Source organism: Leiobunum rupestre, chromosome 7 (genome assembly GCF_980474605.1).
Source record: "Leiobunum rupestre chromosome 7, qqLeiRupe1.1.hap1, whole genome shotgun sequence".
In the NCBI taxonomy this organism is placed as follows: Eukaryota; Metazoa; Arthropoda; class Arachnida; order Opiliones; family Sclerosomatidae; genus Leiobunum; species Leiobunum rupestre.
The window spans coordinates 10801040-10943973 of record NC_143390.1 but is presented as its reverse complement, the minus strand read 5'-3'; the positions used below and the strand labels follow the sequence as shown (position 1 = coordinate 10943973).

Below are 142934 nucleotides of genomic sequence, written 5' to 3'. Positions count from 1 at the left end.
GAGCTAAGCTTCCCTTCTTAAGTCCTGATGAAAAAACGTCATTGTCGAGATTTCTGACCCATTAACCCGGAAATCGCGGAGGAATACAATACAGGGCGAGTGAGAGCCATTTTGGGGCCTTTTCGCGTCGGTGTTTGGAGGTAATAACGTGGTTTGGACGCGGATAATGGCCGTGACCAATAAGTCCGGAATGGAGGTTTAAATTGACTCAAGCAAAATATTGCTTTTTTCCCCCAGCGTCGAGAGTAAATTTAGCCGGTAAAATATTACTTTCTAGTGTTGGTTTTGGCTTATCTTAGTCCTTTGTCAATGCCGCCAAGCAGATGCCCCGGGGAAATGTAATACTAAACAGCTCCAGCAGACAGCCAAAGTCGGCGGCTCTTACCGTTATCTTAAAGGCCATTTTACTCTGTTCCGAATGGGCAATTAAAATCTGTTTACATCCCAAACCAGGCATCGAGCGAGGTGAGAAAGTGGGTGAAAAATTACCGGGGCCCGTGTTGCTTGGGGCCCAGTTTGAATACAATAAGTAGTGAGTACCCAGGTACCCTTCAACCGGGTTTCTCACAGAATACGTAGTGCTATTTCCAGTACTAATGGCTCCCACTCTCCAGGGCCCTAGTAAATGTAGTTACAGTTTAACCCTGTTCGAAATTCCCTTTCGATATTTCCAAAATTAACATTACGTCTATGAGAGGGGAAATCGTTCAAAACTCTTTCAAAAAGTTATAGTTTTCTGTTTTAACAATTCCATAATTGAATTATATTTTTCTTATTAGGCTGAACCTTCCTCTAGTGCTTAAAATAATTTTGATAATTCAAATATTAATAGTTAACGAGATATAAGGTCCTAACTAAAGGGTGGTTTGGGCGCTTGTCCAACTTGTTTAGCTCTGGGGGTCCGAATTAAAACGTAATAACTTAATTACTTTTAAATTGAAAATTGTCAAAATTATTTTAAGCACTAAACAAGAGGCTGTTCTACACTTAAATATTAATTTTATAAGTTAAAATACAAAATTAAAAGAGTTCAGCTTGGAAAAGCGCGAAAGTAGACAATGGCCTCTGTAGTCTTCCCCCTTAATAATAGGTAAGGTAATCTGCTACACCAAATAAAATTAATTATAAAATATAAAAATGTAAGTATAGGATAAATTGTATGATTGTAGACAATATGCTAGTTGTAATTTAATAAATTACTATTATGAAATAATTATTAATTATTAAGTTGTTTTTGCCGTTAGTTAGAGGTCGGCGTTCGGATAATCATTATCCATTAATGAAACTCCCATAATTTCTTTAAACAATTTTTTGTTTAATTAAAGTATACGTAAGGTATAAATGAATCAATTTGAATAAAATAACTGATTTATTCAATAATTTTTTTTCTAAATAATCGCCAAATTTCGTGGATAATTGTTTTATCCACAAGAAATATGGGCAATTAAAATGGATAAATTATCTATAAACATAATTTTTTTGAAATCTCCCAATTTGTGGATAATTAATAGAAAAATGACGAGCTCTACACTTAGTTAAAGTATATATATTGGTTAAATTTTATTTAGAAAAATTAAATATAAAGTAATTTTTATTAATTTTAAAACCTTTAAAATTTTCAAGGTTTTTATAAAGACTTGTAAGTAAAAAGATTTGAACATTTATCCACGAGTAATTAAACAAATTTCAAATTACTGATACTGTTTTGTCCTTAATGAGATAACATTTGAAGAGGCAGTTAACTAAAGCAGCGCAGGAGTGAAAGTGATGGTAGGGTGTATGGAAAGAGTGTTTTCGGATGTCTCTGCGGGGCGGTCTATTTATAAAAGGAGGCCTCCGTCTCTAGCGTAGAGGTTTCGCGGAGACAATGACAGTGTTGGCGGTCTCACAGTGCCAACTATTCCAAGAAGGGAGGAATGTGGGCCGAGAATGTCGACATCCTTTCCTCGCAGCATCCATTCTCTAACTCGGTCCAACTATTTCTCTATATACGACCATCTTCTACACCTGGAAACCCTTGTCTCTTAAGGGATCGGGTACTGAGAGTGGTACGCATTTGGAGTCCACTTGGAACTTTCCACCACGTGTAGTCACTTAAACCTAGTTGACATCGGCAAAAAATGTCGACCTGATTACAAAGTTCACGCGAACGCCGCTAGGGAACTTGGCGCTGCGTGTAATTCACACCTAACGATACCGAGGAATCTCATTCGCCAGCTAATCTTCTCTCAAGACCGAGGCTTCTTGAAAAATTAGAATGCTTTCATCATCAAAACTGACGCTTTCTTTGGCGAAATAATGACAAATTATAGAATCGGAATGAAAATTTGGATATTATAAACATTCGTTTCGTTTCTGAAGGTAATCATTTTGAAATTTCAGACGGACATTTAAGTACAATCCCCCGATGTATTAATATATTTTAAATATTAAATTTAAATTTGAACTATTTTTCCGATCATTTTGTACATTAACTTAAAAAAGCCAAGAGGAATTTTATTAAAGAAAATGCATTTTTCGAGTTACCTGGTTTTGAAAATAAGGTATCGAAACGGGAACACCTTATTTTAAAATAATTTTCAGACAAACCAAATTTTTCGAGTTACCTGGTTTTAGAAATAAGAACGCGAACACCTAATTTTAAATTAATTTTTAGACAATCTGAATTTTTCGAGTTACCTGGTTTTAGAAATAAGAACGCGAACACCTAATTTTAAATAATTTTTAGACAAACCAAATTTTTCGAGTTACCTGGTTTTAGAAATAAGAACGCGAACACCTAATTTTAAATTAATTTTTAGACAATCTGAATTTTTCGAGTTACCTGGTTTTAGAAATAAGAACGCGAACACCTAATTTTAAATAATTTTTAGACAAACCAAATTTTTCGAGTTACCTGGTTTTAGAAATAAGAACGCGAACACCTAATTTTAAATTAGTTTTTAGACAATCTGAATTTTTCGAGTTACCTGGTTTTAGAAATAAGAACGCGAACACCTAATTTTAAAATAATTTTTAGACAATCTGAATTTTTCGAGTTACCTGGTTTTAGAAATAAGAACGCGAACACCTAATTTTAAAATAATTTTTAGACAAACCAAGTTTTTCGAGTTACCTGGTTTTAGAAATAAGAACGCGAACACCTAATTTTAAATTAATTTTTAGACAATCTGAATTTTTCGATTTACCTGGTTTTAGAAATAAGAACGCGAACACCTAATTTTAAATTAATTTTTAGACAATCTGAATTTTTCGATTTACCTGGTTTTAGAAATAAGAACGCGAACACCTAATTTTAAAATAATTTTTAGACAATCTGAATTTTTCGAGTTACCTGGTTTTAGAAATAAGAACGCGAACACCTAATTTTAAATTAATTTTTAGACAATCTGAATTTTTCGAGTTACCTGGTTTTAGAAATAAGAACGCGAACACCTAATTTTAAATTAATTTTTAGACAATCTGAATTTTTCGATTTACCTGGTTTTAGAAATAAGAACGCGAACACCTAATTTTAAAATAATTTTTAGACAATCTGAATTTTTCGAGTTACCTGGTTTTAGAAATAAGAACGCAAACACCTAATTTTAAATTAATTTTTAGACAATCTGAATTTTTCGATTTACCTGGTTTTAGAAATAAGAACGCGAACACCTAATTTTAAAATAATTTTTAGACAAACCAAGTTTTTAGAGTTACCTGATTTTGGAAATAAGGTAGCGAAACGCAAATGTTTTTTGGAGTTAGATGGCGCCTGTATCAATTATATATACAATAGTGCGTACGCGGGTTTTGGGGTCCCGCGAATTGACCAGAAATCTCACAAAAACGCAGTTCAGAAATGAACAGTACTAACTAAAAATGTAATTTTCAAGCAAGTCGGTCTTAATTTAAAAAAGTATGTAGATTTAAAGTCTAATATCGCCAAAAAGCACTAAGATGGGAAATTACCACCTTGTGACGCCCCGATTCTTGGAGATTTATGTGGAATACGGCGGCGGCATCGGCTACACGGTAAACACAAATCCCCGACGGATTAAGTGTAAAAACGCGTTTCTGCCAACAAAAAACGGCTAGCGAGTTCTCAGTAGCTGAAGTATACAAGGTTATTCAAAAGGTGATGCAAAAATTTGAAGGAGTTGTAGGGGGTGAGTTGAGAAGTATACCTGTTTTTCCCTTTTTCCTACGATGAGAATTCAAAGTGTGGCCCACTAGTCCCTGGAAGTAGGCTGCAGCAAGCGCAAACCAAGCAGCAGGGAAACGCGAACATTAAGGTTTGGGTTCGTGTGATAGGTAGAAAAGGACTTTGTGAACAAATCGAGGTAACCAGCGTAAAAAAGTAAACTTAAACAGCATTTAAAGTCCCTGCTGCTTGGTTCTGTGCTTGTTGCAGCCTACTCCCAGGGGATAGTAGGCCCACTTTGAAGCTCTCTGGCGCTCTTTTAACTCATCGTAGCAAAATGGGGGAAAAACGGGCATACTTCTCAACTCATCCCCTACAACTCCTTCAAATTTTTGCATCACCTTTTGAAACACCCTGAAGTGTGTCATCTATGTTAAAACACTTTTAAAGCTGTTAGAGTTTAATAGGCGTTTGTAGTATAAAAAACGACTGTTTAGAAAAATCCAACATCTAATTAACTTCTAGTGCTTATTTTAATTGAAGAGCTAATTCGCGGAACAAAATGACTGGAAATGGAAAGAAAATGTTGATAAATGATTTCAGAAACCACTGAAAATCACATTAAATAATTCAGTAATCACATTCTTCACATTCCCAATTTTTGTTGAGAAATTATTTCAGAAACTACTGAAATCACATAAAATAATTCAGTTATCACATTCTTCACATTCCGAATTTTTAGTGAAAGGTATTTAAAACACAGACTCTATAGCGGGTTAGAGTCAGTCAGTTGGCTCTCGCGTCTTTGGCAGTCTCTCGCTAGGGGCGAATCTCTTCCTCTTATGACAACACTTCGTGAAAAACTCTCAATGTGACGGAAGCTGTAGTCAGTAGTAAAAATTTGTACCATAATTCGTATTGTTTGACACACAAATATATAAAGGAAATTTCTAGCTTGCCCTCTATTTACAACGTAATAACATAAGTATATTATAATTTCCGTAAGTATCACACTTCATATTCAAAATAATTATAAATAATAAACCAAATTCTTTAGTATTGAAGATTTAAGTTCGCTATCTCTCTCAGACGGACGTAACCTTTCACAGCGTCTAGCCTCACTATGACGTCACTCTTACACATATAGGATAATAATAGACTTACGGCCATACATAATAATCAGCTAGGCTAATACCCAAGGCACCACCTTAGGCTTAAGTCATCATGCGACTTTTGAAGCCCTTAATTCAGCTCCAATTGCAAAAGTACGTTTATACAGTTCGATGGAGTATTCTTTGATCTAATTTTCGAGAGTTTAAGCAAAGAGCCCCCCACGTTATGAACGGCAACGTCTACGTTTCTACAGTGCTTTTGCGGACGTTTCGTAAATCTAACATGGCAGTGCTGTCAAAGTACTCTTAAGTTCCCGTTAAAACGCCTACAGGCTTTGGGTAACTTCTTAATTATTCCAAGGTGATCATGCGATTCAATTTGAAGCTAAACAAAGGTACTGCTATACCCACTATCAGAACTAACGCAGTCAAAGGTGGGAAGCAAGAACCAAGAGGTTCTACAACTTCGAATAATTTCAACAGGGAGGTTTCGGCTCCCCTAAGACTTAGAATAGGTAATTCCCATCACTCTACCTAATAAAAATGTGTAAATTTATCTTCGCGTGTCGGTGTGGTCCTTGGGGAACTCTGTTAGGTAGCGCCTCCTGTTACCATTAATTGGCAACACTAATTTTTGGCGTCTGTTTTTTGAAATCGAAATATTAATATCGTTGAGGGCTGTTAGGTGGCGTAGCTTGCGTTATTTTTAAACATGGCTTGGAACAAGCGCAATCGCTTTAATTCTTATTTTTCCCGATAGAGGGATCAAAATACGTGTTTGTGTGCTGAAACGTAAAAAACATTCATTTATAAATTAGTGCGTCTATTCCTTGTCGCTTTGTATTGGCTGTCAGTCTCATAAGTCTTATAAGTCTATCCCAGCCTGTCATGGCGACTAGCTCGTCGCAGCAGAGTGCATGGCGCCATCCCTAAGTACATTGTTGAACTATGAATTATTAAAGCTTACAGGATTATGGAAAATGTTGTCCGCTATAAGTGGTCCAGCAACTAATCAAAAAAGTTTTGTAGTGAATTGTTGAAGCTGTTGTATATTTTTACTAACACATTATTGATCGGTTTATAGGAGAAACAATTTTCAGAGTGTATTTCGGATTTGGTTGGAAATGGAGTCCCTGTCGCCATCTAGCTGCAGCAAATCGAAGCTGTACACAGTACAAGATTTTTAAATTTTATCTGTATTTTATTGCGTTCAGTCAATTATGAAATTAATTACTTTGAAATTAAAACCTTTCAGCGAATACAGAAATATTAAAATGAAAGTTTATCAGATTCATTTAATTTTAAATAAAGTGAGAACAGTGGCGGCCTAAGGGGGGGGGGGGGCGGTCCGCCCCGGGTACCAGGGCAGTAGGGGGTGCCATCGGAGAAGCTCGAGGGGTGGGGGGTGCAAATCAGAACGATTAAGCTTGAAGAAGACGGACCCGTGAACACTTCTGCACGGTCCTGGGGGGTGTCACAAAACACTGCCGCCGCCCCAGGGACCCAGCCTTCTTAAGCCGCCACTGAGTGAGAAGCAAATTATTAAAATTTAGTTGCATAAAAGAGGACTTAGCAAAGTAATATCATAAGTCGTATAATAGATACACTTCCTATTATCCCAATGCTAATTTAGGTAGGTAAAATAAGTCTATATAATATAATAATCTATTTAATTGTATTTGGTTTGTATAAATATTTATAAATAAATAAATAAATTATTGCAAGGATCTGAATAAATCATTACTTTAATAAATAAATTTTATAAGAAAGTAAATAAGCATCAAATTGATTAAAGTCACAAATCTTAAAAAATGTTTGTGTTCCAGTCTTTTCTAAAAGAGGGCGAGCAGAACCGATCCTCGCAGTATTCAATTTTAGAGCTGTTGCTTAACGTAGCAGCGGTTCCTAGTTTTCACTGGTCATAAATCATATCACAACCTACAGTAATTTTAAAGCAAAAGACCTTAATTTCCATATAATAACCTAAAACTTACCTCAATTACTAAAAACACGACGAAATTTTGGTTCGGTAGGGCACGTAAGTGGGGCCACCTATTTTCATTTTTTGAACCCCATAAAAATAATTTTTGATTCTTAAAGCTAGCAAAATATTTTGATTTATTAAAAAAATCAAATTTCTATAATTAAATTTCTTTGCTCCCTATCAAGGGAATTTGAAGAAATTCATGACTTAGCCGTGAAAAGGTTTCGTTAATTTTAAAATTTTGGCTTATTTTGTAGGATTTGTGGGTCTCCTTTACTTGTCCTACAATCTTGGCGCGAATTTTACAGACCCGGGAAAAGAAACAGTATGACGTAGTCCGCAGCCAATGAAATTGTAAGTTTGTAACACGTTGCTAAGACGAAAATTAAAATGGGAAATTATAAATAGGAAATTATCACTTGAGTTACATGACTTTGGCCGATCACAATTTTGTTTAAATAAAATGGGATTGATGAATGATGAATTTATGATTCGCCATATTCGACATTATTCATGAATATCTAGGTAAATTTTTCATTAGTCAAATTGACTAGTGATGAGCCCCCAGATTTCGTTTAATTTTAGTAGTCAGAGCATTTATTTTAGTAGTCAAATGCCGTGAATAGTGCCTTATGTCCAACCCTGTATAGATCAGCTACAAAACAATGACATGTGACTTCAACCCCACGTTACTCTAGGGCTATCAACAAGGGGTTTGTCCCTAAAAGCCTTCCCCTTTACTTCGGAGAGTTATCTTGTTGTTTTGGGCCATCACTGCTGGGGAAGGTAGGGATGACTCATCCTCCCTCGCGTGGTCGACCTTCGGAAATCTCCGAAAGTGGCGACCTCTGACTCGAAGAGTTAAGAGAGGGTTAAAGTTAACGGTTACGCTTACTATTGCACCCGAGGGGTTCGTCACTTCGATTAATCGTGTACGAGATTCCGAATCAAGGAATCTAGAATCAAGGTTCTTGATTCTGCTAAGATTCTAGCAAGATTACGTGATTTCGCCATAATTCCTTAATATTCCGTGATTCTATTTTGATTCCGTGATTCCACTCTTGATTCTTTGATTCTCATTCGATTCCCTGGTTCTTATTTGATTCCATGATTCTTATTCGGTTCTGTAATTCTTGTTCGATTCCCTGATTCTTATTTGATTCCACGATTCTTGTTCGGTTCTGTGATTCTTGTTCGATTTCGTGATTCTTGTTCGGTTCTGTGATTCTTGTTTGATTTCGTGATTATTGTTCGGTTCTGTGATTCTTGTTCGATTTCGTGATTCTTAATCGGTTCTGTAATTCTTGTTCGATTTCGTGATTCTTAATCGGTTCTGTAATTCTTGTTCGATTTCGTGATTCTTGTTCGGTTCCGTGATTCTTGTTCGATTCCGTGATTCTCAAAACAAATCTAAGTGTTCGAATCTTATAGAAAAGGCGGTGTGACAAGGCAAATGACCCGTTAAAAATTGTCTAGGTCAGTTTAATATTTAAATCAAAGGCGGTCAGTTGTTCACTGGACCACCAATTAAAAGGGTCGCACTGGTGTTCGAAAAATCCTGCCCGAAAATCGAGTAGCAGGTGCTTTTCATTCCCTACGTCATAATTTCGCGCGGGAAATTGTAAAAATTCGAAGGCCGTTGGGGCCTTTAACTCAACTTGGTCTACGGATACATATCAGTTCATGTATTTCAGGGCACGGGGTCGATGGCTCGGTCGATGGTCACTGCCACTCAGTGGCTCACTTAAAAAAATTCCTTATTTCCCACCCTGTAAATGGGCTCGCTATATTTTCCGTCTGCTTGAGATTCAAACCTCGCCTTCCAAAATTGTAATCGATTTTAATACGCCCGAGAACACGCCGAGCTAATACCAAGGCCATAAGTTAATGATACCTCTAAGTAGACAAATAAGCCCTTTCAAGGTGGAATCTTTGTCCAGAAAATGTGATGTCAAATCTTGTCTCTCCGATTCCCGCGAAAATGAAAGTTTTGAAAAATATCTCGGACCCAGCGCCGCTGTGCGGTCGAGAATGAAACTATACTCTTAAACGCACCTCCGCAATCGACCGCCATTACCTTACAGTCTACGGGGAGGGTGATGAAAAAACCGGTTTTGGGGGGAAGAAATTTCTGTGGTAGAGGGCTTGCTCGATGGTTGTCTGTACGATAATGGCGGCGCCCAGTAAACGTTTCTAAAAAGAGTGTAGCAAAAAAACGTTCTTTGTCCTCTGCGGGGGGAACGAATTTTCTAAGGGAATACCGAAATTTATCTCTTTTGGGGAAGTTCAAGCTAGCCTTGCACCAAACGGGATTAAAGAAACGTCAGCTTCGGCAGTTCCAAGTCTATGTTAAGGCTACTTTGATACGCAGTATGGAGAGACATAGGTCAATTTGGACAAGCATATCCGCCATAGGCTAAAATATTTCGAAGCTCTTCAAATCGTTTTCGACCATAAGTGTGAACCAAGCTAAATCGCTTAAAACCAATTCAAATCAATAAAAAACCGTTTTCGGCCCTTAATTGCGACCGAGGATTATGATTGTGATTCCTTAAATCAATTTTAGATTCCACGATTTATCATATTCCTCCGAAAGAAAATCATGTTGAAGTGAAGATTGCCGTAATTAAGACATCGATGTCCCAGAAGGAAAAAAGACGTGGCTGACATCTTGGAAATGCTCAAAGATCTAACCGCAGCCCAGGAATGTATCAAAGAGTTCACGAAGAACCAAAAGAGGTGCCCGATCTGATCTGGAACACACCACTCGGATCAGATTGGCCATCATAATGAAACATGGTTTTCTATAAAGCGTAGAAGACGGATTTATTGTAAAAATAAACTAGGATACTGTTAAATTTAGACGAAAGCTAAAGACAACCGAGGTGGCTCAGAAGACAATCGCGAGAGCCGCAAATTCCGCGCTTAGCAGTGGTTCCGACTTGCAGTCGTCCATCTAGATCGGGGCGTTCCAAAAGACTTCCAGCGTTACCAGCTCCGGATAAAAGTTTGCCCAGTAGTAAAAGCGTCGATCCCTCCACGTCGAAAGGTTTCTAGAAAAGAGCTCGACGGTTTTTTAAGCCGCAGAGCCTGAGCTCGAGGTCGAGCACTAAAGAATCCTGGGATTCCAGCCGCATCCTCAGGCCTTACAAAAAAACCACTTCGTGATTAACAGGTACGTTTACGAATTGGAGTATATTAAGAGATTTCACTAAACTCAAGTTCTATATAGACAAAGATGACGAGAGACCTAGTGGCACAAAGTCTGCAAAATCGAATAGAAGAAGACAATCCAGAACTCATAGAATTTCCGATCGAGTAAATAATGTTAACTGTTGTAAAACGGCTAGCAATAGTGTTGAGATTATGACAATATATATATATGTAGTTTAACCGTCCATCATAAGAGGGCGCTGTGAGAGTAATATGGAGAGGAGTTGAGAGTGTAAAAAGGATATACTGTTCAGAGAATGAATAGGCGGTGTAAAGAGTCACCATTTCCTAAGTAAATAAAAATATGTCTTTCATTTTGATATTTAAACAATGCCTGTTTAATTATTAAGTCAACCCCAACAAATGGCGACGGAGATGTTTAAACACTGACAATTTATATAATCAAGTTATCAAGTAAAACAATATATCCAGTTATCAAGATAGCCACGTGCATTTGGCGTTAGGCTTAACAAGGTTTCTCAACTCGTGGCTATTTTCGACAAAAGAAAGACAGGTTGTAAAGCTCTAGACAGCTCTACACTTAGGAGGATCAACTTTACCATGGCAATGATGTCAAATTTAGCTGGAAATTTTCCATCTTTTGATATCCAAACTGATAAATGGATCATTTACTCTGAAAGATTAACTCATTATTTCTTAGCAATGGACATAAAGGAACCTGCAGTAACTCTATCAAATGTAGCCGCAGATATTGCAGCGAATCAGGCAGCTATAAAAGATGTACAAGACAAAAAGAGAGCCATTCTTCTAACAGTACTGGGTACGCCAACTTTTACATTACTAAGAAGTTTAATTTCACCTGAAAAACTGACTGACAAAACATATGACGAATTGATTGACACATTTAACAAACATTTTGAACCTGAACCACATGAGATTGTTGAACGAGATAAATTTTATCGCCGAAATCAAGAAAAAGGGGAATCTATAGCCACATACGTAGCAACCCTGAGAAAAATGGCTGAATTTTGCAACTTTGGAGCAACTCTTGACGTAATGTTACGAGATCGACTTTTAACTGGAATTACTAGTGACATTACTAAGAGAAAATTATTAGCTGAAAAACAATTGGACTTTGTAAAGGCTTTGGATATCGCACAATCAGTTGAAGCAGTAAATCGTGATGCCCAAGACATGAACAGTGGTATTCGGACAGATGATCTCACTGTTAACAAAATTTCAAGTGAACGTAAACAACCCAAAAACAAGCATCAATCAACTCGTAGAGATAATAATACTCATCAATCAAGATCTCATCTTCGAGGCCATCATCCGACTCCGAATTTTTCAAATGGTCCCCAACAAAGACGCTCGTACAGTCACAATTCTTCTTGGAATAATTCATATCAACAACATCAAGGCCCACATCGACAGAACTCAGGTCAGTCACTGCAAAAAGCTTGCATTCGTTGTAATTCTTCTCAACATCCAGAGTGGGAATGTCATTTCAAGGACGAAATCTGTTACCATTGTAACACGAAAGGTCATATATCGCGTGCTTGCAGAAAAAGAAGTATGAATCAAGGACACTTAACTTCAAAAGGACGATCAAGTCATCCAGGACATAATAGACACAATCATATCGAACAATCTGATGCAACTGAAACTACCGAGACGTTACCTAAGGAATATGAATTGTTTCACCTTACTGAAAATATTCAAGGACACCGCAACGATTACCCATTAACTCGCACAAATACCATCCAATTTAAAATACACAATATTTTTGACTCTTCAGAATCACCACCTGCCCCGGTATTTGTATCTTGTCAAGTAAATTCTACAAATATCACATTTGAAGTGGACTCTGGATCTGCACATTCTCTGGTCTCTGAACATCAACAACAACGTTTAAATCTAATAAATCTACAACCGATCAATAATCGATTTACCACACTATCGGGACACCCAGTGTCAATTATCGGAGGAACTATGGCAATAGTTACTTATAAGAATAAAACATTGACATTGCCAATTTTGGTATATAAAGGCTCAGGACCTAATCTACTTGGACGTACTTGGATTTTCTCTGCATTTGAAATATTTGATAGACCAGATGATAAAGTTCTCTACATTCAATCCTCACATGCCAAATTGGAAGCAATCCTGCGGAAGTATCCAACACCGTTTAGTTCGGGAATGGGACGTATTAAAGATATTAAAGTAAAATTATACATTCGTCCTGATGCTGAAATTCCACGTTTTCACAAACCTAGAACTCTTCCATACCACGTCAAGGACAAAGTCGAAAAGGAGCTCAAGAGATTGGAAGATGAAAAGATCATAACGCCAATACCTCATGCGGAGTATGCGGCTCCCATCGTACCTATTTTGAAGAGCGATGGCACCGTGAGGGTATGCGGTGATTTCAGCGTTACCACAAATAAGATTCTAAATGTGGAGAAATATCCAATGCCAAAAGTGGATGACATTTTTGCAAAACTTCACGGTTGCAAGGTATTTGCAAGACTAGATTTAAAACAAGCTTATAACCAACTTACTCTGGATGAGGAATCCCGTAAACACGTAATAATAAATACATCAAGAGGTCTTTTTGAAAGTAATACATTGCCCTTTGGAATTGCATCCGCTTCTGCTATTTTTCAGAAATTTATTGAAACATTACTCCAAGGTCACGACACGTCTATTCCATTTCAGGATGATATCCTCGTTGGCGGTAAAGATGATGATGACCTTTTGATCAAGTTGGACAAGCTTTTGGCGATGTTAACTGTCAAAAATGTTAAGTTGAACCGTGAAAAATGTCAATTTTTGAAAACTTCAATAGAATTTTTAGGATACAGAGTTGATGCAAATGGAATTCACCCACTTGAATCTAAACTTAAAGCAATTCAAGAAGTACCCACTCCTAAATCAGTTGAAGATATTCGATCTTTCATCGGATTAATCACTTACTATGCACGATTCATTCCAAATGCCTCAACACTCCTAGCACCATTTAACCAGCTTCTTCATAAGGATGTAAAATTCACGTGGACAACACTTCATCAAGAACGCAATACAGTCTTCAAATGTACTGGTTCATTTTGACCCACAAAAAGATATTCTTCTCGCCTGCGACGCCTCACCTGTTGGTGTAGGCGCAGTCATTTCCCACCTAGTTGATGGCATCGAAAAGCCTATTGCCTTTGCGTCCAGAACATTATCCAGTGCTGAACAGAAATATCCTCATATTGAAAAAGAAGCCCTGTCGATTATTTTTGGTGTCACTAGATTTAGGGATTATTTGTTGGGTAAAAAGTTTACTTTGGTTACCGACCATAAGCCGTTGGTTGTGATATTTGGAAATAGTAAACCGTTACCAGCAACCACTGCATCACGTTTACAGCGTTATGCTTTAACTTTGTCAGGTTACTCGTATGATATTATTTACAAAAAAGGTTCTGAACATGGAAATGCTGATGCGCTAAGCCGATTACCCTTGAAGTCTATGCCAACAAATACACCAGCTCCTCCAGAACTTATACTTTTACTCAGTAACACCTCGAACTGCCCGATTAACATTAAAATGATGGCCCAAGCTACTAAAGATGATGAAATACTGTCACAAGTTCTCAACTTTACCATGAATGGATGGCCACGTGATGGCAATAAATTGTCAATTGCACTGCAAAAATATCACAAACACCTAACTGACATAACAGCAGCTGAGGATATTTTAATTATATCCAACAAAGTAATTGTGCCAACCTCTTTGCGACAAGCTGTTTTAACTGAATTACACAGTACACACCAGGGCACAAGATCTATGAAAGAATTAGCTAGGTCGAAGGTATGGTGGCCTGGTATCAATGATGAAATTGATCAACTATCAAAATCATGTTTTATATGCAGGGCAAATGCACCTATGCCACCAAAACATTTCTCCAGCTGGCAACAAGAAGATTCACCTTGGAAACGCGTCCATATAGATTTCGCAGGGCCTGTTGAAAATCGATATCTATTAATTACTGTGGACTCATTTTCTAAATGGCTGGAAATCGACATAACGTCATCTACATCTTCGTCAGCAGTCATTAGTTGCCTTCGCACACATATGGCACGGTTTGGAATCATACCAACACTTGTTACTGACAACGCTACATGTTTTTCGAGTGACGAATTTCGGAAGTTCATAAAAGATAACGGTATTCGTCATATTACAACTCCTCCTTATCACCCTGCCAGCAACGGCCAAGCCGAACGCTCTGTTCGCACGGTGAAATCAACTTTAAAAAAATTAAATGGACAAACTTAACCAACCATTGAGATGATTGACGCCGGTTTTGAGAATTTCAAAGAAGGCACACTTCAACAACGTATTGCTAGAATCCTGTTAAATTATCGACGTACTCCTGTTAAAAATGGCAAATCCCCAGCTGAACTTATGTTTAACCGCCAAATTTTCACTCGTTTAGATTTATTTCACCCTCTCAAAAATAACACACCATCCACCACTCAGTCTGTTGACCAAAGTAAAGATGTATACATTCGTAACTATGCGCGGGGCGATCTCTGGATTCCAGGAAAACTCATTCGCTCTTTAGGACAGGTCATGTTTGAAGTTCAAACTAACGATGGAGGAATACACAGACGTCACCGTAATCAAATTCGCTTCAATGTTTTACAACCTCCAATACAGAATTGTAACGCTCATTTTTAAAAGTGTTATTTAAAGATTAGTGTTATTTAAAACTTATTGCATTTAAAATATTTCCTATTTAGATTAGTGTTATTTAAAACTTATGACATTTAGTTTTTAAGTCCCTTTTATATTTTTCAATTTCTTACGGGTGTCCAAGTCGTAAAAAGGTATCATTAGTATTTTCTTGTAAAATGTATTATTGTTGTCCGTGTATTGCATCGTCTCCCCTCTACATGTGGCTCTCCCCTAACCAGCGTTCGGTGCTAGGAAAGCGCGCACATCTTGACTCATCCATTGTGCGCTATAACCCCTCTCTCTCTCTCTCTATTGTTGAATACTCGGCGTCGTATCGTAAATGACTTAGAGATGCGCGCTCTCTATTGTACGGCGTTCGGACGTCAATAGTAAACTATTGAAAGAAGCGTTATTTCAAACGGCCACCTTTAAAAATAAAAACTACAACCACGTGTACCCTTCCCGAAAGACACGTGGCGACATGTGGTACCGTCGTGCGACCTTCTTCCTGGGAAAGACACCAGATGATTTCATCTTTCTCCTTTTATACACGAACCTTCTACAGCCAATAATCTTCAAGCCAAGTCGCCTACTCCAAGCTACCCTTAACCTTTTAACCTCTCCAATAAGATGCCACCAAATGTCAGTTTCCGTAATTAAACCACGCCTACTGAAATGGTGCTGAACAAAACCAGGGAGTTAGAGAGATTTGATGTGAGACAGAGAGATGGAGTGAGTCCTCAGAGGCCTGAGTAAGTCCTCAGCGCCCTGAGTGACAGACGAGCCAGAGACCGGACAGAGCCAGAGATCGGACAGAGCCAGAGATCGGACAGAGCCAGAGGTCGGACAGAGCCAGAGATCGGACAGAGCCAGAGGTCGGACAGAGCCAGAGTTCGGATCGAGCCAGAGTTCGCACAGAGCCAGAATTCGGATCGAGCCAGAGTTCGGATCGAGCCAGAGAGTGGGCCGAGTTAAAGAGCGGACAGAGCCAAAGGGTTAAGCAGACCCAAACGAGCGACGTTGAACGGCACCAGACCGTTTCATCAATCGGTGAGCGAAAGCCACAGGCTTCAAACTATTGTTATAAAGAGAGAGAGCCCGCTTATCCCCCCCCGCGTATTTCGTGTTTTTGCATGCTTATTGTTATTATTATTAAGTGTTTAAGTATTTTATTGTTATTTGTATTGTTATTATTATTTTGGTTTATAATATATAAAACCGTTTGGACACCCATACTCTCGTTGTATATTTACCTATATCATACCCCTAGACATTCTTGAACCCGGTTACTTAACGTTAAGGTTGTTTTTCACGAGATTCCTTCTACTTTGCTAACGCTAGGGAAACCAATAGACACGTTTAATTCGTCATCAAGAAAATAGCGTTGCAGAATGTCTACCCAGCCAAGGAGATTTTGATATCTAAGCATGTTCCAATTGTGTCACCAGGCATGTCTATTGCACCTCCTATTATCTTTTTCCGGACTGTTGAGATTATGACAATATATATATATATGTAGTTTAACCGTCCATCATAAGAGGGCGCTGTGAGAGTAATATGGAGAGGAGTTGAGAGTGTAAAAAGGATATACTGTTCAGAGAATGAATAGGCGGTGTAAAGAGTCACCATTTCCTAAGTAAATAAAAATATGTCTTTCATTTTGATATTTAAACAATGCCTGTTTAATTATTAAGTCAACCCCAACAAATAGTTAATTTTATAAACAACTGGTGGTTGGAGTCAACTTGTTAAATTGGTGCTCTCTACGTCAGAAGGCAGAGCTTTATTAGAATATTCTAGGCACGAGTGATTTGCATGAGAACTATAAAATTCGAAGTCTATGCGATTATAGCTCGCTCTCATGGACTTGTTAAAACTAGACAATGACGTAGATGGAAAAACAATTCTAGCTAAACTCCTCCCCTTTTATAAAATCAACTATTAATAGCTAAACGTGTATCAGTCGAAAAGTACAAGTCCGGCGTCATTGTCCGCTAGGGCCAAAGAGAGGATTTTCAGGTTTTAATAAAGAGTTATCCACTAGAGCAGTTCCCTAAAACGATTTTTTAAATTGCTAGTGTTTTATGTCGTACAAAACTACATACCTGTTTACCTCTTCTATAATACAATCTTCTTGCATAGGTTCTTCTACAATTTCAAAATTATCCCTTTCCAGTCCTTTAGCTAAGCATTGGCAGCTTTTCGACATAACTACCCAGTAATTTCGTTCTGTATCTAAATAAAAATTAGATTAAAAACAAGGCCTACAATAAAATAAAGAAAACAAATTTAAATATTTACCTATTTAAATAATAACAACAAAAAACTCCAAGGAAATTAGAAACAATAACGATAGCACATGATAATAACCAGCCAATAAGATCAATTTGACTCCTCCGTCAAAGAAAATAAGTAGAAACCATTGAATTGAGAATAGTACCGCTAGAATGACAGTTTCAATCTGCCTTTCGCAAATTTTTCAATATTGAGAACCCTATCGTTTGTCGGTGGCGCCATCCACTGTTAGCGGTGGGAACTATATCCTATGAAACTGACTTTTTCCAATATTCCACCGTATAATGATAGAGTCAGGGTTGTAGAGAGATGGTTCGATCACTTAGCAATTCTACCATAGGAGAGTTTGGCTAAAGGAAAAGTGGTAAATAGATGGCGCGCCCGACACTGTGTAGCCCCTTCAGATACTTATGGGCGTTCCCCCAAATCATAGAAGTACTGAGGTGCAGCCTAATTTATAGGAGATAGCGGGAATTTTATATTTTACAAGCTAACTACGATCACTTCAATTTCTGTTTCGTTTCTACACGCGTGCGAATTTTAAAGAAACTTACTTTTTTAATATTTATAATTAATTAGCGAACATTAAATTTTAGTTTCTCAAAAAGGTATTTGAACTGAAATACGAAATTTGTACTAGAATTGATAAAGGAATATAACTGACGGTAGTTTTGCCTTTTGGCTATTAATTAGTTTAGGTTTGCTTAGATTGTTTGCAATTTTCAAAAAAAAATGTTAATGAGCTTAAATTAAGTGATAATTAATTAATTTAGAGATCATAAAGAACCGATGTCGATTGACACGAAAACTTGGTAGTGTTCCCTTTCCTTAGGTATTCCAGTGTAATGTGGTAAAGCCCACAAAATATCTGTAGGGGCTACTTGGCGTCACTAGCGCCATCCGTGGTAGAAAAATATTTCGTCAAATAAAAAATGTAAGTGATTGAACCATAGACTAAGAAAGGTTTGTGAAACCTTTCTTAGTCTATGATTGAACCATCTCTCTACAACCCTGATAGAGTAGACTAGAAATTTCACAATTTATTTCGTGTAACCACAACACCCGAACGCGCCAATGTCATTCTAGGGATACTATTTTCAATTCAATGGTAGAAACAATGATGGAACTAGCTTCGTAAAGTTTCGAAAGGGCTTTGGTCTTTTCCGTTACTACTTCGGAAAGCCGTGGTACGGAGACGTTACGAATACGAAAGGGTGCTTAGGCTAGGCGCCCACTGGCTCTCCGTTTCGTATCCGTCCTGCCTTCCACAGGGCATTGTCTCCGTTACGAAGCGAAGGCTTGTGGAAGCTAGGACGGAGACGTTACGAAGAGCAGTGAGCGCCTAGCTTAATGGATAAAGCCTTCGAAAAGTCCATCGCTAATTCGTTCGTCACGGAAGAAGAACGAACGAGGAAGGAACGAACGAGTGATCGGCGGAAGCGCGTCCATGTAATGCGATTAATTCCCATTTTAATAGCTTTCCAAAATTTAGTAATAGTTGATCTTATATAATAAAAAGTGATCTTGCCCAACTTATTAAAATGTTGCTCTTACGTCACAAGACACGGCTTTATTAGTATATTCTAGCCATGGACTAATTAACAACAGGGACGGCCCAGATCTAAAACACTTCCCTATAAAGACCCCCAAAAAAGTGTTAACGCGTTCAGCAGCGTTGCCAGGCAAATATAATTTATCCTGGTGATTCAAACGTCATAAACTGGAAACTGATTTTTAACGGTTTTAGCGGTTGTGATTTGAATTTTCAGATTGTTGTTTACAAAGGAAACCCCAAACGTGTCTCATAACCATCCATGCTATAACGTTAATTAAGTATTGCTATTATTTTAGTATAATTGGTATTGTTAAATGATACGTTTTCCACCTCCGATTCTAAGAAATTATCTCGGAAATTATTCATCATAAAAAAACTTAAAGGTAAACAACTATTAACCCTTGGTTCAATCATTTATATTTATGAATAATTTACCGGAACAAATTTGGGAATTGCTTCCAGACGGTAAGCAGAATATTTTATAAATTGTACGATCGGAAAAGCTCGCCATTCTAAATTTTTACGACGATTAATTTAAAAGACTAATATATTAGCACCGCATGGTAATCTCGTGGTTCAACTTTTAAATTCCAAGCCTTCCAATAGGAAGCTTCGTTCCCTATTTTACTCCCCCCCCCCCCCCCGCTTATTTTGAATCACCAGCCTATACAAGCATTTCCTGTTATGCCCACGAGTACCGCTAGAGTGCCGTCCCTGTTGTTAATTAGTCCATGTTAAAAGTAAGAACGGATAAAGGTACTAAGAACTATGAAAGACTTAAATTTTGGCGCCATGAAGTTATACTTTGCCGATGGCTTAAGCCTAACTTGGGCCTTGGTGTAATGGATTTTTACATAGAGAGAGAACCATCGACTGCTTCTCAAAGTATAAGATCATGGCAGCAGGGGACAATGGCATAGTTCTTCAAAGACTATATAACGCTTCGCTTACTAGACAGGCGTGTTCCTAGGAAAAACCTGTTAACACCTCTGTAGCACTGTAAAAGCTGGGGTATTATTTGGACCCGCGGCTAGAGGCGCCACTAGTAACACAGCTCAAGGTAGGGGAAATTTTGGGCCAGCGTCGAGATGGAGCCACAATCGGTATGCAAGTTGAGCCATAGAACACGCCTGTCTAGTAAGCGAAGCGTTATATAGTCTTTGATAGTTCTTAGTACCTCTATGCGTTCTTGGTAAAAGTAAGAGGCTGGGATGTAAAAACAACATTTAAACAAGAAGGCCACTTTACTTTATAAAAAGAACTTTTAATAATTGATCGTTTTCCAAATTACGTTTTTGCGCGTGACAGTACCTTTACATTGTGAGGTATCGAAGAATTATAGAATCTAACTTTTGATTCTTAGATTATCTTAAGATTCCGATAATCGTGTATTTACTGTGAATCCGTGATTATGAGCGATAATTTTATATTTCTAGTTGATTAAAAAACATTCTTGAGCTTCCAGTTTTGATTCCGTTATTTCACTTGGATTCTTTGATTTAACAGTTATCTTCTTGCTCGTCACGTCATAGCTAAGCTCCGTTTGAAAACGGCTGCCATGATATTATACTACGTCACAGTTCACGTCACAAATCACGAGTCAAACACCACGTGACCACATTAACTGCGAGAAAATTATCACGTGACCACCATGGACAACCAAAACTCGTTACCATGGCCACGAAAATAGGATACACCCACGTGCAAACTACGAATTGATTTTGTGATTTTTAGATTCTGCTAAGATTCGATAATCAAATTGTTCATTAGGAATCCCTAATCACATCTAAATTCTTACGTGTCCACTTTCAATTTCGTTTTTTATCAAGTGTTCATTCTAGATTCTTTATTACGCGAAAAACGAATTTCAATTACATGTAATTTTATGGAATGAAAGATTATTCAGCAAGTAAAGACTACGCGTCGTTTTATTTTACTTATCGTTATTTATAATATTTGCAAATTTCGTTCGGGAATAGAAATATCTGGCAAAATTTAGTTTAAAATTACTAACTTAGTTTTAAATCCAGGTATCTCAAACAAACTTTTAATGCCATCAAGCACCTGTATTTCACGTTACCTTCTAAACCTGGATTCCTGCCTAATGGTTAATACGCACCAGCATAAGAATCATAAGTTTAATAATAAATAGTTTGTTTCGTACGCGTTTCAATGAACGTTTTTCGTTGCAGTGATTGAGATAATTAGTCATATTGGACTTAAATAGTCTACGTAGTTAATATATCGTGGGGATTGTACGTATTATGACCACTAGGGTGTTGAATTATCTCCCCCCGCGCGCAGTTAACTCATCATAGGTCTAATTTAATAATAAAATTTTTCTATCGACAGATACTTCATGGTACTATTTTTATTTTTAAAAACATTTAAAAATTTTAAATGTTTTTAAAAATAAAAATAGTACCATGAAATATCTGTCGATGGAAAAATTTTATTATTAAATTAGTTATTAACCATGGTAAAAAAAAATAAACATAGGTCTATTTTAACGAAAATTAAATAGCTTTATCCAAGTAGATGTATGGGAATTTTAACTAGTTAATAAAATGGAAACTATACTGACCCGCCTCCCTGCCCGACGGGATTTTGAATCTCAAAGTGATTTCAGAAATCAGAAAATGATATTTACATTTCAGAGCGTGATTTTCAATTCAATTCAATTTTATTACCTGTAAAACAACATGTTCATACACTTTGTATAAGATTACAGGTTTTAGATGATTTGTACTTAACTAGGGTTTTTAATTGCTACATCAATGGTCTTGATGTTACATTATTTGGGATCGCTTTTACAATTTTCGGTTGACTTACATAATTAGGTTTATTGGGTATATATAGAAATCAAATTTAGAAATTTATTAAAGCATTTTATCACAGTAGTTCGGACCTTTTGGCCCAGTCAACTTAGCATAAATTTATACAATGTGCAGAAAATAAAAATAAATAAATGAATAAGAAATATTATATAATATGTCTTCAAGGTCATCTAAAAACTATCTCGAGAACCGCAAGTGTTAGAAAGTTGGTTCCAATTAGAAAAGTGTTCCCCGTCACGTTTTAGGTCTAAATAGCGTGGAATCAATCAGATTAGGCCAATAGGAGGTCGAGAAAAATTTACCAAATTCACAAAGGTCGTAAAAGGGAAAATTGCAAGAAAGCGCTAATAACTCCAAAACAAGTCGTGTTACATTGTCGAAATTTGCTAGACAATCTCATCATGGTGGGAGATTTTAATATTCGGAAAATTGTATGACCTTGAACAAAGTCTTCAAGGTCATACTAAAATTATCTCGAGAACCATTAGGTTTAGAGCAAAAATGCTAATTAAAAAGTTAGTGGTAATGTGACGAAGAACAACTTTCTTCTTGGAATTTTTGCTCTACATATAATAGTTCTCGAGATATACGGTCCGTGCTTTAGGCCGGTGCGGAACCACTCGTAGTAGAGCCAGTGCTCGAGAGCGAGGCTTCAATCTTAGAACTAATAGCGCCATCTGCTTCATTTCTTATCAACTAAATGAGTGTGGAAATAGCGTCCGACTTTTGGATTAAAATTTTTCTTGCCAGAAACTTTCATTTGATACACAGAAATTAATTTGATTGGGCTGACAGCTTTCACTTACTTAGCATACAACTTGGTCGATAGATGGCGGTACTTCCAACCAAAATTTCGTCTTTCGAATATAGGACTACGAGTAGTGGTAGAGTCCTCTGTATTTTAAATTAAATCGATTAAGTGCCGTAGGTTCGGAAATAAGGAAGGTTTGGTGGTCAAAACCACTTTAATAATTACTTGAACCACATTATTTATGCTAATACCAGAGAGTGTATAGTAAAGAGAGACGTCTCTCTTTCAAAAAAGTGGTAATTTGTTTTTGGCGGGAATATGCCCATAGGATCCGGATAAAAGATGGCGCGCGTTTCAACACTGGTGGAGGACGACGCAAAAACTAACTAGTTTGCATTTGATATTTTGACAATTTATTTAATTTGTAAAATTGTTTAATTATGCCTGGATCGATTTGTTCAGCCAGAAGTTGTTCCCGTTTATCTTTTTTCAAGTTTCTAAAGGATAAAGATCGGTGAATACGCGTTTTTTAATATTAAGACCAAAAGAGCTTTTGTTAAGACCTATATTTTTCTTAACTTTTTTCCTCAACATTATTATTCTCGTTTTGTGGTTCGAAAATGTAAAAAACAACAAGCTTAAACATAAATCCACAGAATACGTACATTCTAATCATAGAATTTACTCTAATAATTTCACCAATGAATGTTTTATGAAACTAAAAACAAAAAATAGCCTAACAACGGTTTTTTACGTTAATGAAGGTTTAAAGCCACTTCCAGAAGCACTTAAAATTGCTTCTTAATATTTACTGGAAATTGATAAATACAAAATATACTTATATATAAGGATATCTTAACCATCAATGTTTTTGTCTTATTAAAATTAAATAGGATAAAATAAAAAAATGAAACATAAATTACTATTTAAGGTTTTAATCGATATAAAATGTCTAATAACAGTAAAAATACTACAAACATTAATAGTGTTACATTGATAATCAGTTTAAAGCTAGTCTAGAGGTTTAGTTTTACTTTTAGATTCGAAAAAATGAGGCGAAAATGCCGCTTAAATTAAAAATTTACAAACAAATTAGACTAATCATGGAATGAAAACTTTTTTTTCTTTTTCGGAAATACGGAAAAGTTTCGTACTTACAACTCTATACATGTATAATTTGAATCATCTTCTGGCGGTATTTGGAATTTATTCATTGGAAAATTTAGGGATTTTATGGATTGTGTATTATATTGAGACAAGGAATAACGCCACAGGGGTGCGCTTTAATCGCGTTCTGTGACGTCAGATTTAGGGAACCAATGAAATACCGGACTGATTTGATTTTTTTAGCGGGGAAGGAGCATTTTAAAGCGAGTGTCGGCTCAACGTGGACTAGCTCTTCTTTCAACAGATGTCGCTAGCGTCGAAATCAAAACAAGATGCTTAAGCTACATTTTGACCCAAAAGGCGGGACATAAAAGTACCCCTCGCGTTGATTGGCTCGTTTGTAAATTTGACAATAACTTAAATTATTATAATTTTATATGGGATATATAATTTAGGTTAACTTCGTCTAAGTAGAGTATAAGTTTTCTAATTTAATAGTTGTTTAAAGCATGATTTTTTATTTATTTTCTACTCGCTTTAAGGTCCTAACTTTAAAATGTGTTCCCAACAGCTCTTAGGTCAATATGATTTGAATAAAATAAAACTAGCCCATTGACCGTTTTCCTGGTAGATGATTTTTAGATTTAATTTCTACTCCTTTTAAAGGAAAATTACATTCTATGAAGGCGAAAGTAGAAAGAACAATAGACTAGGCTCCTACGCGGCAGGCTCCACGGAAAAGCACCGCAAAAGAGAAGTTACGCTGGTAATCCTGCCTCGTAGGCGTCTAGACTCAATTATCCCAAAAAATAAACGAGTATTTTATTAGAAAAAATTGTCGAAAATATTTCCTTTAACAAATTAAGGGCCGTAACAGAAGTTAATAATATACCTTCCACAACAGAAGTATTTATTTATTTTGTAAAATCAGCGGTAGCTTTAGTGAGTCCATAGAGAGCTGTTGGCTAGCGTGGCTTGAAGGGCTTGCCACCACCCTCCTACGCATTGTAACCCACCCACCTGAATTAAAGGCTTTAAAAGTCTCTAGCTGACTTGGGACTATGGTGGTGCCTTGGATATTAGCCTAGCTGATTATTATTATAATCATAAGTAAATATGGGGAGAAAGTCTATCAATGCCTTCAGATTTTACCTTCCACCATGCTTGACACCCTTTTTGAAGAGCTAGTGATCACGTGATATTTCTAACCAATAAGGATAGCACATTACGCGCGAAGTAGTGCATTTGTGGTATTCCGGTCCGCGCTCAAGATGAAAATTTTGAATTTTATTCCCTGGCAACCATGTCACCGCCTCGCGATTTCCAATAGTCTCTCTGACCAATGCTGACCATTATTTCCTTCGAAAACGGTTGATTTTAATTAATAATTACTATATCAATTGTAAAATAAACAAAAAAAGCTCGTAGCTATAGCTATTATTTCAGTTAAACTTGCCAATTGTTAGGCCTTAACATCGTAGATTTACCAATTAGTCCCGATCTCTGCTCTTAGATGGCGCCACGCTCTCCACGAATTAAACGAGTGTTAATCTAGTTACGGTTTATTTCTTTTCAAAAGTCGTGTTATTATTTTTAAAATGTCGCATTTTAGTTTCTATGATATATTTACTTTATTTAGGAACTAAATTAACCAAATTATCGAAAGCAAAAGTTTAATATTCACGTATTTTATAGAGTACTATTTGTCATCGTGGCGGAGTACAACCGATACCTTTGTGTCCCTGTAAAGAGGCGAGGGGGAAGTCATTTCCGAAGCCCAAAAATTTTACCCCTCAAATAAGACGTCGTGCGGTTGGACCCAAGTGCCAGACTTTCTCCCCCTATTTATTTTTGTTATAATTAATTATTAATTAGTTATTATATTTAGACACAACAAAATGTTGATTCCGCCATAACACTGAAAATCAGTTCGGTGATAATTTTTGCTAATTGTCTTACTTAAATATCTTATGTTACTTATGATATTATTTTCATATACCTTGAAGTTGTTGACCATGGTGTTTAAATATATAAAAACTAAGTAAAACCTCAACGGATACTTCATACTTTAAAATTAATATTTATTTTAAAATTAGCAAGGTTTCGTGAAGTGGTTAAAATTTAAATCCGAACTGATTGAAATTTTAAGAATTATTTTTTTACATTTCTATACTAACTTATTTTTTACAATATTATATATTTTTACATAATTTTACGTGAATTTATCTTTTTTGCCTTTATTAAATTTTAACGCTCCCCAATATTTAGCTTTAAAATTTAATAAAGACAAAAAAGTTAAATTATTACTTAGTTTCTGTATGATATTATTTACTTCTGGCAATACGTATTTTTCATTTCAAGCACGGAGAACTAAAGAGGTAGAAGATTATAATGAAAAAGGTAAGAGTGGGTGGATAAAAGTACCCCAAATTTCTTATTCCGTATTGTATTAAAATAAATTATTCCTAGCTTTTTGGATAACTCTGAAAGTTATTTTTAACGCGTGGAACTTTGTAAGACGGATTTTTGTTTTACGAGCGTATCCAAAACCTTCAAACTTCGCAATTACTAAAGAAAGGAGATGGCTTAATCAAGTTCGGTTTTGCATTGTAAAATCCCTCCTCGCCTATCACCGTTAGCTCTCAGCGGGCATGCCATCGGTTTCGCTTTTACGCTCGGCTGGACATCAAATTTCGAATTCCAAAGACTTTCAGTTTTTATATTACCACCGGAAAAGAATTGTTCAATTTCCAGAGCCCCTTCTCAATGGGAGAAACGTTTTTTCTTAGCAAAGCAGTCTTAAGCCTTGTACCAAGAGAATGTATGCTGGTGCACAGAGAATATGTAGGGAGCAGTCTGTTCGCGCCTTGATTTCACGCCTCTCCACCTTTTCTCGCGTTATATTTATATTTCTATCTCAGTGTAGACGGGGAACAGAGTTGCCAAATGGGTGGTTTTCCCGCCCAATTGGGCTCCTTTTCAAAGCGCTGGAAAAAAAGGTATGGGCGGGAGGCGGATTTTTGGCAGGGCCGTCTTAAGGCGTGGGCTAAATGGGCTACAGCCCAGGGCCCCCAGCCAGTTTTGGGGCCCCGGAAAGGCCAGCCATACAGACTTTACTCTAGGGATAAGGGTTTAGTTGGTTAAATATTATTTATGCTAATTTAATATTATGTATCTTTTAGTTACGTCTGAAGTAATTTGACTCATCGCCATATCGCGTATCATACGGTACCAACAATTTCTAAAACCTAACAGCGAGTCAATGTCAGTAAAAATCTTATTTTCAGTAGGACTATGTTATACTTTTGAAATTAAAAGTTTTGGTTGGATTATTGCGTAGTTGAATTTAGACAACGGACATACAAAGGCTTACCGTTGGGGATCGCAAAGGTCTTAAGAAATAATTTAGCCCAGGGCCCCAAAAGGTCTTGAGACAGGCCTGATTTTTGGGCTTGTTTTTGTGACTTCCAACCAATGTGGTTCCGAGCGGTACATTTGTACTTTTTAAAACGTTGTCAAATTTTTAGTAAACAGAACGTCGTGTTATTGCTAAGCCTTAATATGTCAAAAAAGCTTTGTTGTGGCCGTAAAGGTGAAATTTTTTCATTATTTCAACAAAGACTATATAAACAGTGACTTGCAGGTCCTGGCTCTCCGAAATATTAACTTCTTAAAAATTTCTTGGGAGGATGATTATTTATTCATTGCCACTCGATCCATGCTGTATTTTTGTCAACAAACAAAATGGCGTAGCCAAGGCTTAATAGAGGTGCTAGCTGTATTTGGTAGGTACTCCATTTTAAAACTTAAAACAATTAAGTTTAATTTGATTTCCCCTAAAAAGTGATACGTTACCACTCAGGTCCTGGCTTTCGGAAATGTTACTTTTGGGCGATTTCCTTTAAGCGCCTTTAGAATGGAATTTGTTTATAGAAGTGCGAATTTTCGGTCAAATAATTACTTAATATAAAAATAAGTAATAATGAAGCATCTATTTTATATAAAATTTGGGCTATTTTATGGGGAAAAATAATTTTTGACGATGGGCGCTTCTTTGGGCTAGTTTAGTTTGGGATTGGGCTGCAAGACGTCACTTAAACCTCGATCATGAACGCAGCGGATATTGTTGAAGATGCATATTCTAAGTTAGCCCGAATAAATTCTTTCTTCTCGAGTGTAACGCCTTTAGGCGGTTTTTGCCACCTTACCTTCTCGAGGAATTTCGGTTAAGATGGTGGCCATGGCTCAAAGGCCTTCCACAGTGTAGATGGTGACGTCACGCGAATGGGAGCCCCGCGCCATTGTTTCAAATTAGTTTTTTCTCTTCACTCTTTTTTTCTCTTCCGCCAGAAAGAGTTTCCATACCTTTTCGGTAATGAAACTTCGGTTTGATCCAAAAACCGTCTTTTCTTGAAATATTCAGAATTTCGGTTACAGACTTGTCTACTGATATATCTCAAAGGAATATTGTCACTCTTTTTTACCCCTGATTTCCACTTCCCGTATCACATTCAATCGAGGTGTATTTTAAAGGGAATATAAATTCTAACGGAAGACCACAACACATTTATATTTAAGCACCACCCAAATAAAACGACGGAAAGCTATAGATTTTATTTGAATCAGATTTAATCATACCAAAAATAAATAGGGGGAGAAAGTCTGGCGCTTGGGTCCAGCCGCACGACGTCTTATTTGAGGGGTAAAATTTTTGGGCTTCGGAAATGACTTCCCCCTCGCCTCTTTACAGGGACACAAAGGTATCGGTTGTACTCCGCCACGATGAAAAATAGTTCTCTATAAAATACGTGAATATTAAACTTTTTCTTTCGATAATTTGGTTAATTTAGTTCCTAAATAAAGTAAATATATCATAGAAACTACAATGCGACATTTTAAAAATAATAACATGACTTTTGAAAAGAAATAAACCGTAACTAGAATAACACTCGCTTAAATCGTGGAGAGCGTGGCGCCATCTAAGAGGAGAGATCGGGACTAATTGGTAAATCTACGATGTTAAGGCCTAACAATTGGCAAGTTTAACTGAAATAATAGCTATAGCTACGAGCTTTTTTTGTTTATTTTACAATTGATATAGTAATTATTAATTAAAATCAACCGTTTTCGAAGGAAATAATGGTCAGCATTGGTCAGAGAGACTATTTGAAATCGCGAGGCGGTGACATGGTTGCCAGGGAATAAAATTCAAAATTTTCATCTTGAGCGCGGACCGGAATACCACAAATGCACTACTTCGCGCGTAATGCGCTATCCTTATTGGTTAGAAATATCACGTGATCACTAGCTCTTCAAAAAGGATGTCAAGCATGGTGGAAGGTAAAATCTGAAGGCAGTGATAGACTTTCTCCTCCTATTTACTTTTGACAATATGTGGTTTCTTTTCGCTTGTTCTTGGATTTCGTAGAAGAGTAAATCTATGACGTTTTACTCCGATTCTGTGGTGGATAATAGTTTGAGTCGGAGTAAAAACGTTGTTCCTGTGGCATTTTTAGCAGATAAATTCTGGCTAGCAGACGACCAAATCCGATTTACTCTCTTTACACCTCGACCTTTTCGGAAGGAGTAAAAAGAGTAGCCCTAATTCTCCGGAACCAGCGAATAGTTTATGGGCCGGAGTAATTCTCAACCCCGGAACAGGCGGATAAAACGTTTTAGGGTAAAAGAGCACACTTTTAGTCCGAGAACAGGCGAAAATAAACATTTTTAAATTAAATTGCCAAACTTGAGCTTCAAGAATCTGGGAAAACAATTCCGTAGCTCATGATAGAAGATAGGACCAATTATAAATTCTAGGATTTTCCAGCTCTATTTCCGTTGCACGGGTGGGACACCAGTAAAATTCAAACAATATTTAAAGTGAATTTTAAACATATTTTTAAATCGAAAATTATTCTTAACATTGAAATATTTGCAGTGTTATGTAAATTGCTTTTCTTTAAATAAACAAATGTAAGTTAGGTTTTCTACTAAGGACTCCCTCTGCATCGCGCTGTAAGTCTACACTCCTTCTCTATTATTTAGTAACGATTTCTGCCCCCAGATGGAGTAAGGAGTCCCTCAGCATCGGGAGAGAAGGTCGAATAAATAATCTCTAACCCGTGCAGTGTATTTTTCTCGGCGGACCTTGTAACCCGTGGTCTAGCCTTCAAGCTTCAAACATCGTGAATTAAAGCAACTGTTGGCTCTATCATGGCCACCTGTATTATGATAAGGCCCTTATTATTAGAGATGGCAATGAATCTACCCGATTCTTTGAAAAAATGACTTTCCTGGAGAGCGGGGTGCCATCTATTAATGGCATAGGAAGCTAAATTGCAAAATAGCGAAACTATAACGTCGTTAGAGAACCATTGTAAAGTATTGTAATTAGACAACTTATACTCTACTTAGTTGACTTTAACCTAATTATATATCACATTTAAAATATCTTGTTTGATTTCAACGCTAGCGACATCTGTTCAAAAAAGAGCTACTTCACGTCGAGCCGACACTTGCTTTAAATAAGGAAATTAAAAATTTAATGTTGTTAAGTGTTTTTAAGTGTTGACACTGTAATAAGTGATAGAAAAAATTCTATATGAAGCTATAAGTATCGAGAACAATTTCTAAAGTGTGACTTAAAACACCCATTAAAAATTATTTTTATAAAACAATTAATAGTCTAAATTGGAAATGTACTCTGAAAAGACTTAAAATTATTACGTACTTTAAAAAATAAAACAAACCCCATACATTTATAATAATCAACTAGGCTAATACCCAAGACAGGCCTAAGTCATCACGCGACTTTTAAAGCCATTAATTCAGGTGGTCGGGTTACAATGCGTAGGAGGATGGGAATATAATAAATCAATAACTTGAGGATTAGGGTTTTCGTTAAGTCTTAACATTTTTATTTGGAGTGAAGAGTATAAACTTCTTTCAATACTACTTTATAAAATTTAATGAAAAATAGTTTATTTTTAATTGACAATTTCAAAGCCAATCAAATATTAAATTTATGGAGTTGATCCTTTTAGTAGAATAGTCTATATCGGCAGGGCCATTTTATCCATTGGGCACAATTATGGGCACTGTGCCCAGGGCTTGCAAAGGTTGTTGAGTATGAAAAGAAATCCATTTAAAAATATCTTCTCAGAAATAGGGCCTATAAAGGTCTTAGTGCCCAAGGCCTACGAAAGTCTTAAAATGGCACTGTATAATGTATATCGGCTTAAAGCAAATGTCGGCTCTATCATTGCCACCTGCTTTAAATAAGGTCGTTGTTATTAGAGATGGCAAATTGGCAATGAATCTATCCGATTCTTCGAGAAAAAAAAACTATTTTACTGGAGAGCGTGGCGCCATCTATTAATGGATAAAGAAGTTAAAATTCAAAATAGCGAAACAGTACCGTCGTTAGAACATGAATTAAACACTTAGTGTTTAATCTATGGTTAGAGAACCATTTATAATTATTATAATTAGCCAGCTTATAGTCTACTTAGAGGACCTAAATTATACATTCCATATAAAATATATTGTTAAAAATTGTTATAATTTAAGTAATTGTCAAATTTTGAAACGAGCCAATCAACTCGAGCAGGAATCCATACCTCTACTTGGAATGCTTATCGCGGCAGAACTTCGTCTCGATGTGGCTGACAGGTTATTTTTAGGTCACTGTGATGTCCGAAAATACGTTTTTTTCCTACGCGTTTCATACGATTAAAACCTTCTACTCAAAACTTAAAAATTTCGGTAAACCGTATAGCAATAATTTTCGAAAGTAAAATTGCTAAAACCACTTAAAAAAATTAAAATCAGTAAAAATAAAGAAGTTATTAAAGAACAGAGTAGTTGAGTAGAAAATGGCAATTTTAATTTCACTGACAGCCATAAAATAATACTTGCTTTTTATGAATGTAAAGAAAATGGTTTTGAAAGGTTTTAGCAGGCTTTATGGGAAAAATGTGTCCATAATTTAGTGGAAAATACAAAAAAAGCTACGTTTTTAAGAGTGTGGCATGAAAGAAATTCAAAAATTGTAGAAAACAGTCTTTCGCTGACAGAAAAAATTATTTATAATTGTCAGTATGTAATTGTAATAGTAAATAATGGTTTTAAAAAACCACCAATGTCTAACCAACTTTTCATGTGATGAAAACCAAGCATCTGGGAACGTTCTCGAAGACAGTACAAGGGTTTTAAAATACTAAGATTGTACTATTTTGGACGTTTGTAGACAATTGTAAGCATTATTTCCAGGTTGGAAAAAAACCGGCTTTTTTAAAAATGAAAAAAATCCAGTAAAGTTAAACCGGTTAAATCCACTAATAAAAAAATGCTCAAATTGCTTATTATTACTTCGAAAATTGTGAAATTCACCAATTTCAAAATTGCGTTTTTGCGCGTGACAGTACTTTTATATTGTGAGGTATAGCAGGCTTATTTACCAGCTTTTATACCCTAATATGGCGGCGTAGCAGACGTCAAAAAGTGAAGGTTAAGTTTTAGTTTCGTTTTGAAATAAAAAATGCAGATAATTATATTCTGCATTTTTTATCTTTATTTCAAATTTTCTAATTCATTTCTCAATATTTTTTTTAATAAAAAGTGCTTTTATCCATGGATTTTTTCGGTGGTTAAAACTTGTTGGTTTAAACCAGTGTTTTTTAATCCAGTCTGGCTCGTTCTTGCCAACCCTGGTTATTTCTCAATTCATTAGTGGAATAAGGCTTAGACTGAAATTCAAAAGCAGACGAAACAACAAAAAAATAGTTGGAAAAACGGAAGTTTGTCTGGGATTGAAACTACTACGCGCGAGGGGAGCGCGCGCAGAGGGGATTTTATCTCTCGTAGACGGGGCCAAAGCCGTCAGAGGGGAAAACTGACTAAGAGCGCTGCAAAATATTCGAAAGCGGGAATAAGGGAATAAAGCGGGGAAAATTACTCAGAACGGGAAATTTCGAAGGAAAAGTTAAAGATAGAGAAAAATATATAGTGCATGCTTATTTCTAGGCCTTTTTGTTTATCGTACTTATTTCTAGACCTTTTCTGAACTCGCTAGATTTACTGCGCAAAGTTGTTCACTGCGTACTCGAATCAGCTCTTGTTCTAATTAGAATCGTCTGCTACCCGTATCCTCGGTTACCCGTATCCTTGCCGTTACGAACTTACGGGCAATATCATTTATTCATTTCGAAGCAGGGCTGCCAGTTGGGCGGTTTTCCGAAACAATACTCAGTTCCAAAACTAGTGAGATTCTTTTCGTGCTTGCCTTATTCTAATGCAGTAACAGAGTGGCTGTTTACTAGTTTAAAATCTATTAAATTTAAAAACGGGACTGATAAAGGAATTATATCATTTGTGGCCTCCTTAAACTTAAATATGGAATGAAAATCGTCATCATTTGGGAAAAATCATAATTTCTGCGGCGCACGCGATTTTAACATAAGTGCCGTCGGTTAAAATTTAGCGGGAAAAATTGCGGGAAAAACGGTTTTCGAAAACGGGAAAAATTAATTTATCCGCTCCAAAAAAAGGGAAAAATAAAGTCGCCCGTGTGGAAACACTGATCATACCATACGCGATACGACAGGATAAGCATTCCAAGTATAGGTATGGATTCATGAAGCGAGGAATACTTTTATGTCCCGCCTTTTGGGTCAAATTGTAGCTTAGGCATCTGGTTTTGATTTCGACGCTAGCGACAGTGCCGAATTAAGGATTAGGCCTACTAGGTTTAGACCTATGGCCCCCCACCACTACTCATTCGATTTGCCATGGCAACCGAAAATGTTTTTGACCACTTACAACCAAAAAGAGATTTTTTCCTTATTTTACCCAAACTTTGTTACAAATTTACCCCGAAAATATTCCAATTTACCCAAACTTGATGAAATTTACCTAAATGTGGTCCAAATTACACATTCCGTGATCTTAACGTTTTAAGTGGTCAAAAACATTTTCGATTGCCATAGTAAAATCGAATGGGTAGTGCAACGTCACCTTTTGGGAAATTTCATATTTCATATAGGTGTACACAATGACAGTAGGTAGAGGGACGAGAAAACAGGAAAAAAAATTCCGACTTTAAACGTCTTCATATTTACGGGGAGTTAGATGTAAACAAACCGCGGCCATTGTTAAGACGTGGTTCACCATGGACAGTATTATTGTAGTTAGTTTTTACCATTTTGATGTTAAATTAAAAATAAAACTACGAGCGTAAATAAAAAATGCCCATTTGTTTTGAACACTTAAACCTCGTTAAGAACCGCTAAAATTAGGTGACCGCCATTTTTTTGTTTACAACTAACTCTCCTCGCGTTTAGGTCGTTTTAGGTGATATATTCCAACAGAGGCCGCCAATACACTTTCTCGTCCCTGTATCTACTGTCCTTGGTCTACATTACGGCTGGGGTACTCTCCTTGTTAGTGCCTAGGGCCCCACCTTCAGAAAATGCGACATCTGTTGATAAAAGAGCCACTTCACGTTGAGCCCACACTTTAATTTGAATAAATAAATTGTTTGTATTATATAATTATTTCGAAAGCACCTCGGACATTTAATTATATTTTAATTTTAATAGATGAAACGTTAATTGCCAGACTCCAAAGATTTTCAATAACAGTACTTTGGACCGCACGTACAATCGAGGACCTATAATAGCCCCCAAAATATAAATTCCAAAATGTTATTGTTTAATCACGGTTTATATTTTTACAGTCAAAGCTACATATTTAATTTTAATCAAATTTAATCATCATTAATTAAACATCGTCTAATTAATAGCTTAGATTAGAAACGCTTCCCCGGAAAGAAAATAACCATTCTCCTCGCCACCTAGCGGGTAAAAATGCCCTTACGGAAATAGAATACAAAATTGGATAATTGGTGGTACGAGAAAATTGCTACTCACAAAAACGGGAGAAACTAGGACACACAATCTGAAATTTCGAAACAACCATTTGTTTTACCCAGATATTAATGGATCGAAGCGTGATGATAAAGTATGTACAACTACACGCTGTATATACTTAAGGTCGATATTTCAGAGATATTAATTGCCTGAAAGTATTTTTTGACATAAAAATAATTAAAATATATAAAAAAGACGTTTATTAAAATACAAAATACTAAATACTATTAATGAAACGTATTTAAAATAAAAAACAAAATTACATAACATGTTTTAAAATACTATCAAGAAGGGATCTCAGCAAGTTTAAAGTGCATATAAACAGAATGTCATATTAAAAAGTATACAATATTTTAAAATTCGTTTACGCTACAATATTACAATATTTAAATATTCATAAATAAAAATTCAGAGTTTGGTCATATAAACATGTTGCCCTATCAATTTTGCAGCTTTAAAATATCTACGTATTAACACAAATAATATCAATTTTACAATATTTAAATATTCATAAATAAAAATTCAGAGTTTGGTCATATAAACATGTTGCCCTATCAATTTTGCAGCTTTAAAATATCTACGTATTAACACATATAATATCAATTTTACAATAATTAAATATTCATAAATAAAAATTCAGAGTTTGGTCATATAAACATGTTGCCCTATCAATTTTGCAGCTTTAAAATATCTACGTATTAACACAAATAATATCAATTTTACAATATTTAAATATTCATAAATAAAAATTCAGAGTTTGGTCATATAAACATGTTGCCCTATCAATTTTGCAGCTTTAAAATATCTACGTATTAACACAAAAAAAATCAATTTTGTCGCTGATATCGATCAACATCATTTGGAATCTGGTCAAAGGAGATGAAAAATGTTACTCTTAGTTAGTGTTATCTTTTGCCTCGTTTTTGTTCAGGGTACATGGAATTTGAGAGAATGAGATAAATCGGCAATGTTGGAATTGCAAATAGTTTTTTTTAACTTTTTTAGGCAAATAGTTCTAATATTAAAAATATAAAATATATATTATATATTATTAAAAATAAAAAATATATATTATATATTATTAAAAATATAAATATATATTATATATTTATAAAAAAAATTAAAATAATATTAATTCATTGTTTATTGCGTAGTATTATTGAACCACAGAGGGCGACAATGACATAATAGCTGAAAACTATTAGTGAGTTCTGGGGCGTGATTCTACTCTTATCGTTAAGGAGTTAACGAAAGAAAATTTTCGTTGGCTCCATTGAAATTATATTAGCTAACGAATAATTATTTTCGTTAAGTAGCTAACGATAAGAGTAGAATCACGCCCCTGAACCGTTCAACCAGTCCCCATGCGCACTATTCGGCAAAAAAATTCTAAAATTACCCAAATGCAAACTATTCGCAGACAAGAACCTCTTGTTGAACAGTTCGGAACCGTTCTAAATGGTACCTGCTCAAGAGCAAGTACTGGCCAGAACTCAAGGTTGAAATCTCTAAAATTCGTCTGCACATCGGGCTGCGTACGTCAAATCGTACGATCCTAATTTGAATCACAACTATTCGTACAAAAAATCTGAACTATCCAGAACTTTTGCGTGACGTCACAGCTCAGTCCTGGGCCGTTCTCTTACCAACCACAAAATTCGAAAAGAGTGTATCGTGGAAACGAAAGAATACCTGTTTGTTTGATTTTAGTATATTCACTGTAAACCAAAAGTAATATGATCAATGAAACACAAAATTATATGAACAACAAAGTAAATTAATTTTCGTGATATGAAAATCGATTCCGGATATACGGAAAGTCTTACAGGCTGACGTAAAAATTATCTTATTTTATTCATCCCGTCTTGCCTCAATCATCCTTGCTGGCTGTCGCTGATGCCCCCTTGTGGTCTTTCCCCTACTATGGTCCCGGCTCTCCCGAAAGTTTTACGGGCGTACGTAGAAATTATTTAATAACTTTTAATTTAATAATGAAAATTAACACGAAATATCTTGAAATGTTAGAAGGTAGAATATTTGATATATAAGGAATCCGTTGATTGTTTTAGAGTTTCTATACTAACAAGGAGATATCCCGAGGATTTACTCGCCGATTTTGTTCAAACTCGATGGTTAAGTAGACCTTAGAAGTGAAGAGAAGCACATTGTGAAAAACTAAATGAAAAGAGACTTAAAACGGTTTTAAAATTCACAATTTATTTATTTAAAAATCCAACGTTTCGGAGGAACTCTTCCTCCTTCTTTAGGGATTTTTACAAGTCTGACAGTGTAATGGTAAAATTTTGGGACGAAAAAACATTTTTTCCCGAAGGCGAGTCAGACTTGTAAAAATCCCTGAAGAAGGAGGAAGAGTTCCTCCGAAACGTTGGATTTTTAATAAATAAATTGTGAATTTTAAAACCGTTTTAAGTCTCTTTTCATTAAGTAGACCTTCATGTACCTTGAAAGCAAGGGGTCCTCACGCTTGATTTGAAATGGTAAATGTTTTTGCTCTTATGTTTCAAGGGTCTGTCACCGACGTCACGTCACGATTTTTAGAAGTTGTTTTATGTCCTCGGACTATATTTGCTCTGACGTTTGCCGTACCCAAGCAATGCATTTTTGATATATTTTTTAGCATTATTTATAACGCCTAAGGCGCTAATCGAATGTTTTAGTGACGTCATCGTCAGACCCTGTCACTTTCATCTCGTCTCTTATTTGAAGGCTTTAAAAAGGGCCGCGCGAGCACATCTATATTAGCGTCTCTAGCAACCTTGCCTTGAAAGCTCCTAACCATGATTTGGCCATGCTATTTTACTTAGAGAAAGTTTAAATTTTAGTTGTGAAAAACATTTTTGGTTGCCATGGCAAAACGAATGGCCATTGAAACTATTCCCTTTAGGAGGTTTCAAGGTACATGAAGGTCTACTTAACCCGAATTTGAGAAACACCTCGGTAGGTCTCCTTGTAAGAGTACACCACTCCTGAATTGCTCTGCCGGTGAGCCATCCCCATAGGCATCAGGCGTCTAGTGTCAATTTTGGCCAAACATAAATGATTATATCTGCTTTTGTTATTATCGACAGAGACATAATTCCGATTGTAACGATTGTTTATTTTTGACTGCCCTTTATGACTAACGTAACTTTTCTTAGGCCCTAGCTTTCCTTTAACGTAATAATGACAATGTTTTTTATTTGTTGTTTCGCTTGTCAAAGTGGTTCGTTTCTCTCGGAAGCCCATCAAATCATCGCGAGAAAACACGAGTCTTTAGTTGGATTTGCTCTCGCCAATTGGCCGCTCTCAATCATTGCTCGGAGAGACACTTCTCTCTTCTCGACTTCTTGGCTTCCGTTAATGCCTGTTACGGGACTTTTTCCAGCAAGTGCCTAGTTTTTCTTTCCCCTCTTAGACACACACGCGGCGACGCGATCGTTTATTTGGGGGAGGGGGTTGCGCGGACTGCCTTTTGGCCCTAACAAATTTAGCCCTTGGTCTCGGTTCGCTTCACTCTTCTCTCTAAAAACATCATTTGTCCATTTTCTTCCGCTACGAGCCTATTGAGAGGAACTCTACCAAGTTGTAAAGCAAACCTTAACGCCTCGCTACCCCTTTTATATATACGCTGGTATAGGTACGTTGCACGTGACACTACGTCATTTGCAGTACGACATCAGAAACGTTTCGTGTATGTCACGGTTTTCATATTAAGTCTATGATTATGGTCTGTAAGTATGACACTTTTTATTCTTCACACGCAAACGTTTTACTGACAATCATATGAAACACACACTATATAATAATCAGCTAGGTTAATACCCAAAGCACCACCTTAGGCCTAAGTCATCGAGTGACTTTTAACGCCAATAATTCAGGTGGCCGGATTAAAATGCGTAGGAGGGTGGTGACCAGCTCTTCAGGCCACGCGAGCCAACAGCTCCATATACACTAACTATTACCGTTAACCTCAACAAGTTTTTATATAAGGTGAAAACGAAAAGCTCGGGGGGAAAACGCCTTAAACCAGTGGGGAGAGAACTTGCAAACTCAACGCGGAAGGACTTGTTCCGAGTTTTCACACAGTGCCACAAGCTGGGATCGAACCCGGCTTCTCTTGCTGCAAGGCGAAAGTGCTAACCACTCCGATAAACGCACGGGCCGGATATTTTTAAAGCCCGACCTGATTAAACAATACCAAATTGAAACACGGCCTGACCCGACTGGCTCACTAAAATTATTTATTTCGATAACCCGACCCGACCCGACCCGAATAGGCCCGATAAAATTGAAACCCGGTCCGACCCGGAAAACTTGCACTTTTTATGTTTATAGTATACGCTTGTACTAAATGCTAAAGCGGCCTCCCAGATTCAAATTTTGTCAGTAGCTGGCGCTTGGAGCTCTTTGAGAAACGGTTAAAAATTGGTGGACGCGCCAAGAGTACGATTAACACGTGATAATGATTCGCTTTCTGTATGTAGAGATTTGCTGTTACGAATAATAATAATAATAATAATAAAACTAGTTTATAAAAGCCCGACCCGACCTGGTCAGTTTTATGTAAAAAGCCCAACCCGACCTGGTCAGTACGTAAAATTCCCGACCCGTCCCGGCCCGAAAACAAAATTATAAAAATAAACCCGACCGGACCCGACCCGCCAAAAATTTTGATATCAAAAACCCGATTTGCGGAAAATTTTCTGGAACATTTTCCGCATTTTATTTTCCGGAAAATTAACAACACTAATTTAGATATATAATGATTACATTACAAGTATTCACATATCTATGCTGCAAAATTTATTCGCTTGAAACATGTACTCGAGCACGCTTCCGCTGAATTTTCAAAATGCTTTTTGAAAAAAACAATCGTGGGGTGAAATTCAACATATAAAATGATAATGTTATGAGTGTAATTTTAATGGATACTTTTGTCATAAGTTATATACAGGGTGTTTGAAAAGGTTATGCAAAAATTTTAAAGAGTTGTAGGGGGTGAGTTGAGAAGTACGCCTGTTTTTTCCCATTTTCCTACGATGAGTGAAAATTGCACCTGAGAGTTTCAAAGTGTGGCCTACTAGCCCCTGGAAGTAGGTTGCAAGCAGCAACTAACCAAGCAGCAGGGAAACGCGAACATAAAGGTTTGGGTTCGTGTGATAGGTAAAAAAGGAATTTTAAACTAATCGAGTTCACGAGCGTAAAAAAGTAAACTTAAACAGTATTTAAAGTCCCTACTGCTTGGTTTGGCGCTTGTGGCAGCCTACTTCCAGGGGCTAGTAGGCCACACTTTGAAGCTCTCTGGCGCTCTTTTAACTCATCGTAGGAAAATGGGAAAATAGGCATACTTCTCAACTCACCCCCTACAACTCCTTAACATCTTTACATAACCTTTTGAAACTCCCTGTACTATAACCTTCTGAGATTAAAGATTATAACATATTAAAATAACAATAGTTTTATAATAAAATTATAATGCAATATTAATGATTGTAAGGTATTTCTCAATAAAGCTCCGCCCCACAAATTTTAAAATAAAGTAGTTCATGAAACCCGTTCTTTTTTCTCAGCTGCCTTGATCCGTTCTTGAGTTTGATACACCATGCAAAAACGTCGCCAAAATTTCTTCAAGGCTAATTTTCATTCGGGAAAAAATGCCGCAAGATCCGTTGCAAAAAAAAAGATATCTTAGGCCTAACGACGACTTTTTGCGTCGACGATTCACTGTCGCGGCGTTTTTTGCTCCCATTGAAAAGCAGCCTTAACGCCAGCGTATTGTTTCAGCCAGTTGTTTTTAGCGAATTTAATTACGCGTAATTGTTCTCTAGACATACATAGCGGAATTTCTCCATTTCCATGGAAAATAAATGAATTACTGGCATTTCCCAAATGAACGTTAATGAACGCAATTAAAACGGCCAGTTGTTGTTGTTCGTTTCGTTAAGTATATCTTTCTTTTTTGGGCTGTCGGCGAGATCGGCTTCTTGTCACGTTCCGCGCGATGCCAGAATAGGACTGCGCCTAAGTGAACTAATATAAGAGATATAGAATTGCGGATTCTTGGCAGCCCTTCAAGGAATGTTCGTCACGTAGAGTCCAAACTTCTTTCGTTTCCGAACGGACTCTCGGAGCTCGTGGCGCGTGCTTCATTTTCTCTACGTAATGCTCGCGCACGGAACCCTAAGAAATGCTCGATACCAACTTTCTCCGTAAGTTAGGCCTAAGAAATACAGTCCACAACCCTTCGTTGGTTGTTAAAAGATATTTATTCATTCGGTGAATGACTGAGTGTAGAGACGATTTTTAGCTTTGCTCCCGGCCCCTAAGAAGGAAAGTAGATTTTGATGGCCGCGGATTGTCACAACAAAGGCATTCCCCATAAGTAGAAAAAAAACTTCTTCGGTAATGGTCAAATATTATCCTTGTTTAAGCTGTTTGTTTACAATTAAATTTCAATTTAAAAGATCGCAATTTTGACTATTTTCAAAGTCGAAATTGTTTTTTATAGGTCTAATTTCAGGAATCCATACCTCTACTCGGAATGCTTATCGTGGCTGATTTTCGTCTCGATGTGGCTGACGGTTTTAAATTAACAAACAACAACCTGAGAGGGGAGTGTGATCAAAGGAGATTTTTTATCTCGTAGGCGGGGCCAAAGCCGTCAGAGTGATCTTACCATACGCGATACGCTAGGATAAGCATTCCTAGTAGAGGTATGGATTCCTGCTACTTTTTTATTATAAGATTTTGGTATATTTTAAAGATACAGATTTTGAAAGTTACCATTTTGAAGGTTAATAGGCCTTTCTATAAAATATTTCTACGTGCTTTCACTGTTTGTTCTACGTCACACACAACCAATTTTGCTAAGACTAAACAATAAGTTGACTGTACTTTTTGCATTTACCGGTGAGATTTCCCCAAACATTTTACTCGGAGCTCGGATTAGGCTTAGTGACTTCCGAGTTCAAACTAATATTAATTTATTTTCGATACTAATTAAATGAATTATTATTGCGATACTCATATCAACTCTGTGAAAGTATTGTTAATACTTAGATATTTATTAGCTAGTATTTTATGATAAACAACAATCTTTACCTGATACACTACTGTGGCCGTCAACGAAATGTTTAGCCTTAAATTGTTAGTTCACGAGGCTAAAAACTGTTAAACGTCATCGAAATCGTACTAAACTTTTTCTTATTTTAAATATTTAAATCATCTTCTCTTATCACAAGTTTAGTAAACGAAATACTTTTATACTTTATACTACATTTGATTTGATATACTAACCACATTTGATTTGAAATACGAACAACATTTGATTTGAAATAGTAACAACATTTGATTTGATATACTAACCACATTTGATTTGAAATACGAACAACATTTGATATGAAATAGTAACAACATTTGATTTGAAATACTAACATTTGATTTGAAATACTAACAACATTTGATTTGAAATACTAACCACATTTGATTTGAAATACTAACCACATTTGATTTGAAATACTAACCACATTTGATTTGAAATACTAACCACATTTGATTTGAAATACTAACCACATTTTATTTGAAATACTAACAACATTTGATATGTTATACTAACCACATTTGGTTTGTAATACTAACCACATTTGATTTGAAATACTAACAACATTTGATTTGATATACTAACAACATTTGATTTGATATACTAACAACATTTGATTTGAAATACTAACCACATTTGATTTGAAATACACTACTGTGGCCGTCAACGAAATGTTTAGCCTTAAATTGTTAGTTCACGAGGCTAAAAACTGTTAAACGTCATCGAAACCGTACTAAACTTTTTCGTTTTTTTAAATATTTAAATGATCTTCTCGTATGACAAGTTTAGTAAACGAAATACTTTTATACTTTAATCATTTGATGTAACAAATTTATTAATATCACTTGGATTAATTTTAATCCGCCGTGTTTTGTAAATACTTCAACTCGGTAGCAGACTACATACCGAGCTCAAGAGTCGAGCGAGGGTAAAAACAAGGAGTAATATAATTACGTTGAAGGTTGTGATGACTAGTTTCAAAGTCGATTTAATTTAAGGTAGTTAGTTCCTTAACCTTTTGCTCGGTGAAGATGAATAACCCAGAATAATTAATAAAATGGGTAAACGCTTAATTGCAATTTTTTAAATAACTAATTTTCATACTTTATTTACGTTCGAAGAAAAATTAATTAAAATATTCATATTACCAGATGTAAATAAAGTGAAGTATTAGAAATGAAGTGCTGCTAGTGCGGTCGTGCAGATTTGAAAAGACGGGAATGTGGAAAGAAAATGGTACGTCAATAAATATCTGTTTTGTTTGCTCATCCCGTGCGGGATAAATAATTCAATAATACAGACCAGCAAACGACAGCAAGGTCTTCGTATTGATTAGTCTTTTCTCGTTGCTTTATTCGGGAAATTCCCTTCGGTAAACCTTGTACAAATTACGTTTTTAACTATGAAGATCATTCTAAATGAAACTTTTAGTTATTTTTTAAATAAAATCCACGTCGTGTGGGAATAACGGATTTCAGAAAAAGTCTGGTTTGGATTTATTTGGTTCATATGAAACTGCTGGGAATATATTTTCAAGTAAAGTTCTTAAAGGGAATATAACCTGCAAAGCAATCTTTATGGAAGACCGCTTCAATTTTTCAAATTACGCTGTATAGTGGCGCCAAACATTTCTAAAGCCAAAGGCAAGAGCGGCCAGAGCTGCAAACGTTGGTGTTCCACACCAAATACCTGAGGTTATATTCCCTTTAATGTTTTTATAAACTTTATATATTTTTAGTGAACGGAAGCTATCGCTACGCCCACTTTTGGTTGCCGTCGTAAGCTCGGTATGCGTTTTTATAAGCCAGTATCATAAAGGGGTTTTCTCCCGACTCCTTCGGTTCCCCTCACCACGAAAACTTGTTAAAGGTAATAGTAGGTAAATGTAGAGAGCTGTTGGCTCGCGTGGTATGAGGGGTTTGCCACCACCCTCCTACGCATTGTAACCCGGCCACCTGATTAAGGCATTAAAAGTCGCTAGATGACTTGGGCCTATGGTGGTGTGTTGGGTATTAGCAAAAATAAATAGGGGTAGAAAGTCTGGCACTTGGGTCCAGCCGCACGACGTCTTATTTGAGGGGTAAAATTTTTGGGCTTCGGAAATGACTTCCCCCTCGCCTCTTTACAGGGACACAAAGGTATCGGTTGTACTCCGCCACGATGAAAAATAGTTCTCTATAAAATACGTGAATATTAAACTTTTGCTTTCGATAATTTGGTTAATTTAGTTCCTAAATAAAGTAAATATATCATAGAAACTAAAATGCGACATTTTAAAAATAATAACGTGACTTTTGAAAAGAAATAAACCGTAACTAGAATAACACTCGCTTAAATCGTGGAGAGCGTGGCGCCATCTAAGAGCGGAGATCGGGACTAATTGGTAAATCTACTATGTTAAGGCCTTACAATTTGCAAGTTTAACTGAAATAATAGCTATAGCGACGAGCTTTTTTTGTTTATTTTACAATTGATATAGTAATTATTAATTAAAATCAACCGTTTTCGAAGGAAATAATGGTCAGCATTTGTCAGAGAGACTATTTGAAATCGCGAGGCGGTGACATGGTTGCCAGGGAATAAAATTCAAAATTTTCATCTTGAGCGCGGACCGGAATACCACAAATGCACTACTTCGCGCGTAATGCGCTATCCTTATTGGTTATAAATATCACGTGATCACTAGCTCTTCAAAAAGGGTGTCAAGCATGGTGGAAGGTAAAATCTGAAGGCAGTGATAGACTTTCTCCCCATATTTACTTTTGGTATTAGCATAGCTGATTATTATTAGAACCTTTTCACTTTTTTTGGGTTATGATGGATAGAATTTTTGTTATAAAGGGTTCGTATTTGTATTTTATTACAATTTTACACTGTTTTGTGTTTGAAGGGCTTACCACCACCCTCCTACGAATTTTAACCCGGCCACCGGTAGTTGACTTCACAAGTCAATGGTTGACTTAAGCCTGTGTGGTTCCTCGGGTATTAGCTTAGCCAAAAGTAACATAAAAAACATAAGTATGGCACAGAACGAATTCGGTTAATGGTAATCTGTCGTGGAGTGATTGCGAAATAGGAAGTTTCTTAACAAGGAACTCGTCCCTTCTTGGCCAAATAGTTGGTTAGTTTGATGGCGAGAAATGCAAACACGCGTTTAGGTTTGAAATTTGAAAATAACTAACTTCTGAAATGAAGCCATTGTTTATAAAAGTTATTTTTATATTCGTATTCAATAATTCATCATTATTTTCATTTGAAAGCATTTCAAATTTCAATAGGCCTTGGCTGGTCCGTCAAAAAGGTTGCCAGTGGACCATCGCCGATTTTCCGGGCATCCTCCAAAGCAGTTCGCGGAGATTTGTCAGTCCGTCAGTACGTAATGGTTTACGTTGTCATTGGCGAAACAGACTATCATTAAGAAAATTTGCATTGGGTAAATAGGAAGTGTCATACTTATGTTGATTATCTTACTTATGGCTTAGCTGATTATTATTTATTATTATTTATTGCATAGAGCCACCTAGCGGTAAGCGCTGCGAGTAGCTTATAAACTTCTATAAGCTTGGTTTATTTAAGCCACGGCCTTTGTGAATGTGTATTGGAAAGCCTCAATTTGAAGATCGCGGTATGAGTAGAAGCTAGCGGAGGCCCTACCGCCTAAAAATAACTTCTCCGCACGTCTCCGGAAATCATTACGCCCGAATCCATTTATCGAGAATCGGGCCAAATTATATTCGACAGCCTCGAGTGGTTTGACGGCGAAGCTCATTTGCATATTCTATATTTCATTTTGCCTACTTCTGACTTGCTTTCCCAATAAGTGCATTGATTATTTATTGGGTTCCAGCCATAGTCCAACCACAAAGTATTTATTTATCCTTAGGGAGAATTGCTATGTTGAGACGATTCGCGCAAGTGCTATGGTCTAGTCTGCCCCGCCACGAAAAGGGGGAAGGAAAAACGTCACAGACGTGAGATTCAATAGGGAATTTAAAATACTTACAAATGCGCATTTGATTTGAAATACTTACTAATGCGCATTTGATTTGAAATACTTACTAATGCGCATTTGATTTGAAATACTTACTAATGCGCATTTGATTTGAAATACTTACTAATGCGCATTTGATTTGAAATACTTATAACATTTGATATGTAATACTAACAAAATTTGATTTGAAATACTAACAACATTTGATTTGAAATACTAACCACATTTAATTTGAAATACTAACCACATTTGATTTGAAATACTAACCACATTTGATTTGAAATACTAACAACATTTGATTTGAAATACTAACCACATTTGATTTGAAATACTAACCACATTTGATTTGAAATACTAACCACATTTTATTTGAAATACTAACAACATTTGATATGTTATACTAACCACATTTGGTATGTAATACTAACAACATTTGATTTGAAATACTAACTACATTTGATTTGATATACTACCCACATTTGATTTGAAATACGAACAACATTTGATTTGAAATAGTAACAACATTTGATTTGAAATACTAACAACATTTGATTTGAAATACTAACCACATTTGATTTGAAATACTAACCACATTTGATTTGAAATACTAACCACATTTTATTTGAAATACTAACCACATTTGATATGTTATACTAACAACATTTGATATGTTATACTAACCATATTTGGTATGTAATACTAACCACATTTGATTTGAAATACTAACAACATTTAATTTGATATACTAACAACATTTGATTTGAAATACTAACCACATTTGATTTGAAATACTAACCACATTTGATTTGAAATACTAACAACATTTGATTTGATATACTAACAACATTTGATTTGAAATACTAACCACATTTGATTTGAAATACTAACCACATTTGATTTGAAATACTAACAACATTTGATTTGAAATACTAATAACATTTGATTTTAAATACTAACCACATTTGATTTTAAATATTAACAACATTTAATTTCTTTAATTTATAACTCTAGGGGCTCTACTCTACTCTTATCATACTCTAATGTAAATCTCTCAGCCCATTAAAACACGTACTTTAGACCGTGGTTTTGCTGACCTTGACGAGGAGAGGGACATGTTGTACAAATTACGGATTTTTTTTACTAACGTTATGTTTAACAATTCTTTTTCTTATATTCATATAAAGGTTTAAATGCAAACAAAATAAACAAACTAAAATAAAATACAACACACTCCCCCGCATGAACGTTGACGTTCATAACTAATTAATTTCTAAAGGATAGAGTAAGTTTATGGCTCTTCTTACAACTTTGCCATCACAGACCTATTTTTTTCGTCCCGTCCTTGGAACACCTTTTCAATTTTGGCCAATTTCCACAATTGTCGTGGTTGGTTAGGATCACTTAAAATGACGACTTTAGCTTCTTTGATTTGATCTGATTCTTTTGGAAATTTAACATTATGAGCTGATTTTAACTCTAGAAGGTATTCTTCCTTCCATCTGTTCCAAATGTTTGGTAACAATGTATTATGATGTTTTTCTCTTAACATGACTTGAGCTCTTGTTTTTATTTCAGTGACCTTTAGGGTTGAGGGGCGTAAAGTCGTTTCTCTGACTCGCTAACAATAGATTTGATGGACTTAAAGGACCTAGGCCCAAAATACTACCGCTTTGGTAAGTGAGGGGTCTGAAATTTATTTGCGCCTCTATCTCTATTAAGACGGTGTTTAACTCTTCGAAAAATAGTAACGCACCACTTAGGGTTTTTTCTCAGCGCGATTTTAACAGATTTGACCAATCTCTCATAACCCCCCCCCACCAGGGGGCTCTTTCTTCAATGAATTTCCAAGTAACGCCCAATTTACCGAAGCATTTTAACACTTCATCTTTATTTATGCCTTTCCATATTCTTTGTAAATCCTTATCGGCCCTTTTGAAGGTTTTGGCGTTGTCAGAATAAAGGACGCGGCACAAGCCCTTTCTAGCAATGAAACGTCTAAAAGCCAATAAAAAATACTCCGTGCTCAGAGGTACAACTAAATCTGGCGTTCGTTCAATAAGGAGACTTATTCAACTTTATCGTTCTACCGTGGCGGCATCTGTCTCTAGTGGTGGAAACTATATTGCAATTGAATTTTTGAGCGAATCTGATGCGAAATTGAAATGTATGATTTCCCGTAACAAACAAACCTTTGAAGTTGGTTAAAAATAATTTTATTCTGTCAACACGATCCTTTTTAACTCAAGTTACGGTGAGTTAGCTAATAATTATTTTTCTTAGCCATATAACTTTACAAAATATAGATGGCGCTTCCGCCTAATTATAAAGATGAATTTCGTACAGTCTTATCAGAACAAGTCCCGCATAACCATGGCAACCGAAATAGTAATTGTAATTCTAGCAGTATTATTCCCAATTCAATGAAATTGAGTTTGTAGGCAACCTTTTATAGGGACATTTTTACCTCTCCGAGGGGACTTTGTACCCTAGGAGGGGTTATACAACCACCGTGTCTGTCTATCTGTCTGTGGGTCTGTCTGTCCCAATTCAATGGTTTAACCCCGCGTGACAAACAATGTTATGTTTTTCGTCAATTAAAAGTTCAGTAAATCTGTTACGACCAGGAAGTATAATTGGATGTTTTTCATCGTATAACAAATTCTCCGCCTTTTCTAGTCTACCTTTTACACGCAAAACACCATTATTGTAAAAAAATGGATTAAGCTGTTTTATTTTTGATGAATTATCTATCATCTTTTTTGCCTTTAGTTGGCATATTTCTTTTTGAAATGCTTCGCTCTGTTGTTGCTTAATCCAAATTATTCTAGCTTCATTAATTTCATCCGCGGTAATTGGGGTTGTTACCCGATCACTTTTGTCCTTAATTTTGGCGTTGTGTGCAAAACGTAAAATTGGCGCGGTAATCAATAATATCTTGTACAAACTACTGTAATCGTACAGATTGGAATCGTGGGGGCAGGATTAGAGATACGAATAGGTAATTTACCCTGGTAATTTACGTGGTAATTTACCCTGGTAATTTACGTGGTAATTTACCCTGGTAATTTACGTGGTAATTTACCCTGGTAATTTACGTGGTAATTTACCCTGGTAATTTACGTGGTAATTTACCGTGGTAATTTACCCTGGTAATTTACGTGGTAATTTACCCTGGTAATTTACGTGGTAATTTACCCTGGTAATTTACGTGGCAATTTACCCTGGTAATTTACGTGGTAATTTACCCTGGTAATTTACGTGGTAATTTACCCTGGTAACAGTAATTTACAATTTTCTCAGGTAAATTACGAAAATGGTAATTACCAGGGTAATTTACTGTAGTAAATTACCATGGTAATTTACCATCGTATTCGTGTTTCACTGTTTCTCAATTTTCTTTGATCTTTCTGGCTAAAATATACCTAAAATACGTCGCACAACTCAAAACCTAACGTTATTCGCGTTTTAGTGTATTTTTGCATCGTTTAATAATGTTATTTCACTCCAGCAAACACTAGATCCTAGGCGTAAACCGCGTAACGCACTAACTCGAAGAGCTAGGCACCCCTGCACCACCTAGATTCGTTTTGGTTGCGAATTTCCAAGGAGTCGAAGGCCGTGTTAGAATAGTTTGATACGTTTAATAGGAAGAATACTTATTTCTAGCCCTGTTTATACCGGTTCAATTAACTATCGATGAATCTAATGAGGATGAAAACGATAGTGAGTACCCTTAGGAATATGATGATACTGATAATGCATCTCAAAATGAAGATAATTGAACATTTTTGGGCATTTATAACCTATTGTGGTAATTTATAAAATGTAAAATACCCAATAAAAGCGTTTCTTCTTTGTATTCTTGGTTTTAATCGTTAAAAAATCTTTTTAAAACAAAAAAAGGAAATTACGGTAATTTACCGCAACACGGTAAATTACGCGGTAAATTACCGCGTAATTTACTGATTTCCTAAATTACGGTAATTTAAGAACTCTAGGCAGGATCTGTTATACAAACAAATTGGGAAATCTCTACATTTCGCGTTTCTTCTTCAACTTGTCGAAGTTCGTCAATTGTTAGTTCACTAATTGTTTTATCCGGCCAGTTCTCTTTTGGTAAAGATAACCACTTTGGACCGTGAAACCACATATCACTAGACGCTAGTTTTTCAACGGAAATCCCTCGAGTTAAACAGTCCGCCTTATTGTCTTTTCCCGCACAATGTCACCATGACGTGGGTTCGCTAATTTCGTGTATTTCTTCGCCACAAACGGTTTTCTTATTCGCGCTAAGTCGCAAATCCAATGAATTGTTATACGCGTATCTGACCAAATAAATATTTGGTCACGAGGTAATTTTAGAAGCCCGCTTAAGCGGTGGCCCAAACGCGCTCCTATAAACGCACCCATTAACTCTAGTCGAGGTGGGCTGATCTGTTTTAATGGTGCAACCCGCGCCTTCGAAGCTAATAACAAGGTTTTTATTTTTCCGTCCTTGGTTAATACTCGAACGTATACCGCGGCTCCATACGCTTTTTCGCTCTCGTCACAAAACACGTGTAACTCGATCTTTAACCATATCAGCTGATACAGTATTTTCACCCGTATGATGAAAGGAGAGATAATGCCTAATGGGTCGTATATTCTTGACGACTCTCGTAAAATGTTGCGCTTGGTTGTAGCCAATATCTCTATCTCTGTATTCAAGTCTTCCACGTCGAAAGTAAAGTTGTCGCTATATTGGAGAGCCAATGCATCCCTAAAACCTTCAGATTCTTATTATCTTTTGGCAACATTGATTTCTCTTCTTCTTCGCTTGGAATCCAGTTTTGGGTCTTGAATAAAGTTTTCAACTCTTCAGAGTTGCTTTTCCATTTTCGCAGCGACATTGTTGCCTTCTCTAAAATGGACTCGGAGTTCTTTGCTAATTGAAACGCTGACTCTACGTTAGCTTTGGTCCCATTCGACCGAGATCCCATCCGAGCGAAATCCCATTCGACCGAAATCCCATTCGTTCGAAAACGATTTAACATTGAGTCCCAATCGATCGAAAATACCCCAATTGTGCGGTTTACAGCCCAATTTTGCACGTTTATCGAAAATGAAATTGTTCGAATTATTGTATTCTTGATATAAATAAAAAGTTCAAAGCATAAATATATTTATAAAAGCGCGCCACCCTAGGGAAGTGAGAGACTAACCTAACCTAACCTAACCTAACCTTACCGTTAGTTCACCTGTAGCAATTTTGTTTAGGTATAACGTTTTTTGCGTACCCTGCTATATCTCGGGGCAGAAGTAAAAAACAAAACAAAAGGTCCCAATGAACCGAATCCGCCTTTTGGGCTATATTTCGGAAACATATTGAATTCGGTCGAATGGGATTTCGATCGAATGGGATTTCGATCGAATGGGATTTCGATCGAATGGGATTTCGGTCGAATGGGATTTCGGTCGAATGGGATTTCGGTCGAATGGGATTTCGGTCGAATGGGATTTCGGTCGAATGGGATTTCGGTCGAATGGGATTTCGATCGAATGGGATTTCGGTCGAATGGGATTTCGGTCGAATGGGATTTCGGTCGAATGGGATTTCGATCGAATGGGAATATACCCTACATTATCTTTTCCTGATATAAAATCATCTACATAGAGATCTTCCTTCATTCTCACGCATGCTTTCGGGAATTTAACTTCGTGTTTCTCTAAATGATATCGAATTGTCGCCGCTAGATGGAAGGGACTTGATGTGACACCAAACGTTATTCTGTTCATGTGGAATATCGCTATCTCGGGATTATCGAGATTTGACGTGTCCTTTAGCCATAAAAAACGTACAGCTTCCCGATCTTCCGGCGCTAAAGATATCTGCAAAAACGCTTAATTGTTCTATATCCGCTACTATTGCAATTCGTTTGAAACGGAAACGGATTAAAACGTCCAACAAATCTGGGTTCAGGTTGGGCCCGGAAACTAGGCAGTCGTTTAGGGAAAGTTCATCAAAGACAATGCGTACCTTCGTTGTTTGTCTGTTTTCAATAACAATCGCTTGATGTAGTATATAATAGGTAACATCGCTAATTGCACCTCTCTTTTTTTCGTCAACTCTTTCTATTATCCCTTTTTTCTGGTACTCTTCGAAAACTTCGCAGTATCGTGCTAATAGATCAATTTACAACTTAAAACGGGCAAATACGACTTTAAAGGGGTAAAATGCATCCGAGGTAACGTGGTGATGGCGTTATTTGTTAGTAGATGGCGCTCTAATAGTAACATGACGTCATAATTTTGATTTTCAACGATTGGTTGAAAGTTTTCAGTTTTTAGTGAAGAACGGTTTTGTCGAGATTTAAAATACAAAATTATCTTCCATGATTGGATAGTTTAAAATTGTATTATAGTGCCATCTATGGCGGAGAGTGTTAACTACTGTTATAATTAATTGTTAATTTAAATTACAAAAATTATATATTTTTAATTAATAAATAACTTTTTTAAAAAAAGTTTATTTTTCATAAACTTTATAGTGTCGCCATCTACCTCAAACATTATTAAATATGAAGGTACCTAGGGTGGATTTCGCCCCTTTTTGCATATTTCCCTGTAAGCAATATGTGAATGCGTCTATAAGAGGGGGTCGCGTTGAAAACGTTTTATCTGGCCGTTCAGCCATATCTTCGCCATATAGAGTAGTAGCACTCTGTAGCTTTGGCCATGGCCGCCATTGTGGACGCGAATTTTTTATGAATAGGAAAAAGTATGGGTGACGTCGTGTGACGTAGCACTGCCATTACTCTTTTGATATTCGAGGCAAGCCTTAGTTTTTCCTATGTATACGGCAGGTTAACTTGGTAGCGACCTTCAACGAACTTGACGCTGTTTCTGAATATTTCTACGGCTTGCTCATTTTCGGGTTGTTTATCTTCGTTTTCTATCGCTTTTATCATGCCCAGGGATTCCAGTTCCCAAAATGCTTTTAGGCTTTTTCCCAGTTTTTCTTCATTTTCTAAAGCAACGACTTTCAAAACGTTTATGGGGTTTGAGTTGTTAACCTTTGATTCCTTTTAATTTTCCACAACAACCATATTTCCCACACTTCCCGCGTGGGAGGGTCCGTGGACCACCCACCCTCCAAAGATAGACTCTAGAGCTACTAAGCTGTTTGTTAGGCGCCGAACTTCAGCCGTCATGATTTTCCAATAATAGTCCGACCCTATTAGTAAGGTGATCTCTTCGCCACGTTGGCGATTCTTTGGGCTGTAATCGGCTAATTTTAATCCATTTTGGTCTAATATTTTCTCTATTTCTGGGCTTGGTACATTCATAAGTGCAGAACTAATTTCTGGAGCTTCAATGGCTTCGATTTTAATGTTATAGCCATTGGTTAAACTTTTTAATTCTAGTTGAACTCTTTTATTGACTAGTTTTTTCTTAGCGTCGCTTCCAAATGTTAATAAAGTTAATGTTTATCTTCCCATATTTTTTAGGCCTACTTGTTTCGCTATGTCAGTACGAATGAAAGTTGTTTGGCTTCCGCCATCCATTAAACATCGAGCTACGAACTCCCCCTTCTTTCCTCTTATTAAAACTCGAGCCGTTTGTAATAAAATGTTCTTACTTGGTGTCTTCGTAGTTGTTGATTTCATCCCTTTTATCTTCCTCCTTCTTCTCAATTTTGTTGCCTTCTTTTCTCTTTTCCCTTTCGCAAATTTCACATATCGCGACGTGATATCTATGTTTGCAGTACGAACACTTAATAGGTACCCAGCAATCCCTTGACTCGTGGTTTCCCTTTAAACATCGGAAACACCGTTGTTGAGTTTTCAATATTTGTCTCTTCTCTTCTACGGTGTATTTCGAACAACTTGTAGGAGGGTGCCGTTTCTTTTCACAAAAAAGGCAGTAGGATGACGAGGCTTCAGATACCGTATTAAATGCCATAGTCGAAGAAGCTCTATAATCAGTTGCAGGCTAAGAAAGACAAAATATATAGTACAGTCGGCGCAAGGATACCTCAGACCATTTCCGGCCAGTTGACCGCGCGTAATTTAAATTTGACCACTTTACGGTCAATTTCAAATTTCGTGATTTTCATCGTCTTTTCGCGCCATCTAGGAACCGAAATGGGAATCTATTTTTTAATTTCATGTTGTCATGAGTTTAATTATTTAATGCAGCTAAAGAAAGTTCGATAATTGAAGCTCCAAATATTTTAAATAGCCCAAGAGGTTACTATAAAAAGCATGATAAAGGTTTATTGTTAACAAATAAAGAGAAAAATATAATTTTAAACGTCTATAGCTCATTAAGACAATGTTACCCCCAAGAAAGCGTGGTAACTATTTTAAAAGAAACTACCTATTTAACTGGTAAGACGTAGAAATAAATTTACAAAAAATAAATAATTATACATACTATTTTAAATTTAAGAATTATAGGAATGCCTTATCTTTTAAATTTGCTCTCCACCACAATTATGAAATTAAAAAATAAAGATTCCAATTTCGGTCTCTAGGTGGCGCTAAAAGACGACAAAAAGAGCAAAATTCGAATTTGACCGTAAAATGGCCAAATTCAAATTTCGCGCGGTGGAATGACCGGAAACGATCTGAGGCATCCTTGCGCCGATTGTACTAAATATTTTGTCTTTCTTAGCCTGCAACTCACTATAGGTCCTTTTTGCTCCCTTTTGTCTGATTTGTGCCAGTGGCTTGAACTTCTCGCACTGAAGTCGCGTCCCTTTTCTTGATAGGAATTTTCTCTCTAAATTCGTCTCTAATGAACTCTAATAGGCTGTTCATTTTATAGTGGCTGTTTGTTTTATTAGCTCTTGTGTACTCTAATCGGATTTCGCTCGGTGTGAACCCCAATATCATAGGGCATAAAAAACTTCCGTATGACTCTACGCTCATGTTTAAACCTTCTAAACTTCTGATCTGCACTCTAGTCTAGTTATACAGCCTTTTTAATCCTTCTACGTCACTCGCATCTGTTATCTTGGGCATCGCTAATAGTTTATCTACGTGTACGTTAACTATTTGTTTAGCCTTAGTTTTCTTCCAAATTGTTTATGGCGGCATCGTAATTGTCGGCGGATGGTGTAACACCCTCTATTGCTTTTGCAGCGTCTCCCTTTAGGTATGATTGTAAATAGTTAAATTTCAATACCTTGTCATATTCCTTGTCGTGTATAGTTGTTTTGAAAGTTCCCCAAAAAGTCTGCCATTTGCCGCTATCGCCGTCGAACTTTTCTATGGTGAGTTTTGGTAGATTCACTTGTCCTGACGCTTGGTAATTTTGCATATAACTCGTATTCGGATTAATTGTCGCTCCACTATTATATTTTGCGATTATTTTCTCTATTTTTTTCTCGACATCTAATGACTTTTTCGTCGTACTGTTCTACCGTTTTCATCTCTTTCCAGGGTATTTCGGCTAATGGAATGTCATCGAACAATCTTTCGTCTAAATCTGCCACCTTCCTTTGTCTCCTTATGAGAACCTCTAAGCAGTGGTGTAGTCCTAAAAAAAAGAACCGGGGCACTACCTAGGTACAGCCAACTTAGATTTCACACGTAATCGAAGTCGGCTGTACCGGCCGCTATAAACATACGTCCAACTTCGATTTCGCGCGTAATCGAAGTTGGCTGTACCGGTCGCTATAAATGTACGGCCAACTTCGAACCAAGATAACACAATTTATAATAAATTAACACACCCTTTATTCGAGAAAAATAAATTTACGAAATAGAAGCAAGGTGCGCCCTGGCAAGTGGAAAAAAAGAGGCAGGGCGCGCCCTGGCAATATGGAAAAACCAAGACGGGGCGGCACCCTGCCTTTGAAAAAAGCACCGGGGCGACGCCCTGGCCCGACTACACCACTGCCTCTAAGCTTTCCTCTAATTTTATGGGATTAGTTGTATAACGTGGCGTTATCACTGTCATTCTTAACTCATCTACAGAGTTTCGTAGAAACGCTCTCGTTCCTTTTAGTCTTTCGACGCCTTCGTGATCAATTTTATTGTTACGCTTTCTGTACACGCTGATAATGAACTCTACTCTATTGTTTAATCACTTGCCGCGCTTATTTCAATCCGAGAATCCCGGGTTTCGGAACCATGTAATTTCTTTAATTTATAACTCTAGGGGCTCCACTCTACTCTTATCATACTCTAATGTAAATTTAAATAATGGGGCTCTTGAAATAAATGAAATCCAGCTGAAGTGAAAAACATCCTTTATTTTTGTCTCTACAGGCGTTCTCTTTCAACTCAATAAAACCTCTGCCCGTTTTCCGGGGCTCTTCTTGTTTCCTCTCTCCCTCTCGCAGCCAATTAAAACACGCACTTTAGACCGTGGTTTTGCTGACCTTGACGAGGAGAGGGACATGTTGTACAAATTACGGGTTTTTTTAATAAAGTTATGTTTAACAATTATTTTTCTTATATTCATATAAAGGTTTAAATGCAAACAAAATAAACAAACTAAAATAAGGTACAACACAACATATGATTTGAAATACTAACAACATTTGATTTGAAATACTAACAACATTTGATTTGAAATACTAACAACATTTGATTTGAAATACTAACAACATTTGATTTGAAATACTAACATTTGATTTGAAATACTAACATTTGATTTGAAATACTAACAACATTTGATTTGAAATACTAACATTTTATTTGAAATACTAACAACATTTGATTTGAAATACTAACAACATTTGATTTGAAGTTAATATTATTTTAAATCAAATAAAAATGCAACGTTACTGGTATCGTACCAAGATTGTATTTATTTATAAGTAGGGACAATGACTATGTATTGAGACGATTTTTAGTCGCTTCCATCTCCGTCATGCTCGAAGAGTCAGCTCTTTCCCCTCAAAATAAAACAAACCAGCTCGATACCTCATTGGTTCCTTCAAACTGACGCCTTCATTCTCCCCAATGCCAGAACTTAAATAGACACTATGAGCTCTTCCTCATTGGTTTTTGAGCTATAGCATATCACTCATCTGAGTCATCTCACATCACTGAAAACGTTGAGACGCTCCTCTCAATTTACTCATTTCACTCCATCGTGAGATAAGAGCGCCCATCTCGGATATGCGAAAACTCATCGAAAATGTGTGCTAGCGGAGTGATTTTTTAATGCGTACCTAGCTTTGTCGGAGAACAAGCAAAACAAAAGAAAGCAATTTTTATATCGTTGGGGGTCATTTATGGGAAACGTGTCGCCATCTACCGCAGGTGGAACAATTTGGCAAGCTTGCCAAAATATACCTCTCCTCGGAAGACTTTTAACTACTGAACACGGTACTCAATGATGTACCGCCATCAAAAGCCGCCCCCACAAAATTATCCCGGTGCTATCTTAACCAGCATATTTTTTTATTTTAATTATAATTATTACAAATGTTATTGTATTAAACCAATTTCCAATATCAATAAAACAAGAAACCAACTTTAGACCCAAAACGTTATTAAATTACCAAAGCAACAAAATGAGGAATAGAAAATACAAAATTAAAAATTATTAGAACGCTCTCCCCACTGGTTTAAGGGGTTTTCCCCCGAGTTCTTCGGTTTCCCCTTCCATAAAAACTTGTCTAGGTTAACGGTAATAGTTAGTGTAGGGAGCTGTTGGCTCGATCTCGTGGCATGCAGGGCTTGCCACCACCATGGGCGAATTAAAGTAGGACATGACTGCTGCAAGCTTGTGCGTATAAACGGGTACGTCTCTTTAAAAACACGGTCAAAGGGGGATGAAATAGTGTGGGGGAATGAGATTTAGAACAAATTCTGACGCATTTTCCGGTTGACTTTAGAGCCATCTGTCGGCAGTCCTTGAAAGTTTGAAACTTTTTTGAATTTTATTTTTGATAACGGCGTTTGAAAAAGACGGTTAGGACATGGGCGAAATAAAGTCCATGGTTAGGATTCAGTAGTTTTCGTTAATGATTCGCCAATGGTTAACGATTCGCCTTTAATATGGTTACCTGTAAACATTGCGCATTTCCAAAATGCAATAGCGATAGTCGATATTTTAACAAACCTCACATGAAAGGCGTTACTTTTGTAGCTTTCCCTAAGTTGAAAACTAAACCTTTGTTATGTAAACAATGGGCGGACTGGTTGGCGGAATTTAAACCAGGTTTTAATGTCAATTGCTCCAAACACTTCGATCATCAATTTTTCCAAACCCAAGAATGGTTAAAATCCAAAATTACACCTCCAGGTATGTTTCATAACGCTTTTGATATTAATATAAGTTGTTATTGATCCCTAATGTGTTTCCCAAAAACAGTTCCCATTTTGACAATTGTGAAACCTCAAGTTTCAATTCTAAAGACGTCACTTGCTCCATTGACAACATTATCTACACCCGTGATTTTCAACTCTGCAACCGTGTCAAGCGACTCTGCAACCGTGTCAAGTGACTCTGCAACCGTGTCAAGCGACTCTGCAACCGTGTCAAGCGACTCTGCAACCGTGTCAAGCGACTCTGCAACCGTGACAAACGACTCTGCAACCGTGACAAACGACTCTGGAACTGTGATAACTCTATCTACTTCAATGGTAACTGAATCTACATCTGGCACATATGAAATTACTACAGAATCTACTCCAATTCCAAAAAAACGTTCTGCGATGATGACATCATTATTTATTCCTATCACACCGGTTTTAAAAGCGCAAAAAACAGGAAATATATCTCTATTTAGAAATTCTGTACAAAGTAACCCAGAGGAGGAATTTGAAATATCAAACTCAATCAATGCCTCCGATCTAGAACCTGTCATTGAAGTTAATGTAAATACTGTTGAAACGCCAGTTGGAAAATCTAATCCCACAAAAGCTACAAATTTCCTAAGTTTCCATTCAATTCATAAAAAAATTTTATACTCACACAACCTTCCAAAAGAGTGGGCAATTACTGAATTTGAAAAGGGTTTGAAAATTTGTAAAATTAACTATGAAACCGGAGGAGTGACCATTTCATTTACTATTACGTCAGAGCTAGATTTATCTTTACAAATACTTAATCAAAATGTCACAGAGCACACTTTACTTCCAAATTTTACAAACAAAATATTGTGTCCAGAAGATTTCGACAAATTTTTTGCTAAAGTTTCTTCCCTCCATGTATGTGAAGGTAATCGAGAAGAATTGTACAAAAATATTTTCAAAGAAAAGACTGTTCCAAATGCGAACTTTTGCTGGTTTACCAATGCCATTCGCCACAAGTCACGCTGCCTTCTTTCACAAATGAAAAGATGCGGAAACTGCTCAAAGTTGAGAAGCTATTTTCGTGGAGAAATATTTAGAAGAAAGAAGAAAAAGCAAAAAACATCTTCTTTCAAAAGCCTTAGTCAGACCGAAATCATCCATGAACTCAGAAGTAGTAAATCTAAGGAAATAAAGCTAAAAAGAAAACTGGTCAGACGGGAGAAAAAAATTAGGAAATTAATAATGAAGATTGGAGAAACAGTCAGTCCGCAAGGGGAAGAATGGCTAAATGACGTTCTTGATAAAGGGTTAAACGAGCAAGTTGATTTCCCAAAACTTTTTCTTGGTACTCAGTTAAAAATGAGCCAACTCAATAGTAAAAAGGAAAGGAGGTGGCACCCTCTTGTGGTACAGTGGTGCCTTTCCATGTACCACAAATCACCAGGTTTATACAAATCTTTGGAATCTTCCGGTATTCTGCATTTACCCAACTATAGAACTTTGTTAAGGCATACGAGTGAAGAAGGTAAAAGACCAAGTTTTCAACCAAATATGTTTAATAAACTGGCGGAAGAAACCAATATTAGTTCTCTCGAAGACCATCAAAAATATTTCTCATTAGTTATTGATGAGATGAAAATCAAGGAAGATTTAATCTATAGTAAAAAAAACGGAGATTTGATTGGATATATCAATGTCCGTGATCCTTTTGATAGATTGTCAGCAATCGAAAAAGATTTATTTGAAAACAAAAATTCACCAGTTGCAACTCATGCGCTAGTATTCATGGTACGGGGCTGTACAACCAATATAAAATTTTCCCTAGCCCATTTCCCTACTAACGCCTTGTCAGGTGATGAACTCCATTATTTAGTTTGGAGGTGCATTGCACTTTTAGAGGTAAAAGGCTTCAGAATTTTAACAGTTATTGGCGATGGGGCATCGACTAACAGGAAAGTGTTTAGAAAAAATCACGGCGATGAAGAAAATTGCTATCGTTGTAAAAATGTTCACGCATTCGACGAAGAAAGATATATATACTTCCTTTTTGACCCGCCTCACTTGATAAAAACAACACGAAACTGCCTTCTTAACAGTCGCGATGGTTGTCGCTTTAGGTGGATGTTTAAAAATGGTCAATATTTAGTTTGGCAAACTATCATTACATTGTACAACAATGAACGGAGTAGGGCTACCTTAAGGAAAGCCTACAAGTTAACAGATGACCACGTGTTTCCGGCAGTACAAGCTAAAATGAAAGTTAAACTGGCTACTCAGGTCCTCAGCGCAACAGTTGCGAATGCAATCGAAGAAGAACTTGGGGAAGCAGTTTCAGAAACCACTCTATTCCTACGAACTTTCAACAGGTGGTTTGATTGCATGAATGTCAGCAATCTCAAGGAAGGGTACCAGAACCGAAATATATGGATGAACCCATACCAATCATCGAATGACCATAGGTTAAAGGTAAATCTACAAATCGGAATGTGAAATTAATTATAAATGACTGAGTGTTTGAATTTCTTACAGTGGCTAAAAGATGACTTCTTAAAATACTTAAGTGATTGGGAAAATGACGTAAGTCAAAGACTGAAAAGTAATGGTGAACCATACAAGAATGAAGAGCGAAAGAAAATGTTACTCAGTTTTGAAACTCTTTCAGGGCTTAAACAAACGAGTGAGAACTTTTACCTAAAACAGAGTAGAATAATAGAATTGAAGAAATTAAAAAAACCTTTCTTTTTATAGCCAAGGGCATGGTTGAGATAATACCATTCTTACTATCAAAGGGGGCTAAGTTTGTCTTGTCTGCTAACTTTAACCAGGATCCATTAGAGAATGAATTTAGCAGACACCGACAAGCTTGTGGTTCCAGTCAGCATCCAACATACCAACAGGTTTGCAACAATGGTCCAAAATTAACAGCTATCAAGCGAGGCAATATTAAAATTAGGGCAATTGGAAGAAATTGTCAGTAGAATAATGAAATCTATCTATAAATAAAAGGAAAATTCGTTTATTAAAAATTTGTACTTTAAATTGGAATCATCGGTTTATGGGATACAGTTGGATATTTCGGTTAGTTGTTTTCTCAAAGCTTTTATCGCCTTAGATTTCTTGTTCTTCAAACGTTGCTCTTCTTTCAAAACATCTTTTTCATGTCTCACATGGCCATTTGCTACTGTGTTTATGAATTGGCTTATGACTTTTGCCAACAACCTGTTTCTCTCTTCATTTGCTATGTTACACGAATCGCAAACTTGGGTCCAAAATGTTTGTATATCAGTGTCCTTTTGTATTGCACTTTTGACAGTTTCTTTTCGATCTAATTCCTGTTTTTTTGCTTGACAAAATGAATTGCTAATGATACGGTGAATGTTAGTAAAAAAATGATAAGTAAATCTTTTTTGGATATAGGAGGGCTCCACGATCTTGTATCACAGTCCAGTTTTTAATTGCAATTTCTACACATTCATCATCATTCTTATCACAAGTAATTTGTTTTACAATTAAAGCCCCCATGGGTGACTTTTGAAGTGACCTTAATAGGGTCCCTATAACATAAAAAAGGGCACCTTCGTTACCTTTTTCATCATTTGGTAGAAGTTTGTTTGGTGATTCATTGATATATTTTAGACTCATTTCGAAAATATGCAACAGCAAAAAAGTTACAGCTCTAGTCTTTAGGAACTTTGATATTTGAGGTTCCTATTTGTATAAACAAATTGAGGGGAAAAAATAAGTTCTATAAACAATAATTTCCATGAATAAAATGAACTTACAGAAATACTTGACATAGTGTCCAAAATAGTGTTGATAAAGCTTTCATTGCTTCTGTGACGGCAACATATTTATCTTCAGGGGTATTAGTTAAAGCTTCTCTTAAGAGAACTTTCAAAGTAGAGATAGTTCCGCTATTGTTAAGTAGCAATGCCCATTTCAAGACCCTTGCATTTGGCTCCGGCAGTTCCATCTCATTTAAAGTAGTTTCTATTGCACCAATTGCATAATTGAAAACACATGAAAACATTCTTTCATAGTTTTCTTGGCTGACAATGCGATCTCTTCTACCTTTGATTTTCTTCTTTTTCTTCGGTGGGGTATTCTCACTGATAAATTAAAAGAAACATTGACTACACACTCTAAAACTAAAAAAAAAAATAATTACACATACCACTGAAAAGTTAATTCGCTGGCATCTGCAACTTCATCAACATCTGAATCTGAAATTTAAAGTAATTTGGTTGCTTAGAAAGCTAGGGTTAAATGTAACATTTGATTTACCTGATAAAATTACAAGGGGAGGCGGTTCTATTCCTAAAGTCAGATAGGTTTGTAGCTTAAACATTCTAAAAAGAACATAATATTTGTTATTAAATGTTATTACCAATTTTTATTATATTATAATATTATATACTTACATGGACCTACATAATAACCACACCACGACACGTGCTCGGGAATCCAAATAAAAATCCCCCCCCCCCTACAAGAGTCACGTGGTTTGATCTAAAACATTTATACTTCCTGTTTAATTAAAAGTGACCGATAGATCACGCCACTAGAAGGTGTTTTTCTAGCCGTACGCTTTTTTGGGAAAAGTCATGTCCTACTTTAATTCGCCCATGCCACCACCCTCCTACGCATTGTAACCCGGCTACCTGAATTAAGGGCTTCAAAAGTCGCATGATGACTTAGGCCTAAGGTGGTGCCTTGGGTATTAGCCTAGCTGATTATTATTATTATTACGTAAAATATACGTGCAAGAAACTATTTCACAGAGAACAAGTTGGCAAGCCAAAATATACCTCTCCTCGGAAGTATGGTCCCTAGTGGTATTAATTTCTCGATACAACCCCCAAAGATATCTCCGCAATTCAGAGTTATTTACGAAAAACGTATTCTCGGTTCAAACCCTGCCCGGTATAAAATTTTAATTTAATTTAAATAATTGAGACGAAACAATCGAGTTTAATTTATTCAGAATATTATAAATTAAGTAGTTACAACAGCGAGTTAGATTCACTAAACCATGCACAATTGAATTTAACCCTTTTTACAGTACATGTTTATCAGTTGAATATAATACTTAGCAAATTTTAATGAAAGAAACATCTACAGGTGGTATTTGTATTTTTCTCGCTTACGAAATACTTGCCGCATCTTTAACGCTCATTTTATTTCAACTTCCAGTTGACGTTGTGACACATACCGCATGAAAAAGACCAATGCCGTCCAATTTCCAATATCATATAATGACTCGCACACCCAAGAAATCATTGACTGCGTTAGAAATCGTAGATATCCAAATATCCACACCAAATATATTTACAAGAAGCAAAAACCTTACCATCAACAAAGCACAGAGAGCCACTTGACTAACCGCCAGCTCTTAAAGCAATTAACGTTAAATTATCTCCTTTGAATTAACACAACTATATATAGGTCGTTAATAATACCCGTAAATAAAAAACAAAAAAAACTAACAAAGTGGACCACCCACAGGGTCTACCCTTTAACCCTCTAATCTCGGCTGACTGCGCTAAAACAAGATTTAACCTTTAAAAAAAAAAACAGATTAGGTCTTCATAAATTCATTAATAAAAAAAGACTTTATTACCTATTATGCTTACGATGCCTGTCTTAATTTCAGTGAATCTAAGCAGCTATCGGTGGTTCTGTGGTAGAGCGCTCGACTGCCAAGCCGAATGGTCTGGGTTCGAAACCTGGGTGGCGCATTTGTTTTTAATCAATAGAGAAACGCTAAATTAGAATTTCTTCGATGCAATAATTTCAATTTCAATTCTATTTCAATTAAACCAAAATTTCGTACTCTATTAAATACGCTTCCGATAAAGCTGAAGGTCTAATTTTCAATAAGGCGACACAAGTGTCGGTGGTTCTGTGGTAGAACGTCCGCCTGTCAATCAGGAGGTCTCGGGTTCAAATCCCGCCCGATGCGATCGCAAATTGATACTAAGACGAATACCGTGTACAACTGGTGGAAACCCTGCCATTGGACATTGAGAGGTAGCATTACACTCAGCACTCGGTCCGTCCCAAAGTCATTAAGAAGAAGTTGGAGAGAAAACGCCCATATCAACACAACAGACTCAACATGCACAACCATCAGAACACAAACACAACAAATTCAACACTCACAACCTACGCATAAACATTACAAAAACGTAATACACCAAACCGTCACGACGGTGAGCGAAAATACACCATCCAAACCAAACCGCAAATGCATCCGTTAACGCTCACCGTCACACGGTGGTTTTGCCAACCCTTTGAGAAACTGCGCACGCAGTGATTACACTTTGCACCGAAAATGCGAACGCGTTCGCAGGCCTGACAGACCCACAGACCCACAGACAGACACGGTGGTTGTATAACCCCTCCTAGGGGACTTTGTCCCCTCGGAGAGGTAAAAACCAACCCATGGTATTATAGGTCTTAAACAATCAAATTTATATGAAAAAAAAACAAAGTTAAAGCGAAAACCAAAACTATAAGTGAAAGCACTAATAATAACTGCGTGGGCTCATGACGACAAACCAACGAAGCCGATTAAAATCAATGCAAATTAAAAGTCGTGGACATGAATTATCCCCCACATTGTCAACAAACAAGAAAAATAACCAATAGAATACTTAGAAATCAAGAAAATTCAATATTAATACCCACAGTAATAAACATTGTATTAACAGAAATATGCAATAAAAATTATAATAATAACCCAATCAAACAACAAGGTAATTCAAATTCTTAGAAATCCAAAAAATGTCAATCCATATACCCACGGTAATGAAAATTGTAATAGAAAAACCAAAAACACCTTACCGTTAACAATTCCCGGCTTATAATGCACACAAAACAACTTTAACTGAATAGTGAAGGCTAAACAACAGCGCATATCTCAAAATATAAAACCAACGTAACCGCATTAATGAAAATGTATCACCCATTTAAAGCCGATAAGAAAACACGTAAAATAAATTACGAAGTTACGAGTAAAGTAAGCAAAACGAAAAAAGTGCGTTGTATACCACTTGAAATTGTATTCATAAATGACCCTTAAAGGTTCAAAAGTACCGATAGACAAAAAACTAACTAAGTGGACGCCCACGGGTTCTACCCTTTAATCCTCTTATCTCTGCTGACTGCGCTAAAACAAGATTTGACCTTTAAAATTGCACACGTAAAAAAATGTAGACTTTAAAAACTCTTAATATACTCTTCCGCTTAAGCTGAGCTTATAATTTTCAATGAATCGTAATATGTATCGGTGGTTCTGTGGTAGAGGAGGACTCGGGTTCGAATCCCACCCGATACAATCGCAAATTGATACTAAGACGAATACCGTGAACAATTGGTGGAGACTCTGCCAATTGGAACTTGAGACGTTTATCGTAACCCTAAGTACTCGGTCCGTCCCAACAGTCAATAAGAAGTTGGAGAGAAAACAACCATACCAACAAAACGCAAGCGCAACAAACTCATCACCCACAACCGCCATAACACAAACTCAACATTCCCACACTACACTTAAACATTACAATAACAAAATTTCCAATAAAACTGAGTTGCGCAACCGTCGCGACGGTGAGTGTTAACGAAAAAAAACCAAACCCGACGGCAAATTTATAAAATTAACATTGCGTTTTTACCTTAACTTTAAACTGCAAACACGGTTTTTCGACTTTGCTCCGGTAACGTGTTTTGGACTTTGTCCCGGTAACGAGTTCAGACAGACAGACACAGTGATTGTAAAACCCCTCCAGCAGAAGAAATTAAAGGAAAAAAATCATTTTCTTGAATCATGGTTATTCCACATTTAGGAGGTTGGATCACGATATTATACCAGTAATACCATAAGTGTATAATATTGTAACATTAGTGTGACACTTCATATTCTTCACAAGTTTTATTATACTATTCACAAGACCGACTGCATTACGGGCTTCGTCGCGTTTAGCGTCCGCTTGCTTCCACGTCACACGTAGCCTTTAAGAGCACCTCGATCGCTAGGGGGATATTTTCTTCTTGTGATGACGTCACTTCGTTAATAGCTCTCAGTAAAATATTTCCCAAAGTGACAAATTTATGGGACAATATTATAGACTTATGGTAATACGTATAACCTCTTTCCCCACCACTTGCGAGAAGGAGAGGAATTGAGTTGTCACCAGCGCCCTCTATTGGAGATAAATAAAAGTTTCCCACAAAAATAAAAAATAATTATTAATTATGAAAATGTCGTAATAAAATGTATCTATATTGACAACTTAGAACATTTTACCTATGGTCTTGGCCCGAAGTACCTTTATTGGGAGAGCTGTTGTTTACTTAGGTCCGACGGACTGAAACAACGGACTATAACGGCACTTTAATTATAGCACGTAATTACTCGCGCGGTAGGTTAAAAGACGAGATCGAACTCAATTATTTAAAAATATAATAAAAATTCTTTAATATTAGTAACTGCACATAGCTACACAAAAATATTCTTTATTGGGATTCAAACCAAATCTGTTTCAGGGTTCGTACAAAATTTCCGGAATTAAATTCCCTGACATTTCCAGGTTTTCCCTGACTAAATTGCCAAATTTCCCTGACCAGTTTTGTAGAATAAAATTATGTTTTGAGGTAAAATCTTGAAAAAATTTAATTATGTATTTCTAATACATTTTTCAGAAATTTAATTGCCGGATTTGTTTTTGGGGTCATTTTAAAATTCCCATACTATTTTGGACCATTTAAAATTTCCCAGACTATTCCCTGACCATTGGGAATCATTTTCAAATTCCCTGACTTTTCCCTGACCTTTTGTAAATATTTTCAAATTCCCTGACTTTTCCAAGTTTTCCAGGTCATGTACGAACCCTGTGTTTCTTATTTTGTTACAAGGACCGAGGAAAAATCGCCGCGACTCGTTCATTTCCTGGGGCTATTACCACTTTTAGGGAATTTCAAAGGTCCCTGGGATGGGGTTGTAAAGTCGCATCTCGTTTGAAAGTTTCTTCGCCAAAATTCCGAACGAGCGCCGGTAATTCTCCTCGCATCCCCCTTTTAGCTCTTGAAAGCCAATAAATCATACAATAAAAGTGTCATCCCATAGGAATCTTAAAAAAGATACAAAAACTAAGAAAGTACATTTCATACACTTTTTTATTCAATAAAATGTTCCATAAGCCCCAAAAATATATATCCCATATCTCAAAACTTTAATTAAATTTAATTACCATAATTCTATTTTTACATAAATATTTTCAGTAAATATTTAAAAAGAGTTAATATTTTCTCAAAGTTATTTAATAATTTTAATAAATTGACGAACCAGATAGGGGAATTTAGGAAAAATAAGTCTGACTATATGGGCCACCTGAATTAATGGCATTAAAAGTCGTTCGATGACTTAGGCCTAAGATGGTGCCTTGGGTATTAGCTTAGCTGATAGCAATGAGGTAGAATAAATAGATATCCAAATCCGCCTCCCAGGACCTACCGTTTCGCGGGACAGTATCTGTTGAGTTGGAGAGTTACGCCTAGTAAATGAACTCAATCAAATCGCGTTGGCGCCATATATCGTGTTATCTGAAAACTAACCCCAGTAGCAAAAGTTGGTCGGGCCGATGGTCGTAAAAAGTAGGTCGGCCTACTTCATCGGGTCGTAGTCGGAAAACTGGTCGAAATGTCACCGTCCACTGACTGTGAGTTTTATAGTCGGCCTCGAGTCGGTGCATCGCCATGGCGCCGACTAATTTTTGGACAAATGGCCCCCACCCCAATATAGTATAGCCCACCAACTCTCTAACAGTTAGCCTGCCACTAGCACAATTTAGTTGGGCCGACGGTCGTATAAAATGAGTCGGCCGACTAAGTCGGGTCGTAGTCGGCTGTCTAGTTTTGTCGGTCGTAGTCGATCGTCTTGGTCGGATCGTAGTTGGGCCCCAGCTGGTTAACAGGTCGAAATGTCACAGCCTGTTTTATGGTCGGTCGCGAGTCGCTGTATTGATGACCCCGACTAATTTCTGGACAGAGGGCCTACCCCAAAAAGTATAACCCGCCAATTATTGAGTTAGCCTGCCAATAGATCGAAGATACAAACTTGTCGAGGTTAACGGTAATAGTTAGTGTAGGGAGCTGTTGTCTTGCAGGGCTTGCCACCACCCTCCTACGCATTGTAACCCGGCCACCTGAATTAAAGGCTTCAAAAGTCACTTGATGACTTAGGCCTAAGGTGGTGCCTTGGGTATTAGCCTAGCTGATTATTATTATTATTATTATTATTACTTTCCAGACGCTTTTCCTTCTAAAATATTTAGTCGGCCCTACCTATATTGAGCCGGTATCTTCCCATTGCGCCGAATCTCATTCGACTGAATTCCCATTAGACCGAATTCCGCCAATGTTTTTGATGAAATTAGCCCAAAGGCGGGTTTTGTATTTTTCTAATCGACCGACGCAATATTCACAATTGAGCGACCGCAAAAACAAAATAGTTTTTCTTTCTACTCCTTTTGATTTTTTTATGGAAACGTTTTAATATATTTATAAGTCTGTTGTAGGTTAGGTTAGGTGAGGTGAGGTTAGGTTAGGTTACACTGCATGCTGTTCTGACAGATGCTGAAACGGATAAAACCGAATCATAAACCCGGAGAAGTGCGGGTTTTTACGGTCGAATGGGACAATCCCATTAGACCGAATCCTAAATCCGCCAAAGTTCGGCTTTTTCGGTCGAATGGGATTGGGTTCGGTCGAATGGGATTCGGCGCAATGGAACAAGTTCTAATGAGCCTCTTTGCTTACCAAAATATTATGACTACATCAGTCAGCCCTACCAATTTTCGATCACTTTCCCGACCAAAAAAAAACTGCATAACAGTCGGCCCTACCTATTTTTAGTAACTTTGTAGGCCAAACATCAAGATTATGTTAGTAGGCCCTACTTAATATAAGACACTTTGCCGACAAAACATCAAGACTATGAAGGCTGTATAGTCGTAGGCTCGCCCAATATATATATAATGAAGTGACAATCATACATTCCTAAATGTTTAAGATATTTTAATAAAAACATATTTAAAATACTAACAAGAAAACTTTGACTAACAAACTTTTGCTCGAAAAAAAAATTAGTTAGGAGAGTTTTCGAACTGAAGTTCGTTTTCAGCAGCTTTGGTTCGAAATCTCGCCTATTGAAATTAAAATGTTATATTAATATTAACTTTAAATTTTAGTCATTAAATATCTTGTCTTTTTTATTATACATGACTTAATTTTTTTAAATTAATGATTATCAATTTTTAAAAACAATCTTCCTGGTCATTTTGGTCAGTGTCTTTTAACTCCATTGCTTTTAAGATTCTCCTTATGCGTCCCCCGTTCCTATCCTTCGCGTGTTGGAACCATAATTTTATTGAAGATTCTACATCAATATCTTTTACCAGTTTCAAATTGGTTGATCGTTTTACCGCTTCTAGATCATAAGGTTAAATTGTTAAAAAAATATATACAGATTCTCTAACTGTCTACAACGAGCCTGTAGCACGGCCAACTTCGATCAACTCGTACACTCGCCTAGTAAAGGCTAGTATACGAGAGATCTAAGTTTGTTGTGTTAGGAGTTTAGGACGTAAATACTAAATAATCAAAATAATGATTTAGTAAAAATTACCTGAATATAATTTATTTAAATATTTACGTATTAATTGTCGGCTATCTAACTTTAAACTGAAAATAAAAGGAACTAGACCAATAAATAAGCCGATGCAAACTTGGATTAATAATATTATTAATCCAAGATGCAAAGAGGTATTAAAAATAAAAATGTAGACCAAGGCCTACCTCTAAATCTAAAAAGTTGTGATTTTAGAATTATAAATAAGTTTTAAACCAGTAAATGTAATGTAAAATACCGAATATTATTTAAAAACTATATATAAATACTTTTATGGCCGGAAAAAGAAGTAAAGTTGCTTGGAAATGGACTCGGATGGAATCTTGAATTTAACTACTGTTTTAACAATGGGCGCAAATGACTCAAATGAGCGGGAAAACATCTGCGTGCGTCGTGCCACGGCCAACTTAGATCTGTTCTCGCTGTACTCGCACAAGAAGGCCCGCCAGCTTGAAACGACTCAATGTTAACGAGCGTATGAGAAATTCACGTTTTACGCGAAAATATTCCGCTTGGAGCGCCAAAATACGGGAATACCTTCCTAATGCTTTCCTATGGGAAAATATTTTGTAAAGTGGATCGCTTTTCCGAATCTTTTTCGTAACTTTACCGATTTACGTCATTGCCGAGTTTCTTATATGATTTCAAGTAAGTTTCATTAATAATTTCAAGCCTAATATCGTAATTTTCCATCATTTGGTTTGCTCACAATCTATTTTTGAAATCGGCGATATTTTTAAGGCGAGGAAGCGTCTCCGATAATCCGATTCGGATTTTAAGCCTTGGAGTCGTCGCGCGCGTATCCAAAATTCCAAATTTCCAAGATCCTATATGGTGCCTCCCAGCTGGAACTTTGTAATTAATTCATTCAACCAAGTAATTTAAACTTTAAAATAAAATTTAATAACTTTTATATTACATTAAATCTCCTAGTTATGTTATATATTAAATCACCTAGTTATGTTATATATTAAATCACCTAGTTATGTTATATATTAAATCTCCTTGTTGGGTTAAATACTAAATCTCCTTATGTAATATATTAAATATCACCTAATATATATTATATTTAAAGTTTCAAGACTTTTCGTCTAATTGGTTTGTATTCTATTTGTTTAACATTTTCAAATTATTTAGAGATGTTGTGCATCAAATTGTCCAAAAGAGGGGGAACTAACTGATTTACAATATTTCGGTGTGTTGGTGAATTTTGGAACTCTTCTACAGTTTCAGGATTGTGTCTTGCCAATTTTTCATCCAAAAACTGGGTCGTATCTTTTATATATATAAGTTGGCTATTCAACGACATCTCATCAATTGCGATTGATACCACTTTCTCGTGATGGTTTAATTTTTCCGCTTCAAGAGTTAACCTTGCTTTAATTAGATCTGTTATACCACTCTCTCCATCTATCTTGCCCATATAAGTCTTTAAAGTTGAATTGTATGGTAGCTTTAGCAATATTCGGAGAACAATAACTCCACAGAACGAAAGTTTTGAATTAAGTCTAATAAAAATTGTGCCTGACTAGAATCATCTTCATTGGCTGCCCTCTCAATAGTTTTTAACGAATCAATATTGATAATACTCTTAAAATGCTCTAATTCAGTTTCTTGTTAAATTTGTTTCTCATTGTTATGTTGGTCAATTTTCTTGTTTAGTCTCTAAATTGTAGAATTGAGTTTATTTACAGTTTTCATTAAAAGCCCACCTGAGGCTTAATGAGCAATTATTTTTGTCATAAATAAATAAATATTCGATGGTTTCCTCAGTGGTCTTTTTTATGAGGAACACCCTTCTCAAGTTCTTTACTTAATACTTAAATTGAGTGAGATTCTGGGTTTTCAATGATAGAAACTTTTGAATTGATCGTAGTTTCTTCACTGTTTTCGGATATAATTAGAGATAAGTCACATCTCTCTTCTCAGTAAATGTGATCTTGAGACTTTTTTCCCCCTTGCTTTTTCTAGACATACTTTTCAACTCAAATCAAATTTATTTTATTTATTTTTTCTTTGGTAAACTATTTTCCTTGCAATGGATTTAAGCCATTCATTACAAAAGATAGGATTGTTAGGAAACTCATGGAAGGCCAACCCAGTAGTTTTATTTTTATCTGTAGATTTAAAAGAACGGTACACAACAAACTTTTACCATTTTAAATGATGTTTAATACGGGTTTTTTATTGAAACATAATAATTGAAGTTAAAAAAAGAAGCAAAACTGTTTTATTTACTATTTTATTTACTGTTCTCAGTTTTAAATTTTCAAATCTCACGCGCGCGAGACAAATCCAAGGCTTAAAATCCGATGCGGAGACGCTTCCTCGCCTTAAAAATATCGCCGACTTCAAAAATAGATTGTGAGCAAACCAAATGATGGAAAATTACGATATTAGGCTTGAAATTATTAATGAAACTTACTTGAAATCATATAAGAAACTCGGCAATGACGTAAATCGGTAAAGTTACGAAAAAGATTCGGAAAAGCGATCCACTTTACAAAATATTTTCCCATAGGAAAGCATTAGGAAGGTACTCCCGTATTTTGGCGCTCCAAGCGGAATATTTTCGCGTAAAACGTGAATTTCTCATACGCTCGTTAACATTGAGTCGTTTCAAGCTGGCGGGCCTTCTTGTGCGAGTACAGCGAGAACAGATCTAAGTTGGCCGTGGTCGTGCAGAAAAATCTTTAAAAAAAATACACAGACTCTCTAACGGTCTACAACCAGTGTTGGAAATAAGGCGGTGGCGTCGGCAAAGACCAGTTTATTTTGTGCTATGACCAATAAATTAAATGGAATGTGGGGGGTTCACTGGTCATAATGACCAGTTTATTTTTAATTAACAGTATAATTCTATACCGAAAAGAGAAAATGATTAAAGCGTGGCGCTTTCAGCTTCTCACAGCCAATGAAATTGCGGCTTTTGACTTATTTCTACTCCTAAATCGAACGTATTTCCTGGCATCTGGCAGTAATGCAATTTGAAAAGAGTGGTCATGACCATAGAAATCGGATAACAAACTAGAACGATTTTTGAAATTTTGTCACGGGTTCCGATTAGAACTTTTAAAAAACCCTGCCTTTGGCCCATGCTTTTCGTTTGGCTGGCAACGAAAGTTACGCCATCGGTGCCAAACGGGTGAACTAACACTCTATTTCGCCTAAAATTAAATGGCCGACTTTAGCTCGATGCTAACGCGGTTTTTTTTAAACCTTTAAAGTAACTTATGTTTAATTAAAGTTGAAGAATAGCTCAAAAATGCGTAATCAAATCGTGTAAGAGTACATACTCAAAAGAAAACATCTTTTCACAGGTTAGTGTTAGAAATAGTTTTCTTTTTACCATAATTTCCAAACGCTAAGAATTACGCACTAGAAAACGCGTTTCTTTCAAATAATAGAAAGCTAGTTTTTTTAAATAAAAAATGAAGAATGGTTCAAAATTGCGTAATTAAATATTTTGGAGTAATTACTCAAACAAAAACATATCTTTTCACAAGTTACTGTTAGAAATAGTTGTTTTACGAGCACTGGTTATGGGGGAAACCGGTGCACAGTAATGGTGTATCGCGAATATCTACGTTAGTATTGTATGTACGGCTATAAACCCCAGTATGAACATTAGGGTCCAGCTATTTCCTACAAAAAATGTTCTATGAACATTTTACATACGAGCAATCGTTGTGTCGTAATCGCGGTTTTAACGTTGTACCCGAAACGCGTCTTACAATTTTGCGCCTTTGTTGACTTAAAAACGCATCCGCCGCTCTTCTTGTAACCGCGTTTAAAATTTACCACCCAGCTAACTCTTGTTATTTATGCAATAAATCGCTTGAAAATGAAGCTATTGTGAAGGTTGTGTGAGACAAAATGATGGGAAAGTCGGAATAATGGGTCACTTCAATTTAAGTTCATATTGACTGCCGTAAAGAATAAATCCAAAAGACCAATATCAATGCTTTGAAAAGAAAACACGACACCGATGAGACTGTTCGACATGTAGAACGCGACCTACCAAATGATATAAGAAATATTCAACATACAAATTTTCCCGTTTGTATGAACTTAAATGTAATATAAAATCGTCTTGAAAAACCGTTTATTGCTTTATAACATTCAAAAATAATATTAAAATTATTAACATTAATAATATAATAAGTTTGCGTTGTCAACGCGCGTATTTTCCAATGGAAAAACCCGATTACTATCGTTATATCTTGGATTAATAATATGATATTTTTAATACGAAACAAATAACGAAATGCGTGGAATTTTTGGCGTTAAATAAGCTTAGAACGTATTTTGTTATTTGTTTCTTATTACAAGGAGCGTTCGCCATCATTTAACCAAGATTTAACGATAGTAATCGGGTTTTTCCGTTTCAAAATACGCAATATATTAAACCGAGGCTTAAAACTGGGCAAGATTCAGCGCCTTAAAATTTTCGTCTACTTTAAAGATACATTCTGAACGAACCAATGGATGAAAAGTTATGAAACTAGCTTTTAAATAAACCTTGAAACTTATTTCAAGTCATATTTATAATTCACTGATGACAAAATTCGTGAAAAGTATTAATATCGTTCCGAATTACAACCTACTTTCTAAAATCTCACTTTGCTTTCTAATACGCGCGTTGACAACACAAACTTTACCTAGACGAGCAGATGCTCGGTTATCTACATGGTGCGGGAAAATATTATTTTTGAATGTTATAAAGCAATAAACGATTTTTCAAGACGATTTTATATTACATTTATGTTCATATAAACGGGAAATATTGTCAGTGGAATATTTCTTATATCATTTGGTTGGTTAATCAACGTTTAATTATCGCCAACTTTACATTAATTTCAATGGGGTGGGGGAAAACTTTTAACCAAGTTACGCACGAGCGCGCCTCTTTAGGCAGCGCAGATGGCGTTACTGTCGTTTTAGCCAAGAATCTAATCGGTACCTTGTCAGCCATTCGATTAAGCGTTCTAGTTTGTTATCCGATTTCTATGGTCATGACCATAGAAATCGGATAACAAATGAACGATTTTTGAAATTTTGTCGCGTGGTCCGATTAGAACTTTTAAAAAACCCTGCCTTTGGCCCATGCTTTTCGTTTGGCTCTCAACGAAAGTTACGCCATCGGCGCCTTACTGGTGAACTAACACTCTATTTCACCTAAGATTAAATGGCCGACTTTAGCTCGACGCTAACGCGGTTTTTTTGACATCTTTAAAGCAACTTATGTTTAATTAAAGTTGAAGGATGGCTCAAAATTGCGTATTTAAATCGTGTAAGAGTAAATACACAAAAGAAAACATATCCTTTCACAGGTTAGTGTTAGAAATAGTTTTCTTTTTACCATAATTTCCAATCGCTAAGAACGCACTAGAAAACGCGTTTCTTTCAAATCATAGAAAGCTAGTTTTTTTAAATAAAAAATCGTAACATAAAATAGTTGTGTCGTATTAACGTTGTACCCGAAACGCGTCTTACAATTTTGCGCCTTCGTTGACTTAAAAGGCGTCCGCCGCTCTTCATGTAACCGCGTTTAAAATTTACCACCCAGCTAACTCTTGTTATTTCTGCAATAAATCGCTTGAAAATGAAGCTATTGTGAAGGTTGTGTGAGAGAAAATGATGGGAAAGTCGGAATAATAGGTCACTTCAATTTAAGTTAATATTGACTGCCGTAAGGATTAAATCCACAAGACCAGAATCAATGCTTTGAAAAGAAAACACGACACCGTTGAGACTGTTCCCAATGTAATAATAAACTATATTTAATGCTTTAAATTGGTATATACATTGTGTATTATTTCAACGCTAAATGTAGACCTCAGAGCCAACAAGAATATATTTGGTTAATACCTTATATAATGCTTTAGCAAAGACAGTTTCTCTAAACAAAAGTACATCTAATTTTAACAGAATCCAACTGAAAAACTACTATAAACTAAGTGTTATAAGTATATAGTTGAAATATTCCCAAACAAACAGTGAAGAAAAATTTAACTTTTGGATATGAGCTAGCTAGGTAACATATATAATTGCATAACATTAGCTTACAAGAGTAACAGAATCAGCTAAGCCTTCCTAACTAGCCCTAAATACAATAAACTATTTTTTATAATAAAGATAAGTTACAACAATTATTCAAAAGATAATCTATCATCTCGTAAAATAACAAAGAAATGCTGTATTTACTTTTCGAAAAATATGAATCCGAAAACCACATTCGGGATAGTTGCAGCCATAGAAATCTTCATAGGTAACTAGAATGCTGCCGTGTAACTGGCAAAAGAACCAAACGCCGTTGCAGACGATAGCCAGATCTCAGCCAATCAGAGCTCAAAGAGTGGTTCTGCCAAGAATTTAATGTCACCAGAGATAATGACGTCACCCATCTCCCACTATAGTAGCAGAATCAAGAAGGATTATTATCCTCCTTGGCGGAACCACTCTACGGCCTCTCATTGGCTGAAGGTTCAGAATGAACTGGCGTCAAGCTCGGCCGTAGGCGGCAGCATTCTAGTTACCTATGAGATTTCTATGGTTGCAGCCTTCTCTCGCTTTGTACTTACAGCTAAAACCGTTAAAGAAAGTGGAAAAGACCACTAACGAATCAACAACACCTGTAAAAGGTTATTGGCATCAGTGCCTACGTTATTCACAAAGTAGACCTGATCACTAGATAAAATAAGCTTCGTGCGCGCCGCGTAGATGGTGTTACTGTCGTTTTTGCCAAGAATCTAATCGGTGGGCTGCCAGCCATTCGATTAAGCGTTCTAGTTTGTTATCCGATTTCTATGGTCATGACCAGTAAATTATTTTTTAAGTAGGAGGTATTGTGGTCATATTGACCAGTCCTTTTAAAAAGCCTATTTCCAACACTGTCTACAACGAGCTTGTGGCACGGCCAAATACGATCCACTCGTACGAGATAGTATACGAGAAGATCTAAGTTGGTGGTTTTAGGTCGCAAATAATCAAAATAATGATTTAGTAAAAATTATATAAATATTATATAATTTTGCAAACATTTACGTATTAATTGTCGGCTATCTAACTTTAAAATGAAAATAATGAAAACTAGACCAATCAAAAAATATCTAGAGAAAACGCCGGATTAACCCCAATATCTGCCCTAAGCAATTTAAGAATTTTGGTGCCCCCCCCCCTCGGCCCTTAACTAACTAACTCTTGTTATTTATGCAATAAATCGCTTGAAAATGAAGCTATTGTGAAGGTTGTGTGAGACAAAATGATGGGAAAGTCGGAATAATGGGTCACTTCAATTTAAGTTCATATTGACTGCCGTAAAGAATAAATCCAAAAGACCAATATCAATGCTTTGAAAAGAAAACACGACACCGATGAGACTGTTCGACATGTAGAACGCGACCTACCAAATGATATAAGAAATATTCAACATACAAATTTTCCCGTTTGTATGAACTTAAATGTAATATAAAATCGTCTTGAAAAACCGTTTATTGCTTTATAACATTCAAAAATAATATTAAAATTATTAACATTAATAATATAATAAGTTTGCGTTGTCAACGCGCGTATTTTCCAATGGAAAAACCCGATTACTATCGTTATATCTTGGATTAATAATATGATATTTTTAATACGAAACAAATAACGAAATGCGTGGAATTTTTGGCGTTAAATAAGCTTAGAACGTATTTCGTTATTTGTTTCTTATTACAAGGAGCGTTCGCCATCATTTAACCAAGATTTAACGATAGTAATCGGGTTTTTCCGTTTCAAAATACGCAATATATTAAACCGAGGCTTAAAACTGGGCAAGATTCAGCGCCTTAAAATTTTCGTCTACTTTAAAGATACATTCTGAACGAACCAATGGATGAAAAGTTATGAAACTAGCTTTTAAATAAACCTTGAAACTTATTTCAAGTCATATTTATAATTCACTGATGACAAAATTCGTGAAAAGTATTAATATCGTTCCGAATTACAACCTACTTTCTAAAATCTCACTTTGCTTTCTAATACGCGCGTTGACAACACAAACTTTACCTAGACGATGTAGAAAAATCGGCGATTAGAGCAATTGCGCAACGCTTATAAATTTAATTGAAATATTGTTGTCAAACGTTTGTAAAATAAAAAGCATTTTAAAAATTGTCAGACTTAAAATCCAAAGCTAAAAAAAAAAAAAAAAAAAAAAAACTAAATAAAATAGTCAACGGCATTTTCAACACGTGGTGCAATATCCCGTGTATTGTGTGAAGGGAGCGAGAATTATCCGAGGAAAGAGTGGAAAATTTGGGCATTACTAACCTCGGGTCCGCTCGGGGTCTTCTCCCCGTAGCATTATAGAGCCTACGCGCTGTCCTTGGCCGAATTCTCGCACCCCCAATTTCGACCCCTCCTAAAGGGGGATAAACCCTTTGTATCTTAAAAGAGAGAAACTTTTTGAAAAGAAGAAGCACTTCTCCTCCAAATTTTGTAAGGAGCAACAACATTTCTTAGGGCTCATTCTAAACGAGCCACCAATAGTAAAAATAAAGTTTAGTTAGCTATAGAAAAATTGTGTTTCATTTATTCTAATTAGGTCTCGCTTATCGGTGTTTCAGTCCGCCGCAAGCTCTCCCCAAAAATTAGTCTCGGACCCGAACTTAAGCAAGCCGCTTAAGTTCAAACTTTGTGGGAACCCTCAAACTCAAACTCCCCCCAACATTTGGTGCCGAAACCCGGGACTAATTCAAACCTCGCGATAAAAAGTTCGCAGTGCGGGACTCAATATAGAGTAGTGAAAAAGAAATCAAAATGGCAAAAAATAAAGATCAATTAACAAAACAAAAGGACCAAGCTGCAAACCACAACGGAGAGGAGCCTTCGGGATCGGAAACCGATTACACGGACGCTTCCGGAGAAGAGGATGCAAACCCAAAGGAGTCAATGGCTGTCCAACGGCTGAAGACCCAAAGAAAAACGGCAAGGTCGCAAGTAACAAAAATTACTAACGAACTGGAGGCGCTGATGCTGGACCCAAACTCAAGCGTCGTAGAAATCGAAGACAACTTACACCTACTCACGCAAAAGGAATCAGTGCTGAGTCCTCTGGAGAGGAACGTACAAGACGTAACGATCAACCTCAAGGAGCTGCGCAAGGAACTAAAGGATGCTGAAAAATATGCCGACAAAATCACCCTAGCCAAGTCAAGGGCCAACCGAAAACTACGAGCCGCCGCGACGCAAGGGAACAACGCCCCTCAAAACAATAACAATCAACAAACTCTCAACGCAACTGCTAGTGCTTTCGTCATGGGAAACAACGGACAGTTATCAGTGACTAAATTACCCGAACTAAAAATGCCAACCTTCGATGGAGACCTTCTCAAATTCAACGGATTCTGGAGCCGATACAAGGCAGCAGTGGATAACACCAATCTTCCGAAGGTAGAAAAATTCAATTATTTATTGTCTTATTTAACTGGTGAGGCTAGAAATTTGGTATCGAGTTACGAAGCTGATTGTTCAGATAGTTCTTATGATGAGGCTGTAAAATTGTTGAAAGAGACTTATGGGCGTACAGACGCTATGATTCATCACCATCAAAAATTAATGTTAAAATTAGAACCTGTCACTAAAGTAAGGGATATAAAAGCGTTGCGCAATTTGCTCTTGTCGTGCGAATATCATATTCGCAGTTTAAAGGCTCTCGGTAGCGATACTAGCAGTAGCAGTTCGTGTTTGTGCCCCGCTATTTTACAAGCCTTACCCGAAGAAATAAGGCTCGAGTTTAGCCGTACGCGTACGTCGGACGCCGAATGGAACGCAGACACGCTCGTCGCGTTTCTGCGAAAAGAGGTTGAAAGCCGCGAAAGGTGCAGCATGTTAGGCGGAAAAATTGAAAAAGAAAAAAGTGAACCCCAACACCCCGCGAAATCGTCAAAACCGGAGTACCGGAATAACAGTGCCAATCATTATTCTGGTTCCGCGTCAGCTCTTTCAACGCAAGTAGTTTCGCAAGGCGCCCAGGGCGTCTTCTTCTGCATTTTCTGTGAAGTTGACACCCACGGATCGGGAAATTGTTCCACGCATTCAATAAATTCAAAGCGGGAAAAAATTAGCGCGGATGGAAGATGTTTCAATTGTCTCAAAAGAAATCACGGTGTGAGAAATTGTCCATCAAAATATAGAACGTGCCGTATCTGTAAAAAAAATCACAACATGGCTGTGTGTCCGGCAAGCCACGCGAATCTAACCCACCAAAAAACCTTCAAAGGAGCGCCGAAATTCGAAGAAACCGCGAGAACCAAGGAAAAGGCCTCCGCCGAGCTCAAAACCTGCACCTCCGTAACGGTCAACCGGACCGTATTTCTTCAGACGGCGCACGCGATAGCGAGAAACCCCCGCGACTCAACAAACAAAATGTCGCGTGTGAGATGCCTCCTGGACGGCGGAAGCGAAGCCACATTCATTCACGAAAGAATATCGCGTCAACTCAACCTCCCAGTAGTAGGAGTCACTCTGCTTACTATCAACAACTTCGGAAATGAAAACCCAGAGTCCTCGAGAAGAAGGAAGGTATTGCTAACCCTGGAAAACGTCAAAGAAAACGGAAGCAAAATCCAAGTCGTAGCAATCGAGGTTCCTTACCTCTGTCAAGCGGTCACGAATGTAGACTGTGAAGAAATGGAAAAGTTTATCAAAACGAACAACTACCAGCTGGCGGATGAATTCGGTCAAGGACCAAAAACGACCTGCCACGTAGAAGTATTAATAGGAAGCGACTTTTATTGGCAGTTCGTCACAAACAACCTCCAGAGGTTAAGTCCGTCGCTAGTTGCGCAAGAAACTAAGCTAGGATGGACTTTACAAGGACCCATAAACGTCAATCAAACTGGAGTCAACAATTGCGAAATAATCCAAGTACTACGTATCAGTACGGAAGAAAAGAAAGTATCGGACACAATAAAAAACTTTTGGGAACTGGAGTCGCTTGGCATCAGTTCTAACGAAGACCTAGTCCCTACAAACGTCAAAATAGTGGAAGAATTCGAAGCCAGCGCCATCTTTCAAGGAGAACGCTACCAAGTCAAACAACCGTGGCTCACGGGAAAATCAAACCTACCTAACAATTTCAACGTAGCAATCAAACGCCTGAAACCATTAATCAAGAAATTTTAAGAAAACCCGCAATACTACGAAGATTACAAAAGCATTATCAACGAACAGCGAGAAAACGGGATTGTTGAAATAGTAGAGACGCCAGAGAATCCAGGGACGTTTTATCTCCCTCACCAAGGAGTCAAGAGAGAAGCCAGTAGCACCACAAAGCTACGTGTCGTGTACGACGCGTCAGCTCACGCAACAGGAGCGCCTTCACTGAACGATTGCTTGGCCAGTGGGCCGAACTTAAACCCAGAACTTCTTACGCTTTGGCTGCGCTTTCGCAAACACCCTGTAGCCATAACCGCAGATCTAGAAAAGGCCTTTCTCCAAGTGGAGTTGGCACCAGAAGACAGAGATTCCCTAAGATTTCTTTGGGTAATCGAAGAAGACGGCAAAATAAAAAAAGACGAATTCCAGGTTCTTCGGGTCACACGGGCTGCGTTCGGAGTTACCAGCTCACCATTCCTTTTGGCAGCTACAATCAAACTGCATTTGAAAAAATACGACCAAAACAAGGAGGAAGTTATTGCGCTTCTCAATGATGTCTACGTGGATGACTTGGTGACCGGAAATAAAGATGAGAAAAAGGCCTACGAAATGTCCTCAAATGCAAATAAAATCATGAAGGAAGCAGGAATGCGCCTACGAAAGTGGAGCTCAAACTCAAAGGCTTTAGAAAAGAAATGGAGAGAGGACAACAATTTTCCAACCGAAGAAAATTCAACAGAAGCCAACGCCTCGCACAAGGTCTTAGGACTACAATGGGATACAAATCAGGACGTCATCACTTTCGACTTCGCCAATATTTTGGAGGGTCTCAAAAATCCAAAGAAAACCAAACGATTTATTCTAAGTACCGTCGCACAGATCTTTGATCCAATAGGCATCTTAGCACCCTATACCATACGGGCGAAGATCCTTTTTCAAACACTTTGGGCTCTCGAAAAAACTTGGGACGAAGAGCTTCCAATCGAAATTATTAAGGAATTTCAAAAATGGAGCAATGAAATGGTAGAGCTCCAAGAATTAAAATTACGAAGATGCTACTACAACGAGAAAATCAAAGCCCAACACTTACACTGTTTCTGCGATAGTAGTATCAAGGCGTATGGAGCGGTGATATACGTCAGATTTGAAACGGAAAGCGGAAAAATAGGAGTTTCTTTCGTAACAGCAAAAGCAAAAGTGGCGCCACTGAAAAAAAAGCAACCGGAAATGTCACTTCCAAGGTTGGAGTTATTAGCATGCCTGTTAGGAGCGAAGCTGGTCAACCACGTCAGACAAATATTCGATCAAAACAATCTCGAAGTCTACATGTGGAGTGACTCAACAATAGCGCTTCATTGGGTGAAGGATACCCCTAAGACTTGGCTTCCGTTCGTATCCAACAGAGTTGCGGAAATACAAAAGTTAGTGGAGCCGCGTTCTTGGTCACACTGCCCCGGCAGTCAAAACCCAGCCGATCTCCCGTCAAGAGGGGTTGACGTTAAAAAATTGCTGAAAGAAGATATCTGGTTTTTAGGCCCACCGTGGCTGGTATCAGACAAGGAACAATGGCCGAAGAACCCGACCGAGCAGCCATCACAAGACATCCTGGACGTCGAAAGGCGGAAAACGACTGTATTAGCTATCAAAATAAAAAACACCTTGAACATTCAAAATATAATTGCCTTAGAAAATTTCAGCACCTGGAAAAAACCTCTACGAATAACAGCAATGGTACTTAGAGCAGTGGAGAAATTTAAGAAAAACGAAATATCAACGGATCCATTAACCGCCTCGGAACTTTGTAACGCAAGAAACCTTTGGGTAAAATCAACCCAATTGATGGATTTCCCTTCGGAACTGGAAGCCTTGATCCGCGAAGAAAAAATTCCTTCTAACTCAAAAATTCTCACGCTAACGCCAATCTTAGGAACGGACGGACTATTACGCGTAGGTGGGCGCCTACAACAAGCCGACCTTACCTACGAAGAAAAGCACCCGGCGATTCTAGACAAAGCTCAACGACTGGCTTATCTTCTTGCCGAAGAATGTCACGGACAAGTGCTTCACGAGGGAATTCAGGCCACATTCACGCAATTAAGAACGAGGTATTGGATTCCCGCGGGAAAGCAATTAGTAAAAAAAGTGGTCAACAACTGCGCCACGTGCAAAAAATACCGGTCAAAACCCGGTGAAAAGCCTTTCGCTCCCCTGCCGGCGGGACGAAGCAACGTAACAGAAGCGTTTACGGTAATTGGAGTGGACTTTTGTGGACCATTGTTTGTCAAGGGTCGAAACCAAGAAAAAGACTTGCACAAAGCTTACATATGCCTTTTCACGTGCGCCGCAGTCAGAGCGGTACATTTGGAGCTAGTTCAAACGCAGTCCACGAGAGACTTTCTACTAGCATTCCGACGATTGATAGCTAAAAGAGGTCTGCCAAGTCAAATAATCTCAGACAACGCCAAGAGCTTCATAAAGGCAAATTCAGAACTCAAGGCCATCTGGCAAAATTTAACTCAACCGGAAATAAGGAATTATTTCGCCAACCACGGAATAACTTGGATTTTCAACGCGGAAAGAGCCCCATGGTGGGGAGGATTTTTCGAAAGGCTTGTCCGCTCAACGAAAACAGCGCTCAAAAAAGGTCTAGGTAAAACTACCCTTGACTTTCCAGAAATGCAGACAGTTTTAGCAGAGGTAGAAGCAGTCATCAATTCAAGACCGCTGACCTATACGTCATCGGACGCAAACGAGCCAGAGCCTCTGACACCTGCCCATCTACTGATCGGGAGAAGATTAACCAGTTTGCCACCACAAAAAATAACAATCGACCCCAAAAATCAAACAAGAGAGGAGATGAAAAGAAGAGAAAGGCATCGTCTCATTTTAATGGAAAGACTCTGCGCGCGATGGAAATCGGAATATTTAATGGCACTGAGATCCGTGCATCACACACCTACAACTAAAACTGAAACTAACTACCAGGTTAACGACGTGGTTTTGGTACACGACGATAAGGTATCGAAACACATGTGGAAAATGGGGGTTATACAAGAACTTCAGATCGGACGCGATGGTAAAGTTAGGTCGTGTCTCGTAAGAACCTCGAACGGAACAGTGTTGAGAAGACCGATCCAACTCTTATACGGATTGGAAATTAGAGATTTACAAGCGCGCGATTAACGTTGTCGAAATGCTGTAGTCGCATTTCGGGCGGGAGTGTAGAAAAATCGGCGATTAGAGCAATTGCGCAACGCTTATAAATTTAATTGAAATATTGTTGTCAAACGTTTGTAAAATAAAAAGCATTTTAAAAATTGTCAGACTTAAAATCCAAAGCTAAAATTAAAAGTAAAAATAATTGTAAAACTGTATAGAATTTAAGAAATATAAATGTATGCCAAGTATTATAATCCCTTTGAAAAAAAAAACTAAATAAAATAGTCAACGGCATTTTCAACACGTGGTGCAATATCCCGTGTATTGTGTGAAGGGAGCGAGAATTATCCGAGGAAAGAGTGGAAAATTTGGGCATTACTAACCTCGGGTCCGCTCGGGGTCTTCTCCCCGTAGCATTATAGAGCCTACGCGCTGTCCTTGGCCGAATTCTCGCACCCCCAATTTCGACCCCTCCTAAAGGGGGATAAACCCTTTGTATCTTAAAAGAGAGAAACTTTTTGAAAAGAAGAAGCACTTCTCCTCCAAATTTTGTAAGGAGCAACAACATTTCTTAGGGCTCATTCTAAACGAGCCACCAATAGTAAAAATAAAGTTTAGTTAGCTATAGAAAAATTGTGTTTCATTTATTCTAATTAGGTCTCGCTTATCGGTGTTTCAGTCCGCCGCAAGCTCTCCCCAAAAATTAGTCTCGGACCCGAACTTAAGCAAGCCGCTTAAGTTCAAACTTTGTGGGAACCCTCAAACTCAAACTCCCCCCAACAGACGAGCAGATGCTCGGTTATCTACATGGTGCGGGAAAATATTATTTTTGAATGTTATAAAGCAATAAACGATTTTTCAAGACGATTTTATATTACATTTATGTTCATATAAACGGGAAATATTGTCAGTGGAATATTTCTTATATCATTTGGTTGGTTAATCAACGTTTAATTATCGCCAACTTTACATTAATTTCAATGGGGTGGGGGAAAACTTTTAACCAAGTTACGCGCGAGCGCGCCTCTTTAGGCAGCGCAGATGGCGTTACTGTCGTTTTAGCCAAGAATCTAATCGGTACCTTGTCAGCCATTCGATTAAGCGTTCTAGTTTGTTATCCGATTTCTATGGTCATGACCATAGAAATCGGATAACAAATGAACGATTTTTGAAATTTTGTCGCGTGGTCCGATTAGAACTTTTAAAAAACCCTGCCTTTGGCCCATGCTTTTCGTTTGGCTCTCAACGAAAGTTACGCCATCGGCGCCTTACTGGTGAACTAACACTCTATTTCACCTAAGATTAAATGGCCGACTTTAGCTCGACGCTAACGCGGTTTTTTTGACATCTTTAAAGCAACTTATGTTTAATTAAAGTTGAAGGATGGCTCAAAATTGCGTATTTAAATCGTGTAAGAGTAAATACACAAAAGAAAACATATCCTTTCACAGGTTAGTGTTAGAAATAGTTTTCTTTTTACCATAATTTCCAATCGCTAAGAACGCACTAGAAAACGCGTTTCTTTCAAATCATAGAAAGCTAGTTTTTTTAAATAAAAAATCGTAACATAAAATAGTTGTGTCGTATTAACGTTGTACCCGAAACGCGTCTTACAATTTTGCGCCTTCGTTGACTTAAAAGGCGTCCGCCGCTCTTCATGTAACCGCGTTTAAAATTTACCACCCAGCTAACTCTTGTTATTTCTGCAATAAATCGCTTGAAAATGAAGCTATTGTGAAGGTTGTGTGAGAGAAAATGATGGGAAAGTCGGAATAATAGGTCACTTCAATTTAAGTTAATATTGACTGCCGTAAGGATTAAATCCACAAGACCAGAATCAATGCTTTGAAAAGAAAACACGACACCGTTGAGACTGTTCCCAATGTAATAATAAACTATATTTAATGCTTTAAATTGGTATATACATTGTGTATTATTTCAACGCTAAATGTAGACCTCAGAGCCAACAAGAATATATTTGGTTAATACCTTATATAATGCTTTAGCAAAGACAGTTTCTCTAAACAAAAGTACATCTAATTTTAACAGAATCCAACTGAAAAACTACTATAAACTAAGTGTTATAAGTATATAGTTGAAATATTCCCAAACAAACAGTGAAGAAAAATTTAACTTTTGGATATGAGCTAGCTAGGTAACATATATAATTGCATAACATTAGCTTACAAGAGTAACAGAATCAGCTAAGCCTTCCTAACTAGCCCTAAATACAATAAACTATTTTTTATAATAAAGATAAGTTACAACAATTATTCAAAAGATAATCTATCATCTCGTAAAATAACAAAGAAATGCTGTATTTACTTTTCGAAAAATATGAATCCGAAAACCACATTCGGGATAGTTGCAGCCATAGAAATCTTCATAGGTAACTAGAATGCTGCCGTGTAACTGGCAAAAGAACCAAACGCCGTTGCAGACGATAGCCAGATCTCAGCCAATCAGAGCTCAAAGAGTGGTTCTGCCAAGAATTTAATGTCACCAGAGATAATGACGTCACCCATCTCCCACTATAGTAGCAGAATCAAGAAGGATTATTATCCTCCTTGGCGGAACCACTCTACGGCCTCTCATTGGCTGAAGGTTCAGAATGAACTGGCGTCAAGCTCGGCCGTAGGCGGCAGCATTCTAGTTACCTATGAGATTTCTATGGTTGCAGCCTTCTCTCGCTTTGTACTTACAGCTAAAACCGTTAAAGAAAGTGGAAAAGACCACTAACGAATCAACAACACCTGTAAAAGGTTATTGGCATCAGTGCCTACGTTATTCACAAAGTAGACCTGATCACTAGATAAAATAAGCTTCGTGCGCGCCGCGTAGATGGTGTTACTGTCGTTTTTGCCAAGAATCTAATCGGTGGGCTGCCAGCCATTCGATTAAGCGTTCTAGTTTGTTATCCGATTTCTATGGTCATGACCAGTAAATTATTTTTTAAGTAGGAGGTATTGTGGTCATATTGACCAGTCCTTTTAAAAAGCCTATTTCCAACACTGTCTACAACGAGCTTGTGGCACGGCCAAATACGATCCACTCGTACGAGATAGTATACGAGAAGATCTAAGTTGGTGGTTTTAGGTCGCAAATAATCAAAATAATGATTTAGTAAAAATTATATAAATATTATATAATTTTGCAAACATTTACGTATTAATTGTCGGCTATCTAACTTTAAAATGAAAATAATGAAAACTAGACCAATCAAAAAATATCTAGAGAAAACGCCGGATTAACCCCAATATCTGCCCTAAGCAATTTAAGAATTTTGGTGCCCCCCCCCCCTCGGCCCTTAACGGGTCAGGGTGTGCAATAACTGGTGGCTTTACCGGAAGTCGAGGTCCGGCTCTTGTAACCCATAAGGGCGGTTTTGCACTGGGAGAAGTTAGCTCTGATCAAATGGTCCTATATCCACCTCCGACTTCGGTCAGTTAGGGGCTGGATACTGGGCTTCGGCTCAGGCTAACGGAGAGGGTCCAGGCAAACTGGCTGCCTCGGAGGATAGGGTAGCCTGCTGTGGGGAGCTCCGTATGAGGCGCAGTGGTCCTGTTTCCCGGCCTTTTGGAGTCCCACCGGGATATCCGGTGCCAGCTGTGCCGGTTTACTTGAACTGCTGTGTGCCGGTTGGAGCTCTCTCCGAAGGGCTCGGCTCTCTACCTCCGTAGGTGGGGTGCCGGCTGGAGTTGCTATAGCATCCGCTCTCTATCCCACAGCTGTGCGCGAAGTTTGGGCTGGTCGTCCCATTGCTTCGCCTTTTGTCGGGATGAGTGGCTGGCGTCGAGGGTGCGACCATCAGTAGTGGGGTACTGCTAACCAAAATACGTGACTTTATTATATTTGGTATAGTCAAAACATTTCGTGTAGCCATTTTGTTCCCGCTACCAGGCCTACGGTATTCAATATATTTATGGAGGTAGTCGTTTTGGCGCATTGCCGATGTCAGTAGACGCTTCAAAGGAGTTTAGGGAAATACATACACTTCGGAAATGTTTAATCAAATTTTAGAAATAATAAGTATTTTGTTTAATTAAATATTATATATTTATACTGATATAGTTATTTTTTATTTAGATTTAGTTCCATTGTATCATTATCACATTTTTTTAGTTTCTCCTAATGGGTAATAACCTAAGGAATAAAATTTCGATGGTGCCCCTAATTTCTATACTTCTTGATGCCCCAAGCAATTGCTTTTTTTGCCTAATGGTTAATCCAGGGCTGGATATATCGCAGTCGGCACAACTTATGACTATTATGACAATTTTTAAAAGGTGTTTAATTTTTAATTATAAAAAATTAATTCTAATACTTAAGAGGGTGAAATATAAAATTGTTATTGAAAAAATCTGAAAGGTTTTGGTTCCTAATATGACAAATATGACTGTTTTGAAAAGTGTTTAATTTTCCAAGTTTTATCGATCTTTTACGAAAACAAGACCCATATCCGACCAGAAATCGGACTTTTTGAGCTTCTGGAGGAACATCGGGCCGATCAACCTTTGACAATTTGTATACAATAAAACGTATGTTTTACAGCTGCCCAACTGCGAAGGATATTTAAATCAACCATATCAGACGGCATTGAGTCGGCGTGACGCACACTAGCCGACTTCGACTACTACCCGACAGCGCGACCCCTACCCGACCATAAAACGCACTACGTGTGCTACTGGGGAAACCTTAATTTATTTTGAAAAAGTGTCTGCTAATAGAAACAGATGGCGCTAACACGATTGGATAAAGTTGAAACTTAAGCGTAATTCTCCTACTCAAATAAAATGTTTCACGCGAATCCCAGATTGTTTTGTATCTCTGGTTCATATTCTACCTCATTGGCTGATAGCTTCGGTAATCCAAGCTCCTAAACTTGAATAACCCTGTTGGAATATTGCCGTCTCAACAGGCGCGTGCCAACGTTTTTACGAGAGCGGGGGCAAAAACAAGATGCTCAACACAAAATGGTAAAACCTATAACTTACGCAAAAACCTATGAATGTTTAGTACCGAAAAAAAACACACAAAATTGCAACAGCGTTTCAATTTAGAAGTTATTTTCCTTTAGATTTATGCTATATGGAGTGATACCGTACTGGTGAAACGTTTTGTTCTAAAATATTGTATTTTTAACGTATCATATTTTGGTTATTAAGTACGTATTTAATTTAAAAAAGTTGTTATGTGTTTAGTAGTTTTGAAAGCAACCATACAGAAATATAAATTATTATGCGAGCGAAGTATCGAAAATGATGACTAAAACTGTATTTGTTGAGTAAGGTGCTGTTTATTTATTAGATTAACATCTGGAATATTTTTAGCATTTTCCAAGACAAATGTGCTGGAAACATTGTGTAGTTCGCTTTTTTCGTGCATTCGAAATCGCTCGATTCCTTTTTTCCAGTTTTTAAATCCCGTGTGAGTAAAAGCTGATTCAAAATTATGACTGGAATTCCCTCTTGCTTTCATTAATTCAATGCACAAAACTAAATCTTCCGATACATCATTATGAAGCCAAGGAAATTGCTCGAACCAAGAATATACAAAAAACCTTCCCTTTTCATCCTTTGGAAACGAAAAACTCGACGTTGGCTTATTTCGATCATTATTATAACATCACGCGGTAACCCTGTTTTAGTCGTTGATTTAGTATTATCTTGACAGTCGCCCTTTTTAGCATTAATGGAGTTGGAATCGGAGTCGGTAGAATGAGTCAAGGTCGAAACACCAAAGTATTCAAAATTTGTTTTTCCTTCCTCTTGGGTAGTCATTTTGTTAATCTTGCGGTTTTCACCTAACCAAATATCCAACGAAATTTGCCTTTTCCGAAAATTTAGATCTTTAGACATCACTGATTTCTTTCTAAAAAAAGTTGAGCGAAAATTGCAAAATGTTGCAGACGTTCCAGATATATCATATATAGACCCTCGCGAATAATCAGTTCCTTAAAATCGGATGAAAGTACTTAAGTTCGAAAGCAGCGAACACCGAGTATGTTAATGTTCGAATTGCAACACATTTTGGACATTAAAATTAAGCTACACGACGAAATTGAAATAAAAGTATTCGAAGAAGACTAAAACAAGCCATATGCGTGGCTGTGGGCATTGACATAACAGAAATATTCGTTTTAGACTCTTCGTGTACCCTACCTCACCCTTAAATATTTTTAATTTTACAGTCGTACCGATTCCGCTTAGCGCCTTAGGCAGTCGTGTATGACGTAGTTGGATCCCTTCTTCGAAGCGCCTACGATCTAGACACAATAATGAGGCGTCTTACAATCTCAAAACCATGTATAAACTATGTCTGTCATTTTAAAAACTTCAATCGTTTTTATAAGAATTTAGGACTATAAGGGAACTTATGGCACACCGTTCAGGACTAAATTCAACCAAAAATATTTATATATTTTTGTAAATATAAAGGTGTTTTTAAAATATAAAGGCGTTTTTGAAATATAAATTACTTTTCAAAATATAAGGCGAATTCGTCTAAGACATTCGAGGCCAGTTTAAGAAATGTACTACCTACCTGGAAGGTACAAACGCACTATAGTAACACATACCTCACAGGCAGTGGCGTAGACAAGGGGGATTTCCGTGTCACCGCCCCCATTAGGCCTACGTTTGACTGTACTAAATTGTCACCCCTCCTCGACCCCCTTTGACGAATTTCTGACTACGCCACTGCTTACAGCCTACAAGGATAGTTTTTTATGTTTATTTCCTGCAACTATGTATTAGGAGACAGCAAATAAACCAAAACTTTCTCCTACAATGCAGGAAAAATGGAGTACACCCTAAATCATTTCTCCTAAGCATACCAATGGAAAAAGGACAAAACCAGAGACCCTATATTTTAAAAACACCTTTATATTTTAAAAGTGCTTTATATTTTAAAATCGACTTTATATTTTAAAAACGACTTTATATTTTAAAAACAGCTTTATATTTAAAAAAATACCCCCATATTTACAAAAAAATCTCTATTTTTTTATTGAGTTTTGTCCTGAACAGCGTGCCATAGGAACTCTTATTTATTTACATCTAAATAATCCAAAGTTTATATTTTCATAAAAGCACTTTAATATGGACTAAATCCAAAAATAGTTCTCAAGTACAGAAATATTTATCACACAGGCATGTAAAATGATAGAACACCTTTCAATTAAATTATTAATACTAGTTAAGTGACACCTTTCAATATATTAACGCTTTTAATATTTTATACATTCAGTAACTATATAACGTAATGTGATACCTTTATTTTATAAAATTATAGATTTTTACTTTTAAGTATTTTAAAGTATATTAATTATACATATTCAAAATTTACATTAACAATCAACTAGAACTTTAATTACCAATCTTATAATATAACACCTTAAATTTAAAATTTTAACATTAACAGAAATCTATACATTCCTGTTACTTTAGTAAATTTTAAATTTGTACATATTTAAACTTTAAATAACACGCTACTAATACTTTATCACTTTCTTTATACTATATTACATTTCTTGTTCTTTTTTGAAGGAATGGCAGTGGGTATTCAGAGCCTCTTTGTATTGGGTTCATCAATTCTACTCTCAGATCTCTTGGATAATCTTCTTCACAGAAATGTTCTAAGCAAATCCTTGCATATTTCACATTTATTTTGTCTTGGGAACGTCCGCAAGCGGTTATCCATTTTTGCCTTATAGTTATTTGAGATGGGAATAGATGGTATGACAAATTCTTCTTTCGGGTGACAATTAAGGAATTATTGCACCCGAGAACCGAGCATTTTAATCCGTGCATTACTGTATTATGTTGAGTTCATGACAACTTGACAAGCCTTTATTAACAAAATTCAAAATAACCGCCTTTAAAATATTAAAAGTTAAGCCTCGGCTATAAAATTCATGGTTTAAAATAGTCAAAAATACTATTATTATATAACTATACGATTTAACACTAGTAAAAATGTAATACTATAATGGATCTAATTTATGGGTAAACGATTAATGCTTACCTGAATTTTAATCCACAAAGGAATTTTATAAAAAGGCGGACGGGGGCTGCCGGCCGAAGAGGAATGTTTAAGGCTGGTTTACACTAGGGCAAAAACGCCACGACGGTGACAGTCGACGCAAAAATATTGCACTAGGCCTAACGGGAAATTTTCGCGTCGACGTTCACCGTCGTGGCGTTTTTGCCCTACTGAAAACCAGCCTTTACAGTCAGCTCTCCCGCTCGGCTGTCTTCCCACCACGGAGTTTCTGAGTTACGCGACGCCTGTTTATTTTCGTTGTAGTTCGTTCGCTGGGATCCAGCTACGTTACACACCGTGAAAAAACCGTGTTTTCCCCCCGTTTTTTTCTCAACAGATATCTCTATTCCCGACCCCGCTTTATACGCTAACCTTATAATACACAGTATTTTTACCAACCTTGGGCTTCGCCTCTAAGGTGCCTTTCAATCTAGGAAGATGAAAACTATCCTCCTAGTTTCAATTAATGTTTTAAACCATTATTTTCACAGATAAAACTAGAAAAAGCACAATTTTCCTGAAATCTTTCTCGATTTGTTGATCTGGAAAACTGTTATATTCAATAATTTTACTTGAAGTCTTAAAAATTATAAGCACTGGAGCACAATCTTGAAGCAATAACCGGCTATTATTTTTAGATTAGTAAAAGGTGGTTAATAAAAGGACGCGACCAAGAGGGTATCGTGTACGAAAACGAATGCTATTGGTAGATCAACCAGGTGACGTCACCTGTAACTTTGAGAAGGCTAGCATTTTCCAAACCGGCAGACGTCATGTACTACAGTAGAAGGCCGGGTAACATCCTCCTTGGTTAGTAATATCATTGAAAACAGCAAGGTGTCGCATGTTTAGTCAAACTCTCAGACTGACTAAACATGACACCGTAAGTGTCCGTCCTCGCTCGGATCGCCATAGGCAATTAAATATCCTGAGTGAACAACTGCTCAGCCCAATATATTCCTGAGGAAAATTAGCGGGGGCGGTGCCCCCGCTGCCCCCGTGGTTGGCACGCGCCTGCGTCTCAACATTTTTCCACTCTATAAATATTTTTTTTCATCTGCCAAGTCCACTTGCCAAGTACATTTTTTCTTCTACGAGCTTGTTAAAATTTTGTCAAAATATGACGCAATCCCATCCGCAAATGATATCTAGCCACGGAGTCCCTAACGTCAACTTTACCCATCGTCCAACCTCGTCCTCAACCACCAAATCAGCCCAGCACCATATTGACCGCAAAATTGAAGTTTTACAACCTTAAACACACTCGAAAAAATGACGTTTCTAAGTGTATCGTGGCTCTGTATAAAATATCTTCCTTCAAATCAACGTAAAGTCGTAAAGAAAACCGGAGATGTTTCGCATCGCAATCTAATACCAGCCCTTTTGAAGTCACGCCTTTTTTGGGGGGTGGGTCGTCCGAGTAACCTAACACCCCTGCTTTTCAATGGCTGTGAAAAGAATCTCCGATGGGGAGTTAGTGCGCGAATAAGTATCGAGTCCGGCGAGATGTAACCCCCGCCATCCTCTCGAAAGGGAAACTTTCCCCCCGTATCATTGGGATGACCCGAAGCTGTTTTCGCCGATCGCAAACCCTGAAGGAAATCTTTTTCTTATTTCCCCCCCCCTCTCTTTTTACTTGTGGCGACACCATTTGGACGTGACAATGTTATAAAACGATTAAAAACCGGCATCTTCATACCGTTCTGGACTATTAGACGAACATTCGTCGTAGCATGAATTTATTCATTTTATCCATGAATATAGAACCGCTCTAGATATGTTTCTATCTCTATCGGAAAGAGGCGGAACTATAAGCTCCGCCCCTCTTACACGTGACGGATATACTTTAGTTACAACCTCGTCCGGTGAGTTGAGACGTCATTTCCTCTAGCTTTTAATTGGCTAAACAATTTGACGTAGTAGCGGCATAGCTTCGGAGGTAATAATAATAATAATAATAATCAGCTAGGCTAATACCCAAGGCACCACCCTAGGCCTAAGTCATCGAGCGACTTTTTAAAGCCTTTAATTCAGGTGGCCGGGTTACAATGCGTAGGAGGGTGGTGGCAAGCCCTGCAAGCCACGCGAGCCAACAGCTCCCTACACTCACTATTACCGTTAACCTCAACAAGTTTTTATGGAAGGGGAAACCGAAGATCTCGGGGGAAAACCCCTTAAACCAGTGGGGAGAGAACTTGCAAACTCAACGCAGAAGGAGTTGTTCCGAGTTTTCACCCAGTGCCACAAGTTGGGATCGAACCCGGCTCCTCTTGCTGCGAGGCGAAAGTGCTAACCACTCCGCCACCCCACTGCCTTCTACCGGATCGGGATAGCACCATACAGGTAAGGTACAGTTCTATATTCATGAGTAAAATGAATAAATTCATGGTCGTAATAAAAATAATCAGCTAGGCTAATACCCAAGGTACCACCTTTGGCCTAAGTCATCAAGCGACTTTTAAAGCCTTTAATTAAGGTGGCCGGGTTACAATGCGTAGGAGGGTGGTGGCAAGCCCTTCATAACACGCGAGTCAACAGCTCCCTACACTCACTATTACCGTTAACCTCTAAAAGTTTTTACGGAAGGGGAAACCGAAGAACTTGCTAATTCAACTTACAAGTTAAAGCTCAAAGTTTTCGCAACTCGGGTCGAACTCGGCTCCTCTTGCTGTTAGGCGAAAATGCTAATCACTGCGTATACTCTAGGCAAATTTATTTCATAAAACTTGAAAATCGCGAAATCCGTGTGGAAATTGTACTGTGAAATCTTAAAAATCTTGAAATCCTTACGGAAATCGTAATCTGAAATATTGAAAAACCTGAAATCGCACTCCAGAAATTCGTGTTCAAATCGTACTCTGAAACTTTCAAAATCCCAAAATCCGTTCGGAAATCGTACTCAGAAATCTTGAAAATCCTTAAATCCGTTCGGAAATCGTACTCGGAAATCTTGATAATCCTTAAATCCGGGCGGAAATCGTACTCAGAAAAGTTGAAAATCCTGAAATCCGTGCGGAAATGGTACTCTAAAATCTTGAAAATCAATATATCCGTGAGGAAATCGTACTCTGAAATCTTGAAAATCCTATATCCGTGAGGAAATCGTACTCTGAAATCTTGAAACCCTCGAAATCCGTGCTGAAATATTCATCTGAAATACTGAAAATCCCGAAATCGTACTCCATAAATTCTTACGGAAATCGTACTCTTAAATCTTCAAAATCCCGAAATCCGCACGGAAATCGTACTCTGAAATATCAAAATTATAGGTTCTGATTTTTGGAAACATTCAGGTGATTTAAGCAAAGACGTGATTTTTTATTCTTTGAGGGGAAAACTAATTCAAATTTAATCGCGTTTTCTGTCAAAATATGTATCTTCGTTTTTGATTGGTTTTTTGGTACTTAAAGTACAATATCCAACTTAGGTTTTGTATGGATTGATTAAAAATTTAGTTAAATAAATCCCACACATAAAATTGGAAAACATCGTTTTGTTAAAACCCTAATAGGCTAGGATCTGTTGGGGGCATATTTTCAATTTAATCCCCTAATTATTTTGTGATTATTATTCTGTAGACGAGTGTAAAAGGCATTTCTAAGTCAAACTTTATTTTATCGATTCTCATATTATTTAATACTTCGTATTTGAAAATTTCTAGGTCAGCTGTTAACATGTAACAAAGTATTTTTCAGTTTTATTATTGGGCGGCAAAGATTCTAAAAATTTAAAAATCGATGTTTCTTCAATCGTAGAGTTTCAATTTAAGGGACAGATATTTAAGTTTGACGTAACTGAGCCACAAACATTTTTTGTCAAATTTCATACTGCTAGATTAAACCATAAAATGGGTGATATTTAGTAAATGGCGATCTTGACCTTCAAAAAGACCATATTGGCTAACAATATGGGGATCTTGACCTTCAAAATGTTTATCTTGAAAAAATACTTACGTCTTATAATAAAATATAACTATTATAAACAAGGCAATCTCGACCTTCAAAATTGTTATTTAATAATAATAATAATAATAATAATAATAATAATAATAATAATAATAAAATATAACTATTATAAACAAGGCAATCTCGACCTTCAAAATTGTTATTTAATAATAATAATAATAATAATAATAATAATAATAAAATATAACTATTATAAACAAGGCAATCTCGACCTTCAAAATTGTTATTTAATAATAATAATAATAATAATAATAATAATAAAATATAACTATTATAAACAAGGCCATCTCGACCTTCAAAATTGTTATTTAATAATAATAATAATAATAATAATAATAAAATATAACTATTATAAACAAGGCAATCTCGACCTTCAAAATTGTTATTTAATAATAATAATAATAATAATAATAATAATAATAAAATATAACTATTATAAACAAGGCAATCTCGACCTTCAAAATTGTTATTTAATAATAATAATAATAATAATAATAATAATAATAATAATAAAATATAACTATTATAAACAAGGCAATCTCGACCTTCAAAATTGTTATTTAATAATAATAATAATAATAATAATAATAATAAAATATAACTATTATAAACAAGGCAATCTCGACCTTCAAAATTGTTATTTAATAATAATAATAATAATAATAATAATAATAATAAAATATAACTATTATAAACAAGGCAATCTCGACCTTCAAAATTGTTATTTAATAATAATAATAATAATAATAATAATAATAATAATAAAATATAACTATTATAAACAAGGCAATCTCGACCTTCAAAATTGTTATTTAATAATAATAATGAAATGAAATGAAATGAAAATCTTTATTTAGAGTGCTTTGCAACAGTTCATAAAGGACCAGCAAGGCAAAACACTGAAATTAGTTATATACATAAACAAGGTATAGAAAGAATCACTTGAAAAATATTTACAAATACAAAGTTAGAAAATGCAGCGATACATTAATTGAAATAGATGCGGTTTACAGGAGAAAAAATTACACAAGATTTAAAATCGATGAATATTTACATGAAAAGATGTCAAATTGAGTGGCATAAGAATTGCATGTCTGTTGCATACGCAAAATAGGGGAAATTGGTTTTGACTTTGTAAACGGAATTTGTTGACGGGTGCTATGAGATGGTATATGGAAGTTTAGGTGGGGGGTTAAGGTAATAACGTTAGAGTGTTTAATCAATTTCCAAAGGAAAATAATTTCGCGTTTGTGTAAGAATAACTGGATCGTTTCCAAGTTTAAGTGGTCTAGGAGGTAAGTGTAATGATACGGTTTGGTCTTGAAAAAGTGTGTATGGGCAAGTTCGATAAATTTGCGTTGCACGCCTTCGATCCTCTCAATCAAGTAGCTGGCACAACCACCCCAAGATAGAGCGTCAAATGTTAATTTCGTTCGCACTAGGCTAAGGTAGAGATTGCGGAAGCTTTTGGCGGAATGCAGTGCCCTCGCCAGGCGTAGGACTCCAAAAAGCAGGCGACGCGAGCGACCGACTGACCAGGAAATTTGTGCATGAAAATAAAGGCCCTGGTCAAAAAAAGTTCCAAGGTCCTTAAGTGTTTTAGTTCTCGGTACATGCTCATTGTTGACATGATAATTGGTCGCGATGGTATTGCATTTCCGTGTGAAAGATATGGCTAGGCTTTTGGAACCGTTGATTAGCAGGTTATTGTTTTCGCACCATTGGTGGATTCCTCTCAGGTCCGATTGTAGGGCTCTGCAGTCCGCAATACTGGTAATGGTTTTATAAATTTTGTTGTCATCAGCAAATTGCTTTACTGATGAGGACTTGACCACTGATGGAAGGTCATTGGCGTAAATATTATAAAAAAGGGGGCCCAATGAGCTGCCCTGGGGTACTCCGCAGGTAGTGGCATAGGACACGTCAGTCACACATCCGTTGCATTTTAGAATGTTTTTGCGCCCGGACAGGTAATCTTCCACCCATATCGCCGCTGAACCTGCCAGACCGTAGTGTGATAATTTCTTTAAAAGAAGCGGGTGCGAAACTCTGTCAAATGCTTTCGACAAGTCAAGTGACACGACATCAACTTGTCCTTGGCTCAGAACGGTTGGCATCACATCATTCAAGAAGGCAACGTGGTTAGTTTCCACGGAGCGTCCTTGTAAAAAACCGTGCTGACAATCGGTAAAGTTCTGTCGAAACCAATCATATATAGCGGCGTGCATCACAGCGTCAAAGACTTTTGCAAAGCAGCATAAGAGAGAAATCGGGCGATAATTTTTGACATCCCCGGCGTATCCAGATTTAAAGATAGGAGAGACCACCGTCTGCTTCCATAGCGAGGGGAACTTGCCGGTGGATAGTGATAGGTTAAAAATGTGTTTTAGGATAGGGACGAAGATAGCGGCGCATCCCTATATTATGAATAACGGTATATTGTCAATGCCAGTGGAATTCGTGAGTTTGAGTTTTTTGATGGCTAGCAGTATGGAGGCCTCGCTGATTGAAAGTGTCGAAAGTTTATCGGCACACGGGGACAAATTTGAATACGGGTAATTGTTAAAATCGGTTAGGTTGTCAGAAGCGATGGTGCTGAAGACATTAGAGAACTCATACGCTAACGTCACAGGATCGGAGGTGATCGATGAATTTAAATTTAAAGATATTGTGGAAGTTTTTGGTTTGAGTCTCTCATTCACATAAGCCCACAGGTGCTTAGGGTTAGAGATCGATTTTTCGTAAACCGTGGACGCGTGATCTTTTTGGTCCCGTTTTAGAAGACGCTTGACGTCCTTACGAACCGTTTCGTATGTTAACCGGTCCGCTTGTTGTCCACACCGTTTGAATTTGCGATGGAAGATATTCTTCCTTTTCAAGGCAGTAATAAGTTCCGCAGAGTACCAATACGGATGTCGATATTTGGTTTTGGGCGACGCTTTCGGAACGTGACGATGCATAGCGTCATGAACCCGAACGGTGAGCATATCAACACACTTGTCAACGTCGCTAGATTCGTAGAGGAAAGACCAGTCAGCTCTGGACAGCTCAGAGTATAGGCTATGGTAGTCTCCCTTCTTGAAGTTGAGCTTCGCGTCGGACGGAGGAGCTGTGTTGTGTTGTATGTCACCGTGGTAGGTGACCAATAAGGGTGGGTGAAAGCGATCTACAGGGACAAGTGGTACATCAGGTGACATCGATGTGACCAGACAGTTGTTGGTCAAGATGAGATCCAAGATGTTGCCATGTGAATTTTGTACCGTATTGGATTGAGTCAGGTTACAGTCAGAGCATAAGTCAATTACGGCTTGGGCTTTTCCACGGACATTGGGATTACAATTGGTATTGGAAAGTGATGACCAATTTACGCCAGGTACATTAAAGTCACCAAGTAGAATTATGTCGCAATTTAAGCTGGAGAGGTGTGATGATAGGGTGGATAGGACGGTGGTAGCAGTCTCGAATTTAAGTTTAGGCGTTAGGTAGAGATTTCCAATTAATAGGGTGGTATCGGCAGTTTTTATTTGTACAAAAACACTGTCCTCTGAGGTTTCAATAATAATAATAATAATAATAAAATATAACTATTATAAACAAGGCAATCTCGACCTTCAAAATTGTTATTTAATAATAATAATAATAATAATAATAATAATAATAAAATATAACTATTATAAACAAGGCAATCTCGACCTTCAAAATTGTTATTTAATAATAATAATAATAATAATAATAATAATAATAAAATATAACTATTATAAACAAGGCAATCTCGACCTTCAAAATTGTTATTTAATAATAATAATAATAATAATAATAATAATAATAAAATATAACTATTATAAACAAGGCAATCTCGACCTTCAAAATTGTTATTTAATAATAATAATAATAATAATAAAATATAACTATTATAAACAAGGCAATCTCGACCTTCAAAATTGTTATTTAATAATAATAATAATAATAATAATAATAATAAAATATAACTATTATAAACAAGGCAATCTCGACCTTCAAAATTGTTATTTAATAATAATAATAATAATAATAATAATAATAATAATAAAATATAACTATTATAAACAAGGCAATCTCGACCTTCAAAATTGTTATTTAATAATAATAATAATAATAATAATAATAATAATAAAATATAACTATTATAAACAAGGCAATCTCGACCTTCAAAATTGTTATTTAATAATAATAATAATAATAATAATAATAATAATAAAATATAACTATTATAAACAAGGCAATCTCGACCTTCAAAATTGTTATTTAATAATAATAATAATAATAATAATAATAATAATAATAATAATAATAATAAAATATAACTATTATAAACAAGGCAATCTCGACCTTCAAAATTGTTATTTAATAATAATAATAATAATAATAATAATAATAAAATATAACTATTATAAACAAGGCAATCTCGACCTTCAAAATTGTTATTTAATAATAATAATAATAATAATAATAATAATAATAATAAAATATAACTATTATAAACAAGGCAATCTCGACCTTCAAAATTGTTATTTAATAATAATAATAATAATAATAATAATAATAATAAAATATAACTATTATAAACAAGGCAATCTCGACCTTCAAAATTGTTATTTAATAATAATAATAATAATAATAATAATAATAATAAAATATAACTATTATAAACAAGGCAATCTCGACCTTCAAAATTGTTATTTAATAATAATAATAATAATAATAATAATAATAATAATAATAATAATAAAATATAACTATTATAAACAAGGCAATCTCGACCTTCAAAATTGTTATTTAATAATAATAATAATAATAATAATAATAATAATAATAATAATAATAAAATATAACTATTATAAACAAGGCAATCTCGACCTTCAAAATTGTTATTTAATAATAATAATAATAATAATAATAATAATAAAATATAACTATTATAAACAAGGCAATCTCGACCTTCAAAATTGTTATTTAATAATAATAATAATAATAATAAAATATAACTATTATAAACAAGGCAATCTCGACCTTCAAAATTGTTATTTAATAATAATAATAATAATAATAATAATAATAATAAAATATAACTATTATAAACAAGGCAATCTCGACCTTCAAAATTGTTATTTAATAATAATAATAATAATAATAATAATAATAATAAAATATAACTATTATAAACAAGGCAATCTCGACCTTCAAAATTGTTATTTAATAATAATAATAATAATAATAATAATAATAATAAAATATAACTATTATAAACAAGGCAATCTCGACCTTCAAAATTGTTATTTAATAATAATAATAATAATAATAATAATAATAATAAAATATAACTATTATAAACAAGGCAATCTCGACCTTCAAAATTGTTATTTAATAATAATAATAATAATAATAATAATAATAATAATAATAATAATAAAATATAACTATTATAAACAAGGCAATCTCGACCTTCAAAATTGTTATTTAATAATAATAATAATAATAATAATAATAATAAAATATAACTATTATAAACAAGGCAATCTCGACCTTCAAAATTGTTATTTAATAATAATAATAATAATAATAATAATAAAATATAACTATTATAAACAAGGCAATCTCGACCTTCAAAATTGTTATTTAATAATAATAATAATAATAATAATAATAATAATAAAATATAACTATTATAAACAAGGCAATCTCGACCTTCAAAATTGTTATTTAATAATAATAATAATAATAATAATAATAATAATAAAATATAACTATTATAAACAAGGCAATCTCGACCTTCAAAATTGTTATTTAATAATAATAATAATAATAATAATAATAATAATAAAATATAACTATTATAAACAAGGCAATCTCGACCTTCAAAATTGTTATTTAATAATAATAATAATAATAATAATAATAATAATAATAATAAAATATAACTATTATAAACAAGGCAATCTCGACCTTCAAAATTGTTATTTAATAATAATAATAATAATAATAATAATAATAAAATATAACTATTATAAACAAGGCAATCTCGACCTTCAAAATTGTTATTTAATAATAATAATAATAATAATAATAATAATAAAATATAACTATTATAAACAAGGCAATCTCGACCTTCAAAATTGTTATTTAATAATAATAATGAATGAATGAATGAATGAATGGATTTTATTTAAAGTGCATATCAACAGCGCAAAAAGCACCAACAAGGACATACACTGGTTTCAACATTTTACAAAGTTGTGTTAGTTACATAGTTACAGTGATATATATGTACATAAAATAAGTATTTTTTTCTTTTTACAAAAGTTTTAAAGTTTTAAACAGTGTTTCAAGGGGATGAAATTTAGCTATTTTAGTTTGAGAATATCGGAGTTTTTACAAGAAAAAATGTCTAAAACATCGTTGTACGAATTGCATGTATTTTGCATTCTTTGTAGGGGAGATTTAATATAACATTGGTTAAAGGTGAGTTGGTTTCTGGTACCATATTGTGGAACTGAAAAGTTTAAAGATTCGGTTAAGTTGTTAAGTTTAAATGTTTTAATTGTTTTTCGAATAAATAAAATTTCGCGTTTTTCGTTAAATAATTTGATAGTGTCCAAATTTAAAAGATTTAATAAAAAGTCGTAATCGTACGGTTTGTTTTTGAGAAAGTATGTGTGTGCTAGTTCAACGAATTTTCTCTGCACACTTTCTACTTTTTTAAAGAGATAGTCAGCGCAACCTCCCCAGGCGAGATTACCATAAGTCAGTTTTGACCTAACGAGACTGGTGTATAGTAATTTAAAGCAATGTATTGAGTGTAGGTCTCTAGATAGTTTTAAAACAGCGTAAAGTAAACGTTTAGCTTTTCCAACTACGAGGGATATTTGCTCTCGGTAGTAGAGGCCTGTGTCCAGTACTATACCGAGATCTTTTAAAGTGTCTGTTCTAGGGACAAGACGGCCGTTAATTTCGTAAGCGAAGTATGTGCAATTTGTTTTTCTAGTAAAGGATGCGATAAGGCTCTTATTGTCGTTAATTAATAAGTTATTGGAAGCGCACCAGTTGCTGACGTTTACAAGATCTTTTTGCAGTAGGTCGCAATCGATGGCACTTTGAATTTTTCGGTAAATTTTGTTGTCATCAGCAAATTGTTGTAGTTTCGAATTAGTAATCGCTGAAGGGAGGTCATTAGCGTAGATGTTATATAATAATGGACCGAGGGAACTTCCTTGAGGAACGCCACAAGTTGTCGGGTAGGAAACGTTTGTTACGCAACCGTTACATTTTAGTACGTTATTTCTTCCAGTTAGGTAATTGCTCATCCAACATAGGGCTTGGTCGTTGAGTCCGTATAGTTCTAGTTTCCGTAGTAGTAGAGGGTGCGAGACCCTGTCAAAAGCCTTTGAAAGATCTATAGAGATTACGTCAACTTGGCCGCAACTAAGCACAGAAGGCGTGATGTCGTTCAGGAAAGAGACATGGTTCGTCTCGACGGAACGTGATACAAGGAAGCCGTGTTGGGTCTCAGAGAAATACGGCCTAAACCAGTTATACAAAAGTTTGTGAATTAACGAATCAAATATTTTTGCAAAGCAGCAAAGTAGGGATATTGGACGATAGTTTTCGGGATCTCCCGAAAACCCTGATTTAAAAATTGGGGAAATTAGAATGGTCTTCCAGAGCGAAGGGAAAATACCCGTTTTTAGAGATAAATTGAAAATATGATAGAGTAGAGGGGTTAGAATGTCGGAGCAGCCTTTAATTAAGAATAGGGGAATATTGTCAATTCCAGTCGATTTAGTTAGTTTTAGATTTTTGATAATAATAATAATAATAATAATAAAATATAACTATTATAAACAAGGCAATCTCGACCTTCAAAATTGTTATTTAATAATAATAATAATAATAATAATAATAATAATAATAATAATAATAATAAAATATAACTATTATAAACAAGGCAATCTCGACCTTCAAAATTGTTATTTAATAATAATAATAATAATAATAATAAAATATAACTATTATAAACAAGGCAATCTCGACCTTCAAAATTGTTATTTAATAATAATAATAATAATAATAATAATAATAATAATAAAATATAACTATTATAAACAAGGCAATCTCGACCTTCAAAATTGTTATTTAATAATAATAATAATAATAATAATAATAATAATAAAATATAACTATTATAAACAAGGCAATCTCGACCTTCAAAATTGTTATTTAATAATAATAATAATAATAATAATAATAATAATAAAATATAACTATTATAAACAAGGCAATCTCGACCTTCAAAATTGTTATTTAATAATAATAATAATAATAATAATAATAATAATAATAAAATATAACTATTATAAACAAGGCAATCTCGACCTTCAAAATTGTTATTTAATAATAATAATAATAATAATAATAATAATAATAAAATATAACTATTATAAACAAGGCAATCTCGACCTTCAAAATTGTTATTTAATAATAATAATAATAATAATAATAATAATAATAATAATAAAATATAACTATTATAAACAAGGCAATCTCGACCTTCAAAATTGTTATTTAATAATAATAATAATAATAATAATAATAATAATAATAATAATAAAATATAACTATTATAAACAAGGCAATCTCGACCTTCAAAATTGTTATTTAATAATAATAATAATAATAATAAAATATAACTATTATAAACAAGGCAATCTCGACCTTCAAAATTGTTATTTAATAATAATAATAATAATAATAATAATAAAATATAACTATTATAAACAAGGCAATCTCGACCTTCAAAATTGTTATTTAATAATAATAATAATAATAATAATAATAATAATAATAATAATAAAATATAACTATTATAAACAAGGCAATCTCGACCTTCAAAATTGTTATTTAATAATAATAATAATAATAATAATAATAATAATAATAATAAAATATAACTATTATAAACAAGGCAATCTCGACCTTCAAAATTGTTATTTAATAATAATAATAATAATAATAATAATAAAATATAACTATTATAAACGGGGCCAAATTGAGTTTGAAAATAAAGATCTTGGAAATAGAATATTCGGGCACCCCTGCTATTAAATAATATTTAGAGGTCACTTTCAATGAAGTTCGAAAAATGAAATAACAAAAGTTTCAAATCGTGAAAAGCTTACGTACTTATTATTGTGATCTTGAAAAAACTCCACACCTGAAAGACACTTCAAACAAAACAAATCAATCTTGTTATTCAACTGTCAAAGCTTTTCGCTTTCCGGATTAAAACTTTCCCGGTGAAAGACATAATTAGCTACGATAAATGTTTTGTCTCAAAAGTTGTTCGTCTTCCAGGATCTCTAATCTCCGACCAAAGGGTTCAGGAAGTTAATTTCTATAGAGATTTGTGGACCGGAAACCAAACACTTTAGAAGCGAATGAGACCGAAAACCTGAAGACGAGATTTCAAATATTCACTAGGAAACTTAAGAGCCGGAGGCTGAGCGTTGTAACACAAAACATCGCGAATTTTGCTGGCTTTTCGCACTTCAAGAGTTCAGTTTCCAATCTCCGAGACAGTAGACTTACGGTTACTGTGGAGGCAAGAGATCTGGACTCCGTAGATCAGATCATCAAGTGGAGACTGAACATTAGAGATCAAGAAACATTTTGATCTTACTCTCCAGCATCTACCCTCAGAGACAAGAGAATTACTATTCCTGCGGAGACTAGAAACCTAGAGATCCGAGATCAGATCTACCACTGGAGACCTAGATATCCGAGATCAGATCTACCACTGGAGACCTAGAGATTCGAGATCAGATCTACCACTGGACACCTAGAGATCCGAGATCAGATCTACCACTGGAGACATAGAGATCCGAGATCAGATCTTCGACTGAAGATCTGAAGACGCAAGATCAGATTTTCCACTGGAGAAATGGAGATCCGAGATCACATTTTCACTGGAGAAATAAAGATCCGAGATCAGATCTTCTACTGCTGATCTGGGTATCTAAATATCCGAGATCAGATTTCCACTAGAGACCTAGAGATTCTAAATCGGATCTTCCGCCGGAGACCTGGAGACAAAGAGTTCCAAGATCAGACATTCCACCGGAGACCAGGAAACCTATAGATCCAGGATCAAATATTCCACCGGAGACCTAGAGATCTGAGATCGCATCCTCCACTGGAGACCTACAGATCCGAGATAACATCTTCCACTGGAGACCTAGAGATCCGAGATTAGATCTGCTAATAGAAACTGGATTCCTAAAACATTTCAATTTGTACAATTTTTACTCTTTAACATCTAATACCGGAGTCCCACTAGTAGTGTGGAAACTGGAGACCAAGAGATCTGAGATTGAATCTTCTAGTGGAGACTGGAGACTAAACGCCTCTTCGACCGACGCTCCGCGATGTAGTTTGAAAGGTCCATTGGATAAACAATAATTCAAGTTGCGAAAACCAGGTGGCGCTTTTCGATGTAAATCACCTTTGGCCCCGCGCGAGATTTCGCCTTCCGCCGACTTGTTCGTATTCGGGATCGGATGGAAAGTTGATTCGAAATCCGATAGAATAACTCGGAGGTCGGAGCACGAAGGCGCAGAAATGGCTGGAATCTTGTCCCCGCTGCTATTTACCGAACTCGCTCTCTGTCGGGAAATTTTTTATTTCGTTTGAGGGTGAAGAATTGAACGCTATTTTTAGGAGCGAGCGAACGAATAAATAACAATCATCTTATTTGAAACTAGGAAAGCTTTAAAGCTCGGGCGGATCCTGAGCCCGCGCGTGTTGTGCGGGGAAGATGAACACCGTCGCGAGCCCGGGGAATTTATTTTCCTCGATGAGCTGCCTCGAAAGGGGGAAAAAGTGAGGTTAAATGAAGGCCTTTGAGCACCGTAATGTGGAATCCGATTCTACGAAGTGCCTGGATTCATAGACTTTCCTTCGATATTTGAAGTTCGAAACGTTTCGGGGAATTTTGAGATAGATTAAATATTTAAGAGGTAACCCTTCGAATGTTTAGTAACCATTTCTTCCACCAGAAGGAGTCCTTACTCTTCGGTTTTCAACAACTGTCGGCTCTACCATTGCCACCTATATAATGATAAGGCCATTGTTATTATAGATGACAATGAGTCTATCCGATTCTTCGAAAAAATCGACTTTACTTGAGAGCGTGGTGCCATCTATTAATGGCACAGGAACTATTGTAGAGTATTGTAATTAGAAAATTTATTCTCTACTTAGTTGACTTTAACCTAAATTATTTATCCCATTTAAAACTTATTGTTAAAAATTACAACAATTGAAGTTATTGTCAAATTTTAAAACGAGCCAATCAACGCGAGGGGTACTTTTATGTCCCGCCTTTTGAATAAAAATGTAGCTTAAGCATCTTATTTTTATTTCGACGCTAGTAACATCTGTTGAACAAAGAGCTAGTACACGTCGAGCCGACAGTTGCTTTAAAATGCTCCTTCCCCGCTAAAAAAATCAAATCAGTCCGGCATCTCAAAGGTTCCCTAAATCTGACGTCACAGAACGCCATTAAAGCGCACCCCGGTGACGTTATTCGACATCTGTTGAAAAAAGAACTAGTACAAGTCGAGCCGACCCTTGCTTTAAGGCGTTACGTTTGCATTTTGACCCATACCAACTAATCTGATAATCTGACCTGGTATCTGAGTTATTTCCTCGGTTCAGAAATCGTAACTGTTTTCCGAGAATCGGTTGAAACCACTCGTTCACGGTTGTTTTAAAATGAATTAAGATAATCTGATAATATCTGAACGTAAATACGGATAATCTTATATCTGATCTATCGTAAAAGATTTCAGTCAAATTTACTAACAAGGAGACTACCCGAGGTGTTTATCTCCGATTTGGTTCAAACTCGGGTGGTAAGTAGACCTTCATGTAACTTGAAAATCCCTAAAAGGGTGGACAAGAATGGGCTTTCGTTTTGCCATGGCAACCAAAAATGTTTTTCACAACTTAAAAACTAATTACTCGTATTTACCCAATATATGTATATTTTCTCATATTTACCAAAATTGACGTATATTGGTCCAAATGTACCAGATTTAGCCATGATCTGAATTATGTATCTATAATTGATGAACCTTTTTTAATTTTTTGAAAAGTATTGTTAGAGGGGACCCTTAAAATTTTCGATTTTCCCACGTTAATTTTCATAGAGAAAATCAGTTTTTAAGTTTTTTGGTTGCCATGGCAAAACGAAAGCCCATTCTTGTCCACACTTTTAGGGATTTTCAAGTTACACGAAGGTCTACTTACCACCCGAGTTTGAACCAAATCGGAGATATCCACCTTGGGTAGTTTCCTTGTAAGACAAATAGCAGTCACTGCTAAAGGAAAATATTTTTCAGCCATTTTCCAAGATGGCGTCGGATAATGGAATATTTAATCTTCTCGGATGTAACACAATCTCAACGTAAGTACTCCCTAAACATCGCGCTGTGTTACGTAGAGTATTCAAGCTCTAATAAATAGTATCTAGCCTGAGAAACTTAGTCTATTAAATAATTAACCGATAATTAATTCCAAATAACATTTGTTATTTGTTTGGAGCTATAACCCAATCTGGAAGGCGCTGTAAGTATCAAGAACGATTGCTTAAGACTGTTTTAAAACGGCTATTTAGCCTATAGCTGATAACAAAATAACAGAATAAAAATAATTTTTATAAAATAATTAAGGATGTAAATTAAAAATACTACATTTGAAAAAAATAATTAAAAAATTTGTTAAAATGTATGATTTGGAGTTGGTTAATTTTTTTATTTAAAGAATAACTACAAGGTTAGTAAAAATATATTAATGGCTCTGATCAAATTCGATTTATCTCAAAAAAATATTCTACCAAAACCTAAATGGCATGCAAGGAATCAAGGAGGTTGATTTCATTAAAGATAAGGGCAAAATTAATTGTTCTGACAAATAAAAAATCAATGTTGGTTGATTAATCGTAAAAGAAACCAAAAAATTTCATGTTACGTATTAATTTTAATTTTAAAGTACTATTATACTTTAGATTTCTAATTATCATAATCTCGAGCTTCCAAAACTGATCAGATTATTCAGGTATCTGAAGATAATCAGGTATGTCTGATTTATACGTTTCGTAGTTATATAATCTTGTGGAATAAAATAAATCTTGATTAAAATTTCGGACGGAATTTAGAACGGGGATATGTAAAATCGATAACAGTGAGGCATCTGCTCACCTGGCATTTGTCAGCTTACAAGGAATTCAGATTAGTTTCGGATTTAGACTATCTTGCGTGCATTTTAATCCGTATCATCTAATCTGATAATTTTCGCACGTATATGCGGATAATCGTATATCTGATTTACTGTTCGTGCTACGGGTTTGCATTTTAACCCATACCAACTGATCCGATAATATCTGAAGGTAAATCTACTAAAACCGCTAAGGGTTAATATTTTTTAGTCATTTTGTCGAGGGGCAGGTCACTTCCTTGATTAACGACGCACCCCTCAAAAGATTAAATCCGATTTAATCGTGATTATTTTTATTAAATTCAAGTTAATCATGATTAAGTTGATTAAATCACGTTTAATCATGATTAGAATGTTTAAATCTGATTTAATCATGATTAAATGATTAAATCTGATTAAAATGATTAAATATGTTTAAAATGATTAAATCCTGATTAAAAAATATACATCGTGATTAGTATGATTAAATCGTACTTTAGTTTTGATTTTAATGATAAATTTTATATTCGACCGATTATATTGATTAAATCGTGATTAAAATGATTAGATCATGATTAGAATGATTAAATCTCGTTTAAATGATTAGATCATGATTAGAATTATTAAATCTCGTTTAAATCGTGATTAGATTTTCTAATCTTGATTAGATTTTTTAATCTTGATTACCCTGATTTAATCACGATTACCCTGATTTAATCACGATTACCCTGATTTAATCATTTTACTATGATTAAGACGCACCCAAAATGGAAGTAACCTGCCCCTCGCATTTTCTAAAAGGTGGAGTTTCCAAGATGAAACTCGAGTTGAGTATCATCATAAGACTATCAACTTATCAAAGGCCTCCTTAGTTTCAAACGAATACGATTTTAACTTTAGGCTAATGACTGGCCAAACTGGCTTCACGAATCCATCTGGTGGTGAAACATTGAAACTTGTGCACGAATCTCCCTATGCGTGCTACCGGAAATTGCTTCGTAGATGGCAAGAGGTAGTATAGGTGGTAGGGGTGGGGGGATTGGCAGTATTTGCTCTTTTTCTCGGCCAGGTAGCGTAGATTGTATTTTATTTTTCTCCCGCGCCTGTCTAGTGCTGAATACACGCGCCTCTATACCCAATTCAAACTTATGGGGTCTTTGATAGGCTTATGGTGACTATAGTAATATGAAAACTCGGTACCCTGGAATATAAAAGTGTGTTCCCCCACTACTGACTCCTGTCTCTCTCTCTCTCTCTCTCTCTCTCTCTCTCTCTCTCTCTCTCTCTCTCTCTCTCTCTCTCTCTCTCTCTCTCTCTCTCTCTCTCTCTCTCTCAGGTTAATTTGGAAATTTAATGCACATATTTTCCGAACAAATGCATTAATAAAAACATTATAACTAGAGCAGCGGTTCCCAAATGGTGTTCCGCGGAAGGGTCAGGGGTCACAGGGGTTCTGAGAATTCACAGCACGGCCATCTTTGTTTGTGTCAAGAGTCTTTTAAGATAAGTTAAAAGAAAAGATTTGGGGTTCCGCCAGAATTAGGTGGGTAATTTAGGGTTCCATAGCAAACAAATATTTAGAACCGCTGAACTAGAGAATATTACAGATATGAAATAACTGTGGTGTTTTACGGTTGATCTGCTTTAAATCTTATCGTATCATCCGATATAGGAAAATTTCATCTGCTGGGTGTAGCCAAAGATAATATACAACTCCTACCCTAGGTTCGAAATCAGAATGCTTTGGGATTGACAGTTTTGCAACGAAGCGTTTACCCACTTTCGCGCGTCATCAAAGTTGGCCGTAGTCTTATCTATTGCTGGTTACCATGGTAACTATGTAGCTATTTTCTGTGGATAATCGCTATTGACTACGAGCGAGGCAGTTATTTCGAATCTAAGGTTCGGGGTTTGTATTATCTTTGGTGTAGCTAACCAAACTAAACAATTTTAACCAAACGACTTATAATATCAAGGCGGCTATAGCATCACGAACTTTTTGATTACTTATTAGAATGCCAAGCATTATTTACACTGCTAGTTAGCTTCTAAGATAATCTGTTTACATGGGTCCCTTTCGTAACAGGGAGGAGTCTAAAAATTAGATTCTACAATGCGTAGGATGGTGTTGGAAAGCCCTTCATGCCACGCGAGCCAACAGCTCCCAGCACTCACTATTACCGTTAACCTCTACAAGTATTTTATGGAAAAGGGAAGCTGAAGAAATCGGGGGAAATAACGTGGAAACCCCACGCAGAAGGAGTTGTTCCGAGTATAGATACCCAATACTAAAATTTGTTCAAATGGGGGGCGTGTTTATATCCGCACCGAAAAAAGTCACATTAGAAAAGGAATCGGAATTTCAAACTAATGGGCGAGGTTCTTTAAGTAAATTTTTATCAAAGGTATCCTGCACAAGTTCCAGACGCGTATATTTCTTCGAAAGGTGAAGCTCGAAGAAATGATGATGTTTTCGGGAAAAGCCGAAAATGATGAAAAGGTAGTTTATAAAGTCATCCTATATAGCTACGGATCGAACGTCTTCTTTTTGAAGCGCTGATTTTACCAGCTTCCTCGCCTTTGTCTGCACCGTCACTTGAGCAGAGCGCGGGTTTTCCCTTTTCAAGTACATTTGAATGGTGGCGAAAAGATTCTTTGGAAAGATTTTAATAAAGTAGTATTGAGGCCACTGATGAAATAACGAAAAAGAAAACTCCAAGAATAATATGGCCACTCTCATCTTCGCGATTTGCAATTTTTAGCCCGCCCGCTATTAGCTTTTACCATTCTATTGAAATCTTTTGGATAAATTCGCGCAAAGTATTTATCAAAGAAACGGAATTATTTTATTCTACATCTATATAGAGAGCTTTCGCATTTTAGTTTCCTTCATTGCGGTTTCTAAATTCCAAAGGTTGACTTGAGGTAAAATCCGTTGGTTCTAGAGAGTTTTAGTAGCTTTACTTCTAACGCTTGGTATAATAATGAGTTAGACGCAGTGGCGTAGCGTGCATTTATTCCACCCGGGGCCAACCCTAAATTTGCCGCCCCCCCCCAAAAGTAGGCAAAAATTCTGTGATACTCTGTTGATTGCAAAATGATTCAAGTCGTTAAAAAATTAAAATTTTATTCTGCGTGTTTTTTGCAACGCGAACTCTTTTATGCAATGGTCAATATTAATTTGTACCTCTTGTTCGATTGCCACGATACCCAGATTTGTTAATCTGAACGACATTGTAGATTTTAAATAGTAACTGCACCGCGCTTCTCAATAACAATAACTGACGTTTCGTTCGAGCCGGTTAGACTCGTCGACTGTTTTCTGTTGGCGGTTGTTGCAGTGTTGCCACACCGCGCGCTGCCCGGCAAGACTCGTAGACTGTTCTGTTGACGGCATAGAAATCTCATAAACACAGCGCACGGTGTGACATCACTGCATCGAGGTTAACGGTAATAGTTAGTGTAGGGAGCTGTTGGCTCGAACGCGTGGCATGCAGGGCTTGCCACCACCCTCCTACGCATTGTAACCCGGCCACCTGAATTAATGGCTTCAAAAGTCGCTTGATGACTTAGGCCTAAGGTGGTGCCTTGGGTATTAGCCGAGCTGATTATTATTATTATTATTATCAGAAATTATAGCCCAGTGTACCGGTAACAAGAGAACCACACCACCGGAGGACTATCATCATAATGCCCTACGCCAGCGTCCACAGCCCGGACAGGTGACAAAACCAACATGGGTAGTAGTACCCTACTACTGAAGGTCGCAAGCCGCTCTCCCAGCAGAAGGTTCAACAATGGGTTGACCAATTCGCCCCTTCGCACACAGCAGTGGGTTACATGAGCGGATGCTCTAGCATCGGAATCCAGCACCTTAACTACATAGGTGAGGTGCCAAAGCCCTTAAGAAAAAGTGGACTAAATGGGGACAACGGGCACACTGCGGTCCAGCGTAACCCGGCACGATCGGCACCGTAAATCCCAATGGGCTCCACAAAGCCGGGAAACCGGGCCACAGCGCCTCATACGGAGACCCGCCGCCCCACAGCAGGCCACCAAATCCGCCTAGGCGACAGGATGCCGGGCCCCTCTCCATTAGCTTGAGCTGAAGCTTAGTTTCCAGCCCTTACCTGACCGAAGTTGGAGGTCGGAGATCGGACCATTTGATCTCAGCTAACATCTCCCGGTGTGCCACCGCCCTTATGGGTTACAAGAGCCGGACCCCGACTCCTCAGTAAAGCCACCAGTTATTGAACACTCAGACCACTTAAGGGCCTGTGACAACACTGCAATAGTCGCCTGCCAGCGGCTGCCGCCGATGTCACTTTTCTGACCCAGAATATCGGCCGGCCGCGTTGGTTTCAATTTGCCAGGCCGTCCCCTACATCTATGCCGCCCGGGGCCATGGCCCCCTTTGCCCCCCCCCCCACGCTACGCCACTGGTTAGACGTTGGTAATCAACACGTTCGTGCACGATAGCTGCCTCATTATTAAGTGGATTTGGTTTAGATATATTTTGGTTACACCCAGCAGATCGGCTGAAGCCCGATGCCATCTTGGAAAATGGCCGAAAAATATTATCCTTTAAGCGGTGACTGCCGTTTTCTTAGTTGATTTGTCCAAAATCTTTTTTTGAGCTGTTTATCGCCACTCGGAGCCAATGAAACAAGTTTTTATGGAACTAGAAACCGAAGAGCTTGTGGGAAAACCCCTTAAAACAGTGGGGAGATAATTTTCAAACTCACAGCAGTATTCACCATAATAGCAGTGTTACCGGTCGTGGTTTGTACAAAATGGCGGTATACAAAAGTCACTAGATGACTTGGGTCTAAGGAAGTGCCTTAAGTTTGGTCATAGTTGAGTATTATTATTATTATTAAATAAACCAATTTTTATCATCTGTATCGAAATAACGGATGTGCTAAATGCTTGAATCTTGCTCTCCCCATTACCCCCCCCCCCCCCTGTAGATACGCCACTGACAACGAATGTGATGTTTCAGTATTAACCGCTCAGTTGATCAACTGGGGTTGGTTGCGAAGCAATCGAGTCCGGTGCTACGGTTCAATTAAATCAGGCCCTCCCACTAATGGAGCCAGAAACCTTCTCCGTCGTCTTTTCCCGAGTCGTAATTTCTTATCTTATTATTCGATCGCAGCGCCCTCTCTCTTTAAGTCCTTTCCCTGCTTCTTAATCCTTTCGCTCATTTAATCTGATTTAAGATCGCTAACCCCTCCAATAGATGGCTCCCCGATGGTACAAATTGAGTAGTCCCCCCCCCCCCCTCCTTTCGCAATTATACGTATTAGCGACCTCTTTCGTTCGATTAATTGACGGAGGGAAAAAATATTATTATTAATCTCTTACTTAAACCAATTCACTCTCTCTCTTTCTTAAGTCCCCGAAATTATTTTTATCTTCAATTTCGATTTGGCAAAGGGTTCGTTCGCACCACGTGCTTTTGGTCACGAAAGTTGGTGTGAAACTATCATTTTTTGGTGAACGAATAGCAAATATGGGTTTAAAAAGTCGAATAATTTGGTCAAATATTTTTTAATTATGAAACAGGGTCAGTTAACTGATCAAATAGCAAATAGTATTTCGAAATATCAAATAATTTGACGTATTTGGTTTTAGAGTTATGTTTTACTTTGCTGCTCTAGTCTCTAGAAAATTCCTACTGACTGAAAGGTCTGCAATGTTACGCCTCAGAAAAGGGAATAAACAGGTTTCCAATCATTGCTATTGCAGCGCCACACCACGCCATTTATACCGAAGTAAATTCCCAAGCGGTTATTTAACAGTTTTGGAAACTTTTTGAAATACTTTTTCAAGGTATAGTCGATTTTACAAATATTATACGGAATTTTCTGTTTTCCCTGTATTATTGAAAAGGTTACCATGGAAAAAAAATATCGCAATCGCGTGGCATAAGCTTTACATATGGAATTGTAAAACCCAAAAATAGCGTTTTAAAATTTTCTTAATTAATTTAACTTAAAATTTAAGTAATAAATAAATAAGTATGTAATTAATGTTTTTATGAAAAATTTACAATATTTAAAAATGGAAAAATACCTTGATATATCTAGTTCCTTTTTTAGTCAATACAGATCGTCTCTAAAAATTCAGTAGGCATATTCTGAGAAATAAATAGTACTGATTTGACGCAGAAATGATGAGTTTATTTAAAAAAAAATTCTTTTAAAAATTTATGAAAGGCTAGGCCGGATTTTTATAGCATCAACTACTAAAGTCTACAAATATCAAAAGTTCATTATATTGAAAAACACACATTTAAACACGAAAAACATGACCTTTGCAAAATTCTGTAAATTAAATATAGATGAGATGAACTTTCTCCTATTTGAAACTTGGAGGTAGAAAGTATTATTGGAGCATATGGATTTTTTCGCCTAGTTAGATATCTACTTAGAAACTGTTTCGCCATCCGAATTTCTTTATTCTTTAAGCCTAAACTTCCAATATAAAGTTTACTCTTCAAAAATCAAATTATAACTGACTTTTCAAAAAAGGTGTTCAAACTTTCAAATCTACGCGCATATTTAAAATGTACAATAACCATATTATTTTTATATCCATGGACAATTTTGATCATAGGCCAATAATCAAAATAGTGTGTACACAACATCTCCCCCAAGGATAAAACTAATGTTGTTAATTTTCCGGAAAAATACAATGCGGAAAAATTTCCAGAAACTTTTCCTCAAATCGAAAACACAAAAAATTGAAACATAAATTACTTTTTAATGGTTTTTAATTTATTTTACTTTTTATCGATATAAAATGTCTAATAATAGTAAACATACTACAAAACATTAATAGTGTTACATTGTTAATCAGTTTAAAGCTAGTCTTGAGGTTTAGTTTTACTATTAGATTCGAAAAAATGAGGTGAAAATGCCGCTTTATTTAAATTTGCAAACAATATTAGACTAATCATGGAATTAAAACTTTTTTTTATTTTTTTCGGAAAAATACGGAAATTTTTCCGGAAAAAAGGCCTCGGTCATTTTCCGAATATAATTTTCCGACTTACAACACTAGATAAAACGCATTACCGTGTTTAGAAAAAACTAAACTTTCTTTGGTTAATGGGATGGGTGATTTTGGGGAAGTCCGTCTTCTGTTTTAGTTTATGGGATTACTGATTCTTCTCTTTCATCTGCTGAATTCATTTCCTTCAGTTTCGTGGTTAGAATTAAGGCGATTGTGGTGGATTGCGAAACATTTCGTCTTGATCAAGACTTATTCTATAATTAACTTGTCCAAATCTTTCAAAGGACTGCGTAATCTTCTGAATCGTACCAGGCGGACAAGATGAGATAATAATTTAATTTCAAATTAACGTCCCCCGAAACAATTGTTTTTCTTACAAATTAAATTAAATTGTTAATAAATAAGTTAATCATTATAACGCTGAATTTGTTTTGACGTCATCAAGAATGAAATGGAAAGCTTCAAGAGCCATCTCTATTCGTTGCTCGGTTGAAATGAAGGGATCGATTTCGAGCGATTTCGGAGTACTCGAGAGCAGTAAATGGAACACTTGTTTATTGATCGGAGCAGAAACAGGTACGCAAATGGAACGTTAAATGTTGGTCGGAGCGGTCAGAGCACTCGAGAGCAGTAAATGGAACACTTGTTTATTGATCGGAGCAGAACGAGGTACGCAAATTGAACGTTAAATGTTGGTCGGAGCGGTCGGAGCACTCGAGAGCAGTAAATGGAACACTTGTTTATTGATCGGAGCAGAACGAGGTACGCAAATGGAACGTTAAATGTTGGTCGGAGCGGTCGGAGCACTCGAGAGCAGTAAATGGAACACTTGTTTATTGATCGGAGCAGAACCAGGTACGCAAATGGAACGTTAAATGTTGGTTGGAGTGGTCAGAGCACTTGAGAGCAGTAAATGGAACACTTGTTTATTGATCGGAGCAGAACCAGGTACGCAAATGGAACGTTAAATGTTGGTTGGAGCGGTCAGAGCACTCGAGAGCAGTAAATGGAACACACTTGTTTATTGATCGGAGCAGAACCAGGTACGCAAATGGAACGTTAACAGTTGGTCGGAGCGGTCAGAGCACTCGAGAGCAGTAAATGGAACACTTGTTTATTGACCGGAGTTGAACCAGGTACGCAAATGGAACGATAAATGTTGGTCGGAGCGGTCAGAGCACTCGAGAGCAGTAAATGGAACACTTGTTTATTGATCGGAGCAGAACCAGGTACGCAAATTTAACGTTAAATGTTGGTTGGAGTGGTCAGAGCACTTGAGAGCAGTAAATGGAACACTTGTTTATTGATCGGAGCAGAACCAGGTACGCAAATGGAACGTTAAATGTTGGTCGGAGCGGTCAGAGCACTCGAGAGCAGTTAATGGAACACACTTGTTTATTGATCGGAGCAGAACCAGGTACGCAAATGGAACGTTAAATGTTGGTCGGAGCGGTCAGAGCACTCGAGAGCAGTTAATGGAACACACTTGTTTATTGATCGGAGCAGAACCAGGTACGCAAATGGAACGTTAAATGTTGGTCGGAGCGGCCAGAGCACTCGAGAGCAGTAAATAGAACACTTGTTTATTGATCGGAGCAGATCCTGGTACGCAAATGGAACGTTAAAAGTTGGTCGGAGCGGTCAGAGCACTCGAGAGCAGTAAATGGAACACTTGTTTATTGACCGGAGTTGAACCAGGTACGCAAATGGAACGATAAATGTTGGTCGGAGCGGTCAGAGCACTCGAGAGCAGTAAATGGAACACTTGTTTATTGATCGGAGCAGAACCAGGTACGCAAATTTAACGTTAAATGTTGGTTGGAGTGGTCAGAGCACTTGAGAGCAGTAAATGGAACACTTGTTTATTGATCGGAGCAGAACCAGGTACGCAAATGGAACGTTAAATGTTGGTCGGAGCGGTCAGAGCACTCGAGAGCAGTTAATGGAACACACTTGTTTATTGATCGGAGCAGAACCAGGTATGCAAATGGAACGTTAAATGTTGGTCGGAGCGGTCAGAGCACTCGAGAGCAGTTAATGGAACACACTTGTTTATTGATCGGAGCAGAACCAGGTACGCAAATGGAACGTTAAATGTTGGTCGGAGCGGCCAGAGCACTCGAGAGCAGTAAATAGAACACTTGTTTATTGATCGGAGCAGATCCTGGTACGCAAATGGAAGGTGAAATGTTGGCCAGAGCGCTCGAGAGCAGTCAAATAGAAAACGCATCGAGAGACGCGATTTTCTTCATGTTGGAAGACCTAATTAGAAATTGTAAATTGCAACGACAAAATCAATTCAATCTATTGAAAATTGGCGATACATTTCAAAGCAAAGATGAGCGACTGAGTGTGAACGTGTTACTTTACTCTCATTTCCATATCGAAAATTTTTATACTCGTTATATCTTTGACTCAATTAAGGGTGAATTAAGGGTTTTTCAAATTGGTCTTTCACGCCCTCTTGCGGCCATTAATCGACAATAAATTAATAAAATGAACGGAATAAAAAAAAAACCCTGGCCAAACGTGCAAAATTCCAATTAAAAGGATTTAAGAAAGCTCTATCCTTTGAAGGTGCTCCGTAGAGCGATATAAGAACTGAAGGCTGGTCGACTCCATTGACCGAAAAACTCCGCTAAGCTTGTTACATTTTCGGCGCCTAATCTTCGGACCCTGATAAATGGTCACTCTCCTCCGAAATTTTGCGGAGATTTCTTTGATCTTTTAAATAAAGTAATATCAGAAATCTATAACTACCTCTTTCGAGGGAAAGTGTGAAAGCTTAGGAAAATCGAGTAACAATTGAGTTCCACCGTGAAACTATTTTACTGTGGTGGACAAATACTTATTTTTGTATGCATTGTACACCTTTGTCCAATCTAAGGTCACGAGATCAAATCCATGCACGATACTGAATATTTATCATTTCGATATTTAGCCTCTTCCTCTATTATAGAGGAAAACGGCTGTTATTTTCGCTCCGGATGTATGCGGTGCTGGTAGTGGTGGTGGTGAATAATACAGTGGAAGCTATAGGTCCATATAGTCTATAGCAATAGTGCTTTTCTTTTACGAACCTTGGTCTATAGCACCGTATAGGTCCCCGGGAATCGACGAATTATCTTCAATGGCACTCGATATAAATTTAATTCAGGCATCATTCGATTGGTATTAGTTCTCTCTATCTAACTATACCATGGTGGACCGTGGTTTTTAATCAAAGGGGGATATTTCGACCCCGATTGGAAATTACAGCGTATAGGTCCCAGGGAATCGACGGATGCTCTTCAACGGCACTTGATATAAATTTAATTCAGGCGTCATTCGCTTGGTATTAGTTCTCTCTATCTACCTATGCCAGTGCTGAGCTATGGTTTTTAATCAAAGGTGTAAAATCAAGAGTGCTAGGAGGAAGAGGCTACTATTGTGGCTGTGCCATCTTGTTTAAAGTTTATTTTTGTGATTTTTCGCGTGTTAGTATTCAGGAGATAAACAATTGTTTAAATTTAGTTTTTTCTTACTCGGACACTGCTGAAGATGGCGCTACACAGCACTAGGGGGCTTTCCCGCTTCTATTTAATAACGGCGCGCGACGCACGCTCGGCGTCAACTGCTAATTGGCACGTTTCAATGAGCGTGCGTCGCGCGACGTTACTAAATAGAAATGTCTTCAGCCGAGTAAAGTTTGCCCCAATTTGTACATTATAATGCATTTTAAAGTTTAATTTCACAGTTCAACTGAAGAAACCCTCCAATATTATTTTAATTTAATTAATTTTTAATTTTTAGTTTTAAGGTTCGCGCTCCTTGGGAGAGACCTTATTTTAATCTACAGCACCAACTGAAAAATGTTGTTGAGACTTATTTCATTATAAAGGTGAGACTATTTGCAAATACAAATTTCACAAGGTAGCAAAAGATTGACCAATTACTGCCCTTGAAGCCAAAGTTTATCCTTTTACAAAAGGAGGGAACGCTAGCAGCGGACCGGACGGTCCGGCGTGGGGATGACGTGGACGAAAACAACCCGTCCAAAAGATAATCCCTTTTTCCGACTGCTCGTCGCCAGCGTTTTCTCTTTACAATAGAGTGTCAACGGTTTTTTCGGAAAATTACATTTATTTTTATTGTTAAGCAAAGGGGTATTTTAGAATTTTTATTGCTATTATTTAATTATTTAATTTTACATTTTGGTTGAACGGGCGTTACAATTTTATATTTAAATATTAATTATTACACAGATATAAGAAAAAAGAAATTGGAAATGTGAGTTTTCACATGGACAAACCTTCGCCATCCCATTATAGCCAAGAACTAACGTTACGACTACTATACACAACGGTAGATGTCACCACTGGTCGAAAGACACCGGTCTTACAAAGATTTCGTTTTGTTCCCGATTTTTAACATAACGGTTATTGGATCTTTCACACATCTCTCAGGAGGGGGTTATTAAAGACTTCTGGTAATAATAAAAACCAAATTATCGTAGAACATATGGTGATTTTTTTGGTATTTAAACATTTATTTTAGTTCCATTTTAGTTATTTTTTTCCAACCAGTTTGTTTATCTGGCTATTTAATTTCGAAACTCGATACTTGAGTTTAAAGATGGTGAAAATCTCCAATAAAATGTTACGAAAGTTCCTCAGTTTTATTTTTTGATCGTAAAAAATATATCTTTGAAAATGTTTATAAGCATAAAAAATAGCTCTTATCAATTGAAGTTACATGTGTGACACTTTTTCCAAGCAATGTTTATTACACGGCGCTGGAATCTGCGCATTTAAATAACACTTTTTAAAATAATTGAAGTATTTAAAATATAATACTAAGGGAAAAATGTTTAAGTAAAATACTAAGAGAAAGTATTTAAAATAAAATACTAAGAGAAAGTATTTAAAATAAAATACTAAGGAAAAAGTATTTAAAATAAAATACTAATGAAAAAGTGTTAAAAAATACAAAGATAAAACTTTTTTAAATAGAATACTTAGGGAAGAGTATCTAAAATAAAATTCTAAGGGGGAAATTATTTAAAATAAAATTCTAAGGGGGAAATTATTTAAAATAAAATTCTAAGGGGGAAATTATTTAAAATAAAATTCCGAAACTCGATACTTGAGTTTAAAGATGGTGAAAATCTCCAATAAAATGTTACGAAAGTTCCTCAGTTTTATTTTTTGATCGTAAAAAAAATGTCTTTGAAAATGTTTATAAGCATAAAAAATAGCTCTTATCAATTGAAGTTATATGTGTGACACTTTTTCCAAGCAATTTTTTTTATGCACGGCGCTGGAATCTGCGCATTTAAATAACACTTTTTAAAATAATTGAAGTATTTAAAATATACTACTAAGGGAAAAATGTTTAAATAAAATACCAAGAGAAAGTATTTAAAATAAAATACTAAGGAAAAAGTATTTAAAATAAATTACTAGTGAAAAGGGTTAAAAAATAAAACTTTTTAAAATAGAATACTTAGGGAAGAGTATCTAAAATAGAATACTTAGGGAAGAGTATCTAAAATAGAATACTTAGGGAAGAGTATCTAAAATAGAATACTTAGGGAAGAGTATCTAAAATAGAATACTTAGGGAAGAGTATCTAAAATAGAATACTTAGGGAAGAGTATCTAAAATAGAATACTTAGGGAAGAGTATCTAAAATAGAATACTTAGGGAAGAGTATCTAAAATAAAATTCCAAGGGGGAAATTATTTAAAATAAAATACCCAGGGAAAGCATTTAAAATAGAATACTTAGGGAAGAGTATCTAAAATAAAATTCTAAGGGGGAAATTATTTAAAATAAAATACCCAGAAAAAGTATCATAAATAAAATACTAAGGAACAAGTATTTAAAATAAAATACCCAGGAAAAGTATCTAAAATAAAATACCCAGAAAAAAGTATCTAAAATGAAATACCCAGAAAAAAGTATCATAAATAAAATACTAAGGGACAAGTATTTAAAATAAAATACCCAGGAAAAGTATCTAAAATAAAATACCCAGAAAAAAAGTATCTAAAATAAAATACCCAGAAAAAAAGTATCTAAAATAAAATACCCAGAAAAAAAGTATCATAAATAAAATACCCAGAAAAAAAGTATCATAAATAAAATACCCAGAAAAAAAGTATCATAAATAAAATACCCAGAAAAAAAGTATCATAAATAAAATACTAAGGGACAAGTATTTAAAAGAAAACACTAAGGGAAAATAATTTAAAATAAAATACTCAGGGAAAGCAAAGAATTTAGACCCCAGGAATGGAAACTGCAGCTCTATCTAGTATAATTTGATTGTTTATAGGCTCCAAAGGCAAAGGTTGACGGGCTTATTTCCGGTTCTATTGATTCGCCTAGCCGGAAGCTCACCCGTCAACTCCAGAGCCGAGACATTAACGGTTTTTCTTTCGATTCCTGGGGTCTATATTCTTTGGGGAAAGTATCAGAAATAAAATACTAAGGGATAAGTATTTAAAACAAAATTCTAAATGACAAGTATTTTAAACAAAACATACAATAATTATCCACAGAAAGAACTCTATAGCTTAAACAAAACATACAATAATTATCTACAGAAAGAACTCTATAGCTTAAACAAAACATACAATAATTATCTACAGAAAGAACTCTATAGCTTAAACAAAACATACAATTATTATCTACAGAAAGAACTCTATAGCTTAAACAAAACAAACAATTATTATCTACAGAAAGAACTCTATAGCTTAAACAAAACATACAATAATTATCTACAGAAAGAACTCTTTAGCTTAAACAAAACATACAATTATTATCTACAGAAAGAACTCTATAGCTTAAACAAAACATACAATTATTATCTACAGAAAGAACTCTATAGCTTAAACAAAACATACAATAATTATCTACAGAAAGAACTCTATAGCTTAAACAAAACATACAATAATTATCTACAGAAAGAACTCTATAACTTAAACAAAACATACAATAATTATCTACAGAAAGAACTCTATAGCTTAAACAAAACATACAATTATTATCTACAGAAAGAACTCTATAGCTTAAACAAAACATACAATTATTATCTACAGAAAGAACTCTATAGCTTAAACAAAACGTACAATTATTATCTACAGAAAGAACTCTATAGCTTAAACAAAACATACAATTATTATCTACAGAAAGAACTCTATAGCTTAAACAAAACATACAATTATTATCTACAGAAAGAACTCTATAGCTTAAACAAAACATACAATTATTATCTACAGAAAGAACTCTATAGCTTAAACAAAACATACAATTATTATCTACAGAAAGAACTCTATAGCTTAAACAAAACGTACAATTATTATCTACAGAAAGAACTCTATAGCTTAAACAAAACATACAATTATTATCTACAGAAAGAACTCTATAGCTTAAACAAAACATACAATTATTATCTACAGAAAGAACTCTATAGCTTAAACAAAACGTACAATTATTATCTACAGAAAGAACTCTATAGCTTAAACAAAACATACAATTATTATCTACAGAAAGAACTCTATAGCTTAAACAAAACATACAATTATTATCTACAGAAAGAACTCTATAGCTTAAATGTTGAAGAAAATTGGAAGCGATAAAGATATGCGATGTGTAAACAAAAAAATATTTTTATTGTGTAAATATATTTTTAAAGCATATTCTATTTGTCGCACCGATAACGTTTTATTCTTCCATGTTTTTTAATGGGTACATTTTCAGTATAAAAACCGCCATGCAAAATGTAACTTTGCTTCAGTTCGTATTATGTTTCATCTGAAATAAACTTGATTTATGGTTTTAAAATGTTGACTCCGTCTGAATTCATTTTCATCTTGTGTGGAAGCTGCTATTATCATTGAAGCGTAAAAACTTCAATATTAAACAAAATATACAATGTAATATAAGAAATAAAATAAAATAACTAATTTGTATGTATAAACTTGTTAATAATTTAGCTTCAAAATATCGGTATTTTGTAAGTGTTTTTTTGCCTAGTGCTTTTGGTGGGTATATTGAATAAAATGCGTTATTTTGGATTTAAAAAGTTTTTTTTTTCAAAAATAAAAGTTTTCGTTTCCAGAGTTATGTCGTTTAGTAAAAATAAATTTATTTTGAACATTTTAAATATTCGATTAAAGATAACTCGGCGTAAAGGGAGCTTAGATCTGACTAAACTGAGGTAGAGTAACTTGAAACATTCAAATTCAAATTCAAATTCAAATTCAAATTCAATTTATTTCATAGATTGCCATTTAATAGATTTTAGCTCCCTGGTTAGACGTAGTATTCCAAAGCGTGTCCTATTGCCACTTGTTCTCGAAAATACCGGCCTGCGTCGATAATGATGCTTTTGAGTGTCGGTGCGAGTTTACTGCTTTGTTATTTATTTTGTAGTTGAGCAGTGTTTGGATGGTGAAAGTTAATTATAATAATAACTTATGTTTATAACCCGCATTGGATCAAGCCTGCATTGAATTATCAAAAATGTTAATCAAGGTTAAATAATTTTAATTGCGATTAAATTATTAGAACTATATCCGCGATTCAATCATGTTAATCAAGATTCAATCGTGTTAATCCAGATTCAATCGTGTTAATCAAGATTCAATCGTGTTAATCAAGATTCAATCGTGCTAATCCAGATTCAATCGTGTTAATCAAGATTCAATCGTGCTAATCCAGATTCAATCGTGTTAATCAAGATTCAATCGTGTTAATCCAGATTCAATCGTGTTAATCAAGATTCAATCGTGTTAATCCAGATTCAATCGTGCTAATCCAGATTCAATCGTGTTAATCAAGATTCAATCGTGCTAATCCAGATTCAATCGTGTTAATCAAGATTCAATCGTGTTAATCCAGATTCAATCGTGTTAATCCAGATTCAATCGTGTTAATCAAGATTCAATCGTGTTAATCCAGATTAAATCGTGCTTATCAAGATTCAATCGTGTTAATCAAGATTCAATCGTGCTAATCCAGATTCAATCGTGTTAATCAAGATTCAATCGTGTTAATCCAGATTCAATCGTGTTAATCAAGATTCAATCGTGTTAATCCAGATTAAATCGTGCTTATCAAGATTCAATCGTGTTAATCAAGATTCAATCGTGTTAATCCAGATTCAATCGTGTTAATCAAGATTCAATCGTGTTAATCCAGATTCAATCGTGCTAATCCAGATTCAATCGTGTTAATCAAGATTCAATCGTGCTAATCCAGATTCAATCGTGTTAATCAAGATTCAATCGTGTTAATCCAGATTCAATCGTGTTAATCCAGATTCAATCGTGTTAATCAAGATTCAATCGTGTTAATCCAGATTAAATCGTGCTTATCAAGATTCAATCGTGTTAATCAAGATTCAATCGTGCTAATCCAGATTCAATCGTGTTAATCAAGATTCAATCGTGTTAATCCAGATTCAATCGTGTTAATCAAGATTCAATCGTGTTAATCCAGATTAAATCGTGCTTATCAAGATTCAATCGTGTTAATCAAGATTCAATCGTGTTAATCAAGATTCAATCGTGCTAATCCAGATTCAATCGTGTTAATCAAGATTCAATCGTGTTAATCAAGATTCAATCGTGTTAATCCAGATTCAATCGTGCTAATCCAGATTCAATCGTGCTAATCCAGATTCAATCGTGTTAATCAAGATTCAATCGTGTTTATCCAGATTCAATCGTCTTCATCCAGATTAAATCGTGCTTATCAAGATTCAATCGTGTTAATCAAGATTCAATCGTGTTAATCAAGATTCAATCGTGTTTATCAAGATTCAATCGTGTTAATCCATATTCAATCGTGTTAATCAAGATTTAATCGTGTTAATCCATATTCAATCGTGTTAATCAAGATTCAATCGTGTTAATCAAGATTCAATCGTGTTAATCCAGATTCAATCGTGTTAATCCAGATTCAATCGTGTTAATCCAGATTCAATCGTGTTAATCAAGATTCAATCGTGTTAATCCAGATTCAATCGTGTTAATCCAGATTCAATCGTGTTAATCAAGATTCAATCGTGTTAATCCAGATTCAATCGTGCTAATCAAGATTCAATCGTGTTAATCCAGATTTAATCATGTTAATCAAGATTCAATCGTGTTAATCCAGATTCAATCGTGTTAATCCAGATTCAATCGTGTTAATCCAGATTCAATCGTGCTAATCAAGATTCAATCGTGTTAATCAAGATTCAATCGTGCTAATCAAGATTCAATCGTGTTAATCAAGATTCAATCGTGCTAATCAAGATTCAATCGTGTTAATTAAGATTCAATCGTGCTAATCAAGATTCAATCGTGTTAAGCAATATTCAGTCAAGATTCAATCGTGCTAATCAAGATTCAATCGTGTTAATCAATATTCAGTCAAGATTCAATCATGTTAATAAAATAATTTTAATTCAGATTAAAAGATTTTAATCACGATTAAATTATTTAAATCACGATTAAATCATTTAAAACACGATTATATCATTTCAATCACGATTATATCATTTCAATCTCAAGTTAACCATTTAAATCTCGAGTTAACCATTTAAATCTCGTTTTAATGTTTTAATCATGATTAAATCATTTATTTATCATTTAGTCTAATTAATTCAGGTTTTCCTCCAATTAATCCTGATTTAAACACTAAATTAATCCTGATTTAACCCAATTGATCATGATTTAACCCAATTGATCATGATTTAATCTTATTTATCATGATTTATCTTTATAAATCATGATTTAACCTTATTAATCACGATTAATACATTTACTCATTAACTAATCATATTAACCATAATTTAATCATTTTAATCATGATTTAATCTGATTTAATATTTGGAAGTTGTCCTAAGATTCATGCTAGTGACCTGTTCATACATCCAACCTCAGACACTCACTCTCAAAACGGCGTTTATTAAATTGACAAATATTGCTTTTGGCCCATTACACTTAGGTTTGGGATTCTTCTAAAAATATCTAAAGGGTTTATCAAAATACCTAGAAAATCCTAGGTTGGGTATTGTTTTGTATTTTCTTCCAAACGGCGAAATAGCTTTTGGGAATCCATAAAATTAGGCATTTGATTTCTCTGAAACCATTTGGGCAGAAATCGTAAGTGATAGTAAATATCGATCCATTGCGATCGCACTTTTGACACACAATCCCTTGGGAATTGTGTCTGTTAATTTCACGCACTGTGTCCGCCGACGCCGCCGCCACCAACTATTGTCATATTTGAATTTCGTACCAATTGTTACAGGCGCCATCTAACTTGTTCACGTTTCGCTACATTATTTACAAAACCAGGTAACTCGAAAAATTGGTTTTGTCTAAAAATTAACTTAAATGAAAGTGTTCGCGTTTCGCTACCTTATTTCCAAAACCAGTTAACTCGAAAAATCTTTTTGATAAAATTCCTCTTGCGTTTGTTAAATTTATGTACAAAATGATTCGGAATTTGTTTAAATTTAAATTTAATATTCAGAATGTAGTTAATACATCGGGGGCATTGTGTGTACTTAAATGTCCGTGACATCTTGTTTTCAGTTGTTGCTCATCTTGCGCTGGATGGATGAATGAATGTATATTACGCGCTATTCCATATTGTTTATATGATATTGCTCGGTCCACTTTGGGAAATTACATAGAAACAATATGTACGTATTGAATGTTTCTGATCAACTACTCGGGACAATGACATAAAAAAACCACAGAAATACCGGGTCAGGTCGACGATAAGGTTTATTAAATACTTATACTTAATAATATAATAAACAAATATTTTATATCAATAAAACATACTTTACATTTAAAACGTTTTACTCTTATATAATTAATTATATATTTTTCTTGACGAGAAGTAGCCATCAACGGTCGTTGAATTATGAATAAAGTAAAACAATTGTAATAGGACCGTTTTTTATTCAATTTAACTGTCCTATTACCATTGTTTTACTTTATTAATTTGTATCTTTATTTTTTTACTGGTCAATAAAACACTTTGATGAAACTGTTTTTCTAAATTTTTAATTTTCCAATTCTTCCTTAAAGGCCTAGGTTTTCTTCTGCCTGTCACCCTTTAAATTGACTTTCCTTCCAAACAAATACCCTGGTGGTAGGCCAACAGTAGAGATGGTTGGCCTACCACCAGGGTATTTGTTTGGAAGGAAAGTAAATTTAAAGGGTGACAGGCAGAAGAAAACCTAGGCCTTTAACGAAATGTACAGATGGAAAAAAACCTCTAACTTATTTCAAATTATTTAAAATGCGAACTCAACATTTAGATAATTTTCATCGCTCTTTATAACGACTTTACCAAATGTGCCCGCTTCTGAAAAACGTGCCTGTAGCAGCCGGTACATCCGAGTTGATTTAAGGACGTTTTCACATTTGGCCGGCGAAATATGAAGAGTCGCTGTTATTTAACTTCCGGTCGACGTTTTTAAGACGGCGAGGAAACGGTTCCCCTACCTTAATGTTTATTTCCCTCTAACAGCACTCGCCAGCAGAGACATACAACCTTTTTAACGACGAAAGTACGGAAAAGAAGTTGGCCACCGCCATAAGCCAAACCTTGCCTTTTGACTCAAAGAGTTTATATTCACGAAAAACAGCTTTTGGGGGTCATAGACAAAGCGCGTAAAGCGCTGAGGGGTTTGTTTCAATGCTACACACTATTGGTCACTTAAATGTCAAAGATAATTTCATACGTAAAAAAGCTATTATTTTAAGTTAAATCAAATATAAAACAGAAAATCGCTTGACAAAAATCTCAATAATAAATAAATAAATAAATCTATATAAATAAAATCTGATGATTGTATGTATAAATATTGGTTTGTTACCTTCTATGCACGCCCAAGATAATTGTCCGATTCGCACGAAATTTGGCCTGTGGCATTTTAGCCCCTGCCGTCAGGTTATAGGGTCGTCTTGAGATTTCTAACATTCGTAGTTTTTGACCTCGCGCTGTAATCATTTATGGTTGCCCCTGGAAAGGTGCCGTGAATCCTGCAACCTACATACACCTATACAACCAATATTTTTCTGCCTCAGTCAATTTAGCGGCTGCGCTGGGGGGGGGGGGGGGGGTTATGACTCATTCTTCGCGGGGTTTTTGTTCTAGTATATGCCCGGGCCGTATTTATTCCACGCATACCCATAATACCAACCGATATGCCATTTGATTTTAAACGCCTGCAATTTCCAATCAACCTTAGCTTCGCAATGACCATTAATAAAGCGCAAGGACAGTCACTTAACACTGCGGGAAACCCATGCTTTATGTGGCGTGCTCAAGAGTTGGAGCTGCAAATAACCTGTACATACTTACTCCAAACGTTGAAACTAAAAATATTGTGTACAAAAACGCTTTATCATAATTGCACCTTACACTAATCAAAGAAATCAAATATATGTTAATTTATCATAATTACATCTTAAACTAATCAAAGAAATCAAATATAAGTTAATATTACAAGATATGATATTCTGCACTATTAAACGTTTGCAATTTAAAAAATGCCTATTTACTATTTAAAAATAATTTAATTTGCATATTTTAAGTAAAGTGCATTTTGTTCCCGTTTTCTAAACCCGAATTTACTCGTGCTTCTCAGCTAGTCAACAATAAAAATCCACAAAATCCTATAAAAAATCGACAAAGTCCTTTAAAAAAATCAACGAAATCCAGTAAAAATTTAAAAAAAAATCAGGATTCTTTAAAATTCACACCATAACTAAACATTTCACGAAATCCTTTAGAAAAAATCTACCACAGTTACCAAAATAATTAACAAAATCCATTAATAAAAAATGTATTACATTTGGAAAGATCGCCAAAAACCACCAAATATTTCACAAAAATCTCGAAAAAATTAAGAAAATCCATTAAAATATTAACAAAATCTTTTAAGAAAAATCTAAAATAATTAGCAAAATAAATAATATCTTATTGATAATAAACCAACTAATTATATCAAATATCAAAAATATAGTTCATTTGGATATCTATACTCAGTTGCAACTTTCGATGTGAAAATCTACTATTGAAGAAATCGCTTTGAATTCGGAGGCTGTAAATTTTATTTCTCCATTTAATTACTTAAGGAATCACGAACTAATGAAGAAAAACTACCACCAGTCCAATTCGAAATTCCACAAACAAGTATTGATATATTTGCGCAGACTGTACTAGAATTATTTTCCTTTCTAAGGTTACAACTGATTTGTTTATTTAGGGGAAAGGATCTTGCTCTTCAAGCGTGATTGGAAGCAGCGCTAAAAATGAAATCCACATTTGAATTCTACCGAAGTAGAAATAAATATGTTCTGGGTAAGAACAGTTAGTGCAAGTGAAGTGACTTAGCATCTAATAATCAGCTAGGCTAATATCCGAGGCACCACCTTAGGCCCAAGTCATTTAGCGACTTTTATGTCCTTTAGAGGGAACATAGCCTCACGTATTTGGTGTGGAACACCAAGGGTTGCGGCTCTGGCCGCTCATGCTTTTGGCTTTAAAAATGATTGGCGCCACTGTACAATGAAATTTGACAAATCGAAGGGGTCTTCCATAAAGATTGCTTTGCAGGTTATATTCCCTTAAATTCAGGTGGCCAGATTAAAATTCGTAGGAAGGTGGTTGAAAGCCCTTCATGCCAACAGAACCCTACACTTACTATTACCGTTAGCCTCGACAAGTTTTTAGGAAAGAGGAATATGAAGAACTAGGGGGAAAACCCCTTTAGAGAGCTTGCAAACTCTACCCAGAAGTAGTCGTTCCGAACCCAGCTCCACTTGCTGCGAGGTGAAAGTGCTAACACTCCGCCACACAACCTATAGCCTACTACCTACTATAAGAAAAGAAACCAGTGGCGTAGCTAGGGGGCGATCCACCCCGGGTGCCACCCGTTTGGACGTGATTTGGGAGTGATACCCGACCGTGAAAAAAATAAAAACTTACACAAACTAGATACTAGTAAGTAGCACACCGTGATATCCACCCCGATTGTCACCCATGCTAGAAACCCGTCCAGTACGTTATTTCATTTATCCCTTTACTACAAAAATAAATGAGTATTAACTTCTGAAAACTTACAGTAGATGCCGCCACAACAGACAGCGTACCACACCACTTCACTTCGCGTCGATTGTAATAGTTACACCATTTTCCTTCGAGGCGTAACTAAAAGAGAAGAGCACTTTTGTCAAAAATCACGAACGTAGAAGCTAACACTCGTATACACACTTTTATCTCTCTCTCTCTAAAAGGGGGCTGGAAACCGGTATAAGTTTTCTTCCGTTCTTTTTCTCGACTGCGGAAGAAACTGCGATATTTTCATCTATTCTTTTGTGTGCCGATCGTTATGCTAAAAGTCTCTGTTACCTGAGTCTAAGAGCAATGAAAAAAGCGGCTCTGTTAGCCTTTGGTGGTGCTGTACCGGGATATTGTATTTCGTTTCGTCCTCCGCCTCCCTAACTTATACATGCCTGACAAGATAAAATAAGAAGCATTTTAATATTGGATAGAAACTGGAGCCGCCTCCGGTGGCAAAATGACAAGAATGTTTTCTCTGTTTTCTTCTGCAAAAGCTCTAGTCGTCTACGCGCTAGAGGCAACTGTTTCTTACATACTTCGATGTTTTAGAATTTAAATCAAATTGACTTAAAAAATCCCGCAGTTATTTACAAACTTGGTCTACCATTTTCCAAAATGGATTCGGATTTCCTTCCAAAAAATGGGTCTTTTTTGTACGGGGTGACTAACCAACACGGAAAGATTTAGTAAATTCAACTAAAAATCTACGGTAGCTATCGCTTAAGGTATATATTTTATCCACCATTTTGCAAGATGGCGTCAGATAATTTCAACCATAAGAAATTCGTGTTATCTGTTGGGGTGTGACGAACCAGTATTGAAATATTTAGCAAAGTCAACTAAAAAAATACGGTAGCTATCGCTTAAGGTATATACTTTTATCCACCATTTTGCAAGATGGCGTCAGATAATTTCAACCATAAGAAATTGGTGTTATGTGTCGGGGTGTGACGAACCAGTATTGAAACATTTAGCAAAGTCAACTAAAAAATACGGTAGCTATCGCTTAAGGATTATACTTTTATCCACCATTTTGCAAGATGGCGTCAGCTAATTTCAACCATTAGAAATTGGTGTTATCTGTCAGGGTGTGACGAACCAGTATTGAAACATTTAGCAAAGTCAACTAAAAAAATACGGCAGCTATCGCTTAAGGAATATACTTTTATCCACCATTTTGCAAGATGGCGTTAGACAATGTAAACCATAAAAAATATATTTGATCTGCCAGGTGTGGCGAACCAACACAACCATTTAGCGAAATCAACTAAAAACTACCATAGCTATCGCTACCATTTTGCAAGATGGCGTTGAATAATTTGAACCAAAAGAAATAGGTATTATCCGCCAGAGGGAGTAACCAACACAGAAACATTTAGCGAAATAGTCTAATATATAGCTTAAAGAATATAATATTATCCGACATTTTCCAAGATGGCGTCGGTGTTCAACCAAATGGTATCGGTTGCATCTGCTGACTGCGACTAACAGCCACATCGAATGAAATTTACAGTGGCTGTTGCGCCAAGAAGGTTTAAATAATTATCCATGGACATTGTATTACAGGGAGAATCTATCGCGTTAAACGACCTAAACGCAATTGGAGTCGGTAGTAAACAAAAAAGATGGCGGCGGGATCTGCTAGTAATTTTGGCATCGCTTAGATGTTTCAAAATTTAAATCTAATATTTATTTTTACTAACTCTCGTAGCTTTATTTTAAATATAACAATATTTAACAAAATGGTAAAAACTAAACGATGTGCATACGGCAGTTGCAAATGTTATTCGTATTTCTCAAATGATAGCAGCATAGTTTTTGTACCATTTCCAAAACCTAAGAAAAATTACTATTTCTTTCACATTGACCGGATTGAATAATAGCAATTCTTCAGGCCTAGGCTTGAAATATGATGCAGAATCATTTTGTTTAATTATTGTAGCAGGCCTGAAAGTTTAAAAGTGAAAATTAGTTTTGGCTAAGTTTATCATTGAAAAACTATATCAAAATTTACCTGCAATATGGGGTGTTCTTCCATTCGAAAGAATCAATATACTATAGGCAATATATTCATAAAAATAGCAGCAAGTTGCCGGGGTCCCATTTCACCGAATAATACTAATAATAGTGTAACATATAAATACTGGGCGTGAGTTTAAAAAATATTTAGTTAGAATTATGTATAATTAGGGTTGGGTTAGATTAGAATTATGTATAATTAGGGTTAGTTATGTATAATTGGGTAAGGTTAGTTTAGGTTGAGTTGGGTAAGGTTAGTTTAAGTTAGGTTAGGCTATGTTGGGTTGGGTAAGGTTAGGTTAGGTTGGGTTGGGTTGGGTTGGGTAAGGTTAGTTTAGGTTATGTTAGGTTAGGTTGGATTGGGTAAGGTTAGTTTAGGTTATGTTAGGTTAGGTTGGGTTGGGTAAGGTTAGTTTAGGTTAGGTTAGGTTGGCTTCGGTTAGAATTGTCCTTACTTGTTTTGGCTTGTGTAGGATTCGGTCGAATGGGAATTTAGTCGTATGGGAATTCGCTTGTACAAGTTTTCCCAATCGACCAAATTCCCATTCGTTCGAATCCATAAATTTTTGTTTCTACAAGAGATAACTATTATTTTGGTTTTCTTTTTATTAAATTCCATTATTGTGGAATTATTTATGTAAACTAATCTAAGCATTAGCTTAAACATGGCCGCAGTTTGTTTACAAATGAGTCCTCGTGCGCGACGTAGATGCGCAGAATATCAAATCAATCGACCAAATATTCACCACTTTCTCGTCCCTGTAATACAATGTCCATGAATTAACACACTAGCTAACAGTCAAAGGGATTTTACAGTTTGCTCGCTTATCAAGTAAATATTTTATAGTTTACTTACGAATTATTGAAGCATGGCGGATTGAGGAAAGTGAGAACGGTGGACTGGTGACGTGTTCCACTGCTTATTATCATGCTCCGCCTACGAAACATATATTTGAAACCCTGTGAATGTCATTTTTAGATCTATTTTTCGGCCGTTGGTAGGTAAAACTGATATATATTCTCGAATTTATTTTTTAAAAATGGATGCGCTTAGTTTTAATTTGTTAAATATGTAATAATTCAAAATCTTTTCAGAGCACATTTCCAATGTTGGCTCTTAAAGGGCAACGCAAGTGGCCATGTAGTGGGGCGCTTGGTTTGGAACTATGTTTTCTTCTACTAGTCGTAAGTTGGTTTTCCAAGGAGGATTTTATACAACGCGAAATCCTTATTCTCCTTGGTGTAGCCACGTCGCGCAATTTAGCTCTCATTCGCGAATTATTCGGTTTTAATAGCTCACGACCAACGAACCCCGGATTTTAGGCTTAACTTAATTTTATTTATTACGGAGAAACGAACTGAGTTAGTTTGCCAATTGAATATGTTTAATTATGGAGGTTGAAACCTTAGGCCTGGGACGCAGTAAATACTGACCGCTAGCCTCACCTTGGTTTTTTTTTAGAGTCCCACGATATGGTGTCGGCTAGAGCCTTAGACACCAACAAACCCTCACCTTGGATTAAGAAAATCCAAGGCCTCACACACTTGGTCCTATATCCCGTCTCCCTTAAGAGTTTCCTTATCATTATACGCCGACAGAATATTAACTTTGTTTTATAATTTTTTATTACATTTCTTTTGTCGGTATGCTCGGAAACTTCACTTTCCTCGGCCACTTTCGAGACTAAAGAATGCGTGGATAATGTGGATTTCTCATAAAAACCGCGAGAGGCGCATTTATACAAAATAAATTCGGCAAATATGGTTCTGCTTTTTTTACAGAGGGAAAGGCTATGGCAGATAGCGCATGGGCAGTCGTTCTTTTTATCTATAAGATAATTTATCACCCTGCGTGGTCACTTGCGTTGCCCTTTTATCCACCATTTTGCAAGATGGCGTCATATAATTTCAACCATAAGAAATTGGTGTTATCTGTCAGGGTGTGACGAACCAGTATTGAAACATTTAGCAAAGTCAACTAAAAAATACGGCAGCTATCGCTTAAGGAATATACTTTTATCCACCATTTTGCAAGATGGCGTCAGACAATGTAAACCATAAAAAATATATTTGATCTGCCAGGTGTGGCGAACCAACACAACCATTTAGCGAAATCAACTAAAAACTACCATAGCTATCGCTACCATTTTGCAAGATGGCGTTGAATAATTTGAACCAAAAGAAATAGGTATTATCCGCCAGAGGGAGTAACCAACACAGAAACATTTAGCGAAATAGTCTAATATATAGCTTAAAGAATATAATATTATCCGACATTTTCCAAGATGGCGTCGGTGTTCAACCAAATGGTATCGGTTGCATCTGCTGACTGCGACTAACAGCCACATCGAATGAAATTTACAGTGGCTGTTGCGCCAAGAAGGTTTAAATAATTATCCATGGACATTGTATTACAGGGAGAATCTATCGCGTTAAACGACCTAAACGCAATTGGAGTCGGTAGTAAACAAAAAAGATGGCGGCGGGATCTGCTAGTAATTTTGGCATCGCTTAGATGTTTCAAAATTTAAATCTAATATTTATTTTTACTAACTCTCGTAGCTTTATTTTAAATATAACAATATTTAACAAAATGGTAAAAACTAAACGATGTGCATACGGCAGTTGCAAATGTTATTCGTATTTCTCAAATGATAGCAGCATAGTTTTTGTACCATTTCCAAAACCTAAGAAAAATTACTATTTCTTTCACATTGACCGGATTGAATAATAGCAATTCTTCAGGCCTAGGCTTGAAATATGATGCAGAATCATTTTGTTTAATTATTGTAGCAGGCCTGAAAGTTTAAAAGTGAAAATTAGTTTTGGCTAAGTTTATCATTGAAAAACTATATCAAAATTTACCTGCAATATGGGGTGTTCTTCCATTCGAAAGAATCAATATACTATAGGCAATATATTCATAAAAATAGCAGCAAGTTGCCGGGGTCCCATTTCACCGAATAATACTAATAATAATAATAGCCTCACCTTGGTTTTTTTTTAGAGTCCCACGATATGGTGTCGGCTAGAGCCTTAGACACCAACAAACCCTCACCTTGGATTAAGAAAATCCAAGGCCTCACACACTTGGTCCTATATCCCGTCTCCCTTAAGAGTTTCCTTATCATTATACGCCGACAGAATATTAACTTTGTTTTATAATTTTTTATTACATTTCTTTTGTCGGTATGCTCGGAAACTTCACTTTCCTCGGCCACTTTCGAGACTAAAGAATGCGTGGATAATGTGGATTTCTCATAAAAACCGCGAGAGGCGTGTTTATACAAAATAAATTCGGCAAATATGGTTCTGCTTTTTTTACAGAGGGAAAGGCTATTGCAGATAGCGCATGGGCAGTCGTTCTTTTTATCTATAAGATAATTTATCACCCTGCGTGGTCACTTGCGTTGCCCTTTAACTACGTTATAGAATTATTCACCTTTAGCCATAGTTGTCAATCCTTATAGAGCCATAAGTAACACAATAACAATAAGTATGTCAATTAGGAAAAGTTATCACGGAACAGATTTTCAGAACTATGGCGCAGTCTATATTTTGTTCTCAGCACAGAGCCCCTAGTGTCTAAATAGGCCTAAGGAAAAATAATACTACTTCCAAGGACGATAACACGCTAGTCAAGTGCGAGTCGGAGCTGGGCTAGAATGTCGGTGTCGAAAAAAGGTTCGGTCAGGAAATTAGCAATTAAACCATATTAAGTGTCATATTTATATTTATATGTTACTTATGATAGCGCCAAATAATTCTATTTTTATACACTGTAACAATTCTTATTTTGTAGCCGAGAAATGAAAAGATGATGTTTGGAAAAACTTGGTGAGGTTAACGGTAACAGTTTCTTTAGGGAGCTGTTGGCTCGTGTGCCCTGAAGGGCTTGCCACCAGCCTCCTACGCAATTTAACCCGGCCACCTGAAATACTGGCTTTAAAAGTCGCCTAAGGTGGTGACTTTGTGTATTAGCCTAGCGGATTATTGTTATTATTATTATTATTATTATTATTATTATTATTACAAAAATTTAATTATGTGTAAATATAATTAAAAGAGCTTTGCCACATTTTCCAAAAAAATTCTTATGCGATGGTTTATGTTTGATAAAATTACATATTACATATCAAAATTGACGGTAGTCCCTATGCAAGGTCCGGTAGAGTAGAGCACCTACCCGGGCACTTGCTATATTATCTCGAGTCAGAATGAAGCCGATTTTACCCCCTCGTATCTTAAAAACTATAGGTCGTATCAAAACAAGTGATGCATCGTTTGAAAGGTTACAGGCACGCGACAAACATATACGAATTCCATCGAACAGGGTTGAGACGACGTTTCGTAGTAATGGGGCAAAGTGAGGCTTAATTTTTCTTCTTCTTCTTACATCTTCTCCTCGCAGACCGCTCTACAGCAAAGACTACTGAACCGATTTAAATGAAATTTGGCATACAGTTTCAAATTAAGCTCCCATTGTTTCCTGCCAAAGGAGAAGTTAATATGTGGTATAGTTCTTGAGCTACGGCGACAAATGTACAGTTCAGCGAGTCGGTAACGAAACCATGGAGTAATAAACACGTAAGAAGTACTAAACCAGAGCGACCAGCGATCTAAAAAAAATAATGCAAAAGGTTTGATGGTTGATTCTAGGTGAAAAAGTGGCGCTGTGTTCGAAAAAAATAGTCTTAAAGGTTAAAATGCCCGCTATGACGGATATACTTGGAAACTATGTATGGAACATATTTATAGGTGGATTGTAGGTAAAAAGGGGCGCTGAGTTCGACAACAATAGTCTTGCGAGTGTCAGGGTGGGGGTTGTCCGCCATAGGGCTTGTCGATAAATAAGTCCAGTTTATGACGTTTATGGGAATATAATTAGAGATCTTGACCTAGGGAAATAGATTAAACATTCGAATGCTACTGATTTATAGGTTGTTTCTAAGTGAAAGAGGTGCAGTGAGTTCGAAGTGTCTCGCCAGTGTCAGGGTGGGCAGTGTGCCGCCAGAGGGCGGTAAACGATGCCAATGAGTAGTACACACAGTGTAAAGTTTAATAACAATCGTACAAGCTTATTTATTAACATTCAAAAATGAATTAAAGAGCATAATAACGTCACGTTTTCAAAAAAATAAAGTAAACAATATCTAAACGTACACAATGTTGGCGAAAGAGCTAGGCAGTTCTCAATATTCCAAATAGGTGAAAGTTCACTTTCCAATTTTGTTTATAAATATTATTTCCGCTTTGTTACGTTCGAAGGTATTATAATAACTTCACTGCTATTGTTATAAACAAAAAGGCGTAAAATCCACCCAAAAACCATTCGGTTAAAAATTGCAAGGTCCTTTAAACAAAAACGTCGCGTCCTATATTACTTTAGGCCTTACAATTAGTGAAATCAAATAACGGGCAAGATCTGTAATTATATTCCCATAAACGTCATAAACTGGACTTATTTATCGACAAGTGATGTGCTCTGAAGTAATATGCTAGACCTTGCGCGTCCTAAGTGTTTTACTGAGTTAAAATCCTTTGTACAACCACCCTTACCAAAATCGTGACTGTCACTTTTAAACTTAAAAAAGTTTTATTTAAAGCTGCCACAGTTCCAAATACAGCCTCAAATCAGATTTAATTCATACTTATTCTGAGAAAATGAGTCTTAATTACGTTGCAAAAATCTTCTAAAATCAAGTTTTAAATAAGTATGCAAGAATAAACACATTTAAGACTTAATTTAAGCACAGTTCCAAATACATCCTTATTGATTACTTATTTCATACTTGTTTTGAGTCTAAATCAAGTCTTAAAGCCACAGTTCCAAATACATCGATCCTTATTTATTACTTATTTCATACTTGTTTTGAGTCTAAATCAAGTCTTAAATGTGTTTATTCTTGCATACTTATTTAAAACTTGATTTTACAAGATTTTTGAAACCGTAATTAAGACTATCATAAGTCTCAGAATAAGTATGAATTAAATCTGATTTGAGGCTGCATTTGGAACTGTAACAGCTTTAAATAAAGAGACAGTGACAGGCACGATTTTAGTAAAGGATCTCTAACTGTAGTTGGAAATTGCCAATATCAGTAAAACTAATATACATCCAGGGTGCCCTGTATGTGAGCAGTCCACTGCAATCTATAGCGAAATTCTTCACCAATTATTGCATGGCGATCGCTATATAGCAGGTAGTTTTTACGCTCAGGCGTCCTTTAAAAAAAATTATATTCTAAATATCTAATTTTATCTGTCTACTCAAATACTGAATCAAAAATGACTACTTTGTTCAGCTGCCATGCTGGATTGCAAGTTTTAAAATCTCCAGACTTCAAGGATGGTGCTAGATGCTAGGCTATTTTTGACCCAGCTCAGTTGTTTTACACACTCATACTTAGAATTAATTTTACTTGAAATGAAATATCCTATTTGAAGAATTTCAAGTATATTATTTAGTAAATAGACTTAAAAATTTTAAACTCTTATTTTATAATAAATTTTTTAATTTTAAGTATGTGAGGGTTTCATGTAAGTTTAGCATAACCAAATATAGCCAGCCAATCCCGTATGACCATTTTGTAACCAAGCTTGCTGCTTCAAGATTCAAGTTGCAAATCCATTACCCGTTTAATATTCATCTTAAGGGGTCATTATAGTTGAACTCATGATGAGTTCCATTGTTTGGACTTTACTACAATATAATTTTAAAAGTATAATTTAAAAGTATAGTACAGTAGATCATATGAAATATTTGGTGTATTGTTTGGACTAATGTACAAATATTTATATCAATTGCGCGGCACGTGAGGGAAACTCATTTTAGATAACACTACCAAAATAGCTAGATAATAGGATCCAGTCGAAAGTTTAACATGAAATTTACGATTACTTTTAGTTTAACTTCAAATTGTGACCTCTAAGCCAGCGGTTCCCAAAAGGTGATCCGCGGAACCCTGGGGTTCCATGGAAGGGTCACAGGGGTTCCGAGAATACACAGCGCGGCCATCTTTGTTTGTGTCAAGAGTCTTTTAAAGAAAGTGTCGGCTCTATCGTTGCCCTCTGTATTTTTGATTGGGTCTATGCAACGAAGATGGCTATGGTTGCTTAGATCGCCGGGAAGGTGCTTCCATCTATTATCAACTTTCAAAAACGTATTGTCATTTATTTGAAAGTCGACGATTACGTGATTGAAACACGTGATTGCAGAAAAGCCAATCCAAGCTAAGTTGACTGCGCACGTGATTACGCAAAGCCAATCAAAGTAAGTGGTACGTCGAGGTACCTACTTTTGAGGAAACGATTTGCTTGCTCAACTTGTTTCAATTTCGACTAAACTCTACGTTAGTGACATCTCTCGCTCGCCAATGATACTAACCTTAAAATAGGAGCCGACACTTGCTTTAAGATAAGTAAAAAAATGAGATGGGGTTCCGCCATAATTAGGTGGATTTTTTAGGGTTCCGTAGCAAAACAAAATTGTGAACCGCTGCTCTAAGCAACTCTCAATTATGTATCTTTCAAGTCCTCAGAAACGAATCTCCCCATATGAAACTTAAGTAAAGTCTTAAATGACTCTAATTTTTATCTAAAATTATAAACCATAGTAAACTCTCAATTAAGTCTCTTTCAAGTCCCCAAATATGAGTCTTCAAATATGAGTCTAAAGTGAAGTCTTAAATGACTCTTATTTTTATCTAATATGGTAACCCATAATCAACTCTCAAATAAGCCTCTTTCAAGTCCCCCGAAATTAGTCTCCCCATATGAGACTAAAGTGAAGTCTTAAATATCTCTTATTTTAATATATTATTGTAACTAATAATCAACTCTCAATGAAGCTTCTTTCAAGTCTCCAGAAATGGGTCTTCCTAACTGAGACTAAAATGAGTTTTATTTAAATATATAATAATAAAACTCTTTTATTGAGACTAAAATAGATTTTATTTTGGACCCACAATTCTGGTCACAGTTTTTTATGCTTACATAATCCTTAAAAATCCTTGATCCTACATTGAGACTAATTGGCGACTAAAGTAAGACTCCCATTTTGGTAAGGGCATTATTAGCTTAGCTGTAACGATTCTAATGATACAATATCAGTTAAATAATTTACCAAGTTAATTAAAGAAAAAGGTCAATATAAGATAAAACGTTTTCTTAACAATGTATAAAGAGTGAACAAATCATAAAATATACAACATAGCGGACGAAAGGCAAGCATCAATATCAAGAATTAGTTCCTAAAAACGATGTAGATAGCAGCACTACCTAATCACGGGACCATTTCAACCTCCCGACTTTAAAGTTTTCTTACGTTCTCGCAAAATAAAAACACTCGATAAAATTACTGAAACTGTCCGTACTAGTGGTACTCGAACATTTCTGTACATAATCGATAGGTGGCGGTGTGACTACTGAAACTGGCCAATTACTGAAAGCAGACAAGTTGTTGACTGCAGTGACGTAATTACTGCAGTCAACAACTTGTCTGCTTCATTTAATTATGGTTTTAAGGTAAAAGAGTAAATTTAAACAAAGAAGATAATATATTTCGATCTAAACAATATATTTGATACACTGCGATTCTAATATTAGCCATTCTCTTTGAAATGTTTTATGGTTGTACAAAGGATTTTAACTCAGTAAAACACTTAGGACGCGCAAGGTCTAGCATATTACTTCAGAGCACATCACTTGTCGATAAATAAGTCCAGTTTATGACGTTTATGGGAATATAATTACAGATCTTGCCCGTTATTTGATTTCACTACTTTTATGGCCTAAAGTAATATAGGACGTGACGTTTTTGTTTAAAGGACCTTGCAATTTTTAACCGAATGGTTTTTGGGTGGATAACCCTTATTAAAAATTAGTTGGTCTTGTGCCTCTTAAAATGTAATATCTTTGCAACTTCTCCAACTGGTGAATTTGCCGAAAAATAATGATATTTTCAGAACCTTTGAAGATCCGTTGACCACCGTTAACAATAAACAACAATAAACCTAATATTTCTTCTGGTTTCGAGGCACCTTCATCTTTCGGCGTCTACATAATATGCATACGGCAATTTTTGAAGCCAAGTACTCGAACTGGACCTCGAATAAGTAATTGGAAAATACTCGTCGATTATCGAGTACCAAAAATTGCATTGCATAACTCGATTAAGCTGCTGTAAGTTCAAAGAACGTGTTTACAACTTTTGGGCTGGAAATAATAAACGGTACCTACAAGACGTACAAAAAACAAATGCTTTGAATGACCTAGGGGATGGATGACGGTTTTTAATTCGTAGTGCGCCTGCGTGGTTTTTCTTCAAACAATATTATAAATTTTTTGTTTTGGTTTGGCGTTAGAACTTAGGAGTCTTAACTTCCTAAGTAATATACGGACAGACGGTACATTAATAATTTAAAAAAATGTATATTGGTATGTTATTTTACTATACAGGGTGTTAACTCAAAAACGATACCGAGCCAATTACTCAAAATGTGTTTATGTAAGAATTTGAAATTTGCAGGTTCCATAGAGGGTGCAGGGGGACAAATGACAATGAAAATGTCA

At 36.0% G+C, this 142934-nt stretch overlaps 1 protein-coding gene and 1 long non-coding RNA gene across 3 annotated transcripts; both read left to right on the top strand.

Moving 5' to 3' along the window:
- Window positions 1-14723: 14723 nt before the first annotated feature.
- Window positions 14724-15116, top strand: LOC149934418 (uncharacterized). The gene has a single exon (XM_090153451.1). The coding sequence runs from the start codon at window positions 14724-14726 to the stop codon at window positions 15114-15116; it is 393 nt and encodes a 130-aa protein (XP_090009577.1).
- A 25649-nt stretch (window positions 15117-40765) lies between these two features.
- Window positions 40766-120693, top strand: LOC149934417 (uncharacterized). Of its 2 annotated transcripts, none has more exons than XR_016482331.1 (4): window positions 40766-40988; window positions 41095-41299; window positions 42837-42921; window positions 120462-120693. It is a non-coding gene; the product is annotated as an uncharacterized LOC149934417 (long non-coding RNA). The 2 variants fall into 2 exon arrangements; XR_016482330.1 differs by lacking the exon at window positions 120462-120693 and adding an exon at window positions 47252-47337.
- Window positions 120694-142934: the final 22241 nt, after the last annotated feature.

Coding starts and splice junctions, on each gene's coding strand:
- LOC149934418 (XM_090153451.1), top strand. CDS start 14,724: ATGATTGACGCCGGTTTTGAGAATTTCAAAGAAGGCACACTTCAACAA.